The sequence below is a fragment of the Epinephelus lanceolatus genome, chromosome 19, assembly GCF_041903045.1.
Source record: "Epinephelus lanceolatus isolate andai-2023 chromosome 19, ASM4190304v1, whole genome shotgun sequence".
NCBI classification, from domain to species: Eukaryota; Metazoa; Chordata; class Actinopteri; order Perciformes; family Serranidae; genus Epinephelus; species Epinephelus lanceolatus.
The window spans coordinates 15057729-15201907 of record NC_135752.1 but is presented as its reverse complement, the minus strand read 5'-3'; the positions used below and the strand labels follow the sequence as shown (position 1 = coordinate 15201907).

Sequence of the window (144179 nt, the reverse complement as noted above, 5' to 3'; positions counted from 1 at the left end):
AATCTTTAGTTGAGCTAAAGCTTTATCTCAGATAGACGCATCAAGTGGGTATGGACAGGAGGAACTGTTTCTATGTACATATGATTATGTGACTGTTGTTTAAGGATTGATTTACAATCAAGCCCATCGTACAAGGTAAACCTATGATAACACGATTAAGTCCATTATTTGTTTCTTCGGGTGTTATCATCTTTCCACTAACTATCATGGGTAGATAAAATACAACACCTCTATCAGAAAAGCAAAGCAGTCATCATCACTATGGCTCTCAGTACCTCCACTGTTGTGGCAGCAGGTTAATGCAGAGTTTTCCTCCTGTCATCTCAGCGAGAACGATTTCCTCCACCACACGTCACTATGACTCTCTCTCTCTTCACTTGCACCAGCTGTTCAAGGGCTGACTGGTGAGTCACATAAAGTGTAATGTGATGTGTTGCTGTTCATCTGCTGTAAACATGGCCATCCACACACAGAAACCATCCCTGAAATGCCACATGGATACAAGGAAGATGATGAGAACAGGATGGTTGTCCCTAGCTAAAGGAGCATCGTCAATAACAGGTCCAAAATACTATCGCATAGTAAAAATGGCATTTTATTTATTTCTATTTCTTATAATCCTAGAAGTTCAATCTTACAGATTCACTGTGGAAACAATCAAAATCTGGACTAAGCCGATTGAAAGCCCCCAACCCCCTCCCCCTCACCTCCAACTCCCAGACGATTACTACGCCAAAAACTGTAACGATTACAGTGAGACTGGAATTTACTTCTACTACAGTACATGTCACTGCACGTGTCCTCTCAACCGTGCTGCGATCAATAAATCTAACCTCAGTGCAGTGTCCTTGGGATGGCCACATTTCACTGCCCCTCCCTGCCATTATGTCTCTCCCCCTCCTCTGCATCTCCTGGCTCTTTTTTACTGCCCACCCTTGATACGCACACATGCACACAGCTACACACACAAGCACAGCGCACTGCGTACCTCCTTGAATTCATCCTTCCTTTTTATCCTCCTACAAGATCTAGGTACTCATTGATAAAGGAATGTATTGGTCTGTTTCCACTGCCCTCTGTGACAAAGTGTGTGCGTCTGTGTGTGCGTCTGTGTATGTGTGTGGGTAGCATTTGGAGAGAGAAAAAAAATAGTTATAAAATAAGTTATGAGTTAAGTGGACATTGTTGATTGGCTTAACCTTCAGTAAAACGTGTAACAGGACTGTTGGCAGTTCCCAAATCAGATGGATGTTTTTTTTTTTTTTTTAACACATGGAGAATGTGCTGCATCTTGATCTGGATGCACTGAAATATAGAGCCAGTGAACAGATGGTTGGAGCGTGGCAAACCATGCAGGAAAAATGTGAATAAAAAGGGATTATTTCTCTCAGCAGATCTAAAAGCATGCATTAAGATTTCATCAAAATGTGATACATAAAAACCATAATATATCTAGGCAAAGTTTCTGTTTTCCAGTCATAACTTCACATAAGGTGCTGACAAATGAGCTTCCTCACATCCGCTTCATGTCTTTCCATGCTTTTCTCTACCTCTTCCACTCCTCTCTGTGGCTCCTGCTTTTTCTCAACTCTCACTATCTTAAGATAATAGCTCCTCTGGGCTGTGGTGATCAGGACTAGCACAGGTCTGGTAATATGGCTCATCATCATTTAAATTAGTTCTGAAGCATTAAGCAGAATTGGCCCTGGGTATCAGTGAATTTATGGCCAGGTTGTGGCAACATGCACCAGTACACCGAGCCATATTGTTTAGCTCGGAAGCTATTATCATACCCATTCCTTTCCCTCCACTGTCACGCGATAGTTGAATTTGCAGCAGTGACAGTCCTCATTGATTTTCCGCTCTAGCAGCCATTACTTCAAGATTAAATTCAAGTAGTTTTCGTGTGAGCTGAGCTAACACAGTGGTTTCTTTCGATTTGTCCACAAGAGTGTGAGGTGAGTCTAAGGTTGACCTGCATCTACAGTTCAGTGTGGACACAATGCACCTTTCACTGATACACTGATCATTCTTGGCAACTTGTAAACACAAAGGTGAGGATATCGCCTGTGGATGGGTTACTTCCCTGTCTGTCTTCATCTCTCATATCCTGCTCTTACTGAACGAGACACCGACTCTAGGAAAAGACTGTATCTCCAACTTATACTACTGCCAGTTGGGTTGGTCGGATTTTTCTGTATGTATGCATGCAATTACTCCTAGTGTTCAGTGTGTGTGTGAGATACCTTAAATGCATAAAAATGTTATGAGAGTTTGCAGGTTTCAGTAAATTAAGGAACTGGCTTTACTGCCTCCTTGTTTGTGGTTGCACAGACCCCACATCTGTATGTGTAATAATAATGCTAATAATTGCAAAAGATATTTTCTTTCTTTAAACATAAATTTCTTCTAATTAAATAATTTCCCCTCGGGGATCAATAAAGTATTTCTAATTCTGATTCTGATTCTTCTGGCTTTATTAACGGTTCAATGTGGAGGATTTAGTGGCCTCTAGTGGTGACATTGTTGAACTGAAACTTCTTCCATATGCCAAGCATGTAGGAGAACTACAGTGGCTGGCACGAAAACACAAATGGCCCCATCTTGTGCTTGTGTTTAATTTGTCTGTTCTTGGCCACTGTAAAACAACATGGTGGACTCTATGGAGGAGGACCCATTCTGTATGTAGATATACACATTCATAGTTTCAGGTATTTATACACTAATGAAAACATTTCAGCCAACAGATGCCCCTAAATCCTTCATACTGGATCTTTAAAACCCAATATGTGGAACAGTACTGAAGTAGTAACCATTCCTTTGCAACAAACTTTAATGAAGGTGACAAATCCAGAGATGACCATAAAGTACTGTTACCATAGCAACTATTTCATGTTTTATATGTTAAATAAGGTTTATGTGTAAAGAAATATATATCAGTTTTGTTTGGCAATAGTCATTCACACCACTCAATATGAATGTTATCAGCCCATTAAATGGCTATTATCAGTTGGAGTTAGTATGGCCCTTCTCTACCTCCTATATTTACATTTATTGTTATGCGGCAACCTCTAGTGGCTTTAATGATGACAGGAGCAAAGGAGGAAGTCAGGAGATGTAGTATTGAAAGCTACAAAGTCCCTGTGGGGAGGAGATTGTGTCAGGGGGAAGTTTGGACTGTTTTTGTCCCGTATAAAAAAAACAAAAGTGAACACTGACATGTCTTAAGGCCCGAACATACTCGGGCGTACTATAAGCGGAACAGACTCCGCGAGGAATGTCCGCAGTCATTCGGGCTTCCATAGTCGAGCGCACTTCCGCGTTGTAGTTTCCTGTAAAAATGTCCATGAAAAATCCCCGCGATGTGAAAAATACATGCCGAGCAGTCACTGGTGCGCGGAGCGGAGTCCGCGCAGTCGTAAAATCTGAGCTTTGCGTGCACAGGCCTTGCAGACGTCCGCTTTGAGTCCACGCGGACCTCCGCGGAGTCCGTTTCGCGTATGTTCTGCCCGAGTATGTTCGGGCCTTTACCGGATGTATGTAAGTTAACTTCTTTACATAAGTGACCTACGTAAAGCACTTAACTTACATACGTTACTTAACTTACATAACAAACGTACTTAACTAAGCCCAAACCATGATCTTTCCTGAAGCCTAAATATGTGACCGTTGGATAAGTACCTTCTGGCCTATAGGTAGGTGCAGGTTGACATGTCTGAAACATTATTATGGTAGTGATGACAACTAACAACGGCCCTGTAATAGGCTCATAACATTTGAAAAAGGTGTTCACAGAGAAAGAAATGTACAGCGTGTTATCCTACAGTGATGTTATTTATATCCATGGTAAGTTAGACCCGTTAGACCTCCCTGGACCTCTTATCAACAAAGTTAAAACTCCATACTTGTTTGGGATTTGGGGAGTGTTCGTGTTGGATAAAATGTCCTGTCAACACCAGTCAGAGCATAAAAATTCATTGTGTTAAACCATGCTTCACAGCAAGTCTCTGAGATGCCAAACAGAGGTAATGACTCATTTGCTGTAGCAGAATTCTGATGGATATCATTACTTTATAAGCATGTTTTTAAGAAATTCTAAATAAATTAGAAAAAGTAATGAAGTATCAAGCTGAGAAAACAATATTAAGTATATATTTTTTAAACTGTTAACGAGGGCCGAAGGTCTTTAAAACTCCAAACAGAACATTAGGGTTACAGAAAATGAGTCAATATTGATGAACAGCTGGTAGCATATATCTTACCTTTCCCTAATATTAGTGTGGCATGATATGCATATAACTACTGTCTGCTGGCTTACTATACTTAAGGCACAGGCTAATGGTTGTATGGATGCTAGCCAACTGCTTTAGTTGCTGCATGTCTAACATATCTAAGAGCAAATTCACATTAGTTATCATTTTCTGAGAGCTTTGCACCATCTGCTTTGAAAATGGTACACCATTACACAGTATATGTCCATTCTAGCTTTCCTTTACTGCCAATGTGCTTTGCGTTTTCTCTTTTTCTCATCAAATGTCTGTGCAAGAGATGCTAATAAAAGCAAAAAGCCAGCGCCATCACTGGACTGCTTGTATTGAAAGCTTGAAATCTCAGCAGTAACTGGCAGCTTTCGTCAATAACACTTCCAAACACCCGATAATATAATTACTGCCAAAACCCTATGACAGGTTTGCACTTTACAACATCTACTGAATCAGATCTTTCCTCGACAGTTATGTGTCTCTTTGTTCAGTATTTCTGTAGCCTTTCTTTTTCTGCCTAATTAAACACTTTTCAGTGTTTCAGCTAATACAGATTGCTGCTACCCTGTCCAACTGACCTGTCTGAGAGGTCATCAGCTGATTGTATGAGCTAATTGTTTTTTTGTAAGAACTGGCCAAGGTGTCAATCGTGGACCACAGCCAGCACAAGCTGGTTCTCTTATTTGTGATTGATTTACCCTTCAGAAATGTCACTAATTGGTTAGTCATACATTTTAAATGTCAGTATGGTGGCAACAGTTGGCAGAGAAGTAAACAGAAAGTCAAGCTGACTGTGTAGGTGGCGGCCACAGCTCAAAATGACTGTCGGTCTCACACTGTGGGTTTCTGTCCAGCTGTGTCACAGTCTTGTGGATCTCACAATCAGTACAAATGCTGCTTGGTAACAAGTAGGGAGCATCTTTAAGTGCATAGTGTCTCTTTTCAATCATTTACAACTACAGGCTGTTTGACGAAGATTACCTGCCCTCCTTACAGTATATTACCCCAACACACACACACACACACACACACACACACACATACACATCCCTCCCTGCGTCATGCTGATAAGGTTTCCCCATCAGCCAGCTGCAGCCACAGCACTCTCACTCCTGAGGGATGCAAAATTTCCATCCTTGAGCACATCTGAGATGTAAATAATCTCTGACATCTACATGCAGCACAGGTGCTCTGAGATTTTAGTATCAATTCACAGCAATCTGACCTTGATCAGTTATGATATGTGGTCCCGATGCAGCTTTAGAATCTCTGCATCACAAAAAATGAGAAACAGAATGAAGACAAAAGGCAAACTTTTGTTTGCTTCCACTCACACTTTTTTTCTCCCATTAAAATCAATTCTTTCCCCATTTTAGCTGTTTATTTATTCATTATTATCTTAGCACTTGAATCGTATATGATTATTCTATCGTTACAAGGGTAATCTAATTTTTTCAACTGGCCATTTGACATTTCCATGACCCCAAGAAGTCAACGTTAAATTGTTTGGGCACCCCTTTAAATGTAAATGCATCAAAAAGTTCCCTTAAATTTAAGTTGTGATAAACAAGCCTCCTGTTTTACCATGTTGTTGATTTGTCTACAAGAGAGTCAGGAAGAAGGCAAGAATACCTTGGGGAGGAAAGCTTTGAACCTGAACAACAATGCACATTATAAAATAATGGCAAGCAAAGTGCCAGAACTTCAAAGGTTACTCGCTGTGTTTCCTGTTGCGAGGTCCCCTGGCCACAGAGCTTTATAGTCCACTGCGCTTACAAGTTTGAATCAATTTGTGTAAAAGTGTTGTGAAGCTAATTCCCCCTCTTTTTTAAGAATTGTTAGAGGTCCTAAGAGGTAAAACTGTAATTCACAAGAGAAGGGCAAAGATTAAAGGATAGTCAAAAAAAGACTCTTCAGCTCTGGGAGGCTGTTTAGACCATTATAAAGAGAACTGGATACAGTATTGGAGGCAGGGCCTTGTTCATTCCTATGAATGTTGCTCAGTGGGGCATGAGGCCAAAACATTCAACTTCCCAGGTCTAAAATTACCCGATCTTCCACATCATGGGGCCTATAGATCAGGCCCACAAGAGATTTCCAAGTGCAGAGCAGCTAACCTCCGGTTTAGCCCTGACTGGGAGTAAAATTATTTAATCGTGCAGCTCTTCAAGACATTTGAAATGTTATCGGACTGAACAGATCAAATCCCAATAGACGAGTCATTTTGTTGAGGTTATGCTGCTGTAAACATGTATCCACTGATTTACAGGTATCTCTTTCGCCATGTAAGTCTATGGTAAAAAGTATTTTTGGGACCAAAAGCATCCCCTGACGAACACAATAGTTGTTATTCCACTGTTATTACAAAAATTGGCTTCAAAGCCCAAACACCCTTCCTGGGGATCCAGTTTATACACACAGCAGTGCTTTGACCTAAATACTAATGCCAGAATGCTAACATTCTGAAAGTGACGTTAACATGCTGATGTTTGACAGGTATAATGTTTACTGTGTTGTTCACCATCTTAGCTTAGCATGCTAGCATTTGCTTATTAGCACTGGACACAAAGTACAACTGAGGCTGATGACTGGTTAGTTTTGCAAGTATTTGTCTTCTTAATTTGTTGATTATGTCATAAAGTTGATTGTTTTGATCCTCTTGTGACACATTGAGGGGGCCCTGACCCTCTGATACACAGCAAATACAGTTGTATAACTTTATCTCTATGGTGCTAATCTTACCCATAGCAGACTAACATGAAATTATAATTTATAATTATTTGATCAAATTTAATTTATGGAGCAAACTTTCAGCAAATTTCATAAAAAAAACAGGGTCCAACACACACCAACACCCACAATTTATGTAAATGACTCATTCTAAATGAGTTGAGATGAATTAGAGTTGGGGCACACCTCTGGTCAACTACTGTAATAGATTGCTGCAGCAACTGGAGCATAATGACAAAGGACAGTCTTATTAGACTTGGAGCAAAGATGACCTGCATCTACTGTACACTGCCAGTGTTAAACCCCTTGGGTTTGCATACAATTACTGTCAATACTTCTTCTTCTGCACTAGACAAACATTGCCATCTCATGTAGAGCTTTACACTTCAACTGTTTAAGTACAAATGATTGTACTGTACAGGCCACAACTTTGATGTGTAGTGATGCATTGTGCTCCTCAGGGGGATGTGAACAATGTTATTAGCAGAGAGGCACACAGCATGACACATGGTTAACTAACTGGCTGCTTACTTGATGCGCATAAACAACATTCTGAAATCATTTTCACACTTCACACATGGTTCTCCATGGATACTTGTATTGTGCAATACATGCTGTTTCACTAAGTGTTGGCACTCCCAGTATTCTGCCTCTCTACTGAATGAGCACCTTTAAAAGTACCACTGTTAACTGGGCAGTGAATATATGCATTTACTGTGTGCTGCTGAAGCATTACATATAAAACTCTTCTCATACCCCCTATATTGTTGAGAGCGCTTGAAGCCCTCGAGCCTTTTTAATAATGCATTGAACGGTAACTTTCAGGTCAATGCAAGGAGGCACAGGTTGTAAATAAATACAGCACCAATATGGATGTCTCAGGCAGCCTCGTCACCCGAGTCTTGGTCACTTAGCTCCCTCTCTTTCACCTCAGCCACACGGTCATATCATTCTTTCTTCCTCACATATACGGTGCGCACACACACACGCGCACACACATTACTGGTAGGGCGTGATTGCATAACACTGACGCTCACAGCTGCTAGTTTATCATTTATTAATGCTTCTTTCAGTGGCATAATTTGCTCTGCTCTGTATAAAACAGTAATAATTCAGGTGATGTGCTGAAAAATGTGAGATGGACCCAACTGAACTCTTTGGAGCAGTAGTGTTTTTTCCTTTCCTTCACTATGTCAAAGGGGTCATTTAAAGGCAACCCATTATGTTCATTTTTAGGTTCATACTTGTATTCTGCCCTTGTTTACATGCCTCGATTGTCAAAAAACACTTAATTTCCCTCAGAATGTGTGTTCGAACACCTGTGTTCACCCTCTGTGTTACAGTTGTAGTAAGAAGGACCCAAACACAGGACACTGACAAGGATGTAAATGAAGGTTAACAGGTTTATTGCAAGGTTCAGAAGGGAGTGACAATTGGTGTGGATGCGGGTGGCTGAAAACTGTCCTCGGCAAGCAGAGCAAGCAGGCAGACAGGGAGACAGGAATGGTGATCGTGAAGGTACAAGGGGACACGGTAAGTCAAAGCACACAACATGAGGGAAAATCTCAAACTGAATAATACTAAGCGGACAAGACTGAGACACTACCAACTGTAGGAGAAACATCAACCTGGCAAGGACTGGGCAAAGAGCCAGGGTTCATATACTGAAGAGCTGAGGAACTGATGGAGACCGAGCATGTGACCTGATTGCAGGCAGGTGTGTAGGTAGAGCTGAGAGCCAGGAGAGGAGCGCGCCCACACCAACACAGGCAGACCGAGACAAAAACACAGGGGAGAAGGAAACACAAGGAACACTAGGAGATCTGCAAGGACGCAGCCATGGCCGTGACACTGTCTGAGATGTTCTATTTTACTGCCTGTCTCTCTCTCCACTCCTGAAAAAGCAGAATCTGCTCTGATTGGTCAGCATTTTCAAGTCTTCTGTATTTCGGGCATCTCTGCACTGTCACCGCAGCCAGGGAATGTTTGTAACAAAGAATAGCGGCACTTCCTAGTGTGAAAATCATCAATAAAAGCTTCTCAACCAAAATCTTCACAACTGGACATGTCCAGCAGGAATATGATCCAAAATGCTCCAGGTATGCCACTGCAATGTAGCTTACACTGAAACGTGAAGCTACATGCGAATGGGAAACATATCTTGGCAACCGCTGTAGGTACATGCTATCTTCAGGGAAACCTGTATTCTTGGTTTTTAATTTCCCTGACATTAGCATGCACCTAAATGCAACAGTGTAGACAATAAACACTTCTAGAGACAACCAGACACTCAAAATAAGGGAGAAATTAACAACCAACATCAGCGACCAAGATTACATGTTTCCCATTAGCGTGTAGCTTCATGTTTCAGTTCACTTCATGATCCTCTTTTACTAATTTAAAGGCATCAGGATAAAATGAAATGAGCAACTGAAACCACTTAAGAGTTTGGTCATTTGGCAACACAAAAACATATCAAATATGCAACTGGAGCACACACTGTATAAAGATTTGAAACAGCTTGTAAATGAATGGTTATCAGACACTACCTTATTTGTATTGTTGTGTCGACAGAAAGCAAACATGCAACAACTATCGTCACATAGACATGTGGGGCTGTGCATGTGCTGGGCCTTGTACAAAGTTGATTAGCGAACGGTCAACTGGAGGGCTGTTAACTTTGGAAATATATCAATCGGTTGAAGTACCTGCACATTTCATCCTGCTAATTTAATTACCAGGGAGCCAAGCTCAAGGACAAGGATGGTGGTGACAAACTTGAAATTCAGAACATGTTAGAAAGAGACACAGAGAAGAGAAAGAGAAGGGAGGGGTGCACAAGACATGAGAATGACTGAGAAATTTGTTCTTCTCAGTCCTTCACAACACTGGATAAAACACTGCTAAAAGGTAGGATAAATAATACAAGGGTGAAAATAAAGCTTTGTGGCAGCATTCTGCACAAACTGCAAGTCTGCAGTTTGATTTTGATTGAGGCAGTGGTAGAGAGGGTTTCAGTAAATCAGCCGTTATGAGATGAATGCATGAATGACTTTCACCAGGTCAGCAAAAAAACCCTCATTTCATCTGTTCATCAGAATTCAATTTGGCGTCATATGTTAACTTATGGCATGGATGGACGGAGGGTACATACTCTCTTTATTGGATGACTGATGTATGAAGTACAGGAGTTTATGGTTCAGAGCATTCAGCCTGAGGGGAGTTTCTCTTGTGGCATTTTCTACTTTATGATGAGGCTAAATCATCAGAATGTAGAAACTGTTCTCTTTATCCAGAATAACACAAAAATAAAGACATTTCTAATTCACTGTAAAATAAATTATAAAATGTAAAAGAACAAAAATAACATACAGATTGTTCTAACTTGACATCCTCAGCTAAGGTAATGCCGACTTTTGAACCTGATTTCCTTGACCAGACATCCATCAACACATCATCAGACTTGTCATAGTTTTCTTCAAGGGGAACTCCACCGATTTTACATATCAAAGTCTGTTCACAGGTCTTGACATGTATGACTGCAAATGTCAGTTACAAAAGGTGTATAAAGTTGGGATGTCAAAACCCAATCTCAAAGATTGGTATCGGGGCTGATAAAGGCATTTTTTAACTCATCGGGTTCAGATATATTGAGCTATGTACAGCCTGATCTGGTCCTTTGTTTTACGCCAACTGTCACACAGGTGTTTTTACTCTTGAAGCCTTGATGCACAATAATGCAGAGATTACAGCCGTCAACAACTGTTCGCTGTCTGTCTGTCTCTCCACTCTGTGTGTGTGTGTGTGTGTGTGTGTGAGAGAGAGAGAGCAGGGGCCAAATCCTTTCTGAGGTGAAACCACACACCATAGATGACAGCAACACACAGCAGGAGACCATTTACAGTAAGTTATGAGCACTCGTTTCATTTAAGCTCAGTGATGGACTATCTTGTATTTTGCCTGTTTGTCATCTATAGCCCTTTTTATTAGGGGTCACGATCTGATCACTAGAGGCGATCAAGGCATTTTTTAATTGACTGGAGTCAGCTTTATTGATCTATACATAGCCAAAGAATATAATTTGTTTTACATCAGCTGGTGTTTTTATTCACAAAGCTTTCATGCACAGCAACAAAACAAGTGCAGCCATTGCCAGTCTCTGCTGTCTGTCTGTCTTTCCTTCTTTCTGCTGAGCTCCCGTGTGTGACTGAGACTAGAGGCTGAGCCCCGCCCTGGTATAACACCACACACGCACCCCATAATGAGAGTAAAATGCAATATGAGATTGTTTATGTTAATTACCAAAGTAATGAGCACTTATTGTCATCTAAGTCGCATGGTGTTTCACCGCGGTGATGGACAGCAGTGCAGAACTGATGGCAACCACACCACACCAGTGCAACGCAACAAAAGCCCTGTGAGCAAAAGGCCAATAAGAGTAATATATTAATGTAGCCTAATCCACACAAAGGATGTACAGATGACTATAATAAACACTCAGTGAAACACAATTCATTTATGTAACTCAGGCGAGGCTGCACTGAAGAAACAAACGCTTGCGAATACTCCTCTTAAAAGGGGCAGATAAATTCCCTTGAGACAGCTCTAAGGCCAAAAAGATTACAGAGGTTTTTTTTTTTAAATACTTTTTAATTTTGTTCTGAATAAATAAATAAATAACTTGAAGGAACAGCTGGATGCAGGGATTTTTTTCCCCAAATACATTGCAAAGCTGCAGTTGTCAAACACAGACTATAGCCCACACTGAATTGATGTGAATAACTTTAATGTACTTGAAGTGTGCACTGTGAAGCTGTATTATCCAGGAAAATAGAAGTATCTGATCAGGACTTGGTATACTCAGGACATGGTATACTCAAAAAACCTTCATTACACTGGCTTTGCTTTTGTATACCAAACAACACCGGCATAATGCCATCCCAGTGTGTGATTTAAGATAGCATGCCAATGTTTTGGAAGCAAAACAAAGCAGAAGTGTGACGTGTAGCACAACAGCTTCGGTCCCAGGTGTAACACATAACACAGATATTGGGTAGCACATTCTAAACAGTGACATAACATGACGATAACAGTCATTTCCCATCCCTATTTCAAGACGGTCCTGGACCTCATTGCCTCCCCAATTTGTGGACATTTGCAGTTGCTGTTCTCTGTCTTAGAGTTAGCTGCTAACTGCGGCTAGCTGCTTTTAAAATCTCCCAGCAGTGGGTCACACACATAACACATTGTCAAAACTTCACATTCATCCCATCCTGCTGGCTGTCCCTTAAACACAGATGTCAATTCAGAGATGTTACTACCTCCACTGCCTGCTTAAAAACAAGACAACTCTGTTCCCCCATTCCGCAATAGTACCTTTGACACAAAACGGCAAGGTGGTACAACAGTGTAACATTCCCACCTTGAACAAGCAGTGTTAAAGGGGCTTGTGATGCCTGGTATTCTGGAAGTTCAACGAAAGCCCTGTAAGCAAAGAGCCAAAAGGAACAATTTATTAATTTAATCCGCACAAAAGACGTACAGACAATGAGAATAAACACAACAGAATATAGTTTATTCAGGTAACTCCGGAAGACGCTGTACTAAAGCAAAAAACACTAGAGAATACTCTCTTAAAGGGATAGTGCACCCAAAAATGAAAATTCAGCCATTATCTACTCACCCATATGCTGACGGAGGCCCTGGTGAAGTTTCAGAGTGCTCACATCCCTTGCAGAGATCGGCGGGGGGAGCGGCTAGCACACCTAATGGCTGACGGCGCCCCAGACTAACATCCAAGAGCACAAAATTGAAACCACCAAGTATCTCCAACATGCTCATCTGTAGTGATCCAAGTGTCCTGAAGCCCCGACATAAAAAGTTGTTTCGAAAAACGTCATATGAACTCTGTTTTTAGCCTCACTGTAGCCTGTAGCTCTGACTGTTTCTCTGAGTTCAAATGACGTTTTTCGAAACTTATTATATCACGGCTTCAGGACACTTGGATCACTACGGATGAGCATGTTAGAGTCACTTTGTGGTTTCAATTTTGTGTTCTTGGAAGTTAGTCTGGGGCGCCGTCAGCCATTAGGTGTGCTAGCCGCTCCCCTCGCCAATCTCCGCAAGGGATGTGAGGACTCTAAAACTTCACCAGGGCCTCCGTTGGCATATGGGTGAGTAGATAATGGCTGAATTTTCATTTTTGGGTGCACTATCCCTTTAAAGGGTCAAAGAAATTCCCTTGAGACAGTGACAATGCCAAAAGGATTACAGAGAGGATTTGTTATTTAATACTTTAAATGAAAAAAAAGAAAAGAAAAAAACATTAAGGAACAGCTTGGTTGGTGACTTTTTCTTAATGCATTGCAGAGCTATTCAAATGTCAAGCATATATTTTGGATTGATTTTAATAACTTAAATGTACTTGAAGTGTGCACTCTAGGAAAATATAATTATCAGATTGAGACTATTTTTCAGCAGATACTCAATATATAATGATTCGGATGGAGACTGAGGGACAATAAAACTTGATTGAGACATCTCTTGTATAAAGCCTTTTGTGGTCCCAGAGGGAGCTGCGACAAATCTGAACCAAAGAGCATGGATACCAAGAGGCGAAGCGCCGTTGAATTTCTGCCAACAGCCACTAGGGGCGCTGCGGTAGCGCTACTGCCATTTTGGACTGTTGAGCTTGGACTGTTGCGCCCAGACAACATGCAAGATGTCAAGGAGAGAGGAGAAAAAACGTAAAAGAAAACAGTGTAGTGCAATTAACTGCAACAGCTATCAGTGGAACACCCCGCACCTGGCCTTCCACCGTTTCCCGAAGGATCCCGACAGGTAAGAACTCCTGAAGTGTAAGTTTTAAAGTGTTTTAATATCAATTTAATATGCCAGTTTTCGTGGGAAGATATATGTATATATGTTTATATAGACCTATATATGGCCTCTTGGACCATTTATATCAGAACTGATTACTGCTTTAGCATTAAAATATATCATATTAAAATAGCTTATATATTATTATTATTATTATTACTGTCCCCTTACTGTACAAACTGTAAATATTTTTTTTTTTTATTATTTATTTATTTTTTGGTAGATTGGCTTATGGGGTGATTTTGAAGGAGTAATTAAGTTAATCTTCTCATAAGTGGATGTAATATGCAGAGATGCCATCTCGGCCGTTTTTCCTCGTTTTGTTTTTTTTTTTAAAGTCTATATTTTGCTTTACAAAAACGTGAAAAAGCAGCTGTGACCAAGCTATCACGAGGTGAGTAGCATTGTAAGCATAATTAATAGCGATATACTTCAGTTTGTCTGTGTTTTTTTTTTTGTATGCAAGCAGGTCTGCTGCGGTCTGCTGACGGTCCAAAATGGCGGCGGTAGGACGAAACCATGGGGGAATTTGTTGCTATGGGGCGTTCTATTGAGCTTCGCCTCTTGGTATCCATGCTCTTTGTCTGACCACACTGGTCGACAGAAATACAAAGAGAACAGTAGAAAGTTGCTGAATGGAAAGCAGACACAACAGGAACTCAGGACAGATTAAAGTATGATAATATATTTCTAATTTTTCTAATAAGAGGTTGGAAACTGTTTTCTTGTGCATTTAAATCTATTCTTAGCCATGCTATCTTTTAGATGTGTAACGATCCATCCATCTGGATTGATTTATTGATTCAATGATTAATGACCCAATGTCACAGATGCAAAGTGAAAACATCAATCCATATCGTCATCTCTAGGTTACGTTCTTGTTTTGAAATTCTGTGTCACCGTCAAACAGTGGAAGGCAGACAGCAACCAGCAGAGAGAAAGACGATGAGGATAACGTTATTTACAGGGGAATAAATCAGCATCATCGACATATTTTGGGTGTCAGAGAAAATACAGGTCAACAGACAGAGCACATGCTGTACGTAAACAATGCTGTTACAAAAAAACACAACATAATGTTACCTGCCTGGTCGGGCATCTCATTCTACTAACTTCTCACTACAGCAACATTAGCAACTCACAGTGTTTGTCTGTAAAAATGTGCATGCAAAAAGCTGGATTAGGTGGATTCAGGGCCTGGTGTGGTTCATTTTTTCCTTTTGGTGAATAGTTTGGCAGACTATTGCACTTTACATACACTACAGTAGTTCTAACACTGGCCTGGCATGACATCTATCAGAATTACAATTTTCATTTATATACGGCAACAATAACCTGGGTTGGGTGCTTCAAATATTATGCCTACAGTGTTCAGCGTGACTGAACAGTGCTCAGGAACATCCAAATAGAGCATTTTAGTGCTGAATTGAAACAAGCCTGCGGAGAAAAATCAGCCTGACAACTTAAGTGGTGCCGTGTTCTGACCTGCCTGTGTCTTGGCTGAATTTGTGAAGTGCCATTACCAACTGAAAAAGTCTATTTGAGCTGTCAAATAGAGTTGCTCAATCTTTGCTGCTGCTGCTTCCAGTGCAATCACTCCGCAACAGCTTGCTGCCATCCACCTGTGGATGAATCCCCAGTCAGTTCGTGCTGATTTTCTGCATGCTGCGTTGGCAGGGAGATAGAGCCTGATGCCAAAATTAAATATGCATTTACATGTATTCTAAATAAGACAGAACAACAACAAGGTTTCCAGATAAAATGGAAAATAGAGCAAAATCAGGGAAAGGAACATAACACATTAAAACCTACTTATATACTAGTTTTTGTTTGTTTTCTTTTATACTTGCACTCAAAAAAACATCCAGTAAAAAGTGATAATGTATTTGCGTATTGTCAGGATGTTACTGACTTCATCCAGGAGTTAATCCGGACAATTGACCCAAAAGGAACATGTAAAAGAATTGATGCGTGTGACTATATATAAAGACTGATTATGAGGATGCGTGGTTGTGTGCTTTTCATCTATCAAAAGATGATTAGAACTATAAAAAAAAGAGTACTCAGTTGCTAAAATTTGATTAGCTGTTGGAATTACATGGAAATGACGCATTATAAACACTGAACTACTAAAAATCACTTCTCATCATTTCTCTCATACTCTGCATGTATGCAATTAAAAAACAGGAACCAATATTCCCATTATAACTAATATGACAATACCTTCCTGTTCTATAATGTGTCTATTCTCACTAGTGTCAAGATGACAAAAACAAAATGGCAACTGTTCTGTTCTGTGAGATGAGAGAGACTACTTTGCTGAGCCAGCCAAGAATGTTGAGCTCAAACAGTCTCTGAATAATATTGTATGTGTTGCAGCACAAAATGTGACAGGTGAATTGCTGGACTCCGCATTACAGTACTACAAGGTCGTAAAAGACATAGAGTGTTTTCAATTTAGCCTGTAGTCCAATGTTTCATGAAGCATTCCCATCCCAGTCATTGTGCTAACTATAAATCACATACTGTACATATCCATTTTCTTTCATTATTTTGGGCAAATCCCAGCTTACTGTCACCAGCAGTTGGCTCTAAGAGCTTTTAATGAAAAGTATTTCTTGGAGCTCGGTGACTTCAGGCCAGTGGCATTTGAGAGACTGGTCAAAGTGCAGCTGGTCGGCAGATTTGAAGGTTCCCTTGATCCCTTATAAAAACAGAGGGGTGGTTAACACAGCGGCCACTTCACTGTCTAATTATCTGTACAAGCATCTTGTCAGCACACAAACATTTCTTAATTGATTTCCTGTGTTTTTAATAGAATTAACACCTGCTACATCTTCTAATTATTGATTTCATGGATTTTTGGACTCTTTCAGTTGCAGACCTCAGAGGGTCAGGATAAGGGATATTCTGTCCTACACAGGCTCTCCAAAGGCTTGTTTCCTGTCCCCACTACTGTTCATTCTCTCTAAAAACCATGTAAGTTCATACAAGGTCAGGCAATTTCTTAAATTCACAGATCTGAGGAAATGAGTTAATACATGGGCCTGTGGTTAATGATCTCAAAGACACCGTAATTAACCTTACACAGACTTACACCTTCTCAGACAACTGATACAGTATACTGACAAGGATTCTGGTGGCATCACAAAGGGATATACTAACGCTGCTAGCAAATGAGGTGATGAGAGATTGCTTCTTATTTGTTACCACTGTTTTCCCCCTGTGCTTAATGTGCAAATGGTCAATCAGTGAACTAGTTATTCTATGATATGCCATTGTAATGTAAAAAAGATTGCACTGCACATTCATTTAATTCATTTTGTCAAAATACTTCTAAACTTCACTCTTATGCCCAATTGTAATTCTGCCTGTATTAGGGTCTGAACATTTATTTGTTGTTGTTTTTTTTCTTTGTGCCCCTATATTCTGCAGCACTCTGTGGACTTTGGGTCACGAGGTTGATATTTCATCAGCTGATCCAATCACAGCTGATCAGATCGAAGTATGAGAGGAGCCACTGCTGCAGAAGCCAACAAAAGCAAACTTTTAGACAACACATAATGAATGGTTCAGTGTCCCTTTCACTCTGCCTGGTGTTCTGCTGCTCCATCTGCCCAGCATACCATCTGCACTCCAAGAGAGGGGTGCAATGAATATCCGAACAGTATGTATATTCCAACAGTGCTCCTAATGACCGGTCCAGCTCTCAAAACAGAAAATCAAAATGTAGCGCCAGGTGTTGTGATTGTGGCAGGCCACCACAAATAAATGAATGTGTGGGAGACCCTGATGGATCTGTGCAGATATTCATAGATGGCAATAATGTCACTGCGTTCATTAAAAAAAAGTAAACTTTTAATATTGACCATGGCCAATTTATGTTTACATTTATTATATGTTTTTCTAACAAAGCAAAACAAAAAATGTTTTATGTTTAACAAATACTGACGTCACAATCAAGTACTCGAGTACTCATGCCCATCCCTCTTGTGAATGTTTTTAAAGTAGACAAATTGTTTTACAGATCCATCAGAGAATCAGTCCCAACCATCTCACTGATTTTTTGGTATGGGAATTCAAATGAATCAACTGGACAACATTATTGAGTCAAAAAATTAGCCAGCAGCTGGCTGACAACACAAAGAGCTAAACAGCATCACTGCAAATCCAGACAATCCTTTCTTTAAGGAATCTGACCTTTCTTCCCAGTCTGGTCAGAGATAACAGCTGCAGAAAATAAGAAACCATTTATCCGATGTGCAGTAAACACTCTTAATTCTGATGCACCATGACCTGCCTCTTGGTTCCCGTTACAGCTTAGTATTTTGTTTTATCCCTGTTCTTACTGTCACTGTTTCTTTGCTTATATTACCTGAACTTTGTGGTACTTGGTTTTGCATGTCTAGCACCGGCACTTTTTATGTCTTGATTTCTCTTACCGTCTGATTGTGTTTTCATGTTGCCTTGAAAAAAGAATTTCCTCCGTGGTACAAAAAGATCTGAACTGAACTGAAGAGTTTTACACTTCACACAGACGGCACCACTTTCTAAAAGAGAGAATCAGCAAAGAAGAAAGTGATTGTCAGTGATTGGAGTGGTGTAGTTTGAAATGTGTCATATCCACACAAAGGTCTGCCCTCAGTAGAGTAACCTCAAAACCAGACAGAACTTTATCCGTGTTTTATCTGTACAAAACAAACCATTAACTTAGCTCTGTGTGCTGGCTTTAGGTGAGGCAAATATTGATTAGAGATGGTTTATAAAATGTGATGAATAATAGATTTTGCTCTGTTTACCTACTGAAAAATAAGAATTTGGAATCCATAAAAGACTTTCCCTCGTCTAATAATAATCATTGATTTTTTACTCTGAGGTCGTTGTGTTCAGGTCATCTGAGGTTTGGCCAGTTGTGTATGTCAAGTAACCCAACAGTTTCCCTCTTGTAAATAAAACCTCTGGGATGCTACGTTGGAGTCAAAAGCAAACACTGATCCAGAAATAGCTTTCCTCCAATGTCAAGATGACAAAGAGAAACTTTCCAGAGAAACATCTCAGCACAGAATACATGCAAAGACACACACAATACACACTCGACAGGAGAGAAAGAGAGAGAGAGCTCATCTGGCCTCTTTGTTATATAAATCAATTAAATCAATATGACAAATGTACTGTAAAGGAGAAAAAATTTAATGTCCTTTCATCCCTACCAGCATTCATCCCTCAACCATTGGCCTTATCACCACTCCCAGTCGCAGGCGAATACCTGATTAATGGTTGCCATGTGTCAGCTGCATAAATCGTCATGGCATGTTTGGTTGCTTACAAATGGACAGGATGTGAATTAGATGGCAGCGCACAAAAAGGAGGGCTCTGGGTTTCCACTTCTGAATCTCAAGAAGCTCCGAAGCAACATCTGCGATGAGTCATCTGCCGTTTTGCTTCACAGAATTTCTACAGAAAATGTGAGATGGTTGATTCATCATAAATAAATCAACTGATTTTCTTTTATCAGTTATAAACATTGAAAAATCTGAAAAGATGTTTTACAATACGTTTATTTGGTGTGGCTGAACCAAGCACTTCCCAACAAGGCTAAGAGGCTACAGAGGCATGCTAACATGCTCACAATAAAAGTGCCAACATGCAGTTCAGCAGGTAAAATATTTATCATATTAACAATCTTAATTTAGTGTTAGCATGCTTGCATTTAGTAATTAGCAAACAGATATCTGCATAGATATACAGAATCTTTAGGCAACGGGACAAGATTTTGGTACGCAAAGTGTTTCTTCCACTTGGAGTCCGTTTGTAGCCTGAGTAGTATTGCCGAATCAGATTTGAGCGGCAGGTGAAGAGTGCTTGTGGAAAATGCACTGGCCAAAATGCAACGTCAGAGCCCATCAGCCATCATCTGATGACAATTTACTTATTTGTTAGTTCTTTTAAATGTATCTGCACTCATATGCAGATATCAGTTTATGTAGATTAGCCAGAATGACCAGCATACGGAAGAGGAAGTCTTAAAGAAAGTGATGAATTGCTTATCAGCCGTTTCTGACTGCCAAGCAATGCAATTCCCTGGAATGCCGTCAGTCATCCCAAACACCGCTCTCACCCAATAACTCAGGCTCAAGTCCTGTCCATCATCTTTTTTCTGGCTATAGGGACATTTCAGTAGGAAAGAGACTGGACTTGGACGTATTTCCTAACATAGAGAAATGGGGGCGTGGCAGAATGCTTTTTGCAAATAGCGAGTACACGCCTGTCAATTAGAATGATTCAATCAAGCATTTATTTGTGGCATGGAACTATACAAGGTACAACTCCAGTCAAATGTGATCCCATCAGTTCCTCTAACTTGTGCTCTGTAATTAAGTCCTTTGTTACGTCTTCTTATGTTGTTGGCTGCTGTTTATAACTGTCCATGTTTCTGGAGGGTTCTGGTAATCTATGGCTTCTGGCTGTGGAATGATTCAACTGTCCACACATCCCGACCTCATCAAGACTTCCGCATGGTCACTCCTCCCAAGCACGGACGAGGTGCACTGTAGCCACCTCTGAATGGATGCAGTGATCCAGAGTAGGCCCAGGACAACACTTCTCATTTCCACTGTCACACCAGTGACAGTGGCTTTTCACATCAGCTGAGTCAAGGGACTATATTCAACTTATTTTTCATTGTAACATGCATTATGACAACTTAATAAGGTTTATGTATGTTTACAAATGAAGTGGAGGAGCCTACAAGTGTTTTGTTTAGTTTGTCTTAGAGGCTCCCCGGACTGCGGACTCCGCAGCTCCGCTCTGCTGTCTGCTGCTGCTGCGAGAGAAGTGTCTTTCTGCTTGTTCTTCTTGTGTAACCTTGTGTGTATTGGTGGTTAAAACGACATTACCGCCACCTAGTGGATTGGAAGCGCATTACACCTATAATGGGCTTTTATTGGGAAAAATAGCTCAAATGCGACCCCCAGTGGTAAAATTAGGTATATAATTCGATATATCGGTTCGGTTAGATATTTGGCTTTAAATCAAACCGGTTGGAAAATTTTCAAACCGGCACAAGCCTACTACATTACATTTGAAATCTCAACTTGGCTAACAAGCAGCTAGCTAGCAGGAATCCGCAAGAGGAGAGTTTACAGACAATGAGTTGATGTCCTCATCCCAGTGAGTGACTCGCAACCATACTTTTTGACGTTCTCCATCCAAAGCCAACCAAAAAAAAAAGCAGCACCAACACTTGCAAAATAGACATAAGAACCTAAATTTAGCACAAATCGTAAGCGCCACGCAGTAAGAAAAAATTTGGCCAGTGCACATGTTATGAATCTGAGAGTAATTTTGCATGCACACTTATTTGGTGTGCAATGTGAGAACATTTCTACACACATTTCAGTGAATGATGCCCAATGTTTGGGAATCACGAATGTTTGCACAAAACTTCATGGTGATCCATCTAATAGTTGTTGAGATATTGGATGGACTGCATGATGAAACAGACTGTTCCAGCCCTCTTTAGGTTAGAATTAGTGAACATAATGTACTGTTGCTTTATGTATTAGTTAAAGCACCTTTGGGTTCAAAGTTGTGCAACCTTGCTGCTGCGGGTGACTGACTGCGTAACAGCCACATGGCCACTCAGTGTGCCCATTATTACTTCAGGCTGATCATCAGTGTCTGGTTGGTTACTTTTACATCACATCTGTACATGTGCATTCATTCTGTGATGTAATACTTCCTCCCGATGACATGGGAAACCATTCGATTATCACATAGCTTCTGTCAGAGCAGCGAGGGCAGGTTCTGCACATGAGGGGGGATGTCAGGTCACGCAGATGGCCTTTTTTTTTTTTTTTTTTTAAATATGCTTATGTTTAACCCTGAACAGGCTTTCATCTCACCAGTGAGGCTCCAGTCTTATATTATGTATTCATGATTTTCACAAAAAATGAAATGATACTCTTGACACCACAATTGTCTTTTATCTTGCGTTCTAGTTTGAAGACTGACATACAGTCAGAAATCTCATGAATACATAAAATGCTGCTTAGTGGCCGGTTTACAATACTGTAGCATCTATATGTAAAAGACAGAGCACATCCTTATTAATATTGTCGCTTAAAAAATTTAATTATTATTTTATTTTATTTATTTTAATTGTGTATAAATAATAGTAATGTGTTTAAGACAATTTCACAAAACCATGGATCTTAAAACAGACAAAAAAGAAACACTGTTGGTTGTCCTTAAGAATGTCCTTAAGAATAGTTCAGCATGCTCTGTCTGAGGGCACATTGGGGCACAAATCTGCACTACAACAACACTTCTCAGAATCTAGGTCTTGCGTGTAAAACACACCACAAATATCTCCTGCTTAAGACAACTGTGATGGCACAAAGAGAAATAATTTACAAAGTCTCCATCCATCCAACCTTAATGCCAGATTACATCAGGATTGCATAAGACATCTGTCATGCATGGAGCTGAGTCAACTGCACAATATGAGTTGTGAATGCCACAGATGGGAAAATTAATCTGTTGACCTAAGACAAGGGGAGACTTTAAGACGTGTTGACATGCTGCAACAGAAATAAAAAGAACTGGGAGTTAATGTAGGTGGGAAGTTGTTGGAAAGATAGTGGGTAGGTTGTATCTGAAATGTTGATTGTAAAACCAGTATCTTCATTCTCATACAGCTTTTTTTGCACTTTACTATCATTTTCATTCTAAGACCATTGTCATTAAAATAGCATGTATGGCTTATTTTTGCATTTATGTATTTACATTTGTATGTATTTTTTAAAACTTATTGTATGTGTAACCTTCTCTACGTGCCTCTGCACATTGTCCGCTCAGGGACAAATAACTGTTTTGAACTGAATTGAATTTTGTGAATACTGAGCTTGACAAGGGAACTGTACAATGAACAATAGCCCACTGTTCCTCCCATGTGTGACACTGAACTCTGCCGGTCGTGTATAAAGGACACAGCGTATGTGGAAATAATGGATCACCTGTACTCCCAGTGTAGTCGTCCCATCTGCAGCAGTGCTGGTCAGTCGCTCAGCCAGGAGTCTAATCTCTCTTAGAGTAGGGGGAAAAAAGAAAGTTTAGTGTTACACAAACTAAAGAAAATTCCAATCAAGTAATGGTAAAATAGTACAAGTGGTAGTCTGAGTACTTTTCATGACATTAGAAGTAGTAGGTGTGGTAGTAAAAGCACTAGCAGAGGAACTAGCAGCAGTAGCAGTACCATAATAGAATTACATCAGATCCCTTTCATATTTTATTCGGAAAAAAAGAAAAAAAAGCTTATGTCGTCTAACAGACGGTTCCGGATTCCACAGCTTAGACTTAACAGGCTGCAGAGGTCATTCACTTCTCAATCCATTAAATTACAAATACATGTTTTGTACATCTTAATGTGCTACGTTAGCCAGCCTGAGTTCCATACACTGTTGTTTGTTTCCCTATGGTGCGACAGGTGTACGCCTGACTCTGCGCTGTATGCGGCAGCCACGACAGTTCTGCAATCTGTTAACATGTTTGTCCGGATGATTCACAGAAGGCAAAAGAAGGGGAGAATCATCATAATATCATTAATATGGTTATGAAAACTACAACAAAAAATCAATTCATAAGGGATTTGCTTTAATCTGGCTGGGTTTAACGATGGCAGGATTATTTACTGTTACGTAGGAGGCATTAGGTGTCACATGTCCATGGAGTCTAGGATAGGGCTCTACACCAGAGGGAAACCTCTTACATCCTTTTGCCCTCCAACTGACCAGATTACAGTTTACTTTAGTGATGACTAAGTGATACTGAATGACCAGGATTTGAGTCCATCTAGGCACCGTGAAAAAAATGCATTACCACAATGTGTTCCTGCAAACACACAGCAGCCATTCTCAGATTATGCACATAGTAAAAGCAGGTACAAAATACTCACACTTTGAATTCATGTTTCCTAAAGTAGCATCATTGCTAAGATCATGACACTATCTGCATGGAAATAAGATGAGCAGTTCAGCGTACTCCTGTGGAACAAAATGTCCAAAATAAGTGCTGCTAAATAAACGCTGCTGTTACATTTCTCAAATACAATTTTTTAAGACACGAGTCATATCAGCAAAAAGGGGAAAATCTGTTCGGGTGACAAGAACATACACACAGTCTATCTTACTTTATAGATCATCAGAATGAATGTGACCTTTCATCGGTATGCGGTGTTAAAATTGGATGCCCTCACATGTGAGATTTGTCAAACCAGATTCAGGTCAGTCATGCTCAAAAACAAAGCCGACGTCAGTCCCTCAGATCAAATATAATCCGACAATATTGCTCTGTAGCTGTTTATTGTTGTAAGCAGTTCTCCGAAAGAAAATATTCATCCACAATGGACCCTATCAACTGGCTGCTCTTTTCCTTTGGAAACTGATGATATAACACAATGTCATGATCTGTGGTGCACTTATGTAATCATATATCATTTCATTTCATTACATTAGAGTTCAATAATCTAGTCACATGCCCGTAAAATGTAAACATCAGATATAGCATCAGGCAGAAGTGGCATTTTGAGTAAGTGAGATTGTGAGGATGCATGTGACACCAGTGGTGGAAAGTAACTAGATACATTTACTCAAGTATTGAAGTACTTAGAGACTTAGCATCTCCTTTTTGTATTACCTTTGACTTCCACATTTCAGAGGGGATGAGGGTGTATCATTCATTTTGTAAATTTACCCGACAGCTACAGTAGCTATGCATATTAAAATGTAAGTAAAATTTTAAATGCTGGACCACTACTTGTAATAGAATATTTTCCATTTATTGCTCTTTAATTACGTAAATGATCTGAACCAGACTGTGTGGGAAAAGTCTGTTGCTTGCACAGTTGTCCATAGCGTGATATCATTTGAGCTTAGAGGGGAATTATTCCACTACGTGACCCATGTAATTAAATGTATGCTCATGGCTCTTGGTACAGCTGAAATGATTAGTTGATTGACAGATTGACAGATGATATTATTGTGTAACAGTTTTGAAATTAATTAATTATTTAATGCAATATAGCCTTCCTTCCTGAAGGGTAATATGACCAAGTTTTTAAGAGGTGTTGACTGAACTGTATGATCATTTTGGAAGGTGTAGAGTTTGGTGCAGTTGATTTGTATTACATTATGCTGAGCTGTTATCCAGCCTGTCCTTACTGATGTACAGTAAATGGTGCGGAGAGAATAAGAGAAACACCTGTCAGTAAAATGCAACAGAGCTCAAACTACATCCTCTGCACAGCTGAATCAACACCTCTGTAAAACAGTTGGAACACAAACGGAGCATTATAACCTCCAGACATTAAGGGTTATTGTTGAACTGCAGTGGTGGAGAGTGACAAAGTAGATTTATTCAAGTAGCCTACTATGTACAATTCTGAGTTACTACAATTAGCTCTACTATTAGGGTACTGCCAGCTGCAACTTTAAAATAAATCTTATATGTGATTGCATCAGTAACAATTAAATAGTATAATAGATATTAATGTAACGACACAAAGCCTATTTTGGTGGCATAGAAAGCATTTTTACTTTCAGTAGATATTCTTGATTTCTACTTTCATTTAAGTAAGTCTAACAGAGTATATTTAAATTGTGGTATCGCATACTACTAATGATAACACTTGCACCACTGCAGGACTGTCAGATGTAATTCATTAAAGCAGTGATAAAATTAGGCTCTTGCTACTGCTAACGTTCCGTAGCTAGTTAGCTAACTGCTACACCTGCTAATGTTACGGCTAACGTTACGTAACTAGTTAGCTAACTGCTAACCCTGCTACTGCTAACGTTCCGTAGCTAGTTAGCTAACTGCTAACCCTGCTACTGCTAACGTTACGTAGCTAGTTCGCTAACTGCTAACCCTGCTACTGTGTTAGCTTCTTCTGCCTCTGCTGTTTAGCGTTAGCATTGTCATTAGCAAGCTCACCTGTCAACATGTGACTCCAGGAGAAATACCGGTAAATGTGAGCTCCATAGCCGGCCTTCCATGTCGAGTTTTTGTATTTGTCCTTCTAGCACTTAGCTAGCTAACCGTTTTACGAGCAATGGACACGTTAGCTGGTATCAGCTAATGACCACACACCTGAAGTTCAAACAAGTCCTGCTGCTGCCTTCCACGTGGTCTTCTGGCGATTTTTCATAAAGTTGTTTTGAGCTTGAACATCATTAGTTCACCTGTTGGCTGTGTTCACCTGTAGTGGACCATTTCATTTCATGAGGCTGCAGACCTCCTGCTACTGATGACTATTTTCTTGCTCTCTGTTTATAATCTTGTGTTTAATTTTCAGCTTTTTCTGTCACTGTATAAAGTATCTTTCACCATCTTGTTGTGATTAATGGTTGTAGCAGAGGTCAGCTGTGGCTGGGTGGAATGACTTTTGTATAATAATTATTTCATGCTGTTGGTTTAGATCGTGGTGAAATATTAAAGTTCCTTCCCTTGTTTTAGAGTTGAGAGATTGCTCCAAAGCATATTGTGATTTCCATACTTTACATGTAAGTTATTGATCTGTCTGTCCTTGAATGAGTGGCAGATTAATCAGTAGGCCTAATGAAAATAATCATTAGCAGCCCTACTTGACTTCCAAATATCTAAATTGCACCAACCAAAGAACAATAAAGACAAGCAAGATTACAATATATTAGGGGAGAGATATTATGATTATTAGGGTACAGAATTCTAACAGTATTATTGAATCCATATTAAGAATTCAAGAGACTTTGAAGCCCTAAAAAACGGATTTTCACAATGAGCTGCTTAATGTACGTTGCGGTGTCCAGAGCTCATCATAGCTTCATCTGATCTGATCTGATTTTGTTGATTATTCAGTTTGCCTTTAAAACATCAGAAAATTTCAAAATTCAAGCATTTTAAGAAACCGGAGTTATCCTATTATTTTCCTTTTCTGCTTGAAAAAAAAATTAAATTTTAAAAATATTGTAGATAGGGGGAAAAAATTGACTTGAGCAGAATACCTGCAGAATAATTTTCTGCTGATCAACTAATCGACCAGTTGTTTAACCATCTATTTTCTGCCTACGTTAGTTCAATCAAGAGACCCGTTTTTATAGTAACAAGAATATTTATTGACATGTGCACATATGAATGAAAAACGTGAAAAGTCTTTGGCAATTAGACCCCATAGAGACTGTATGATTTAAGGAGGGTGATGAATCCATAGTGGAATAGGGAACCCAACGGGGTCTAGACGTTGGTCATGGTAGAGGTGAAGATGAGATTGGTGAAGATGAGAAGTGCTGATGATCTGGATGAGTGGAGGAATGAGCCTTTGTTGAGCTTGACTTGGACTCTGGATACGATAGCTGGAGGTGATTGAGTTGGAGGAAAGACAGTTCTGCCTAAAATGACAGCTGACAGTAGCATCCTGATTGGCTGAAGCTCTGTGTCCTGTTATGTTTGATATAAAACCCTGTAGATCAGTTCAGTGTGCAGCTGAGTCCGACTCAGTGCACAGTTGTCAACAATGTCTGTTGCGTACGAGGCCTTGACCTTGAGTGGATCAGAGAGTGGATGTCAGGTTTCCCTTTGCCCCTTCACTTGTTCATGTCGTAGGCTGGCATTTCTGGGAAAGAATTAATCCTGTCTCGTTCAGACGGATTACCATTGGAGAGCAAAGGAGCTGGTCTGGTAAAGGGATATTCTTGATGTAGTTAAAAGATAATCTGCTGATCGAGACCCCTCAGAGGGCCCCTGCTGCTTGTGTGGGATCAAAGCCGTGAGTCAGTCAGAGGGAGGGTTTCAGATGAGCGACTGAAGATACGGAGCTTCTCATGGGGCGATGTATTCATCCACAGTTGAGTGTGTCATATGTTTGATGTCAAATAAAATGTTGCTTAAAACAATAATGTTGGGATAAAATGTCTGAAGTTTTGATGTTTACCACAGTGACAAGTGAATCCTTGTCAACAACCTGAGAGAAGAAGATGTCTTAATCGCATTTGTGTTTACAAATGAAGATAAATGATTATTGGGAGGCCACAAAATGAACTTTTTGGATAAATTTAATAACATCCCCCACTTACTGTATCTGATCTAATGTGCCTCTCCCTGCAGTTAATCAGCAGTTTAGACAGCTATTATCTCTAGACTGTGAAGCTCAATTGGATTGAGACAAACCTGTGGTGCTCTGTGCCTTTCTAATCATTTTAGTCCCCTAATGTGTCCGTACTAATACTTTACATTGTGCAGATGTTGGGGGAATTTTAATCTTGTTGTTTATTTTGTTGTGTATAGGAATGCAAAGGAATAGATTCTAATCAGGGCTGTACAATCTTTGAAAAACAATTAGCCTCATTCTGCCGTCTCGTCCCATTGAGAAGTACATACAGGTTTTGTCTGTAATTATCAGACAACTTAATGGATTTTCCCTTTATTTCGTCACTATAGAGGAACTTAAAGAATACTTCACCTCCCCAAAAGACCATTTGTGTATCAGTTACTCTGTTACGTTGAATTATAAAAAAAAAAACAACGAAAACCTCAAAATGGAGAACATCATAGGGGTCAGTGTTTAACAACAGCAAAACATGTGACTTAGGGGGCATCTGAACTAACAACACATTCTCATTGCGACCTTGTCACATACCAACGTTTGGTCATGGACTTTCCACGTCCAGATACGACATGCAAGGTACCCTGGGTGTGTTGGTTGTTGACGTTCTGGGACACTGTGTCAAGTTCTGCCTGTTACATGCATTGTCTTCTTTCAAAATACACTTCCGTTTTCACAGGAAATTTAACGTTTACACACAGTATCTTTCAAAATGAGCGCACTACATTGGTACAACCCCGCCAATTGACTTTTTTTTTCCCTTCAACCACTAACACACGTGCGCGGTTAAACTATAACGGCATCCGGCCATGTATCATGCCAATGTTAGCGGACTGCTTTTTTTCCTTGTGTCTGACACCGCAAGTCACTGCCCAAGCAACACATTCTCACTCTGACTTCATCACATATTGACGTTTGGTCGTGGACTTTCCATGTCCAGATACTACATGCAAGGTACCCTGGGTGCGTTAGTTGTTGACGTTCTGGGACATTATTTCTCTTCTTTGATACACTTCCATTTTCACTTTAAAATAAACGCACTATGTCAGTACAACACTGCGAATTGACATTTTTTTCCTACATCAACAAACACACATGGTTGGGTTTGGGCAACAGAAGGAAGTGGTTAGGTTTAGGAGAAAAGAACAGGGTTTGGCTTTAGAATCTTAAGAGGAGGCGAAGTCTCCTCTCGTGGGTGAAAGTCCATGTTTGTTGGATTCATCCACCATCCCTCCCATTGGCCCCACTCAGACTTTCACCGCCTTAACTTTTGTCCTTGTTCTGCTGCATTTCCCCCTGACAAAGCTGAGTGCTGTTAAACTATAATGGCAATCGGCCATGTATCATGCCAGCATTAGAGGATAGCTTTTTTTGTCGGCATCTGATACTGCAAGTCACTGCTCAAGCATGGGATTTTGACATCTTCAGAGTGAGACCATGTTGGAATTAACCCTTTGAAAAAACCAAAGTCAAACAACAGTCGGTTTCCTCTTGGAAAGGTCTGTCTGGGAATTACTGAGCGTACGACTGAATAAATGAGACTTGGATTACACTGCCCGAGTTGTGTGAGTTTGATAAGGGATGTTTAGATATAGTTTTGCTGTTGTTAAATGCAGGCTCTTTTTGCATTCTTCATTCACTGTATAGGCAGTGGGGAAAAACGTTTTCTCCATGAATTCAACATAACAGGGTGAGGAATTGATACACAAATGATAATGGTGGACGTAAAGTATTCCTTTAATCAATTCTGAGTGGGCAAAGTTGATGTAGTCTGTTATGGACTGGAATGAATGAGCTCACTTACACGTATAAAAGCTTCTTGGCTCCACAGACACAGGCTGCACAGAATATTTTCTCAGTCGGCCTTGTATTGACTGCAGATTTGGGGGCAATAGAGGAGAATAAAAATTCAGGATTTGAAGATATCCTCTAAGTGTAACTGATGGAAAGATGTGTTCCATGAAGGAGATGACAAACACCATCTGCTGACAGTTCATCAATCAAAAGGTGTGTGAGTGCTGAAGGCCTGGTAGATAAAGCACGGCAAGGAAGCTAATATAATGATATTCATATCTCATTTTACCTCATGTCACTCTCATGGTGCTCACTTTATCTTTCATTGCTTTGTGTCTGCCCCCCCTCTTTCCTGGACACGCTCTCAAAACGCTATTGCTGATAATCAGGATTCAGCTTTTGGTGATACAGGAAGGCTTCTGCCGAGGGAGAGACAAAATGTGTGTGTGTGTGTGGGAGAGAGGAAGAGAAAGAGAGTGTGAGTAACAAGATAACAAGAAGCCTCCAACCTCCACCGCGGGGTCAGCAGAGACATCCAGCAGTCATATCTGAGGTTAAATGCTATGTGAAGGCAAGGTGCTCGGGAAAGGTTAAAGTGACTCACAGCACATCTGGGTACCACACGCAAGTAGGAAAACAGAAAATGAAAAAAAAAAAGAATCCTGCTAGGCAGAGGAAATGTCTCTGGTGTTCAACAGCAGAGAGAAGCTGCTGTGTGCGGTCTGCTTGGTATTAACGGTCCATGTGAGAGGGCTTCAAGGATCAATTGTTCAGTCAACTGGAAATGAATCAGTGACAGGTTTAATATTTACCAATCACTGGCTGGTTACCGTTTATTTTCTTGAATGTGAGGAGGACTTGCAGCTTTTCCCCTCAGCACTGTACATCAGTCAAGTTTCCATCTAACTATAGATCACATTTTAACCAAATTTCTAGTCATCAGGCAAAAAAAAATGCATTTCTATCCACTACTGTTACACTAGAAGTTGTTTCATTAAGATAAGCAGTGATGCTAATTCACCAGTCAGAAGAAGATACACGTAATAAGAGCGCCGGTCAAACCTCAATAGGTGGAAAACAATGTAGAAAACATGATGGAGATATGGCAGGTTATTTCATATATTAAATGTACAGTCAGAAACTCTATTCAATTTATTTTTTGTTAGATTCTACTACCCTCCCTTCTCCACGTCCAATCCCACAAGGAGCAGATCTACACCATGATAGCACTGCAGGGCTCAACAATAAGGACTGCCCAATCGCCCCAGACAAGTAAATTGCCACATTGGGCTAGTAAATCTAGTAACTCGCTTGCTCAATCAGGAAAGTGGTACAAAAGAATTTAACACATTATTTTTTCAGGAGCTGATGATGAAAGTAGGTAAGGAGTGAGCCATCTCTCTTCCTTCTCATCTCTGCTGAGAGTTGCACATGAACAGTACCATTTGGTGACTTGATAAAAATGGCGACAGGTACAGACAAAGTTTATGAGCTGAAGTGCAAGGGAGCATTTTAATTATCCTGGAAACAGGAGTTTAGTTGGGTGGCTTTAGAGGATGTAGGTGAAACTCCAACCATGTATTGCATGGTTTGATGCAAGTTTGAGAGCCAAGTGGATAAAACAGGAACATTTTTCAATAGCCTCACACCCAGTGGTGTATGATAGTTAGGATGGGCCCCAGTGCATGCTAGTATGATGGGTCCTTGTGCCAGATTTTGCATCTTAACTAGCAACTTAACTGTCATCTTGTCACGTGATCAAATGCAAGAAACAGAAAAAAGGGCATATATAGCAGATGGTACTATTTTTATTTTACATGAATTCTTATTATTTCTGATCAATCTAAATCACTCACAAGGGCCTGTTCTCTACCCAACACATCGTTGGAGCCCCCCACCTGACTCCACCATCCCATGGGCCCCAGTGCAATTGCACTGCCTGCACTGTCTATACTTACCCTCTTGATCACACCATGAAAATTAACATTAGTCTTTGTTGTTATTTGATAACCACTATTTAAAAACAATTTGTAGGACCAAATAAATATTGACGCTGGGCAAGTAAATTTCGGCCCCACTTACCCAACTGGCCAAGTGAAAAAACACTAACGCTGAATCCTGGTAATGAAATGTTACTAACATTGAAGATACTACTGGAGCTTCAGAGGGAGCACTGTCGGGAGGGGTGTATTTGTTTGACATTTGAGTTCAGATATCAACAATCTTTCTCCAGAGTCATAGACTCCGCCTTTACTTTTAAGAATGTTTCAGTTTCAGTCGGTCCACACAGATCTAATATTTTCATCTGCCATTTTTTTTGTCTCGTCATTGAAGTCAAAAGCTTCACGTATGCCATGATACGTTCTGCAAGTATGTTTCTTTGCACCCCATTGTACAAAAATGAAAATGTGCATTAAAACTGATGGATGGAAATACACTTTGAGCTCTGAGTTAGAGAGCAACTCTCCAAAATGTTCATCTCTGTGTGGCTGCACTGTTTAACTGTCCCACTTTGAAAATGGCCTCCTGTGTAGAGCAGACAGAGACCTCACAGAGCTAATCTTGATTGACTTTTCTGTTGCTATACAGACTTCAATATTGAGCTCAGCCCACGGAGGCGGCGCTCCTGCTGTGTCCTCTTTCAAGAAGATGCGTAATGAGTTGACTCCATTTCCACTGCAATGCATAATAACCTCTGACCTTTTGCTGTCCATATTAGTGTATGTAAATGGATGCAGCCTGAGCTAAATCAAGTCCAGTATGCCTCTGCAGAAGATTGTGTGATCAAGCTGTGTGATTCATGTTTAAAAGAAGTATGTTATGAGTATTGTACATGTAGTGTGCGTCATGTCTAAGCGTATTTATTGATATAACAGTTTATGGACATGTCGTATAGTCATACAGCTACAGACATGGGACGCCTTATAAGGAAGCATGTTTTTGAGAAGGCAGGTTCACAATATAAAGGTTGCAAATCATTTGTATTCCTATCTATAGGTCAGAGAGTTCAAAGGGTCATAAACCTGACTTCAAAGAGACCAGCTGGTGTGTCTGTGGGTGTGTGTATGATTTGTAGACGACTGCACACAGAGAAAAAGCAGCAGAGGAAGGCTGCTCTTGCATTCTAATCAGAGTCCAGTGTTTTGGCTCCCAGGAAGCTCTCACCCAACAGGCCAGGACATTGTGCATCTCATCAGTGCTTGCACAGATACCGAGTAAACACAAACACACACAGTGACCGAGCGAAATGAGTCTGACTCAGGACAGTGGGAGAAATATCGGATGTGAAAGGAGGTGGGTGACCGTGGGACAAACCAGGAAATGAGGTGACCCCTCTAAACACAGTCCACAATCAATCTCTTGACTGCTGTCAAAATGAAAACTGCATAAATATGACTACTTTCAGGTCGGAACATGTCAAAAATCACCTTGTGGATTACCATGGTTGTCGCTCCTTATGGGTGTGACCTTTACGTCGACACCTGAGGACGGTCGCTCAGTTCTTTAATATTACAAAATGTCTTGAGATGATTGTTTGAAATGAAATGCGACGGGGGTAAGGAAATTAAGCTGACATTGATTCGACTGGCCTGATGAAATTCGATCACGAGGGACAGACAGGACACAAACTGAAGGAACTGCCTCTTTGTAAAGTGACAAGTGTTGCTGTGCATGCAGTCAGGAATTGCATGGAAAAATGATAAAAGAGGAGCATTTGGGCAGTAACATTAGTAACATTGCATTGTATTAGAGGAATGTATATATAGAGATAGAAAAGATGTGGGGCATAAAGGCAACATTGGTGCCAGTGGTGATGGCAGAACTTGGGGCTGTGACCCCAAAACTGGGAGAGTGGCTCCAGCAGATTCAAGGTACAAAATCTGAGGTCTCTGTCCAGAAGAGTGCAGTCCTGCTGTTAGCGGCTAGCAGCTAACAGCTAACAGCAGCACAGTAATGCAAGGAGAGGGATGAGGATTCCGTCTCCCATGATGCTGCATATGCATGATCCTGCATTATGCTCAAAGAGTGGGACTTTGGGGCGTCAGTAGCGTAGTGGATAGTGCCGGTGCCCCATGTGTAGAGGCATTGCCCTGCCGCAGCGGCTGCGGCTTCGAATCCGGCTTGCGGCCCTTTGCCGCATGTCAGTCCCCGCTCTCTCTCTGTCTCCCCATTTCACCCTCTGTCCTGTCAATAAAGGCGAAAAGCCAATAAAAATAATCTTAAAAAAAGAGTGGGACTTTGTTTCAAATTTGCCAGGGTTGTAGCAAAGCGCCTCTTGCTCCTCTCCTTCAGCTTCTCAGTCACGCAGCGCTGGCCTGGCTCTCAACGGAAACGCCAAAGGCTGGGCTGTATGTCCCTTGCTGGCGGATGTATTCTCAAGATGGCGAAACGTTATGGAACCCCCCCATACAGCTTGCCCGCACAATGTACAAACAAATCTGAAATTCTCCGTTTACGAGAATAAGTCAGATTATTGGTGGAGGTAATAGTACACCAATGATATATGACATATATATATAATGACATATTTATGAATGCAGACATCAACTTTTTGCCAATAAACAACTGAAAATGTTACACAATGTCCCTTTAAGGCAGCACAGTGAGATGCCACCAAACCCAATAAAGTACTGGGTGTGGGGTAAGCAGAGAAGCTCATTAAGCCTTTGATAAATGGTAAACTGTTGCCATATAAATCATAAGTTATGACCATTTGTTCCACAGATTCATTATAAAACATCTGAATGTAAAAGTAATTAAATTTCATATCCATTATGTGTCAGGAGAACTCTCCACAGTGCATATTTTATTCCAAAGTGACCCCATGGCTGTTCTCTATCATTCTGTCCTTGGTATGATTTAACTTATGTGATTGTTGACCCCCAGTGCTGCAGGTTAAATAAACTGCTTTCATATGCAATCCTAAATAATTGAATCTACAGTATAGGATAACATCATTCTAAAGGACAAGCAAATTTAGTTGTAAGTCATTGTGTGGTCACACCAAGGTTAAAGCACATGTTCTTTTAATGTAACGCTGAGATTAAAACATGACAGAATTGCCACACAGATGGTCTCATGCACGCACCTCAATCTATACCTGACTGAATATATTTCAACACAGAACCACAGAACAAATAAGCATTATTGCGGCCTCTTTTGTACAGATAATGTAAGGACGTAGATAACACATTTCTGGAAACATTAAAAATGTGGTGTCCAGGGTGACTGGGACATAAGGTCAACTAACTATACAGGGTTAATTTGCTCGCCTGCTGTAAAACCACATAATCAAAACTGCATGCCCTCATTAGTGTGTCAACATGTTGGTGGGCGGGGCAAGCATCCAACAAGAAGAACAGCACTGGCCTCTATCAGGATTTGATCCATTCAGTCCAGTAACATTTCAAAAGTCTAGAAGAGCCATATGATTAGATTATTTTTATCCCTATTCAAGTTGGTGAAGGCAAACTGGAAGTTAGCTGCTGTGCTATGCTTGGACACTAGTACTTTTGCTCTATGGGCCCCACAGTGCAGCAGGTCTGGGTAATTTCATGCTGCTGAAATCAAGCCTTTTTGGGTTCTTGTATCACTAAACAACTTTCATAGGAATAAACAGGGGACCACCTCTCTTTATACATCATGTGCAACATATGAGTTGAGGAAAAATGACATAAGCTGTAGTCACTCATAAAATTGTCGTTGCTATTATGCTGCACAGATGGAAACATGATTATACTACAGCAAAAAAATCTGTAAAAAAAAACTATGCTGATAACATGGTACTATTTTTAGAATTAGGTAGTTTTTATTTTGTCCCATTCACCCAAACATGGTTTGGTGAATGGGAAAGCATGATTGTTGTTTATTGGGACAGTGCTGAAAGGCTTTGCTAATGAAGAACATTTACAACCTTGCAATCGAGAACCATTTTTTGTGCTCTGTATACTCAAGATTAGGTTTTTATTGATTTCTTAGAAATGCTTTATAAAAGTTGGATCTGCTTGATCTTTATGATCACCTTCTTAACACAACTCTTCTCTTGCAAATATGTTAACACGTTTTCACACATTTTTCACACCCTCTTACAAACCAGGTAACACAGATCTTACAGAAAGACCCAAAACTCTATTGTATTAGCTGTGTAAAACAAATTCTAACTATTCACAGCTGAAATAAATTAGGCTATGTGCATAATTATGAACCACTAATGCACCTGTGTGAAACTCCTTTGCACAACTCTTCAATCAGCAATCAGTTGTTATCCATCTGTAAAAGATGCCACCTCTGTGTTGCTATTTGCAAGCATGGATCAAAGAGGCCAAAGGCACATGGAAATGAGTAATGCATGCAATAAGATGAATGAAGAAAACTTTCTCAGATAATCTATCTCTCTCATTTTTAAACAGTATTTTTAACACAGCATCTCAAAAAACAAACAAACATGGATGCTTCACACACAGATGATCTTTACAATCAGCACAGTTTCAAGGTCAGTACCCAAGATTAGAGTCACCAATTCAGTATCTGACCAAATATCTTCCGTCCTGTTTCTGAGTTATTAAGTTGAATGATGGTCAGAAAAGTGTTTTATGCAGAACATTATGATGTCATAGTGAAGCTGACCTTTGACCTTTTGGATATAAAATGTCATCACTTCATTATTTTATCCTATTAGACATTTATGTACAGTTTTATCTTAATTAGCATATGAATTCTTGAGGTATGGCCAAAAACACGTCTTGTGAGGTCAAACTGACCTCGACCACAAAATTCTAATCGGTTTATTCTTCAGTCCAAGTGGATGATTTTGAGATATCATGCTCAAGAGAGTGAGACAAATGCCAGGTCACACTGACCTTGACCTCATCGCTCCTCATTGGGTGGACATTTGTGCCAAATTTGAAGGCATTCTTGAGATATCATGTTCACAAGGATGGGATGTGCGGTTATACGGATGAACAGACAAACAATGAGACAATGAGAAAATAATGCCTTGGGTAAAAAGTGCAGCTACAGAGTGCAGCAGGGTTTGTTAGCTTAAGTAAAATAATCTTGGGAAAAATTAATACAAGTCATGCTTTGACTCATGCTTACTTGCCTTTTTTGGGCACACACTATAACTATGTTAAGTATCAACAAATGGCACAGGCATAAAGCACAAAGTAAAGTTTCGGCCTGAGTGTTACTGTTTCGAAAGGAGAAATGTGTTTAAACCGAAAGCAAACTTGTTGTTGTTCCTAACCTCTTTATGTATGCATACCCCTAATCCATCTTAGAAATCTTCATGGACTAGCTGGATTTTGCTAAGGTGTGTTTTGCCAGCAAAAATAACTAAAACCCAACACTAAGTTTATTCTCGACCTTTTGACCCATCCCGTACTAATCCTGGTTAATCTATTGCAGAGTTGAATGGCACTAGTGACACCTAACTAACACCTAACCCTTGGACATTAAGCAACTTTTTTTTTACTTCAAATAAAGGGTTCATCTTCAGTATTACAGAAGTGTGTCATCTGTTTGACTCATTATTTGAATTTATGGGAGGAAAAGCTGGAAATTAAAAAACAACAACAAAAAAAAAATCATCCATTATTAACTTTCTGAGGGGCTTTGCATATTTTCTACAAATACTATGCCTTCTCGCAAACACATTTGCACATTTGTCAACCTTGAGTCACAGCTGGATCAGTGAGGGTCAAGCCTAAGCCTGTAACCCTATTTTAGTCTTATTTCAAAGGATAACCCTGACTAATCCTCACCGTATACATGCAAGCCTGTAAGAGAGGTCAGCTAAGTAACGTATGAAAGGGAGTGACAGATGAAGGGATGTAGGGATGAGAGACTTTTTGTTTTAATTATGTTGACAGGTGCACCCTGGGAGTTAGGCCCACTAATGCATTCATGACGACCTGGTGAGACATCACAGTTCCCCTGAAATAACCTGGACAATCCATGAACTGACTCAGGATGGCACAGTGAACAAAGACTGTGCTGTAGTTAAAATATTATGTAAGTGAAAGTTGTTGTCTTTGTTGTGTTGACAGTTGGCAGTTTTTATGTTATCCAAGGTAACAACCAGCAACTAGATAATAGCTTGTTCTGCTTTTAATAACAAAATAAAGTTATAGACGTCACTCACCCTGGTTGGCTCATCTCTCCTCCCCTCCAATCGACTTGGGCAGCTCACACTTTGTGGCGGTCCTGGACATTGGTGCCCTAAGCATCAACCTCTCTACCTCCTTTATCTCAGAATAAGAAGCCCACCCATCCCAGGCACAAGGATGAGTGCAGTCATGTAGTCAAACTGCACCAAACTGGGTGCAAATAAACAGTTTTATTACTGTGCTGTCCTCAGTGTTCACAAATTAGAATGATAGACACAGAAATAACAGAGGGGAAACTATGAATAGAATTTTACATGACAGTAAATAGATATTTGGTAGATATTAAAACATCACACCCATGCCACAAAAACAAATTCTGCTAGAACTGCACTATGACTCTGAATCAGGTTGTTTTTTTATAGGGGGTAATAATGTTGGCTGTGGTTCCATTACCAGTGTGCAAGCACGCTAATCAGTCCATTCATTCACCCCATTAGGGTGAGCTAGCTCTATAATTAAACACAAGTTGAACAGTTTTACCAGCTGAATGGAAGATGAATGGATGTGCTTTGTTCCTGCTAAACACTGTAACTCACAGAATGGTAACGCAGACTTAGAAAAGTCTACACATCTTTTTTTTCCAGCGCTTTTAACCACATCCTGTCAGACAGTCACATCATCTTTGACAGATTTAGATAGACAAGCACCCATCAAGTAGTATGAGACGTAAGTTTCAAGCTTCAGTCTGTGATGACAACTGAGGAAACTCTTACTGAAGAAGATCATGAAAATTTCGTTGAAAGTTATGCTCATTTAAAAAGCTAGTAAGTCGACCTTGAGTTAAAAGAAGAAATGACCCTTTGTATGTCAATTACTCACCCTGTGTTACTCTGAAATTGTGAGGAAAAACATGCCTTCAGTGGACAAAGAATCCAAAAACAGAGACTATTCTTGATGAAGTAATCGGTGGCCGCATTAAACAAAAGCAAAATTATATAAAAACACCTGTTTACAAACTTTCACACAACTTGTGCAGTATAATCCAAGTCTCATTTAACCAGTCGTATGCTCAGTACTTTCCAAACAGACAGAACTTTCCAACAGGGAACTGAACTAAAAGTGAAACTTACCTATGCTCTCTTCAAAGCAAGACTCCATTGACAAAATCAGTAATTTTACCTCACTGAACACAGGAGCTGCTGGTTTACTGCTGCCTCGATCAGTTTGTTTGTGTTATTATTATTGTGTTATTTGCTCAGTACTTTCTAAACAAACAGCCCTTTCTGATGGGAAAGTTAATGGGAAGTGAAACTTATCAGGGCTCTCTTCAAAGCCAGACTCCATTGACAAAAACGGTAAATCATTCTGTGCTAAACACAGGAGCTGCTGGTCTACTGCTGCCTTGGTAAGTAGTTTGTTTGTGTCATTGTGTGACTTTGGCCAATCTGAACCAACTCTTTAAAACACCAAAGTCACACAATAACACAAACAAACCTCCAATCAAGGCAGCAGACCAACAGCTCCCATGTTCGATGATGTTTTTGTCAATGGAGTCTGGCTTTGAAGAGAGCATAGCTGAGTTTCACTTTCCATTCATTTCCCCATCAGAATGGGTTAGGGTGTGGGGAGTACTGAGCATACAACTTGGTAAATGTGACTTAAATTACACTGCCTGACTTGTGTGAGAGTTTGTAAACAGATGATTTGATATAGTTTTGCTGTTGTTAAATGTGGACCCCTTTTTAATACTCCAATTCATCAAGAATTTTCTCCTGTTTTTGTACTCTTCGTCCACCAGAGGCATGCATAAAAAAAGTTTTCCTCACAAATTCGCTGTAACAAAGGGGAAGCAGCTGATATACAAATGATCATTTAGGAGTTGAAGATTTCCTTTAAGGTTATTTTTAAGACTATATGAAATTTGATCACTCTCAGCTATAAGCAGCTCTAAGACTAAAGATGCTTCACATACTTACTTTGTTTCAGTCTATAAACAGTATATAGCAGTGTAACAGTATATGTATTTTTCTATAATGACATGGATATCAATATACAGTACAGGCCAAAAGTTTGGACACACCTCATTCAATGCGTTTTCTTTATTTTCATGACTATTTACATTGTAGATTCTCACTGAAGGCATCAAAACTATGAATGAACACATGTAGAGTTATGTACTTAACAAAAAAAGGTGAAATAACTGAAAACATGTTTTATATTCTAGTTTCTTCAAAATAGCCACCCTTTGCTCTGATTACTGCTTTGCACACTCTTGGCATTCTCTCCATGAGCTTCAAGAGGTAGTCACCTGAAATGGTTTCCACTTCACAGGTGTGCCTTATCAGGGTTAATTAGTGGAATTTCTTGCTTTATCAATGGGGTTGGGACCATCAGTTGTGTTGTGCAGAAGTCAGGTTAATACACAGCCGACAGCCCTATTGGACAACTGTTAAAATTCATATTATGGCAAGAACCAATCAGCTAACTAAAGAAAAACCAGTGGCCATCATTACTTTAAGAAATGAAGGTCAGTCAGTCCGGAAAATTGCAAAAACTTTAAACGTGTCCCCAAGTGGAGTCGCAAAAACCATCAAGCGCTACAATGAAACTGGCACACATGAGGACCGACCCAGGAAAGGAAGACCAAGAGTCACCTCTGCTTCTGAGGATAAGTTCATCCGAGTCACCAGCCTCAGAAATCGCAAGTTAACAGCAGCTCAGATCAGAGACCAGATGAATGCCACACAGAGTTCTAGCAGCAGACCCATCTCTAGAACAACTGTTAAGAGGAGACTGCGCCAATCAGGCCTTCATGGTCAAATAGCTGCTAGGAAACCACTGCTAAGGAGAGGCAACAAGCAGAAGAGATTTGTTTGGGCCAAGAAACACAAGGAATGGACATTAGACCAGTGGAAATCTGTGCTTTGGTCTGATGAGTCCAAATTTGAGATCTTTGGTTCCAACCGCCGTGTCTTTGTGAGACGCAGAAAAGGTGAACGGATGGATTCCACATGCCTGGTTCCCACTGTGAAGCATGGAGGAGGAGGTGTGATGGTGTGGGGGTGTTTTGCTGGTGACACTGTTGGGGATTTATTCGAAACTGAAGGCACACTGAACCAGCATGGCTACCACAGCATCCTGCAGCGACATGCCATCCCATCCGGTTTGCGTTTAGTTGGACGATCATTTATTTTTCAACAGGACAATGACCCCAAACACACCTCCAGGCTGTGTAAGGGCTATTTGACCAAGAAGGAGAGTGATGGAGTGCTGCGGCAGATGACCTGGCCTCCACAGTCACCGGACCTGAACCCAATCCAGATGGTTTGGGGTGAGCTGGACCGCAGAGTGAAGGCAAAGGGGCCAACAAGTGCTAAACACCTCTGGGAACTCCTTCAAGACTGTTGGAAAACCATTTCAGGTGACTACCTCTTGAAGCTCATGGAGAGAATGCCAAGAGTGTGCAAAGCAGTAATCAGAGCAAAGGGTGGCTATTTTGAAGAAACTAGAATATAAAACATGTTTTCAGTTATTTCACCTTTTTTTGTTAAGTACATAACTCCACATGTGTTCATTCATAGTTTTGATGCCTTCAGTGAGAATCTACAATGTAAATAGTCATGGAAATAAAGAAAACGCATTGAATGAGAAGGTGTGTCCAAACTTTTGGCCTGTACTGTATTCTCAATATCTATTAATATTACATTACATTACATTACTGTAAAGGTGATCTCTCAGGTAACGGTGCTCCTGTGATGATAGCTTTTGTAAACAAACTGTGGTTGTCTTCTTAAGTCGCATGAACACATGCTAAAAAATTCATCTCCCCTTGAGTACAATTACTCACATTTAATGAAGCATAAATGCCTAATGGAGGGCAGTGTGTCTTTGATAACGGAGCCACAGATCAACTGAAGCATGCGTCACCCTGGTGTAACCCCTGTGAGCGCGGCTTTCAAAAGGTAACCGCAAACCACTGCTGCAATTTGAGCTGTGCTCAGTTTGAAATTGGGAGTGAAGAGACAGATAGCCGTGTGTAAAATACTCATTCATGAAATTTCATAAAAAGTGTTATGTGTGATATTTGTTTTGATGACAAATATCTGTAAATGTTACAGTGTTGCACATTAGGGCTGCAAATAACAAGTATTCCTAATGAATGATTAATCTGATGATCATTTGTTAGAATAATCAACTGATCGTTTTGTCTATTAAATGTCAGCTAGTAGTGAAAAATGCTCATTTTAATTCGAGGTGATATCTTCTAATGACTTGTTTTGTCTCACCAACAGCAGGAACCTCAAAGATGTTCAGTTCACTAACTTGTATGACAAAGAAAGCAATCAAATCCAGATATGCAAGCAGCTGGGATACTTGTGTATAAACTCAGAATAGTTGCAGATTAATTTTATGGCAATAAAAAAAATCAATTAAACAGCTAATCTTTACAGCTCTCCTGAAATGCAATCAAAAATCAATGTCACTTTATTATATCAAGGTTCAGTTAGTAACTGCTCCCATCTATCAGTACATAGTCATGCAGAGAAATCTGTCTTTTGTATGACGACTTTATGACTGATAACTGGATTGAGGATAATGAATGGAAATCCCTGGTGGCCCTATGGAGCGATTTTTCACCTCGCCTGTAACTGCTGACAGACACTATTCCTGAATACTCTATGACCCTCTCCATCACTGCTGCATCTCTGAAATCATTTCACCATTTTCTCTCTCAATCAAACCGTAAATTAGTAAAAGCGGCTGTCTTCATACAACACCCCAGGGTGGGACCTGGTCATTGTTTTGCAAGTCACAAGTAAGTTTCAAGTCATTGCACTCAAGTCCCAAGTCCTAAAATTTGAGTTTCAAGTCCTGAACAAGTCACAATGCACCCTTCGCCAAAATGCCACTTTAATCTTACAAAAATCATGAGTGCTTTTTAAAATTTGTAGTTATTTGTTAAAACAAGTGCGACTGAACTTTATCATGAAAATGTAGTGCTGACTCTCTGTTGTAGCGTCTCTGTCTGTAATTTTTGACCCTCATGTTTAGCATACTGCAATTTCTTTTTTGTTGAAAACCGCATGGATTTTGTACATGAACAAAATTATTGTTGGTATCGTGTTCTCCAACTGGTGCTCAGTAAGGTAATGTTATTTCAACATAGTTCACCCCTGTAGCTTGACTGGTTCAAATAGCATGAATCTGGGAAATTAAGTGTCGACTTGCTGGGAATTAATGGCGTTAAATGTTAGTTGATTCAAATAATGAGGTGAAATGAACAGATTCTTGGTGGGTTTGGGGTTATGGGTTTAGAGAGCAAATGTTCCGTGGTTGTTTTGGTGTCTTGGTTGTGATAAAAAAACACAATAAAAATTATTTAAAAAATGAACTGATTCATGGTACACTTTAAAAAAAAAAAAAGAAAAAAAAAATCATACTTTATAACCTTTAAACACATTCTTACTCCGACCTTGTCACATATTGACATTTTGGTCATGGACTTTCCACGTCCAGATACGATGTGAAAGGTACCCTGGGTGCGTTGGTTATTGACGTTCTGGGACGCTGTGTCAAGTTTTGCCTGTAACATGAATTGTCTCAGGAAATTTACCGTTTACATACAGTCTCTTTCAAAATAAACACACTACATCAGTACAACAATGCAAATTTTTATTTATTTTTTTCCTACAACAACCAACGGTCATGGTTGGGTTTAGGCAACAAAAGCACGTGGTTAGGTTTAGGAAAAACGAAAAGGGTTTGGCTTTAGAATCTTATGAGATGTGAACACCACTCTCTCGGGTTAAAGTCAGTGTTTGTCGGGCCCCAACCACCTCACTCGGACTTTTGCTGCCTTAACACTCGTCCTTGTCCCACCACATTTCCCCCTGACGCCGCCGGGTGCTGTTGAAATATAACAAGAACCGGCCATGTATCATGCCAACGTTAAAGGACACCTGTTTTCATTGGTTTCTGATGTTGCAAGTCAGTGCCCAAGTGCCGGATTTTGATGACTTTGGAGTGAGATCAGGCTCAACCTTTTAGGCTTTGGGGAAAGTATCAAGTATTTTCAGATCAAAAGGCTGTAATCAAAGTGAAGTCATGAGTTTTTGGTGGTAAAGTCCATGTCCAGTTGCAAGTCTTTTTTTATTTTGTCAATTTGAGTCTAAAGTCATCAAATTTGTGACCCAAGTCCAAGTTACGTGACTCAGGTCCACACCTCTACACGACACACTGTGCTGATGCTGACAATAGAACGACACACACTCGTTTTTAAATGACAATATGTCTTTTATTTTCTATATTTTAAAGGTTTATTATTTACAAACAAAATAAACAAAAAAAAAATCAAAAAGATTTTTTGACAAACACTGTTTGTCTGCATATTGTTGTAAGAAAGTTTACATTTACCTTTCTTGCGTCTGTATCAAGTAACCAACTGACAGTTCTTTTTCTCTAAGCCTTGGATTACAGAAATGAGCTGAACAATGACCATGTGAGTGGGCTTTAAGAGGACCCAGCAGCTCGCCGTAGCTCCTGCCCCTCTCGCTCTCCACTGCGCACATCATCAGTAAACATATGAAACCTGCGGTCGTCAAAACCAAATAAATATTTGGTTTGTCCTCTCTGGGCATTATTATTCTCAGTTCCTTTTGCATCTCTTCTGTTTTTCCTCAAACCAACAAAACAACAAACAAAAAGAAATATACAAATATATGTGCTGGTTTGTTGAGAGTCTCTATACTGCTAATATGTAAGCTCATTAGTTTGTGTTGTACATCACCATTAATGCCCATTCCAGTATGTTAGTTGTGATAGTGAAAAAAGCACATAGTTGGGAAGCTCTCCCTCCAAAGGCAAGTATCAAAAACAGCACAAAGCAACAGTGCTGCTGCTATCCATCTTGACTGTGTACTAGTTCCTATACACTATGGCATATTCACGATTAAGCGCTCTTCGTTGCAAATAGAACACCTCCCCCCTCTCATTTAGAACCTCATACAGGATCAGGGCAGCACAAATTCACGGGGATGTCGCTCCCTTACTAACTCCTTCAACATCTATAACCTAGCTGCAAGAATCTGTACTTTCGTCTTTTTATTAGTAAATCAGAAAGTGCAATTTAAAACAAAGACAATGAATGTTTCACTTTGGCCAGTTTCCTTCCACACATCAATATTCAACCCAAACATTAGTGGCTAGCTACAAAGAAAGGTATAAAGGTGCTCCAATTTTACACAATGTCTCATTGAGCGTGATATTACTGCTAAAGATTGCACTTTTTCTTTTTTCTTTTTTAAACTGTACATGACCTCAATAAATATTCTATATAGCTTGACCGAGAATGTTAGAAAAAACCTGCCTCTAGAAGTTCACATTGTAAGTAAAGATACCAATTGGATAAACTTGAGACATTTGGCCATCGTCGCGTACTCCTTTCCTGTCTAAAAACACTGAGACATAGAACACATAGAGTATAGTAAGAATGAATGCGCAGTTGTGTGCAGAAGTGCCCCCCGCCCCGAATGCACCGAGCTCACACTCATAACAAAGGATGGAACATGGCTATAGTTTAGGCACAAATACTTAAGAATGTCCATGTGAAAAAGTCAATGCTTCTGTTCACACACAGATAAAACATCTAGGCAGACAGACAATGAACAAAACATAATCTAACATTACATTTAACGTCAACATTTTTGAGATAGTATCTTTTTAAGTATTTGTGACAGTGCATGCTTTCATGACATTTGGTGGGTTGACTGTATTGGTACACTATCGACACAATCTGTAGCGAGGACCTGTAATCTTTTTAAAACGGCATCTCAGAGGGCTTAGTCACTTTGAACTGATGGGATGTTCGGCGCCATGAAAACTATGACTCTCTATGGACGTTCTGCACGACTGGCAGCAGAGTACTTTGTCATGTTTGACTCGCTGTGCGAAGACTGCAGGAAGGCCTCGTGCACACATCTACTGTATGTGCAGGGAGATGACCTGTAAGCCGTAATGGCTGGCTTATTTTAGTCATGAAATACTTTTATTACTGTAAGATTAAAATATTCAAAATAGCTCTTATCCTTTTGGACAGAGTCACGATATTCTGGCTTGACCTTGCTTCCCTGCCTCAACATCAGTCCAGGTCAGTTTAGAGTACCTAAGCCCACAGAATGGATTTACATGAGACAGAAACCTTAATGCAAACCAGCAATTCTTTATCTGACTTGCAGCAGCACAAAAACACCTCTCGCTGAAAATGTACCTCTCTGCACATTTGAGTGACGTCTTTAACCTAAAGTGTATGAGCTGATAGTGTCGTGCCAGGCTCTTCAACTACAGTTAGTGTGATATGACAACGTACAGTACAGTTTTACTCAAGAAGCAGTTGAAAAAAAGGTGTGATGAATAAAAAGATGTGGGTCTCATTAATACTCTCGAATGATATATTTCATAAAATGATCAGCCCCTCCAGGATGTTGCCATCTCAAAAATGAATGACTCCTGTGCAACCTTGAAATTTTGTCCATTCACTGCAACTTTACTAATAATTTAAAATGGGTAAAATCTCATTTCATTGTAGAGCTGTGCGCAGCGTATTGATTTGCTCTGCCCCTCCTTGCCTCTCTGTTATGCTGTGTTCACACTACAGGCGATACAGTAACAGGTTACAGGTCGTTTTCAATGGAAGCCGACATGAAGCTACAAACTGACACCCGACATTTGTTTCTGTGGACGTGCTAGAAATTAAATCTGAGCTGGCCTAAACTTTAATCAGCACACCAATGATGCAGTCATATGGTTTGTCTCTAGCTGTGGTGCTGTGTTAAATAGTTTAGTTAGCTGATGCTAGCAGGAACAGGGGACAGGGATTCAAAGAGAGCTAGCGGTGAAATTTAACGTTAAAATGGGGCTCAAACACTGATGAAACGCACAGATATTTTTTGACTAAATATAGTTGTCGCTTGTAGTGTGAGCACAGCATTACTATGTCTCTCACTTTCTGTTTATCATGAGACTGCTGCTGCAGGAGTGTGAGCTCCATGCCTGGAGCTCACACACAGTGACAGGGCTAACTGTTAGCATCACCGTTGTTATCCAGTGGTTATTAATGGGTCAAGACATTGAGATTGAGATTTTTTGGACCACTTTATATTATTTATATTAGTGGCTGGCGCTGTGTTAGCTCCTGCTAAGATGTCAGAGAGAGCAAGAAGACAGCAGCTCACAAATGTTGAAGGGGTACGGCAGATAGATTCCTAATATATGAGTAATTTTCACTTGCATCAGAAATTTCCCAGCAAAAAAAAAAAAAAGACTGAAAACATCAGAAATGCATTGCCCTTTTTTTTTTTTTTTTTTTTTTTTTTTTTTTGAAAAGCTGCCCTGTAATTAGGCATTTTAGACCACAAATCCCAAAAAACGCCACAAAATCCTGGAGGGACTGAATGAATCAATTTGGCTGTGAAGAAAAGAATCATTCCCAAAATGATCCTCAGCAACGATGTGTATCGTGTATCGTTGATAAATATTGTATATGTTCACTTGATGTAAAATCAAAATCTACACTGGGGCTAGGAATAGTATACAGAGAGAGAGGGATTCTTCAATGTCCTCCGATCGGGCATTTCTCAGCATCAAGTAGTGCTAGCTATTGCATTAAGGTTTGTTCATCTCTTATGAAACATATGTATTTTGTCACTAAACCTTTTTCGCGTATAGATGATATCCAGGTTCCTGATAGAAGTAAGACATTGTTATGATAGAGAATGCACCACACAGTATCTGTAAATACTAGATCTACAAAACTATTTACAGCACACATATAGGTAATCTTTATGTCACAGTCTATTGCATAATGGTGATAATCTTTAGTTTATAAATATTATAAATATACACAGAATTTTTAAGCAACATTACGTAACATCTCAGCCATCTGAAATCAGAAATAGAAAACAATAGCATCCATCCATATCTTGCTCCACACTCCATTCTCCTCGAAAAAAAAGAAAACAAAGAAAGCAGCATTTCTATTATCTATTCCCTTTGGACCCATAACACTGTCATGGTTTGTATGTGAGCCGCTGTGGGGATATAGTGGCTCAGCATACTGTATTTGTGTTGCAGAGAGCAACATAACACTTAGTTACAGTATCTGTGTTGGTTTCTGAAATGAAGGGTTCAGGAAACTGGTGTGAGATTCATTCATGAGTGTGTGCTTTTTGAGATTATTTGTCAGAGTTGCTTGCATGTATAATTCCACAGTGGTGCCTAAAGCTGCTTAATAGGAGAAGACGATTTTTCTCTTTCTTAATGGTACAAAAAAAAAAGAAGAAATATATGTCATTGTCAGAATCCACAATGCATTCCAGTTTTAAAAAAAACAAAAAGCAAAAAGAAAATAAATTAAAAAACTTCATACACTGTATATAATTCTTTATATTTCTCAGAAAGGAAGACTCATGTTTATACTACAGCTTTTTAAATTGCCATCGCCAAATATTCTAGTTGGATTTTACACACGCGGTCACATGCACACACTCTCACACACCCATACACACAGCAGTATATATATATACATATGTATATATATATATGGCGTCAAAGAAAAGAGAGATGTATCTGTATAATATACATTCTTAAGTTTAGGGAGACAATGTGTCTAAAATATAATACAAGGGCTTGTATGTACAGGGTTTCTATGAGGTTATTTTAGAAGAAAACTGGAGAGAAACAAAAATGCTGAAGTTCCTCATCTTTATCTCTTTTGTTGTATCTCCGTTTTTAAAAATGAATTGAAACATATTTAAGTTTAAAAAATGAAAAGGGAAAAATGGGATCATAAATTTGATGCAAAACGCATTTTGTCTTGCTCAGTCTCCGTACTGCTCAGGACAGAATCTCTCCTAGATCCGGGGGATTCCCTGTGCTGGGTTGAGGACGATGATGCTGCCGCCACTGCTGCCGCCGCTGCTGCTGCCGCCGCAGCCGAGCGCACCGGGGGCAAGGCTCCTGACGACATCTGCCGGAATAAGTTGACACGCTGGGGCACTGTGGTGCGGATGCCGCTCTGCAGATTCATTCCCTGGATCCCTGCTGCCGTTGGTGGCACGATGGAAGCCAGAGAGTCTCCTGAGGCTGGGTGCACTCTGGGCCCCAGAGATGTGTCATGTGGCAGTGATGGTTGGGAGGCCGATAAATGTCTGACATCTCGACTCAAGCTGCCCGACTGCAGGGCCTGTGTGCTCTTGTGGACTTCTCCCCGCTGAGGCGAAGGGACCTGCTGCTGCTGCTGCTGCTGAGGTGACGGCTGCTGCTGCTGCTGCTGCTGCTGTGCTGCAGAGGCTGTGGCTGCAGTTGTTGCAGCAGGCTGCTGGGCGAGCTGCTGCTGCGTGGGTAGAGATGGTTGAGCCATGGGCTGCTGGATAAGCGACAGCTGGGAGGCTGTACGCGAGCCGTACTGGAAGCTCCGGCTAGCCAGAGGGGTCTGCACAGGCGGACTACACATAGCAGCCGTGAAGGAGCAGGGCGACATGATGGCTCCTTGCTGCTGTGGGTTGATTGAGGATGAATTCAGGTTGCCGTGGGAAAGACTGGGAGGAGGGTAAACCCCCTGCGCTGCAACAGCGGCAGCGGCAGCGGCTGGCAGCATGCGGGCAGCAGAGGCATTGGCAATAGCTGAAGCACTGTAGGTCATGGGGACAGAGGACTGCTGGAGCTGATTGGTGCTGAAGGCAGTGGGGAAGGGAGGCTGGGCTGGCGAGTTAATGATGGAGTTTCCTGACATTGGTGTTGAGTTCATCCCGGTGACTGACTGCTTGCGGTCCACCATCATCACCATCTCCCTGTCCTGACGGATAATCTGCTTCAATATCTCGTTCTCCTGTGTGTTGAAAACGCCGGCGTTCAGATCCTTCTGGAACTTCTGCAGCAGCAAAGAGTTCTTCTTCCCTGTTGGGGTGCAGTCAGGAGAGGTGAGCACATACAGCCATGGCAAACTTTGGCTGCCCTGAACCACAGGAAAAGGGCAGGATTCAGGACAGTAATTATAAAGATGCAGCTTGCACATTTCAGCAGCAAAAACTTTTTTTTCTGTCACCACATTGTCAATAGAGAAGATTCATCCTCTCGATTCCTCTAATTTCACTCAACTAATTTCAACTCTTACAAGCTGCATCTTTTCACGTCCACTCATGTTTCTCATATTGAATATAAAGTGTAAAGGACACTGAATGGTAATGACTATGGGAAATACACAGTTTGGAAGGAGTGAAGGACACATAAGGAGACAAAGATTACTGAAAGTGTGACGTGGTAGCGTAGACTGTGAAGGTGCTGATGTGGACGATGAGACACAGAAGAATACTGATGAATTGTACCCACACGTCACGTTACTGGACAGCTTTTGTCGAAGAAATGACAAAAAAGTCTAGACTCTAAGAATAAATTTAAAGCCACAGACTAGTTAAATCACAGTAACAGCTCCGCTAAGACACATCACAAGGACAATTAGAGGTATTCAATTTATGAACAAGGTGACAATAAAAACAAGTAAAGAAAGAGACAAAGATCTATTCCTAACACACTACCACAGGGGGTACAGATTGTAAATATCCTTATTCATTAAATACCTTAACGGAAAACTAAACTCATCTTACCACAGAATGCTGTTATCTTTGAAATTTGCATGGAATTCTCTCACTTATTTGTTATAGTTTAGAGTGAATTTGTCAGCAAAATTAAATAATAACACATTTTTATTTGATATAGGGGAAAAAAAGGTTTTAAAAGTGCTTTCTTTCAGCTCTTTAAAGGGCATTTTGAGCCCACAGGCCTGCAAATCTTTCCCAGCCTGTCACAAGTCATGAACCGTGATAATAAAAGCTTGACAGATGGCTTCTTTAAACACCAACCACTTTTGTGGCTTTGGGAGTTAGGGAGCAAAACTGTGGTAAAATGCTAAGTGGTACTAAAAACATGATAGATGTCTTGAAACTGGTCTTTTGTAGAAAGAATCGCCACATTTGACACTATTAATAAAAAAGAATTTAATGTATTTAACATCTTTACTTTGAATGACTGCGTCCAAATTTATTTAGAGGATGTGTTTCCTGTAATTACTCTTGACCTTTTGTATCGACAGGCTGTGAAGCGTTACTTGTCGGTAAAGAAGACAGAGTTGACTTTTAGTGGGCTGAAGGCTTTAGCCACAGTCAATCAATCATTAAGCCCCGTCCTTGAGGGTGGGAGATTTCTGCACTGAGTGTACAGTTGAGCAGCATTTTCTGGGCGGCTTTCTCTTCTCAAGGCTGCCAACAAGCTGTGCATTCAGCTATAAGATGGGATTGATGTTATGTTTTGCAGCCATTTTGACTGCAACAGTGGCTACAGGGGCGGGCTGACAGCTAGAACTAGCACCACATACATACTATCAGACTACTGTTAACTTACAAGGCTTCTTTGATAGCATTTTTAAAGGTGACAGGGTCAAACTCTGTAGATTGGAAGGACAACACATATTCATTATTCCTCCAAATATAGCCTGTGAGGATCTGAACGCTTGCTGGTAGTAAGACACAGGGGTATTCTTAGGATTTGCTGTTCCTGCAGCCCTCCTGGCCTCTTCTTGTTTCTCTCCTCCTCTAATCTCTCTTTGACATTTTATCCTCTTTTTCTTCTCTGTCAGTTAAGGGTGTGCAAAAGACAAATAGACACTTATCAAATCATTTAACAGACCTTTAGAGCTACATATACACTTACATTTATGTTATTTTTAAAAGCAAAACTATTGCACTTCACATCCTCTCCTGGAAAGCTGCTATTTTCTATTCCACATTATGGCTACAGAGAAAAAAAACCAACTTATCTGAATGGCTATAATATATATTATATACATACTGTAACAAGTCAAACTCAGGGTAAACTTTTAGGCATTCAATTTTCAGTACTCACAAACTGCCAGCTTGGAAACACTTGAGCTACATCTCTGTAAACACTCACACTATCGGTGACATGTGAGTTTGATTTGTGCCTTAATACACACATTTACAATAGAAACATGGGACTGCTCTGACCATAAAAAGTTGGGTTTCTTTTTAAGTTTATATCTCTACAGACAGAACCCATAATAAACAGACACTTTAATATGGAGGACGAAAAATGAATAGTATCAAAAAATAAATAAACGTATCGATAAATAAATACAGGAATAAATAAATAAAAGCATAATAAATAAATAAACAACGGCAGCGGTAAGGACCTTCTGCCTCATTAACATACAGACACATAAATACATAAATAAATAAATATATTTGCACAAAAATGGTGAATTGATGTCCTGTTTAATCATCAAATTTGATTTATTTATGCATCTATTTATTTCTGTATTTATTTCAGCATTTATTTAAACATTCATCTATTTATTTTCACATTTATTTATTTACTTATTTTATACATTTATTTATTTATTGCTGTTTTTACTATGTATTTATTTAATTATTTATTGATACCCAAGTCATTTTTTGTCCTCCATACTTAAAACTCTGCTCAAAATATCTTGGACTGCTTTTCTGACTTTAAAAACATTATCAGAAGATTGTCAAAAGAAAATATTATCCCTTAAAATCGAAGTGGAAAAAAACCCCCAACAACATACAAATACATAAACAAAATGTAAACACCACTTATGAGTAAAGAAATGTTTCTTTTTTTTTACATACATAACTTGTGAAGTTGAAAAAAAATTGATCAGCTATGGGTCAAATCGCCAATATATTACTATTACAGTACTGTGTTAGTAATTTCTTTGTCCTGGCACAAATAGAACCAGTGAGATTAATTTAATATAAAAACAATATGATTCGAAAATAATAAAAGTACAGTAATTAACCCATACCTGACATCTGAACAAAACATGTTATAAAACAGTCTAAAAGCCAACTAACACACCAAACAAACAAATAAAGAAACAAACAAGCAAAACACAAACATCATAATGTTCACAAACATCATATAAATAATGAAGGCTGTGTTTTGTTAAAAAGTAAAATACACAAATTTCGAGATGCATTCAAGGCTTTACAGAGACACATTTTTCATTCTGACTTGATGCAATTTCATCAATAATTTCAACAATTTTCAATAATTAGTTGTTTTTGTTTATGAGTCACTGCAGGAAATGTTTTTTTCTCCAGTGTCTTCTTGTTGAGGGATATTTTAAGAACGTATTTTAGAGAGGATAAGTGTGTGTGAGAAAATGATTCTTAACTTCTGCCCTTCACATGTCGTCAGCATGACATCACTGCAGCTCTGTGTCTACATACAGTTTGACACTTTCCTTTGATTAGTGTCAGAAAAGCCTAAATATTTTCCCAATTTTTTTTTTTTTTTACACAAAAGACAGAATTCATATTTCAAGGCAGACAATCAGAAACAAACTTTTTTTTCCATTGGTGAAAACATGAATAAATAATGAAATGAGATTTCTGCATGTAACAAGAAGTGTGTGTGGCATTGCATTAGTAAAATTTTTACTAATCTGCAGACATGGTTTTGTTTGTGAGTTCACTTTGAACAAAGGGTTCAAAGATTAAATAAAAAATGTCACACCAATAGAGCTCGGCATGTGCTTATAATCCAGTTAATTACTCTGTGAAAATCTCTTACAAAATAAAATGGGCATGTAACATTGAATGAGAAATCTTTTGTTTCTTTGATTGTCTTAGTTGTTGACATTTTGAATGTGTCCATCAAAACATCTGCAGGACTGGTGTGGGTGACTTGATTTATGTGTCACTGATGCAGGAATTAAACAGTTAATGTAACCTCCAACAAGAGGTCAGACTCTTGGAGGATGAATTTGAGACCGGATCCATTTAGCAAGCCTCTATAGGTCAATTTGTCCCTGTTCGAATATTGGAATTGGAATAAAGTGTTTACCTGATGCCTACTCGTCGGCCAGGACACTCTTGAAAACGAGATGTGCTCGTCTCAAGACGGACTCCTGGTCAAATAATTTTTAGATAGATAAAAGATAATGTCAAATGTGCAACACGTTATTGGTTTCAAAGCATGGTTACTTTTCTTCTTTCCTTTTTAGAGCAAGACAAGCATGTAACCAAATGCAGTTCATATATAGAAACGATACAACCAGCACGGATCATGACAAAGTATCTTCCCTCGTATGAGACAAAACCCCCTTCATGGTTAGTCTGAAAGGATGGATCGAATCTAAATCACTCTGACAAGTGTCAGTCAGAGTGGGCAGCTTTCGGTTTTATCACATTTGGTGAAAAGCTAACTCAGCTGGTAGCTCTCATAAAAAGGGCAAATGTAGATTTGGACTGTTGAGGCCAAACGGCATTCAGTGTTTGTGAAGGGACTTCACTACAGGGCAGAAAAAGCTTTTTATTTTATTTTATGCTAGTTCAAAAAATGCAACCTTGTCTCCTGTGAATTATGCTCATATGCAGCGACTTCACAATTAGTTATTAGAATTCAGCTGTAATGGAAAAATTTAGAGGACATTCGTGTAGCACAGGGGAAAGTGTGGGTGTTGATTCACAGGTGGATGAAAGCACAAAGCTGGAGATGGAGGTTTATGTCCCGTATTAAACTAGAAATCACTGCTGTCATTTGTAAAATTTAAACATGATCACATCCTTCCCCTAAATTCTCCCAAGTAGTTTTATTTGCCAAATCCACACATTAATGCAACGCATGTTGGATAAACACTCAAAATCAAAATACATATCTTTCCTCTTAAATATAGTTAATTCATTTATTTATCCATTTTTCGTAACTGCTTATCCCGTTGGGAGTTGTGGGAGGTGGGGCTGGAGCCTATCCCAGCTGTACATTGGGCGGGAGGCAGGGTACACCCTGGACAGGTCACTAGACTATCACAGGGCTGACACATAGAGACAGACAACCATTCATGCTCACATTCTCACCTATTGCCAATTTAGGGTGCTTTCAGACCTAGAGTTGTCTTGCTTTGGTCTGAATCAGGGACTAATTTTGTTACAGAGTTGCATAATTACCTAGAGTTGGTTTGTGTTCTCACAGCAGCATTTACAAGCGGACCAGATAAAATGCCTTGCACGAGAAAGCAAACAAGTAGTAAACAAAATGCTGAAGAAGAGTACACTTGCAAAATAAATGCGACACTTTCTAATGTCACAGTGGAGGGACAACTACTGTATGCAGGTTGATTTTAGCGCTGGTCATTGTGTACTAAATTGCTTTCATTATTCGTTTTAGTCAAACCATACAGTTTGAAAACAAGGCACGGCAATGGGATTGCCTTGTTCACATCTGCGCAAACGAACTGCGCTTAGGGGGCAAACGAACTTGAGTTCAATTGAACCGAACCAAACAGGGCAGGTGTGAAAGCACCCTTAGAGTCACCAATTAACCTAGCCAGCATGTCTTTGGACAAGGGGAGAACATGCAAACCCCACCCTGGGTTCAAAACAGGGACTCTCTTGCTGTGAGGCAACAATGCTAACCACTGTACCACTGTGCCACTTGCTTACCTGTAGTGCTATTTATCAGTCTAGATTGTTTTGGTGTGAGTTATTGAGTGTTGGAGATGTTGGCCGTAGAGATGTCTGTCTTCTCTACAATATAATGGAACTAGATGGCACTTGGCTTGTGGTGCTCAAAGTGCTAAAAAAATACATTTGAAAAACTCAACAGCAATGACCTGGTTACTCAAGATAATCCACAGACCTTGTTGTGAGCAGTTTCATGTAGGAACTATTTTCTTTCTACCGCACTACATTCGGCAACCATATCACTGTGCAGAAGGACTCTTACCTAGCACCACTGAGCTAGCTAACATTACAGCTCAGCCAAAGAGGAAGCCATTAATGTTTACATCTAGCGCTGTCATGAGTATGAGCCTCTTGTCCATCAGTAGATGCAGGTTTCCTTCAGTGTAGTGATGCGGTTGGTGGGTGTAGTTCAGTAGAAAAAAAGAAACCGCTCACAACAAGGTCTGTGAATTATCTTGAGTAACCAGGTCATGAGTTCTGGAAAGATACATTTCTGTTAAGTGTTTTCAAATGTGATTTTTTTGTACTCTGTACCCCTCAAGCCTAGTGCCATCTAGTTCCATTAAATTTGAGATTAGGCAGTCATATCTAAGGCAGATATTGCCAACACTCAGCAACTAACACCAAAATAATCTACACTGATAAACAGCACTACAGGTAAGAGGAAAAATATGTATTTTTGATTTTGGGGTGAACTGTCCCTTTAACATTTGCAGATGTGATTGGCATGAATTTCAGTGTGAACACTTTGCAAACATGTTTTGTGAGGTATTTTGATATAAATCTAGTCATTCAGCCACCATTGAGTTTCCCCCTAAAAACAGTTGACATATGAGCGTAACTCTGAGGAGAAAAGGTTGTCTCAACAGTGACACACATCTGTTGTTGGATTCTCATTGGTTCTGAGCGGTCTTGTTCCAAATCTATTGTCTATCTATTTGACTTGCCTGACACTACAGTATTTCAATGTTGAGTCAACACTCGGGTTGCAAAGCAAATTCAATACTGACGTGCCTGTGTCAGGCAAAAAAATACACAAATACAAAGCCATGACAAAGAAAAACAACAATAACAGATAGAGAAGTAGATACAGACTGCAAGCTTTAACCACTGATATGAGACAACATTGGCACACTGTCATTATGCAAATTAAACTTTAATTTTGTAATTCGGGTGATACTGTTTCCTGGTTAATGTGATAAGGAAACAAATCACCAAACATTTGGGCCTCTAGTGTTATTGGCAGGGATAAAAGTTTGTTCTTTGTCTTAACATTTATTATGATGAGCTAATAATATGAATCATGAATCATTTCCAAAATGGTTAGTTTAACAAATTCTACTTTTATCTATACAAGAAATAAAATTCATTACTGATTTTTCCTTTTTTCTGTTTGACAAAAGAGGAAGGAGCCATCTATAAAACAGCAGGACTGCATGAAATGTTTTATCGTATTCACCACCAATAACCTGTCGCCTTAGGAGCAAATATTCATTTACTTGGAGAGCATTCACCTGCAATTTAAAAATGAAGTTTTGTGTTCGCTAGGTTTCACAAGTCGAAATACACTAGTCAAACTATTGTCAGAATATTCCTTGAATGCCGCCTTACTGACAGCGTACAGTATCTGAGCTCCAGAGAAAACAGAAATGTGCTATGAGAACTGAACTTGTGCTATTCACACGTGTTCATACATTACAGAGCGTTTTAAATCTAAACCTGCCTTTTTCAAGTCCTGACGAATCGTCATTTTATTTTTTTTAAACAAAGGGGTCAGGGACCAGACCCTCAGTAATGTCTCAGATGTCAGCACATACTGAAAATAATCCTCATGATACACTTTAACTTTACTCTCTACATTCATCTTACTGCTTGAATGTGACACTGAGATGTTCATGAAATGTGCTGAATTATTATTGTCAAGTTATTCATACATAAAAGGTAATAAAAGCAGAAAATTATCATTTCAGAAAGATACATATTTTTACTGCAGCAAAACATAAGCCAAGACAAAGTCAGTTATAAAAAAGATCCTTTTATACATCACTTTCATATTATCATATTCTACATGTTTAATTTATCAGTGTCTCAGTTCCAATCAAAGTATTAGAGCAGACTGAACACATTTAAAGATAAGGAGTGGGAGAATGTGCAACTTAAGGGTCAATGCAACCAATTATTGCCCTGTTTGCATTATATACATGTGCCCCTTTTTTAACTCTAACAATATACATGTGTCTGAACCATTATCACTCTATTTCTGCTATAATCTGTCATGGCCAGGTTGGTTTTTAAATCAGACTGTGAGAGTAAGGAAACGTTGTTGATGGGAAGCTGAATGAAACTCTATAGCGTCCTGCCTGTTGGCTGGACTGGGTGGCTAGTGGCTGAAACAACTCCCTGATGTCACCTGGCTTGTTTCTTTTAAAAGGGTCTGGTTGATTTTTGAGGACTCTGATATGGGGTGGGGTGCTGCTCATACCCAGGAGTGCAGATGAGTGGAAAGAGGGCCAGACACACATGCATGTGAGGTTAGCTTCCATCCACTCGCTGACATCCAGTGGGGGGGTCAACACCAAACCAACGAGGGGGCGAACTGACTCCCTCCCGGACAGCGACATGCACTGCCTTCCAGTTAATCCAACCACAAAACGCTACTTTGGTTCTTTAGAAGGATTAATGCTGGTTACAACAAATTTTCTTTAATGTTATTTAAGACAAAGAAAGAGACGGGAAAAAAAAACATCAACAAAATAAAAAAAAAAAAACAATAGCATACAGGTCATGCAGCACAAGATGGCAGACACAATGCTTTTATGAAGAAAGAAGGCAAACGAATACTGATAGAGACAAGACAACAAGGCACGATGACAGGCAAGAGATTCGACCAATCAGACAGGACAGGGATTAGATGTAGGCAGGTCTTACCGATGCGGTCCAATCGGTCGATGGCGACAGTTTCGAATGCGCGTCGCATCATGGGGTACTCTTCTAGCACCTCATTGAAATGATCAACAGAGAGGGAGAAGAGTCGACAGTAGGTGTCTGCACGCACGCTCGCAGTTCGTCTGCCCTTGGTGAGCAGACAGATCTCTGTATGGCGGGGACACGGAGACACAAAGGAGAACAAAGAGTGAGAGCATAAGAGATTTGACACATGAAGAAACACTAACAAAAGTGGAGGGTGCAGAGGGATTTAAAGGAAATCATCCCAGTAATTGCGGAACAGATTACCATAGAGATGAACCAAGATTACAAAAGGTAGAGAGGCAGAAGCTAATGTGAATGTAAATAAAATGAGAAGCCCATCAGTGCTGCTGTCACTTGCATTATACTAACATAATTCATCATCCTGCAGGGAGCTAATGGTCCCATAATACAATACAGTACTGCATCAGCTCTCAGATGTAATGCATGACTAAACAGGGGTATAGTTACGTAGCATTCCTGCTCATTCACTGTGGGTTCTCACATGAGGAGATGTAAAGAGAACACATCGCTTTGTGTTATGTTTAGAGCGATAGATGGATGCATCAAAACACTCTGCACCTCACCTAACACCAGATAATAACATAGCACACATCTTGTTTCTTGTTTCTGTACATGCAGCTACCAAACACTGTAAAATAATGGAGGTAGCTACAGTTATGTCACCTATTGGTTTTTGGACCTCTGTTTTGAATGAGTAGGTATAACCGTGGCTAGAACAGTGACGAGACCCACCCTCCACGAGTCTCTTACCAAACCTATACGACTGGCATCCTATCCAAATCTATGAAGTGTTAGGTTAAAAGAAAGGTGGTTAAGCTAAGGGTAAGGGTAAAGGTAAGGGGTACATCTTGCTTCTTATAAGGTAAATCATGTCTTCACGTGTAATGAATAAAGTGAATGGATAAAGTGGGTTATTGCTATTGTATTAATTACAACATTGTAGCAGAGTTTAAAGAGCGTGGTGTTGGTGGGTTTGTCTTATACTGCTGGTGGCTGTGGTTTGTAGGGGCGTGTCACCTTCTTGGATTTTTGGAGCCAGAAGTGACCATATTTGGACAAAAGGGTGGAGCTATTAAAGAGCGAGGGGTGGGTCTGACTGAAACCAGAGGTGACACCTTGAAAACAGCCTGTCACTCAAAGCAGCCACACCCTTTAATAGCAAAATGTACTTAAAATATCAAAAGTTAAAGTACTTTTTCTGTAGAAAATTGCCCCCCCCCTTCTTTATTTTGCATGCAGATAACCATCTAATTGACATTTGTAAATGTAATACATGAATATAAAGTAATGAAAGGAACAGCTTCGTGATTTACTGACCATTTAAAAATACAGTGACATTAAAGCTGTTTCAAACGCTTTTCAAATTACTGAACAAATAAAATTACTGTACTGTGTATAATTTGGATATACTATAATACAGCACAGTACTGTATATTAAATATTGCTTACGCTAGTTCGAATTTCCCTCATTATCGGACATTATCAATCCACTTCACATAGGGCTGCTTCAATCACACGTTTTCACATTCTTTTTCAGTCTCCATCACTGGCAGCCATGACTCTTTGTTTGAACAGACTACAAAAGGTAGTCTGAAGAACACCAAGTTTTACAGCTGCATCTCAATGTTTTGGCAGTTTCTGGGAGGATATAATAAGCTTCTATAAGCTTCTAGGAGACTACATTGTTCACTGAGGGAAAATGACTTTCTTTTTCCTGTCACAGCACCAGCCTCAGGGAGCCAGCTGAAATGTAGGTAAAAGGTAAAAAGTAGAAATAAATGTACTTAGTCAATATCCAGCACTGATTGTCATTTTAATACACCACACAAACACACAGTGAGGTGTTCAGGTTGGTCCGTCTGATAAATATGCTGCAGCACAGTCACATCTCTGACTGGAAATGTTACTTTGGATCAAACTCTCAGATTGCAATGCCAAAATTGCTCATTTTCTCTTCGTAGGATGCTTATTATCGCTTCTACCAGTCATTCAAGCACTTTGATCTTTTGAAGAGTGAGTAGATGATTACAAACAGAACTCATGTTGAGAGGAAAAGGTCATGCTGTTGATTCAGCCTAAAGTAATGGGACCTAAAATGTTAATGACCACAAGAAATTTTTCACTTCTGATGTCAATAACACCTGGCTAAAATCCAGTTTCTATGATGCTGTGATTAGACAAGAAGATTTTAAACTGCTGCTGGAATATGAGATGCCTGAAAAGGACGTGCAAACCAATCTGCATTTCTTCATCTTATTTAGCTGGCTGTAAATAAATGTATGCTGCTGCAGATGATATGTGATAGTATAACCTGACACTCACAGTGCCTGATCTCCTCAGTGTTTTCATGAATCAATGACACGAGGCAGAAAGTTCACAATCTAACCGCCCCCCATTCTTTCAGCCCACATTTTTCTTCTTTTTATACGCTCATAAACCAGTACCCGCCTTCTAAGTATCAACTTCCCTTGGCTCCTGTTCAATCCTTTTCATCCAGCAACACCACTCAACCTCCGCCCACATTTGCACTTCTGTCCAATCTACAGCACAACTTCCATCTTCGTTAAGTCGTTAAATGTTAACTTGTCGTGATGACTTGGCTACGCCATGAGTGTGCACAAGATGTGAGAGCAGCACTCTCAAGCTGTGGGTGTGAATAAGGTGTTAGTACTGTTGTGATGGAAAAGCTCCCTTTAAGTGGTACCTCTGTTAAAACAGGAAGATACACAGAGAAGAAAGAGACGAAGAGACAGCGGGAGAGAGAAAAACCTGCATCAACCTGAGGCAGACACAAAGACAGACAGTGAGGAGTCTGTACACACGCTTGCATGATGCGCTGTGTGGTAACATCCGGAGATAAATGTGTTACATGACAGTTAATAAGGTGATAATTAGTGAGCTTTACAAGTGCTGGTAGGCAGAGCTAGGCACAGGCTGTTCTCATGCACTGTTTGTAGGTATACCTACAAAAAGTAATGCACCAGCAATTCCTGTATAACCCATGTAATGGGTAAGGCTGTGATCACCCAACCCAAGCACTGACGGGAGGACAGAGGGAAGTTATATGAAGACTGAAATTCTGTGTAAGGAGGAGGGTTGGGGTGGTGTACAAACAATGTTGGACTTTTCCCCAAGAGACTTATACTCAGTTATTTTGAGGTACGTCATAACCGTATTTCTTTTCCTAAACCTGACCTATGTAACTTTACGTTAAGTTCATAACTTGAGGTTAAGAACATAACTCGATTCACGGGGTACTAATTTGTAAGATATCATATGAACTATTGTACAAGGATATGTTGCTGGGCAATTTATCAATATTGATATATTGTCTTGATTTTGGATATCGTAATATCGAGTTGTCTTTTCCTGGTTTTAAAAACTGTGCTACAGTAAAGTGATGACAGTGATGTAATTTTCTAAACTTACCGGACTATTCTATTTGCCTTTAAACACTTACTCTTTATATCCACATTACTGATGAATATTTAGCAAAATCTCATTGTGTTAATATTTTGTGAAAGTACCAACAGTCAACCCCACAATATCATTGCAACATCAATATTGCGGAATTTGTTAAAAAATATTGTGATATTTGATTGCCTCCATATTGCCCAGCCCTACTGGTAGACAAATATATATATATAGATTTTTTTAATGTTTGAATGTTTGGATGTTTGGAGGGGCTGGTGAAATGTTTCACGCTGCTTCCTGTATTAATGCTAAGCTAACTGTATTCTAGCTCTAGCTTCATATGTGGTGTAAAAGCCTAAGAGTGCTATCAATTCTCTCATCTCACTCTCAACAAGAAAGGGAACAGAAGTATTTCCACAAATGTCCATTCTTTGTGTAGTATAGTTTGGGGAAACTTTTAGCAAGACATGCTAAGGCAACCGAAACTACCGGTAGGAGTCACTGGCTCTGTTTACACAGAGATCGTGCTATAGAGGAGCTTAGAAGTCCCTTCTTTATGCCTCCTTTGCATTTTTACACAAAACCAAACAACAGCAGCATCACTGCGCTCCACTGTGTGATTTTAGAGAGCATGCTGGTATTACAGAGGCAAGAAAGGTGTGACGGGCATGGCATGTAACACAAGAGTGTCAGCATCTAGTGTGACATGTAACATGTGTCAGCAGTGCTTTATTAAACAATAGCAATGGCATAACATGGCAATAATGATCATTTACTGTCTCTGTTTCACGTCGGCCGATCTTGTCCTCTGCTTGGAGGTTAAGGAGCTTCCGGACCTCACTGTTTTCCCAAATTGCTGACATTTTCGGCTGCTGTTCCTCTTCTTTGAGTTAGCTTCTACCTGCTACTTTTAAAATCTCCCGCGATGGATCACACGCATGACATGTTATCAAAACGTCATCAAAATGTCACACCTGTGCCTCCCATGATTCTGCTCTGCCTGCTGTCCCACTATGAAGATATTGATTCAGGACTGTTACTACCTTCTATACTGGCGTAACGGTGAGACAACTCTGTCCCCCATTTCACTGTACCTTTTAAAAAGAACGGCAAGGCAGATAACCAGTGCCAAATTCTGGCCTTGAAGAGGCAGAGCAAAACAGGCTACTAATAAAGCAACAAGGATGAGAACTCTCGCAGCTTACTGTGAATGCAACCTAGACATTACAATATCAGCAATGGAGGATTTTGCCTTTCATTTATTTTCCACTTGTTCTCTGAAACATCAGTGAAATGGACAATTTGCTTCACTGAGCTCTGCTTTGATTTGGTCGTCAGGTTGCCACACCACCCCAAAACCGAATTAACCAGCAGCAGAATAATGGGACGAGCAACGGTGGGAGACAAAACTTTCTTGCTCTTTTTTTCCTCTGTTGGAATAACACGTTCAAACTGAGCTTATTCATTTTGTCAGACTGAACTGAACCCCAGTTGTGAGTGATTGTTTGAGAACATGAAAGCTGATGATTAGCTGACAGAGAGCAGGAAAAGTCTGTATTTTTAGACTGCGCTTACTGCGTTCACTGCTTTAACACTTTATACATACAAACATCACACATCAGAAATGTGCAGCTACACTCCTGCTTTCTCTCAGAATACTTATATAATGTGCTGGTATTTGTGGCCTACTGTAAATTACCGACTCTTGTGTGGTAGGCAAGACTCTTGAAGTAATTTACAACTCAGCATATAAGCACAGTTTTCATTTTTGATTTTCTACCATCATCTGTCCTTTGCAGGTGGCAGACCTGACAAAATGTCAAACTTTGAACAGACAGATATTTCAAAACTCATATTGAGGAAAACATTGATGCTGTCACCTGAAAGACATGTGTGTGTACAAGTGTATTCCAAGCTGTCTGAGTGTGTGTGAGTGTAAGGCAAGGCCCCATTAACACTTCACATGATGCAGTTTGACACGTGTCTGTTGCCTAGCTACAAAGCATCACAGTTGACCCCAGGAGCATTTGTGGAAATTTGCCATCACTTCCTGTGTCACATACACTCATGGCAACCAGCTCCCCTTCTCCTTCTCCCTCCACGGCTGTGACCGAGGAAAGAGGGAGTCCCGTATGATTAAGACATTCAAGCCCAATAAGGATTTTCATGCGCTGTCTGGCATTGTCATAGCATTACACTCTATTAGTCCCTTAGCCTCAGAGTGACTTCACCACAGAGCTATGTGGTACCAATATGTAATCCCATTCACGGTGGCCCAGGAGTGATTACTATGATACCTTTTTAGCATGCAGGCGTGGCATTGACCGTGGTTGGAGGTGCTTTGTGACCTACTGTCCTCATAGATGTCCTGCTCATTACTATGCTAATAGTTTCCTGTGGCCAGGCTCGGTTTTGTTACTCGCTCTGCCTCCCTCTGTGTCTGTCTCAGTCCCCCTTGATGATTTCTCATTCTGCCCACGGTTTGGCCTGGTTGTAAGGGGAGTGTGAATCATTGGAGGAAAGGGGGAAGAGTGAGGTGCCTGGTACAGCCAGCTGCTCCCAACTCGGGGCTCATCTACTAATGCCATACAAACGGGTAAAAATACCAGCTGGGCAGAAGGCAACAGCAGGTGGCCCGGCACACACAGAACACAGCAAAGTGAACTGAGCACCCTTTCTTATTTGAACAGATAAAACACGTATCTTTTAATTAAAAGATTAAATGGGGACATCTACTGTATGTTCTCAATGTTCTCTCCATGTTTTGTCCATATCCATATTCAACTGATTATAGATGCTGATCTTTTACAGTACACTCTTTTACTTTGTGAACTCCTTTTGTATTCTTCTACATCAATCTGCATTGAGCTGTTATTTGTGAGTGTCTGTACAGGATGAGACAACAAACAAAACAAAGTTAGAGTTAATATTTTGTTGTGCAGAATAACCTTCAAAATGTTTTTAGACAAAGCTTGAAAAACCATAATCCAAAAATCCCTATAAAGTACTAACTGCCAAGCTGCCTCAACACATTTCCTGGATTTATAAATGTGGTCTCCAGAGGTCAATTTTCAGCAGAGCCGTTTGTTGAGACTCTTGTTAGTGAACAGTCTAACACGTCATCTTCTGCAGGAAGCCTGGTAGTTTGCCCTTTAAAAAACAGTTATACGATGCATCACCTATGACCCACAAGAGGTGCGTGGTGGTGTGTTCATCTGCAGAGACTCTATCCTCTGCCATTATTTTCTTCTTCTCTTCTTACTTTGCTGTGCTTGGGACGTTCCTGGGCTGCCACCTTTGGGAATTGCATGAAGCCCCCAACAGTAACAGCGCGCAGGTGAGGTTGGGACTTTATAAAAAAGGCAGTGACGCATGCATCCAAGAGGACGCTAGGAAAATCACATACACAGGGCCAAAAAGAGCACAAATCTGGCAAGGCAAATCACCAAGCTGCAGAGCAGGTTCCAAAACGAGTGAAGGAGAGGATGGGGATGAAGAGTGATGCAGAGTTGTTGGACATGTAGCTGCAAGTTTTTACCTTAGTTAGACTGCTAAACAGTTGCTTTTTCTATTACAACAAATGTAACGTTGATTAAAATAGTAGCTTGTTGTGTACGTACAAGCAGTGTAGGAAGGAGGGGCCAAGTTTGAACGTGTTTATAAACAGTACCCAGGAATTTTTGGGCCGAACATTTGTTGTTTGAAAGTTTGCCCTGGCCGGTGGGCAGTGTTTCAGATCGGCTGTTTCCAATGTGACCAAACCAAAGTCACAAACTTTCTCATTTCACAGGTAAACAGTACACTAAAATGTGTCTGAAAACATGTAAGGTGAGATCTAGGCAATGTAACAGAATCTGGATTCATATTTAATCAGCGCTGCCTCGTTTGACAGTTTGACAGCTGTTCACAAGCAGTGATTGACATGACTGACAGCTGTGTTATAGACTCCTTGGCTCTGTTTGGTTATTTTTGTTAACATGCAGTGAGGCCATTGGAAGCACTACAAGGCAATAGAGTAAGCAGGGGAGTATGATTTTTTTTAACTGATTATTCATCTCATTGAATGCTGTGAGAATGTAGTGACTGTTTCAGCAAATATGACAAGTGTTATTTTTTTTATAAAAGAGACCAACTGCTTTAAATCTACAAAACGTAATTTTGTTTTTGGCCACCTAGGGGCAGTGGAAACAGTTGTGAACACACCATTTACATATCATCACTTCTTAAGATTATATAGTGAATTTGTTAGTAAACAGTTGCTTATTTACACATTCAGCCATTACAAAGCAACATGATTATTCATTCTGAGCAGTGGCGATTGCTCTAAGACTGTAAGGGAAGCTCAGCTTCCCCTAAAATGTCAAAAAATAAGTGGTCAAATATGTACTGTTGTGTTTACATTTCATTGACTAAATATGCGCTAGAACGCGTTCAACTTTTGTTCAGAATCAGCTACTTATCACAGGTCACTGACACGACTTTCTTCTCATTCATTCCTGTAGCGTCACAGTGGAAGCTCAGCGTCCAAAGACTTCAATGGGGAAGCATAGAGTGGGTTGTTCCACTGCAGCGAAACTAGACAGTCATTGGATAAATGCTCAGTTTTGTCCCGCCCATCGGATGCTCAGCATCTCTGGGGGTCTATGGGGCAGTGGGCTGGCCTCGGCTGGCCTGGACGCTGGGCTTCTGCATGATGATTGGATGATCTGTCTGAGGCTGAATCCCATTTTGATTGACAGCGAAATGAGCGAATCAGAGATCTTGAAATATAATCCACCACCGGAGCATTTTTCAAGTTTCATTCCATTGTTCTGAGTTGATCTGGAGATTTTTCCAATCCTCTTAGTGACTTTTTCTTTGTTAAAAACGACTAGCGACAAATCTAGCATCTTTTTCTGGTGTTATTGGAGACTGTACTCGTGTTTGGAGACTCTGACTTCTGTCGCTCTGCAGTTACTGTCCCCAACGAGCAGCGGGTGCTGCTGTGAGCCCCCTCCACCATCCCAAAGCACTCACAGGCGGTCACACTAGCTTCGCACAGCAGCCCCAGAGGGTAGAATTTACGTATAAATAAACAGACACATTTTATGATGTAGGCCGAAAATGAGCTTCCCCTCCTTGAAAGACCAGCAGCCGCCACTGATTCTGAGTCATGTACCTGGTCACCTGATGAATGTAAGTCTAATATCAATTTGGTTTTAGCTCAGTTTTTGGTCTCTACCAACTCCTGAGGAAATTTTCGGGCTCTTTTTTCCCCAGCTAGTTGCTAATTTGTCTGTCTGCTGTGTGGTACTGAGCAGAATGTGTGCAGTGGGCTTTTAGAGCCTTGTCCCTGAAAATGAGCACGGTATATGCGGTAGACGGTAGAAATGATATAAATTTGGCCCACGGTAGAGATTTGCGCTCTACCGTCCTATCGTTGATGACATCGTCGCACCTGCCTCAGTGTGAAAATGGCTACGAGCACAGAGACAGCGGAGCAAGAGGAGCTGGTTCACGTCCGTGATTTAGCGTAGCACCTGCAACATGTGTTGCTGGAGAACTTGTGAGTGAGTGAGTTAATGTTTTATGAACAGCCCTGGACTTCTCAGACTCTTTTAGCGACTTACCGCTCAAAGTGAACTCATTCAGTGTCTCCTCTGGCAGCAGCACAGCGTCTCTCCCTCTCCTCTCTCGCCGTGCGCACACGGGAGTTGGTTTTCGGCAAGAGAGTTTGTCATAAACCTTTGGTAATGTAAACCTATGTGACGTTAGGGGCTCCACAAAAAACTCCATATGTGAATGTGTGATAGTTGTGGTATCATAACAGCCTGTCACAGGTTACAGCGTGATGATTAGAGGAGAAATGGCAGAGCATAAAGACAACTCAGTAATTTAGGATTTTGCTAAAAGAAGGAAATTACCTTTTGATATAGATCCCAGTGGACATTTGCACCATAGAGTGCTGGGTTTTAATTTTGAGTTTTGAGATCTGCATTCTGCACAATAAATGCTCTAAAAAATACATTGTATCTTTGCTTTTGTTGTTGTTGGTTTTTTTTTCTCAATTTAGCTTTGCTAAGGGACTACAAAACCCATTCAGAAACACTTCTATTATAACTTTTACACTTAAATTTATACCGCGATATATACCGTTACCGTGAAGGGATTCGATTTATATCGTGATATGAATTTTAGGTCATACCGCCCAGCCCTAATGAGCACGTGTCAAAAATATTGATTATAGCCGCTTCAACTTAATAACACATTAGAGCCACTAGAAGGACCACCAGGGGTACACAAGACTGAAAGTTTTAGCTTCCCAAAAGGGTTAATCTTATTGTGTGTGCTCTGTCAAAAGCCTTAATTAACACAGACAGTATAGGTGTTATAGCGAAGATCTGACAGTTGAATTTAAATGATGATACACAAGTGTCTGTCAAAATATAGCATTATCAAGCACCGTTCAGTCAACTAACAACTACCATTATTACTTTTCACCTTCCAACAGGAAACAATAGCCAATTAAACTGCTGCAGTTTTCTTTTCTTCTTGTCTGATATTGTTTGACAAATACGATCACACTCACCACCATTAAGATCCATTTGTGAGAGCCTTATTGGCCGAAGGTTTTATCCTGACATTTCAGCTTAGTTTCTTCAACAAGATCTACTTGTTCTGTGCCACAATGACTCTTTAACAGAATATCTCTTGAGCTGCAGCCCCGGGGGATTAATCGTTTGAACAGCACTGCAACTGCCACATCTCTTACCATACGACATGTCCACTCTGTGCAGAATGTAAAATGCTCCTTGGGCAACCCACATATAAAGCAAGTAGCTTTGCACACTTAGTGGCATGACAGCAATCCTGTGGTTTGAACAAGCAGGGGAAAAAAAGACGACTCATTTCTTTTTTTGAATCGCTGCCTTCCTTGGCTCGCCTGCGAGACATGAAGTGCATGCTACAAACACGCACCAAAGCGAAGGTATTCTTAGACTCCTCAGCCTCCTTCCATAGTGGGGATGAACTCATGAGATAAAATATGCAAGAACCTCTAAAACAGGAAACTTTGCTTTGCTTTCACAATGACAAAATCCACAAGCAGACACTGTCGTGTCCAAGTAAACAACGTGCAATGAAATTACATTTGACGTTTAAAAAATTGATGATATCTGTAATGTTTTGGAGAGGGAATGGGACCCGTGCCGAGAGAAAGAGAGAGATGAAGGCGGAGAACAGAACGAGGAAAAAGCTCCTGATTCTACACTAGCTGCTCTTGTTAGTGCCAAGTATATGCAGCAGGAACGTATGGAGGGGGAGAAGAGTTCATGCATGTGTATGTGTGAGGGTGGGGGAGGATCCTCTGTGTGTCCTAAGGGATGCCTGATCCACGCCTTGGCCTACTCCAACAACCAGATGAGTGGTTACATAACCGCAGAAGCTGACTAACGTCCAACACTGGTTAATGAGAATCTACATCCACAATAACTTAACTTCAAACAGCATCAAACGCGAGACCTCAGGCCAGACTCGTGTCTCAATATATAACTGTATGTAGGAATGCATGCGTGACTGCGAGTATGGCATTCTTGCATGGCAGTGCCCACGTATATAATTCATGTTTGGATTTTCATGTGGCAAATCTATAAATGATTATATCAGATTGTTGTGTTCTAACCTCCAAAGTAGGATCCGTCAGTCAGCTTCATCTCCTTGTTGAACTTGGTGATGACACTCGCTACACCATGCTGAATGAAGTACATCTTCTTCCCGACTGTGCCTTCCCTGATAATGTAGTCGTTGGGTTGAAAGACCTCGAACTTCAACTTGCTCAGCATGCCCGTCACAAAGTTGGGGTCCGCGTTGGCAAACAAAGGCATGGTGGCCACGAGTTTACGGCAATTGAAGTTGACAATTTCCTGGTGGAGGAAAAAAAAGAAGAAGGTTTTGATGAAACAGATGAGATTATGCCATAAATAATTCAGTAATTTCAACGTACAACTTGAGAAATGAGCATCAGTTAGGTAGCCTGACACAAAACACCACCGCAAATCCTTCATCTCTGCTGCTTTTATCTGCGGGCATAAATGAATTCAATTGCTGCTTTATCCCTAATACTTCTAAAGCACTTCCCATCACTCCTGAGACGAAACTTTTTGGCACACAAGTCAGATCCTGATGAGTTTGCCCTCTGGTGCCGGCTGCAGGCCATCTCTCTGGTCTCATCCTGTCCCCTCAGACCCAGCAGGAGATTAGGAGCTTGTTGTCTGTTTACCCACACATCTCTGTTGCTGTACAGATGGAAAGCCGGGGCACTTGGCATCTGTGGCGGTGTGTTGTTGACCCCCCATGAGGGATAACTCTCCTCCAGTGACAACAGGACATTAACAGAGAGATAACCAATCTCTGGGATGCTCGCAAAGAGATGTTAGCTCAGCCCTAGATGCCGGTGTCAGCTAATGCCACGGGGCTCTGACCTCAATCATGCACCAGAACTAATGAATTAGATAGTAAGCAATTTTCATGCCCAGCCAGGAGTCCTCTTGGGGAAACAATCTTTGGCTATGCCTATTTAAAGATTTGTCATATGGCGGAGAATAAGAAACAGCGAGACAGAGGAAAGGAAACACCAAAACAGTCCGGCTGTAAAGTTATATTTAAGCACATTAATGACAAACTGTGTTTTACATGTTTATATTTATATATATTTTACATTTATTTGTTTTACTGGTCTCAAAGCCCCCTTGCAGAAATCTTCAACGTTTTGTAGTAATACAGTTAACAGCAGGGGCTGTTTGGAAAATTCTCCCTGTTGGTGCATTAATGGACATCTGACATCTGAGACATAGCTGCTGAACAGCAAACCTTTTGATGCAATGCAGTTTTTTCTTTTCCCTTTCTTTTTGACTTTGTATTTGCCAGTGCACCATTGTTGACCAGATTTTCGGATACCAGAGCTTATCCATTAAATGCTTTTGGGCAGCAAACAATCAATTATTGGATGCTGGAGTGCCCTTGAAAGCAACACCAAGGAGAATTTCTAAAGTGGTTTCTGCCCACAACTGCAGCAGAGCAGCAAACTGTTTGATGTGATGGATTACCTGGGTCAAGCAAATGGGAATTAACTGCATTTTCATAGTGCACCAAAACAAAAACAAACCAGTAAAGGGTATTTGGAAACAATGTATAGACCCAGTTATCACAAATATTTATGATATTGATAAGCTGATGTTAAAGGAACAGTGTGTAGGATTTGGGGATTCAGTGGCATCTAGCAGTGAGGACTGCAGACTGCAGCCAGCTGATACATCTCCCATGTGCCAAGCATGAAGGAGCCGAATTACCCGCAGAAGTCTCCTCCTCTCCAAAACAAATGGACCAGGTGAATAAAACCAGTAAAAACACTCAATAAAGTAGTTTCACATTACAAATCAGTGTTTCTGCGACACTGTTTGGCATGTCAGAGACAAGCCGCTCATCCAGCACCTGCTAATGTGCGCTCACCTTTTTTCTTCAATAACTTAAGATCCAGACTTTCAGGAGGTTTTTACCATGAGCCGAATTTTCTGCAGAGGTCTTTTCCTTTCAAAAACAAACTGACCCGGTGATTTAAACAGGGACTGCTAACTACGGAGGCTGACGCAAAAACGAGAATGGCACTATATAGAGCCAGTGTTCAGTAAGTTCACTCTGGGCTACTGTAGAAACATGGCAGTGCAACACTGCAAACTCTGTGCACATGGACCCCCTCCCTATTTAAACGACTCATTCTGAGGTAACAACACACAACAGTTATTATTATATTATATTCCATTTATGCCAATATATCCTCCTAAATCCTACACACTTGACCTTTATGTCTCATAGCACAGCAGATGGAATTTAAATTAATTCTACCATTGTCCATAGCTGCACACCGGGATGATTAACTGAGGAATTTTCTGTAGGCCTCATTACCTTTGACCTTCACATCAAACCCAAAGCTGTTTTATCCACTGAGAATCAGAGTTTTCATGTGAGTCACAGGTAGTGGTAATGCTCGAGCAGCCTCAATCTGGCACATCTGGTTGACAGACTCATGCAAGACTTGTGATGAATGACTTGCCAGAATCAGTTAAAGTACACTTGGGCTGATTTCATGGCCCTCCTTCAGCCCAAAGCAAGTCTGAGTGCTGCTAAGTGGAGCTGATTCTGATCCCAAATTGACCCATAAGTCAGCACCCCCAAAATTGTGCTGGACACTCAGCGGCAATCAGCCGGACTCAGCTAGTCCTCAGTAAGTCCACGTGGAATCGGTCTGGCATGGAGCTGCATTAAGTGATTTCTGGCTGCTAAATGGTTAGGGACCAGGGTACAGATGAGGGACGTGGAGATTGAAAAACAAACCCCATTGCTCCCATCTTTTATCCCTCAAAAACAAAACGTATGGCCACTTTATTACAGAGGCCAATTGGACTGAGCCAGAGAAGGTGCCATTATTTGTGCTACACTGGCAGATCAAGATGTATCTAACTGTATAAGCTATAATTTATCACTGTTTGTGAAGTGTACAGCTGCTTTTAGTCTGATACGATTTAAATGGGAGTTGGCAAAGGCAAGAAAGGTGGCATTGGCACTCACATGGAGGCTGGCATTACTCATTTAGCTTTTTAAAAGGATAGTCTCAGTGCAGAATAGGTGAGGCTGAGGTGTAGATGGGTAACACAGAAGATTATCAAGCTAAAACCTGGCATTGTTGATAACACATCATGAATATAGCATTCACTAATCTTCCAAAGCCAAGTATTGTCCTCACTTCGTTTCACTCGCTGCACTGTTCTGACCCGTTCTGAGCCACACTTCTTGTAAGCTGCTTCAGATTTTGTTTTTTTTGGGTTTAATTATGAACAAATTACACAGTCAACCCTCAATGACCTAATTCTCCAATGGATGATCAGATAAAAACCTTCAGTTTTAGAGAATGGGAATAAACAGGCTGCATACCTCTCATCAGAGGTGCATATCAGCCGATATCGAGTAGTGACTCGGTACCAGCTTTATGCCTCACTGTATGGGAGTGACTGGGGTCATTCTTTTAAGTGTAAGGCAACATCAGGCTTGAAATACCTCCAAACATCTCATATGTTGTATATATGTTCTTACAGTAGCTACCTCAGCAATGCGGCCTATTGGTGTGCTGCTGACCAGGATGTGGTACGTAATGTGTAGTCATAAACATAAAATTAAACTGACCAGCCCCATTGTCACGATATCCAATTCAGCTACTTGAGTCAGTGTCAACCCGATATTCGATATCAATATGGGACAGGTGCATCTCCACAAGAAGCAGGATTAGAAATAGAGTAAAACCAACCAATAGTTGTTTGTTTGGCAGCACAAGCTCAGTTCTTATTTTCATATCTTCCTTTGCGAAAAAACTGAGTGAACAGATACCCCTTCTCCACCGTGTAAAACCAAGTGAACCTTGACTCATTTTAAGGTAGATCATCACCATATTTCTTTTCCTGAACCTAACCTATGTACCTAACCTTTATTGCTTAACACTAAACCCTCATAACTTTCAAAGGTTAGGTACACAGCTTAGGTTTAGGAAAACAAACATGGTGACGATGTAGCTTTAAATAACTTAAGGTTCATTTGGTTTTACAAGGTCCCGAACACCGGTTTCTCGGGGTAAAGTCCTGTGTTTTGTGATCCCACCCAACACCACAACCTGCCTCCTAAGGTAGACTTTTGGTCTTTAAATTAGTTCCTTTTTTTACTCGCATCAGCACATTGGTCACCTTACTTCAGCTTTCCTGATGACGTGGGTTATACATGGATTACTGGCTTGTGATTATGCAGGTATATATACGAATAGTGGTGCATTACTTTTCTTAGGTATACATACAAGCAGTGCATGAGAACAGCCTGATCAGAAGCACAGCAGAAGACAAATTAATCTTTACTTTCACCTGCATCAAAATTGCAATTTGATTCTCTTGAAGGGCTGCCTTATTGGAAAATAATTGACAGTAATACACTGTGTAGAAAATGAGCCACACAGACGTGGTCCTTTGCCTGAGTTCCCCTTTGTAAATTACCTGCTTCTTCTATCTTCTCTGGGAGGAGACAGAACAGTTATTCAGTGAAATGGCAACGCGAGCTAGTTCATGTGTCCTGTTTTGCTCTGGTGCGACTCAGTTTGTTTTTATCCGTCTGTCCCATGGGCATAGCTTTCATTGTGCGACACTGTCTCTATGCAGATTTTAACTTTGCTTGCTATGCACGGCCGACTAAGCCTGTAGGATTCTCTGTGTAGTAAGTCATAGCTTTATATCCCTGCACCTTCCCGTGAGTGTTTGGGATCGTGCAGCAACTCCCCACACCGCTGCACGGTGACTTAATGGGGCTACATGAGGGATGGTCTCGATTTCTACACTTGCTTTGCTTTTCAGTCCTCTCCTGTCCCATTCACCTCTGCTTAATTACCCATGTAATCTGCTGATACGAGGGGATGAGGCTGGAACTTAAAAACTGGTCACTGAGTCCACAATAAATTTCAATATTCCTTCTCATTACCTCTCTTTGTGAATAATATACAGCGTGCTCAGTTGATCCTTGGGGCTGTGTATCTGTGCTAATCTGACTATGTGTAAATATTCTAAATAAAAGAGCGATTGTTAAACAGCTCTGGAGCTCAGGTTGTTTATCACGAGTGAAGCTCAGGTTTCTGTGCAGAATATTTTCGTATCTTTGACAAATGCTCAGTCTGGGTTCACCCAGGATGCTGAGGAGAATCCGTTTTGCTCTTTTTTTCCTTTGACCTTGTAAGATGAGATGACAGGTGTTGGTATTTTAGCTTCACGTCCTGCGCACTTAAAGGCGCCAAATGAAGATTCACTCTTCATCTTGGGGGAATAAACTCATTCATGTTCCCGAAGTAAAACCACTGTGTGACAGCCTACCTGTCAAGAATCTTTTTTTTAGATTTAAGGTGTATTTTTTACCTGTTCTAAAAATAAAACTTTCAAATGAACAATCTCAAAAAGATTTATAAATGTTGATAAGTGAAAGAGCCAATGATTCAATTCAGTTTAGGGTCTTAGGGGAGAAGCTGTCTCACCTCTTTGAGAGGGTCGTTGAGTTCACTCAGGATGTTGTCCTCATCAAAGATTTTGCCTTGGTAGCGATGTTCATAGTAGTCGTGGATTTTCTGCCGCATGTCTGCTGGAAGCTTGTGGAAGGACATGTATTGCTCCACTTGCTTGTACTGAGGAGACAAAGAAAGCAGATGCATATCAGTTGCTGCATGTATACTGCACGTACCCCAAATATTCGAATGACAGTGCTAATAAGTAACACAAACAAGCAGGAGCATATCTTTATAAACAACAAAGCTCCACAAAAGTGTGGTATTTGCCGTGCATGTATTTGTGTCTCTGTATTGAGGACAAGCCGTGCTCTCACATAGTCACAGTGCCATGTCCTGGTTCTGTGTGTGGGGAGGGAGAGAGACAGAACGAGGGAGGCAGGTGGTGGAGGAAAAGTAGGAACATGTACAGGCCCGGGGCTATGTCAGGCCAAGGTAGCAGTTCCGATTATCTCACCCATGCAGGAAGCCCGGTCCTAATGGGCAACCACGCTATGATCTAATGTGAACGAGCAAGGTATACCTGATATCCTGGAGAGATTTAAGAGCGGCGTACACAACAAAGCAGATGGCGCAGATTGCATGACTGATAATTATTTGCATGATACCTTTTGAATATTTTGCTGTGATTTCTTTGATTCCGAGCACGTGAGCAGAGTACAGTATTGATTTCTAGCGTCTGGCAAGGTGATGCCAAAGGGATTTTATTCTCTCTCTTTTGTCTGCCATACTCTTATCTCCCTTATTTCCTGTTGAAGTTCAAATGTATGGAAAGCACTTTGAAACTGTCTCAGTGTATAAATTGTGCTGTTCGGTATCATTCTCAGAACCCATCGGCTATATTCGGCGTCTGACTTCCGGCAGATGGTGATACAGCCTCTGGGGGTAGACGCCCGATTTTTTGGCATTCCAGTTTGATTTGGGCGGGGGAGGCGAATTTCTGTTTGCGACTTCCGTTTATATATAAGTAAATATGCTGAACCAGATTCAGATTCAGAGTTTGCAGTGACGCCAATTATGTTCTGCCTCGTTAGTTCACTGCACAGACCGTTTAACCTGGCAACAACTGCAGCCGGCTCAAACGTGATTGGTCAATATCACGCGTACTACAAACAGCCTACAATGAAACCAGGGCTCTTCCGCTCTTCTTCCGGAGGCAAGATCTCCGGGGTTTGCCTACAGACTCTACATTCACTGAATGTAGAGTCTGTATATAGAGACTAGTTCAGTGCTGTTAATGTAGCAGCATTATAGTTTATGATTTGAAATGTGACACCTAACTTTGTTGCTCAACAAATAAATAAATAAATAAAAAATTGTAAATTTCAGAATAATTAAGCAGTAATCAGTGACTTCTTTTTAGAACAATAAGAGTGGTGTCAATTTTAATTATGTAAATCTATAATTCTATAGTTTATATATAATGAATCCTGACTTATTAAACATGTTTTATGTCCTTTGTAGTTTCCTGTTTAAATTCATACTGCAAGGAAAAATAATAAAAATAAATAACTTGCCATTTTGTGTTGAAATTTAAAATTAAAGCAATATTTACAGTTAGAACTATAGCAACCATAATTTACTGATTTAGGCAAAATATTGCAATTACTTGTTATAATTTCAGATAAATCTTTACCGTTGAACACATAGAAATGAAACTAAAATCTATTTTAGGGTATATTTACTGTAATTTACATCAGGGGTTAAAGGACCAGTGTGTAGGATTTAGAACCGTCTAAGATTAGGTTATAACATTGCAACCGACTGAAACTTCTACTATGTGCCTGGTGTTTAGGAGAACTACGGTGGCCGAGGCGAAAATGCGAATGGCCCTATCTAGAGCCACAGTTGGATTTGTCCGTTTCGGGCTACTGTAGACTCAACATGGCTGGCAGATATAAACTAAGGTCACAAAAACACAATAATTCTTGTGTTCAGGTGTATACACTAATGAAAACATAGTTATAAATATTATATTCCATTCCTGCCAGTATATCCTCCTTAATCATACACACTGGACTTTTATATACAATTAACTGGTTAATAAGTTACTGGTTGTACTTTAAATACAATACTTATCAAGCACAATATATTTCAGTTCTTTAGATTTAGCAGGATGTATCTTCTAAAGAGTTGATGGTTATATGAAATAAAAACATAATGATATTAAAACCACTGCTGTGAATGTTGCACTAACAGTGCAGTACACAGGCCAGAGGACAAGGGGGAGAAGAGAGAGGGAGAAAAATTGGGAGAAAAGGGATAGAAAGGATGAAATATTCTGTGGCCTTACTATCAGAAAGCCAGATGGCCTGTGACCCTCCCTTTTTTTTTTCTCACTGCACATGCATGGCTGGACGCAGGCCTTTTCCATTTGTGCAGTTCTGCCAGTAACGAGATGTGAGAATCGTCCCGTCTCTGGCTCATTAATTTCATCTTAGTCGAAGTTAAAATTTTGCCCAAATTAACCTGAAGGCAAGTATTGACCCAAAGGAGAGGGAAAGAGAGAGAAAATACTTAAGCTCATCTATTTTGATCAGTCTCGGTTTCCTCACACAGGTTTTTCCACAGACAGGGCCAGGGTCGTGAAAACAATCTTCCCAGCCAGTCCAAGGCCCTGACACCTGAAAATAAACACTGTCTCCCACACTGCCTCTGATCACAATAGAGAGGTGGGTGAGAGCCAACAGCAGCTGTGAGGTCGGTTATCCAGGCCAGTGGGCGCCTCTACATGGCCGGTGTGATGCAAGCACGACCCACAGAATGAGAGTTGTCAACGAGAGACAAGACACTTGAGTCATAACGCCTCCTTCATTAATTCCTCTCCCGGCTGCAGAAGGGTGATACTGTGATTGAGTTCACAGTGGAAGCTGGAGAGTGTTGCACAGCGTCAGGCACTGACACGACGTCCCTGATACGTCAGGTTTGATATGAGGCCTCCAGCTTTAGGTCATGTCAGTTTTTCATAATGATGACTTAATTCCTAAATTTGTTACTTTATTGGTTAATTATGCGGTTTACTTTCTAATGGAGCAGTTTAGATAAATGCTGAGTACATTCCTCACCATCCATGTCTCTCTTTGTGCCTCTCTCTCTCTAGAGATAGCCAGTACTACACTCACATTGGGATGAACCATTTGGTACAAAATTAACCCACTTCTGTTCTTGCCAGGGGCACTGTCGGGCACTCCTGTTGATATAACACAGCTTGAGGGACACTTTGTTATCGCCAAAAATACAGTCCCATGGAAATATAAGTTGTGAAGTACTGTAACATGTGGTAAATGCCAATTAAATATAACTTGTATTCTGTTTGCAAAAAGGTATCTGCTGTTCTTAGACAAAAAGGACAACTTAGTGAGTCAAGAAAGACAGATTTGTGCTGTTTGCATCAAATGGATCGCTCAGAAATGGATTTGACACCTATTTGTGTCATCTGGAGAAGGAAAAGATGGAGTGCTTTTGTCTCTCTGGCTTCTAGAATACCAATTTTGTTTTTTACAAAGCTGTTAAAAAAAAAACTAAAGAGAGATGTTTTCAGAAATGTTAATGGCAGTCCAATTTTAAAAAGCATTTGGGGGAGAAAATAATCATCAAATAGTTTGACATTTTGGGAAATTTGTTTTCTTGCCAAGAGTTTGATGAGAAGAAAGTAAGAAGTACGTAAGATTTTTCCTTTTAAACAAAGTTTACAAAGTGGTTCACAGGATCCAGATGCATAAAAGTAAGATAGTACTTATATAGAGATGACGCAAAGAGATGGAGAGGTCACAAATAAATTGAAGCCTCTGTGCGGGGATGGTGAGTCAGTTGAGATGAGTTTTAAGAATTTTTTTGAAACAGTTTATGGACTCAGTTGGTCTAACAGAGGAGGGGAGACAATTCCAGCGGAATGGAGCCCAATGGCAGAAGTGCTATAACCATGGATCTGCAGAGGGAGCAGGAATATGAATAAGAAATCTTAGTCGAATGATCTGAGTGGCCTAGAGAAGGTATAGGGAGCTTTGGAGAGTTTGTAGATGATAAGCAGTATCTTGAAGTCTATTCTGAACGCTATGGAAAGCCAATGAAGGGACTGTTGTGATGTGGGATCTACAGTTGGATTTAGCTAACAGTCTGGCTGCAGTGTTTTGCACGAGTTGCAGGCGGGACAGGGACTGAGACAGGAAACAGGAGGACTGATGCTATTCTCGTATCTGTGTGTAAAATATAACTCTAGAGCCAGCAGACAATTATCTTAGCTTAGCAGAAAGACTGTAAACAGCGGGTAACAGATAACCTGGCTCTCTCCAAAGCTGATGTAAAAACAAGTTGTAGTTTTATTGGGGGATATGTGCTGGACTATGTCTTTGCCAGGGCCTGGAAAGAAGTAGCTACACCAGATAACTCTATTCTTTCACTGCTCTGTTTCTTTAACAAGATATTAGTTGTATATTAGTGAGCTTTACAGATACTGATAGGCTGATTTTGTTACCTTTAGACAGAGCCAGGTTGCCTGTTTCCCCTGTATCCAGTCTTTATGCTAACATACTTAGCATACTGACTTCATCTCCTGGCTGTAGCTTGAATGTGAAATACAAATATGACAGTGGAAACAATCTTTTCAACTGACTCTAATGAAACATTTCCCAAAGTGTGTAACTATTGCTTTTATGCTTGGCTGCTTTTATAATGTAAATGCAAATGCATACAGTATTCACTGTCTTTATTGGCCTCTTTCTGACACAGACGGCTGCACATTCAACATGTTCAATCACAAGTTAGTGTTTTAAACCTTGTTTAACCAGTACAGTACATCAGGGCAGACGGGTTACATTAGACTCTAAGCCCTGTATATGAACTAAGGCACAGATTATATATGTCTTAAGGCAGAGCTCTTATGTTGCTGGATGGTGATTCAGTGATTCAGCACCAGAGCATCACAGTAGGCATGTCTTGAGACATGAGGCATGCTTTACACCATCATTTCCTTCCACCCCCTCCTGCGATTCCTCTGAGTGCTCTATATGTTTTGTAAGACTGTTTCCTTCCAATCTTTTTTAAAATCATGGTCTTCTTTGATCGTGTAGTTTTTTTCTTGTCTCTGATTGTAACCATAAGAGAGCACAAAAAAGGTTTTTGTATTTTGAGTAAAACATATCGACAAGAACGATTACTTGCATCATTCTTTCTCTGTCATCGTCATCTTCTCATAAGCATCCTCCAACCGTCCTTAGCTAATGTCTAACCTCACACCAACATCCATCTCTCCATGTTTCCAACCCCCCCAGCTGTGGCAGTGATAGATGTAATGACTACAGGCTGAGCACCCTGAACTCATCCCTGCTGCTCCTCAGCCTGCTCCACTGATATGCACAGCCATGCAGCAAATCAGCCCGAGCTGAATCTGGCTCCACACTGGGGCTCTGTTACCACGAACGCGGCGTTCACAGCCTCGGAGTTGTCAGTTCGATGCCCGGAGGGATGTGGAGAGGCTAAAGTGGGATGTAGATTAAGCAGATTTGCTGTGAAGCAGATGTACATCACATACCGAGCAAGACACATGTCACTAATTCAAACAGCGACTTTGAAACGGCTGACTTGTTTGCTGTCGGCGACCCTCTGTCGTTAGTTTTTGGTGGAATGTGCTGTGACATCTGTGTATCTGGCTATGATCAATCATATAATTATGTTTCAAATTACAATAATGTCAAGTTTATGAAGAAATTAGCCTCATGCTGGGAATTAAATAACCATGGAACTGAGAGTGGTGTTTTTTGGTAAAGTTACTTTTTTAGTTTGGATTTATTCGGCTTTTTCTGATCTGCTATCAGTTCTGTTGTCGATCCACACCTGAATTAATGACTAGACCTGCTCATAAGTAGTTTGAGGCTGGGTGGTAATGCTCAAAATGTCCCCCCAGTATATTGAAAAATGATATAAAGAAAGCAATTGCTATGCTTTGACAGCTAAACCATGCACCGCCATCCAAAACGACGATGGTCGTCAAATGTAATTATAATCATAAATAAACTTAACATATTGCCGCTATTATTATTACAAGTTGTAATATTACGGTGAAGTTCTGTGTGTGGTTTGTTCAAATGGTTTTGCCATACCCCAGCAGAAGCTATTGCTCGACCTCTGTTTGTAGGTACAATCAATGTCAAACACTGTACTGTCTCTCTATTACTTTCAAATGTATTAAAAATTGCAAAACCAGAATACAATGAGTGTTATGTAGGCTATATCACTGTCGACTGTTATAGTTTCTGTGAAGTGTCAGTCTGTTGTAAAAAAAAGTCATTAAAAAGTCATTAAAAAAGTCGTAGTGTGTGCACTTTTCCCGTGTGGTCCTCAATCATATGCTGGTTCTGCACTCTGGCACTTCGTCAGTAAAACTTTGAGAACTCCTGATACTAGATTTTTGTTTAAAATGTTCTAAAATGGTCAATTTAGCTGTTAAATATAAAAAAAAAAATCTCCTGTGAGGACTACATTTTCTTTATCTATTAACAGATGATGAAATTGAATGATAGTTTAACCTCCTAGCATGATGTCTACTAGATTAGTCTTCTCCTGAAGTGTATTTCCCCATTTCCACCCCTTTTTTAATTTGTAAGTTGTGGGTGGCTTTGGACCATAATGATACTGCAGCATTAGTATTAGTATTGTATTTTGCATTAGGGCATAAAAGCTTGTGTTCCTAATGATGATTTTTTTAAGTGCAATGTATAACAACACTGCAACACTGCACCAAAAACCACAGATCAGACATAGAGGGGTTGTTTCTCTAGATTTTCCCTGACACAGAAGCAGCTGGCAAGGTCAGGTTGTCGTTCGAGAATGAATTGATAACGGCTAAATGCTCTCATGTGCAAGGTGCAAATTAATGAACTGGTATTTTAGCATGTCCTATTATAGTCACAGCCAAGGTGACTCTGTCGACACTCTGATAAGAATCATGGCAACAGTCCCCTGCAGGATAATTTATGTATACCTTGTTTATCAGTCCAGTCCAGTCTGTGTATATCCTCACAAGAATACAGCTGGGCTGTAACTGACAATTTTTTTTTAATCAGTATTTCATTTGTTGAAATTTTTAGTCAATTAGTTGGCTGGTCAATAAATATTGTTTCAAATTATTTTTCAAGCATTTACTCAAATGTGAGGATTTGCTGCTTTTCTTTGATATACATGATACAACTGAACGTTTTTGGATTTTAGACTGTTGGCCAAACAAAACTCTGTAACTGTAATGCCATTTTCAAAATTTCCTGACATTTATTTTCTAACATTTTACAGATAGAGTTTTAACTTTGTAAAATGTGACTGAAAACTGGCCACTATAATTCACCCTCAATAAAAATGGTGCTAAGCACTACCCAAAGTTGTTCTTTTTCCTTGTAATCATCTTTCAATTAAAGGTGCTATACAGCCCCTTTGTTATTAAGTTGTATATAGAGCCATTAGAAATCTCATGCAGCACTATATTGTTATATATATATATATATATTTTTTTTTTTTTTTCAGCCTGATGGCCATGAATGATGCCAGGTAATAATAGAGTCACTATGCTTCTCAATAAGACTTTTACTTCAAGTATGATAAAGTATGATTACTAATGATTTCTTGCAAAATTTTGGCTTGAAAGATTCAGAATCCTGTATTAAATTCTTACTGAGAAACACAACACATTACCTTTTATAACCTGGAATACTTTCATGCACATGGAGGCAAAATGGTTCAGAGCCACTGCTTTAAAGTTGTATCATCAAAAATACAGTTTATGGGCTACATTAATGTAATGTTTTTATAATACTGGGACTTATAAAGTTCTCTACTGGTTCTTCAGCTTAGTTTAGTTCAGTTCACTGGGGAAAGAACCCGTGGAGAACTTCTAAAGAACCACACAGGGGCTTAAAAAGTTGTTGTGGCTGCGATGCTATGTAGCACCTCAACCCACGCCAAAGAACCGCTGAGAAACCAACACTTTTCTGTGGGTATAAACTGAGAAAGTATATAGCAGGTAATCCATAATTAAAATAATCGTGAGTCTCAGCCCTAATTTTCTGCTGATTTTCTCATTTAATCTTCTGATCTATTAAATCTTGGAAAAGTTTATGCCATCTAACTTGTTTTTTCTGCTCAAACAACACACAGCAAGTCCTGAAAAGCGAAGAGAGCGAGAATGTTTGGCATTATTGCTTGAAAAGACACTCAAACCAGTTATTAGATTTTTAAAACTGTTTGAGATTATTCGTCTAAAACTACAGATAATTTCAGCCCCAACACACAATTTGTAAAAATAAATGTCATAATGACTACAATTACGACCATTACCAATTTCTGTTCATCAGTCTTTCACTATGTTGACATAAAACACTGTTTCCTTTGAAAAACTATGTATATTTAAAAAAGCAAACCCTCTACATATATGGCAGATGAATCAATCCTTCTGTGCTTACATCATCGGAGTTACCACACAAGTTAAAGGTCAGCTCTTCATTTTAATCATAACTTTAAACTTAAGTAGATCACGACATACAACAGAGTACTATAATCCCCCGCACTACAGTGGTATATGTACATGGAATTCTGCGGCATATGCGTAGGCAAAGTTTGGGAGTTAAACTCAGGTTTGTTGCGTGCGAGCACTGAGCGCATCATGTCCGTGTGTTCTGGGAATTGCCCAGGCCCCCCAGCGGAATCACAGATGGTGACTTGGCTGAAATGCTGGATAATCACCCGCCACACACAAAAAAAAACAAAAAAAAAAAACCAAACTGATGTAATTGGGACTCAAATGAAAGAGAAGAATAAAATGTGTTCCCTGGCAGCATACAGACAATGAGGTGGCTGGTCGTGTCATAGACCTCTTCACCCCGTTGGCCTTATGTGATCTGCTTGGGGGAAGAAAATCCTCTTTCCTAGTCATCGCCCTGGATATTGTGATCTGTGAGAGCTCAACCCATTGGTCCATGGGGCCGCTGAGAGAAGACCTAATTTATTTAAGTCTAGCTCCAATGAGCAGGATTTTATGGCAGTCGGAAAGAGCAAAACCCTCAGATTAATACTTTAAGACCATCCCACTGGTTATTAGCATTACTTACCTTGAAACAACAAAACATGAAAGATTTGCACATCATACCATGCAGTTACTTAATTGAAATAACATCCAGTATGATGAAAATTATGTCAACCAAATCTTCTTAATAATCTCAGGTACTTATTATAATTTCATAATGCTTACCTTCTCTTGGTATTGCCTGCGTGAAGAGTCCAGGGATTGAATTAGAGCTGTGGCGTGACCGACAAACATGGCATAGCACGTGGCTCCTACAATCATACTCAGCATGGTGATCCACAGGTCAGACATGCTGACGGGTGCCCGGGCGCCATACCCGATGCACAGCATGTGGCTCATGGCTTTGAAGAGGGCATAAGAGTACTGCTTACCCCAGGAAACGTTCTGCAAGGACGAAGAGAGAGAGGGAGAGAGGAGGGGGGGGGGGAGACAGAGAGGGGGTTGGGGGAGTTACTGCGAGGCAAGGCAGGGAGGGAAGGCTCTCCAGCAGGCACGATAGAAAGACAGGCTTTCCTTTGATGGATCACTGAATCTCCACCAAACACTCTGCCAGCATGCTCTTCATGCCTCACAGGGTAATGCCCTCACTGAGTGGCTGAACTTTCTACCTGTCTCTTTTTCTCTCTTGTCTTTCACTCAGTCTTTCAACACCCTCTCTCTCTGGACCTACCTGGCTTTATTCATTTTCCCATTTGCCAAAGGGAGCAAAACAGTTAATGTTTGCAAGTGCTTGAAAAAAACAACAACCCTTGCATTATTTACAGAAGTCTGAGGAATTGTTTGCCTCAAAGCCCCGGGCAACTTTCACAGTGAGGGGCACCGAAAAGGGAAGTCTGGCCTGGATTGTTGTCCCATCGCTCAGGTTTGATCTTCACAAGTGTTGTATTGGGATTCAGTGCGCATGAAGCAGGAGAACAGAAATACAGAGCCGCAGTCAGCTGACAGTCACGTAACATATCAGTTTAAGTGTTAAACAGTCCTCCTGATTGAAAATGTAATGAGCCAGTCTTTAACAGCTCTCTTCAGCAGCTCTTTGTTACAAACTAAAGGCAGTGATATGCGCTGGGTAAGAGTCAGAGCCTTTTATCGTCACGGTATGTGTTCTCCTTGCAAAGTGACATCATCCTGTGTGCCGTCAATTATACAATATCTCAAGTCAGGTTCATGAGGCCCCTGTTACCCAATAATGTGTCCAGCTGGGTTTATGTAAAGCCATTTCAATGTTGACTTTATTACTCATTACTCTGCTCTAAGTTGTTTAAGAAACCTGATTGGTTGCTGCCGACTGGTAAACAGACAGAGATGCAGCCAGGAGTTTAATTCTGTCACTCAAGATCAGCTCCCGTGCCTCCCATCGACTATCATTACTTTTTGACAAAATGCATCTAACACTGAGGTATTATGAGGCATGGATGGATCATAACAAGATTAGTCTCGCATAGCCAGATCTATTTCCACACTTCATTTTGTGCAAGTGCTGGAGAAAGGTCTGGCTGAACCCGTCATAATTCCACAGTAAGGGAACTAGAATTACTGTCTCATGGTTGTATGCCTCTGTGAACCAGTGGCATTGCAGTTACAGTCTACATCCATGTCTCTCCATGTGTAGCCATGACTGTAGACAATGCTTCAAATGTTGCTGCAAAGAAGCTACAAATTCTAAAACATGGATGCTTCACACACAACAGCATCAAGATCTATACAATCAGCACAGTTTCAAGATGGACAACCAAGATTAGTGTCAGCAATTCAGTATCTGACCAAATATCTCCCCTTCTGTTCCTGAGAGGACACTTTTTCGTTCATATTTAGAACATTATGATGTCACAGTGAAGTTGACCTTTGACCTTTTGGCTATAAAACATCACCACGTCATCATTTTATCCTATTGGCATTTTTTGTGCAATTATGATTTGTGGTGTTATTTGTGTGAATATTTGTCATAATTAGTGCATGCATTCTTGAGTTATGGTCAAAAACATGTTTTGTGAGGTCACAGTGACCTTTGACCTTCAACCACCAAATTCTAATCAGTTTATTTTTCAGTCCAAGCTGATGTTTGTGCCAAATTTGAGGAAATTCCCTCAAGGTGTTCCTGAGATACTGTGTTCACAAGAATGTGATGGACGAGATCACAGTGACCTTGACCTTTCACCTTTGACCACAAAATTCTAATCAGTTTATCCTTGACTCAAAGTGGATGTTTGTGCCAAATTTAAAGAAATTCCCTCAAGGCACAGTTGAGATATCAGGTTCACAAGAATGAGATGGACACAAGATCACAGTGACCTTGAACCTTGACCACCAAAATCTAATCAGTTTATCTTTGAGTCCAAGTGGACATTTGTGACAAATTTAAAGAAATTCCGCAAGGTATTCCTGAGATATCGCTTTAATGACCGGGGAGGACTGATGGACAGACAACTCAAAAAACATAATACCCCCGGCCACAGCTGTCGCTGTCACCATCGCTCTGGGTTGTTTGTATTTCTTTAAACCAATCACAGTCATTTTGAGTGGCACCAACCCCAGGATGCAGCAATGGTGCCCTTGCAAAATAGTGTCAGGGGGGAACTTATTTTGGTGAAACATCTGCACGTGGGGAGGTGGGCCCTCGCATTAAAATGGCTAAAACCCCACAAAAAAGCCACATAAAACATTCAGTGTGTAGGCTGCTCGCTCAGAAGTTGTTATTGTTATTTTTATAACAGTTTCTCGTACCAACTGGGATTTTGGACGGGGATTTTGGACATGATGGGATGACACATTGTACAAAAATAGCTAGTTTCAAGCATACCCCAGACCTTGGGCAACCTTTTAGATTTTTAAAAGAACTTTTTTTTTTACTTTGCATTAAGAGATCTTACAAACAGTCACTTCAAAGGCTTTTATATAGGATCCCTGGCCCCTGGGACACCTAGCCTTACACCCATTTTATAATCCATCCATGTTGTCAGGTAGTATCACTATACAAGGCATGAAGACGTACTGCCTTTATAGCTGCATTTCAGATTTGACAGATTTCTTTTTCCTCACTTTTTGTAGGTCTCAGCCTCAGAAGAAGTCATGTCTCGGAGTCAGAGCAGGATTTAGACTCCTCATTAATACAGTATATGTCAAATGTGTGTCTTTTTGCCGGGGGACATGCAAAATCTCTACCGAGCTTCCAAACAGGGCCATGGAGGCTTGTGAAACCCAGTAAGTTCCTATCTGGAGACAAATGCGACAGCTCCCCTGGTTCGGGCGTTGTAGCCACAGCCAAACTGCTGACTCCTCCAACAGATTCACCTTCTGCGAACAAGAAATGCTGAGGAGGCGTTCCATAGAGAATACCTATCTCACCCGTAACAGAACAGCAAATGAAAGAAATATGAAACGTCCGGAAAATGTATTTAATCTCTGTCTTTTCTCATGGGCTGACATAGTTACCACATGCCACACTGTAATATAGCACATCTCATCATGTTCATACGCTGCTGCCTCCTTTTGTCACGGCATTCTCCGTTCTGCTCGGCTCCATGCTGTTCATCAACTGGGATTTAGTAAATGAGTAAATTTATAGCTAATCATCTGCCCTGGATGACTCACCAATTCTCATCTCCATGCTGATTAGTTTATTCTTCCAGAGACTGATTAGAAAATTTGTGATAATTACACTTGCCAGCTTTAATAATAAATAGAGTCCAGTTTGTTTGTCTTGGCAGCATGATTTTTTTAAGCCAACACAATACGGTCTTGAAGTTCCATACAAATAACCATTTTTCCCAAAATATACACTGTAATGAAAATATCTGTAGAAATATGTAGCTACTGTAGCACACATACATTAGATAACCTATTAGCACACACAGACACACACAGAGAACAAACCCAGACTTCCATGTAACTGGCACAAATAACATTCGTGAGGTCATAAGCCTGTGGTGTCCTTTCACATGTGTACATTTAGCATGTGTGGTCGAGATGGTGGGCAACACTGCAGAAGGTTTGTGTTGACATATTCATGGGCATGGAAAAGCAGCGAAATGCAGTTTTGCCGGATGAAAACCGATAAGCCGGGGGGTGACTCACCGCACCTTTTGCTATTTGTCCTTGTGTGTGTTTCTGTGCACACATAAACAGATCCAACCGGGAATGTCTGCACTACATGAGCGTGTCATATAATCCTATTGTATTACAGGTTATATAGGGATCAGAATTTACGTCACATCTCATTGCACTGTATGTCACATTTCTGATTGCACTTGTTTATATACAGGACATACGATTCAGGTGATATTTTGAGGCACATTTTAGAACAGATTTATGATGAAATAAGCAGTGAAATCTAAAAGGAGCAGGTGAAATGCTGAGACAAGTGTTGAGGATGTTTTCATATCTTGCCCGTCTAAAGTTGTCTAACAGCAGTTCATTTAAATATTTTTCTTTATCAAATTTAACGAAGAAATCACAAGAAGTCACCACTGGATGATAAACCTCATTGTATTAATAAAACCACGATAGGACTCCATTGTTTAGTAAAGGCGGATTTTTGTAATCTTAATGAGTATGTAATTTGTTCCATTTGAAAGAGGTCTCAGACTTTCTGGATCCATGTACTGTATGTGGGAGGGTCTGGTTTCAGCCATCTGATGGTTATACACTTGAAAGCTGCTGTAAGTAATATATGTAAGAGGTACTTCTTATCCCTCACATTCAGACTTTCAGGAATACCACCCAGTAGTACCACTGCAGGATCTTGTGAAATCTTGTGAAGGCATCAAATACCTCTCTCCAGTATATGCCTGGCTTCAGACATTGCAAAAATATATGGGTGTGATTGGCAGTACATGTTCCACAGTTTGTCCAACATGAGCTGGGATGTGTTGGGCGCATTTTAGATATCATTACTGGTGTTCTGAAAAATCAAATCAAAACCTCCATGTGCTGGAAATTCCAAATGCAATGTCAACATAAAAACAATTTTTCATTCAGCCCAGTGCTGGTCAACTCATTGTGAACTAACCAAACACTGTCTCTATTGAACTCAACTTTCACAGGTGCTCCTGATTCAACAGGTGAGATATCATTATTGTTTCATCCGTCTTCAGTCAAGTCCTTATAGAAATAAACAGACACAAATTGTTTATCTACTGTAAGAGTCAAATTCAAACAAAGATTTTAAAGAGATTAAGTTTCATAACAAACTAGACATGCTAATGAGTCAGATAGTATTTGTTCAACATGGGGCTCTGGGAACAATTTGCATGGTCAAAATGACATAAATTATCTTTGCTTCAAGCTGCATGTTTAAGGCAATTTGACAAGTTATGTGGCTTGTTGCAGAGGATATAAGACCCTGAAACAGGGGAGGAGAGAATGCAAATTCATACAAATGGCAGCAGAAAGTAATGTATCATCGTGACCTCTGTGGCAAAAAATTCCATCTGTGATTCAACATCTCAGAGATACAGGTGTAAAATGTCCAAAACTTTGGAAAAATGTTTTGGACTGAGACAGACTGAGAGAGAGACCCTTGATAACCGAATGCTGCAGCAATAACATCTGCCTTATTACTGGTTTGAGTTTTTTTATCCTTTGCAATTACAGCAAGTGACTCACAGCAGGTCTGGTGAATTTTGATCGTAGCAGGCAATCACATATAGTACTGGATTTTTTTGGTCTGTTTACAGTAGTAATCAAAGCACAGACATAAAAGTGTATTATCCAGCTGTATATTAAAAATGTCAAGCAGCAGCAGAAATCTCCCAGACTGACAGCATTATTTAACTGTTATTTTTTTTTTTGCACTGTAGCCTCCTGTTCTTTGGAAAGAGTGAGTCACTGCTGTATTAACACCAGAAAATGTAGACTAGTCAGACTAGTTCCAGCCTAGTCAGACAAGCATGAACTGAAGAAGCCTTTTGGATAAGAGGTGAAATGTCTTCTAAGACAAAACCAAGTCCAGTTGCGTTCGATTCAATTGCCTTGAGATTACCAGAAAATGCAGTTTCTACTTTTTTCCTATTCTCTACAATCCCCTTGATTTTAATGAATGTGGCTAACACAGCAGATGTATTCAGTTCCCCCAGAGTTCTAAATATAATTAAGCTCTGGATGCAGCAAAACAAGTGACATCAGATGCTGCATATTCATCACTCAGCAGCTCAGCCTTTTGTTTCTGAACACAAGAGTGCAGTGAACTCACAGACGTCATTGTCGCGTGCAGTAAAACTAATCTCAAGTATCCAAATCACTTAAAAGTTTCTAGAATTAGACCGAGCCAAGTGTTTGACTCCGCTTGTGTGTTTAACAACTCCCCAGCATTTGAATTCATTCGTCACCACATGGTGCCTCCGACAGCCCCGTCACACAAGATGTCACTGGTTATGTGACTGGGAAGGCAATCGATGCTTCACCATCGTCCCAGTGTTGAGTGTGACCCAGAGGCTTTGGTTGTTGTTGATACCAATGAGTAACTATGAGACTAACAGGATGTAATGCACTGCTGCAAAGGACAGGATCTGACCCCTCGACAGCATCAGTGCTCATAGGGCAAACAACAAAAGCTAGAGTGGTTACTCATCTGCACTCCCACTGACGCACACCGATTCAATAGCCGTCCTAGTTTTAACGCAACATTACTTTTTAGTAAGAGCCAAAGAAAATACATTTCGTCTGTGCCAAATATCATTATTTTAATTTAAGGGTTTTCATTATCACATCTCATTCCAGGTAAATGCCTCCCTCGTGTTTTTTTTTATCCACATTTAAAAAGAACGAGCTCAAAAACATCCGCATTAACTGGTTTTAATTACTCAATCATATAACTCTCTAAAACCCGGCAAGCTGTCCCATGCATGGGAGAGAGAGCGGAAAAAAAAAGAAAAAAAAAAGTGATGCACAATATTAATTTTTCAATTACGTAATCAAACTACAAGCTGTTCTCCCTGGGAGTGCACAGAAGGCGCAACAGTCTTTGAACACATAAGCGAGGAAGTGCAGGGGTCTGCTGGCCTGCACGAGTACCAAACTGGAAGTTGGCAAGGAAAGAGCTCACAGCGGTGTATCTCAGTGTGAGGGTTGTGGTTCTCCTTGTCTCATACTCAGCAGAGGATCCTTCTTGGACTTGGCCTGCATAACATTTCTACAGTTTTCAGTTTTCTCCTTTAAAGGGCCAGTGTGTAATATTTGGCATGGTTTATTGTCAATCTGAATCTGAATATTCTACCCATTAATATGTTTATACAAGTGTATAATCGCTATAAAATAAAATTCGTTTGGTTTTCATAGCCTTATAATTATGCTTTATATATAAATATATATATAGCAAGGGCCTTGCTTTAGAGAGATCGCCATCTTGCGCCGCAATGTATGTACGGCAGACCGAGCGGACAATCCAGCCAGCCAGAGAACGCGTTTCACGTGTATAAATAAACCAACGAAGACAGTGGAAGGAAGGAAGAAGGAGGAGGAAACAGCGGAGAGTGTTAGTAGTTCATCGATAGAGAGTAGTGAAAAGTTTTTTTAGTTATAAAGTTTGCGAATGGACCACACTTACCACGCAACAGGAGAGAATGAACCCGAACCGTCATCTGCGAGGAAAAGAAGACACAACTTCACTCCTTGTGATGCACTCTCTGCGGCGCTTTCCCTCCTGATGATGTATCTCCCCAACGATGGCAGCAGTAGCACCGAATCCCATTCTGTGCATTCAGCCTCTCTTCTCGCCCGCTCAGCATCAAACACATGGAGTTCCTCATCTGTATGCTCCGGCTCAAACAGGTTCATGGCTCTGGGTCTGTGTCCGCTACAAGAAACTCTTCAAAATCGCGTTCAAAATCGTCCATTGCAGCTACTATAGTCCAGAGATATTGCTAGGCTAAATAAACAGCTGAGCTCTGTTTACAGGCTATGCTGTCAGTCAGTGTGCGGGCTGGAGATTGGCGGAGCAGAGAGGGGAGGGGGTCCCCACTCGGTATGGTAAACGAGTATGTGTGTATGAAGTGTGTCTGTTACGCTATAAGAGTGAGAGTTTGGGACGGAGTCTTTTACCCCCTGGAGTGTTACCGGAGTTTTTGGAGTGCTCAAATAAACGGGCCTTTTTCCCGAACGCTCCTCTGGTCTCCTGCTCGTGAGGGATTCATTACAATATCGTAATAGACCTACTCCTGAAAAACTCGTGCGCAAGGCTTTTTGTCCCTACAAGGCCACCGTCATTTACCCAACGGGAGGGGTGAGCGAGTGAGCCCTGCAATCTAGAATTTGACCACTGATGTCACTGTTTTCAACCCATTTTACACACTGGCCCTTTAATATGCATTTTTTGGTTGCTGTTGTTTTTTTTTGCAGAGGTCTCCCCTGCTTTCTTCAGGGTTGCAATGCTGGGTTGTTAGTGGCATTGCAACTGATGTATTTTCATTGACAACCATTCTGGCATTTATTTTCTCATTTAATCTTGTGTGAGAAATGGTGAGAAATGGTTGTTAAAACTTCCTGAAGAATTTCTTAAGTTTTGTCCAAAAAGCATCAAATTTGAGTGGCTTGAACTAGTTCATGTTTGGCACCAATTAAATTTATTTTCATCTGTAGGTGTTGGGTGTGGGTTTGGTTGTAAGTTATGTAAGACTGTTATTCCTCTCCACCTTATTATCTTGTGCTTTGGAATGTATTTACCTCCCTTATTATTTTCCTTATTGCATAATATATACAGGTGACTAAATGTTGCCACCTTGGTAAGAGCCTTGTCTTTGTATGAAGGTTAATCAATAAATGTCAACAACAAGAGTGACATTCTGAGGAGTGAGATGACTTCTTGTTTTTCTTTTAGTTTCCAATCATGTGCATCCAAGTATGCAGCGGCCACTTTCACTGATTAGCACAACCTCAAACAGAAAGGTTAAATGACACAAGGCAGCAGCCTGTTTTATGTGTGGTATCGAGAAACTGTGTGCACTCTCCGGATGGTAATAGCCTCCTGTATAACAAAAGTGATCTTGTCAAACATCCTGCGACAGCCCTTTAAAATTAAACACTGCTTTTGTTGCAGTGCCGTATGTAGCAACTGTGCCTGGCATCTTGACAATTCAGGTGGTTCTGAAACAAAGATGCTCAGAGATGAGTGTGACTTAATCTCAATATCATCAGATTCGCCAAAAGGGACACACCCAACATTTGACCTATCCTATGTCCCGCCCCCCTTAATTACTGTTGTTAGGTTTGACAAGCTTGACAAAAGGAAACATGGTAACAATAGTTCTATTTAGCCTGGTGTCACCTCAAAAAGCCAACAACAACAATTACAGTACGTAATGGAAGGATATACTGAAATTGTGCATATCTAAATAAATAACACCGGAAGTTACATACCACATAGCCTCACAGGGATTATATAAGGAAAGGGATGGGAGCCTTGATCTTTCTGTCAACTTAAAAATATGTCAGCAACCAACCTACCAACCTATTTTCCAATTCTCTTTGACCTCACCACAGAAATTAGGAGGAAGCAAACCTGGCTGACATTGTTGATCTGACATAAGGCTAAAGCCTGCTTTACAGTAGAGTGCTCATCACTTTTAAAAGTGTCGTGCAACAGAAATTAGGTATTTTTGACAAAAAAAAGTGTCACTCAGCACTTTTATTTCATGTTTTGCACCTGAAGAATTTTGTTATGTTGCACACATCATCTTATTTTGTCACACAGTGTGATTAGTAGATAATAGTTTTCAATCAACACTGACTCCAATCGGCATTCAGCGTCTCCATCCACAGAAGCAGCCATCTGTCGGTGGACTTAAAACGTTTTGCTGAAGCATAGAAAACGACCCACGACTGTTAAATTTCTGTTAAGCAACACTCACTCCTCTTGATGTCGCTCTATGTGAGCTAGTTGTTAGCTAGTGTTTTGCTAAAATTAGCTAACTTAAAGGCACTATGTGTAACAATTTCAGTTGTTGAGACAAACAAATTTTGCAGTCAAAAGTGTGTCCTAGCACATGTGTATTTACCTCCATCAGCGTATCTAAGTATGTCCGTAAGCTTCGAAATTCTCATTTACATATACATTGAGACTGGTGTCTCATCATGTCTGTGCGCCATCTTGAAAATACAGGTACGTACAGGGACATACTTGAGAAATACGGAATCGCCTTTCGCGTTTTCACTTGTTGGTTTCCAGTTTCTGCCTGCAGGTAGAGTGACGAAAAGCAGCAGCAAGCAGGCTAGTCACAAGTGCCGGTGCATTTGAAAAAAGGCAAAAAAGCAACGTGACCGGCGATTTCAAAAAATGAGGGTCAACATCGGGGTAGCCTTTCCCAGGTGGAGAGAGCTGCTGAAGGAGAATCATAGCTAACAGCGGCTAACAGCTGTTAACGACCAGCGCCGCTAACAACTGTTAGCCTCTGTTAGTGCTGTTAGTGGCGCTGGTTGCTAACAGCTGTTGGCGAGGCAGTGTTGTGAGGAGAGGGATGAGGTGTGTGAGGTTGAGCCACTTATCAGTTGTCAAAAGACAAGACGTGATTGGTTTGTTTCGATTTACACCCGCCCCAACAGTCCTACATTGTAAACACAGCCAGCATGGTGAGGAGGGGATTTGTCAACTCGCGTCGCGTGTGTCTGTGTAGGAGCCTGAATGAATACTCCATGACGTATTGGATGACATGGTTTCATCAATGTTATCATAGCTTTTTGGTACACAGCAGCTACCATTATTGCAATACGCGTTTGAAACAGTGAGGCGCTAGAGTGCGCTATCCGTTTGGATGCAATATACGATCTCAACACTAGATGGGAGAAATTCCTACATAGTGCCCATTTAAGATGTGACTTCATACAATGTAATGTGTCTTTGGAGATTACAACAGTCCCCCAGCCACATCTTGTAATCATCTTTAAAATGCGGTTTTCTTTTCAACATATACAAGTTTAGCACATAGCTTATAAGTTTATCAGGAAAGGAGGAAGTCTAGCGAGGTTCTGCCAAAGTTTGATCAAATGATATTTGATCACAGAGCGAAAAGGGACAGGACTTGGGAAAGGTCAATTTCAACCAATCAAATTTACTCTGCACCAAATAATTAACCAGCCACAGCAGTTAACATTTGAGCAAAAGTAGTCTTGCATTTTAGTCAGATGAAACCAATGTGCTCTGATGTTGAGGGGAGCGTCATGAGAGAGGAGAGTTATATATATAAAACAAGGAAAGTTTGATTAATTCATAAACTCTGACTCTGGCTGTTGGAAGTGACTCATTCAGAGGTTGGGGAAGAAAGAGATTGGAAAGTAGTGGGTGGTTCAGGGATAAAGGAGGCTGATGGGTGGTTATGCATGGTTAGGCCAAGGCTTTCCGTTTTGTTTTTTTGTCTCGTCTACCTACAGTGTCTGTCTCTCTGTCTGCTCTCACATCTCTCTGAGACATGAATCCTCCGCAGGCTACCGCCCAGCTGTCTGTCTCCTTAATATGAGACCTAGACAGAAACAGTACGCACACAAACACTCACAAAACACATGTGTTCCTTCATGTTCCTAAACACATATCTTTGCATTGTACATGTGGACAAAAGCAATATCCCCTCACCCTCTCACCCGAGCCAACACAACGACAGCAGCATTATCTTGTCTAGTGATTAAGTAAATGCAGCCTCTAAAGAGTAAGAAGCTACTCTCAGGCCATTAGTCAAGAAGATAACAGTCCTACACCCTGTACTGCACCACTCAGCAGTATCTGCAGTCCTCGTTGGCCCCACTCTTCTCCTCACAGCTGGAGACAGAAAGTACCAAGCCAACAACAGAAAAGAAAAAAATATGACGCAATCTGAATTTAAAACAGTCACTTCGTGAGCAGCTGAAAGATGCAACCTTTAAAGACAACATTCACCTGACAGTCTCTCTCCTGAAGGTCCAGAAGGAACACATCATGTATTTACACCTGCAGTAAACAGAAGGGGAGATATGTAATCGAGATTTCAGGCTTATGAACACTAATGCATTGCGATAGTGTGAGAAAAGGAATCCCACATGTGGGCAGGGCTTTCACTTTGGATTTGCCAGACCGCAGTCAGCACACAGGCCTCTACTTCTGAGGATCCACAGGGACGAGATTCCACAAATTGCTCATTCTACCACATTACAGTCAGTAACACTATGTTAGCTGCTGACATCCTACAATACCAATTACACAGGCAAAGATTTTGCCTCCAATATGTCTTTCAAAGGGCTGCAACTAATGATTATTTTCATCAGTAATTTTTGCATTCATTTTGTTCTGCACATTTAGGTCCAATGCAAGCGTTCATCACAAAACCTGGGGAAAAATCACAAGGCACCCTATACTGTCTATATGGGATGCACTGGGCTTTCATCTTACTCCAATGTAATCCCATCTGTGGCAACCACTTAGTGGAAAGAACTGGAAAGTTGGGTGGGTGGGAGCGAGGGAGGGGTGGTGGATGGGTCAAACACACACACACGACTTTCACCCAGGAGGCCGACGTTTGTGTCCCATGTGAACCCAAAAGTCAAGTTTAGGATTTTTAAACTATATAACGCAGTTAGAGGTTTAGGGGGACATAATTGTGACATAGCCATCAAGTAACCATAAAATCCACCGTAAAATTCCATGTAGCCCAAGAAGCATTTTCCTCAAGACCACCCTCATAAAAGAGATGTCTGCAAAACTGTTGAAAGAACACATGGAACTGCACACAAGGTCAATTATGACTCTTTCTATTATGAATTTTTTGATCCATGGAGGTTTTATATTTGTTAAACTTTCCTCGAGCTAAGAAAAGCCATTTTAAAATCTATAATGTCATCACAATGTAAAGTCTATGAGCTAAACTCATGGGCGGGGCCAGCAGGAGAAATACTACTGCGCATATTCAGTGGGCTGCACACAGCAGAGGTAAACCTGAAAGCTAGAAATTTCTTGCCGTATGAACCAGACGAGCAACTCCATTGCTAAAACTACCGTCTTGGTGTGCTGTATCTAGTTATTATTGTACTTCCATGGTTTTGTCTGAGTAACAGTCCAAAACTCGAAGATATTCTATTTACAGTAAAAAAAAAAAAATTAAAAAAAAAGACAAACTTCTTGTTTGGGAGGCTGGAACCAGAAGATGTTTGGCTTTTCAAAATTGTTGCAGATTAATTTTCTGTCTATCGACTAATTAAATCAACCAATCTTTTTAGCACACTCAGCGCTGTCACAATCTGTATTTTCGTACCTGAACACAAGAAGCAAAACTGGGCTAGATTCATGAAATATATGGTAATCCTAATCCAAGAAGTTGTGAAACTGCTGAGATCTGAAAGCATTATTGTCTCCTCAGACTCCCAAACAGATGAACTCTGTGAGGTGCTATATATAGGTGTGCTAGTCTGCAGCTGCAGTCAGAGCATATCACTAGAAACTTTATATCTGTGAGGAGCTGGGAGACATCTTTGTAATGTTGTTTCAACATACTGCATATAAATGATCCTAGTTTCATTTTACCAGTCGTCACAGTTGTTTTATTTCACCTGCAAGTGCCGAGCACACAGGTATCCTACAGTATATTAGCTCTTTGTTTCAGGGGCACTTTTGCAATTGACAGCTATGCCTACAGATTTCCATATTAGCCTTCTACACGATTCCCATCTTGTATCGATTTGCATACAGGAAGGGGAATATGTGATTTACTCAGAGCAGAAGGAGCAACACTCAGCACTAGTGCAAGGAAACATTAATAGTTAAGCTCAGAGATTACAAGTAAATATGAATCCAAAGCCATGTGGATCATAGCAAGGTTTAAAACAATCTGTGGTGCTGCTGTAAGTGAAGGAGCTGTTCTGTGTATATCACCATTAGCAGCCATGAATTGTGACAGTTAAGTGGAAAATTATATCACTGCAAATTCATCTTTGGTGCAAAGAGAGATGGATGATGTCTGTTCGGGATGAATAACACATGGTAGTTGGTATTGGGCTCACTTGGGCAACTCATTGCCTCAAAGTACAAATAAGAGTGGGGGATACAGGGTTGTGATGCTGAGGAAAGCTGACATTTGCACCTCCGGTCCGATGCCTCTGAGCAGTCAGTGTGCATGTGGAGTACAGAAATGTTTGTCAGGGAGAGGGAGATGAGAGGGCAGGAGAGTTCCCTGAGCGAGCATTTACAATCAGCATTACCCGGGAGGCCTGTACACACTTCTACGCATTGGCTCACATTGCTCTGAGAGAAGCAGCCACAGTCCGTTTGACCCCAGCTCAGAGAAAGAGAGGGGAAAAACTGAAAACAATTCACACAAGAAAAAAGCACATACAGAGGGGAGACAGTCCCCAGAGACCTAAGACTATGCAATTTTCTGCTTGGAAATCCACGGAGAATATGTAGAATAAAAATACATGGAGAAAGGTCCGCACACTGTAGCTCCTGTAGTGCAATTTATCAGCACATCCACAAGTGACACTTAAGGGAGCTACAGTGTGCAGACCTTCCTTCATGTTTTACTGCTATCTTTTTTGGTCCAGCACCTGCCCAAAACAGTTTTTGAATGTGCATAACTACCACTAAACATAAAAATACATTCTCAAATCTAGTTTAGAAAAAGTGTGATATGTGTAAATACTATTAAACAAAAAGACAATGGAAAACATAGAATGTTGCTGCAAATGAAAGAAAGATTTGACACAAGCTGGACAAGAACATACGAAAAAAAATAAAACATTAAAATGTAGTACATTACTGTAAAGGTCTTTGCACACTCCGAAGTCCGAAACTTTTGTCCGTCATTAAAATTTTAGTAACAATTTTGATTTTCTGCATTTTTTGCATCTGTCAGAAGCCTTTGGAGCTGTTTGACCAAGAAGGAAATGTGGCAGCGGGACACATCCACAACAAGAGGAACGGGACGCACAGAATCATTTTATAACTCCAATAGCTCACTTTCAACAGGTCAGATGGTAATATTCAGGTGGATATTGATGAAGAGGAGGAGGATGTGGACTGCACACAGAATGTGCAGGACAGCTCCAACCCGTCATGCAAGACAGGGAGGGAGTGATGACAGCCAGATAGGTAACTCCAGTAGAGACAGGAAAAGGTGGAAATGTGTCTTTTCATTTTGTCATGTACTGCAAATTTTTGCTACGAATAGAACGATAAAACGCATCAGACTCAGTGTGCACATCTTCTGTGCATAATGATTTTTTTCAGATGACAGATTCAGAAATGCGTCCGAAAAGAAAAAGAAAAACAGACTCAGTGTGCAAAGGCCTTTGAATTTCTCGCCACTTCTTTAAGCTATGTTTCTTTGTGTGTTGGCAGATTAATAATGTACCTGCAACTATGGCCCTCATGAAATGTACCTGCAGTTCTTATTTATAGGTGAATTCCTGCACCAAATTAACCCAGCACTCAAAATAAAATACCAAGAGAGGACAAGCCCAAGCCTGTTGTTTCATGTTTAAAAAAAACACCCCAAACTCATTATACAGTTACTGCAGCTTTTTTTAATTAAAAACACTTGTCATAGATAGAGCCACTATATCTTTTATCATTAATAACTACTAACTAATTAACCCTGTGGTCATTGTGAGTCTCTTTGTGTCTCTTTGCAGCTGTTTTGCATCTTTTTGTAGTCATTTTGTGTCTTTTTGGAGTCATTTTATGCATCTTTGTGTTCATCTAAAGTCTCTTCCTGGTACAAGTCTCTTTGCGTGAAATTTTGAAGGTGATAGCTGAGGGGGTCCCTGACACACCAAAAAGGCCTGCTCAGTAATTCATCTATACTGTTGCACCCTTAAAAGCGTCAACATACTGTCTTAACATACGAGTATATATGCAAGCTAAAAAGCCAGGCAGGGTTATTTTAGAATGAAATGACTACCTGCCCTTATATTTTTCTCATCATACTACACTGCCAGGACTAACTAGTTCTACACTGCAATACAAGTAAAGTCCCATTTTTCCTGGGACATGTGTCTTTAGCACAATATCATGTACGTAGCCATGAAAACCCTCTTACATATGCCCAATGCCAAAATAACAAACAAAAGAGAAGAGTGTGTAATACTTACAACCATACCGTTTAGGGACACCCAGCAGTCAGGGGGGAAGTCTTGGAGGAGAGGCACCAGATACTGGAGGCAGCCATCCCAGTGACACAGAAGCAGCATCATCCCTATCAAATTAAATATTCTTACCACTGCACTAGCCAGGTCATAGGTCATATGGAAAATCTGCAAAGGAGAAGAAGAGACAGAGAGACCTCAGTTAGACCTTTTCACTAACTCCTTTGTTGTGTGAAAACATACATTTAAATTCTGAGCATACATTGTGTTTCACAGTATGTTGTGAAACACAGACAGACAGTGGTTCAGATTTAGATCTGTTAGTGTCTCTGGAACATCACATGTATTGGTATTTCAGAGATACAAAAAGATTTAAGAAAAAAAGATTAAAAAGGTACTTAAAACGTTCACAAAAGTACAAAGTCACCTTTGAAGTGGAGGGCATGGTGTGCCTGTTTGGCCAGCAGAGAATGTGTTGTCACCAGTGTGTGTTTGTGTGTGTGTGTTAGGCTTAGGTGGTATCAAGGCATAATGGTAAACCAGGGTATTTGGAAATCCTGAAGGTATTATTTTCAGTACCATTAAAAGTACAGAGCTCCTTTTTCCATTAAACAGATAGGGAGATGCTGTATTGAGGCAATATAGTGCGCAGCAATTGGCACCAGAGATCAGTGTCCACTGGTGGAACTGGCAGCTGAGCTGTCAAAGAAGGCGACTGTGAGAGGTGTGGATAATGTTAGAGGACTGGTAAAACGTCAGCCAGCAGTGGCAGAAAGAGACGGGGGGGGACAGCAGTGAAGGAGCTCGCACATTTTCACATCTAACTAAGTGTCTTAAACGTTTATTTCAACCAAACCAGAGCTGGTGATTGTTGTAACAATGGCTAAGTTTGAATGAAGTGTGTTTTGCGATGAGTTAACAAGGCAGTGAAGCTTGTCGTAGTTCAGTGGCTGAGAGAGAAACTTGAACTGTATTTTTATGTTTAGTAGGAAAAATAAAATTTTGCAAACATTTTTTTGTTTATTTGACTAAAAAGCTAAGAGAGCATGTGAAACATAGTAAACTCGCCGCTTGAATACATTTCCCAGCTGAAACTTCTGGAGGCGACACACTAGCGCGAACACATCGGCTGTTGCTGGTTGTCAGGCTGACAGCAGTTGATTGTAAAATTTTTACATATTGCCCAACCCTACACTGTAGGCCAGACACTGGCATACATGCTACTATAAATTCTATCCAACACTTTCTCATACCAAAACAACAGGATAGGTTGATGTCCACTGACTTCCTAAACGACATACATGACCATCCTGACAGGTGCAGTTTTAAATAAATCTTTAAATACAACATTATGAAGTGATCGCCATTACGCTATAAAACTTTGTATTCAGGTTTAAGAAACAAAACTAGGTGGAAAGGTCTAGAAAAAAACATAGAGGTATGTCACATGACAGACATCATATATGTCCCGTCACATGTGTAGCGTAGTGTGCTACACATGCTAGCACAGTACGCTATGATTTAATCAAATTAAGTCAACGTTCACTTCGGGGCCACGAAAATTGTTATCCTAAGTGCAAGTCCTTGGCTAGTTTGACCCAGCCACAACCCCTCCGTCCACCCTATAGGAACTTAAAGCATTATACATTACTTTGTCATTTTTATGCCACACGTCACGTATGTCATGTCACTTCCTCCCTTGCTCTTGTAATAATTACTACAGCTGCCGTACAATAAACTTAAGTATGGGTCCTAATAAGGTGCTTGCACAGTCCACATTTTTTTGTAAGAGTGGCCTCCCTCTATTACCAGCAGCTCAGCTTTTAAGTTTTTATTTCTTAGACAGTTATATTTTTACAGTTTTTTCCCCCCCCACAAATACCGTTATCTACTGTATACCTCTGTGAAATGTCAGGAAGGTATGGAGGTATGAAAAAATAGGTACTGCCTGAGCCTAGTGTGTGTGTGTGTGTGTGTGTGTGTGTGTGTGTGTGTGTGTGTGTGTGTGTGTGTGTGAGTGTGTGAGTGTATCTCACAGATGTTGTGCTGTATAATTCAACATGGCTCCTCTCCAAAACAAACTGACCAGTGGAGGATATACACACACAGCACAGAGTAGGTAATGCAGAGTGACTGAGGTGAAGGGAATACTGAATGATGAAGGCAATGCATTCATCTGGAATAATCAGCCAGTACTTGTGTCCAAATGCATATCATTTTATCAGAGCACGAAATTTCCGAACAGAAAGTCATCAGCAGGGTGACTAAGCGTATGTGCAATGTGAAGCGGTTTCATTCACGTCGGATCTGGGCGAAGAGAATTGACTCACGCCCGGCTGGTTGTGGCACTAATTTAGAGTTTCCCATTAGCATGAGGAACCCATTACTTCTTTCCAGGTTAGTTATTCCATAATCACCCTGGCGCTGGCGCTCAGTTTCTCCCTCTAAAAAAGTTAAATATGGAAGGAAGAAGATTGGCGATTGCTGATTGCCGGGTTGTGCATAATAAACCTGCACCATTTGCCAATTTGTTGAATGAAAGATTTTAGGTAATTAGTGTCTATTTTTAAGTTTATGGCTTTCTTTCTCTTTAAACTGCCCATTCTGCTAATCCCAAGTGTAATGACAATTTAACTGGGCCTCAGGGTATGTTGCACCACGCTGTCATGAGCTTAAAAGAAATTGAACTAAGTGAGAAATGGTAAACATTTTGTCTCAACTATGTTTTTCCACACTGGTGATAAAAGTTTCAAAGTTCTTAATGCTGATGATACTCTAGTTTAACCTACTGAAATATTTTACCTGAATAAGAGCAGAAATTAGCAGTTCTTTGTTTTTCTGAACATTTATATGTTCTAATAGCATGTTTTACTCCAGGTCCAGCCTTTAGTTTGGCGATATTTACCTTTTATTGTCCTCCATTCCTCTGTTTTTATTTTTTCTGGCTTTTATACTTGAAATTGGACACATACTGACCACTTCTGACCAAACTGCAAGGACTACTTGCCTCCACTTTTCATAAAGAGCAATAGGGTTGAGCGATAATTTCTTTTTTCATATTGTCTTTTTGCGGTTACTCGAGATCACAGATTGACGATCCAATCATCAGGGGGCTGTAGGAGTAGAAGGAGTTCAGGGGAATTACATCACAGCACACCAGTGAAATGCTAGCATGGATGACTTGATTCTTAGCGTCAAAGGAGAGGTCTTATATTTGGAGATATTCTAATATAGAATATCACAGCATCATGTCCCATTACATAATCTTTAATATCACAATCCAAATTTTTTTCACAACATTAAGTACTCTTATGCAGCTCAAAGTTTTGGTGAGCAGGCATAGGGAGAACGCGGGGGGGGGGGGGGGGGGGGGTTGGTAAAGAGATGGCAAACTGGTTTGTAATTAAGGATTTAAGATTCACTCATCACTCCTGCTGAGTAACGGGGCTGTGCAGGTGCCACATCAAGAGCATCATCTCTAAATGCACAGTAGGGCTCAGATTCTGGAGATTATGTTTATAACATTTTAGTTCTGACAGTAAGTTAGTTAAAATTGCCTTGATATCAACGTAAGAAAAAGAATCATTGATTTATCCATTCCATCCACAATATACAATCTAGTTGCCAATCGGGATAAGCTCAGAGTGCAATCACTCCAGAAAAGAAACACAGCCTGAGCATGGACTTCATGTTGTGCTGATTCTGAACCAGTATTGCCATGCGTATGCAAAATCTGCGTGTGATTAACACCACCCCACCCCCTAAACACCAGGTGTTTTAAAAGCTCTTTGAATCCACATCTCTCCACCCAGGCCTATTGTGACTGTCCTGTAACCTTTCTGCACAAAGGACAGTGTCCACACACAGAGCAGATGAGAGAACAAGAGGCTGAGCTGATGCTCAGATCCCTCTATGGTTCAACTCATCCACAGGGGGATACAGTGCACTGCCCTCACAGGCTAAAATTAGCCACTAGCTTACAGGATGGATGTCTCAACGCACCCAGTATCTCCTCCACTGCCTACATCTTTATCCTTAATTTAGCAGAACTCTCTCTCCCTCTATTGGGTGTGTGTGTCTTCACATTCATCATGGTTTGGTGACATAACAGGAGAGAACAACAGGCACAGGGCAAGAGAGAACGGGGGAGACGACAACAAAGACAGAAAGGTAACTAATAAAGGTACACATTCTTGGAGGATTGCAACAAGACTGGAAAACAGGAAGTAGCACCTTGGTCTCTATTTGAATTGCAAATGATTTGCAGCAGGCAGAAATAGAAAAGGGTTGACTGCTTGTCTACACTTTCCTCTTTCAACTAATGCATGATCGAAAAACACAACGAAAGGGACTCTGGAAAATTCAGGGCTGGGGATAGGGGTGTGTGCGAAGGTTGTAGAGAGGTTTTACAAATTCCCAGGGACCGTTTCACTTTGCTGGGAAGCCTCTGTGACCTCTGGGTCACGCTGACTCACGGAGGGCAGAGAGGAAATATGTAGAAACTCATTAACGCAATGTGGGATTTGTTTGAGTTCGTATTTCAGGGGGCACCAGTTTGAAAAGTCTGCTAGTGGCAGCAGGTAGCCACAAGGTATTACTCTATTAATAGAGTTGTTAATAATAGAGGCTCCGGGTGTAGATCACTGGTCAGGTCACAGGATTATGCAGGATAACCTTCACTGTGAGGTAGGGATATACGAGGGTGAATTTTAATTTGAAACAGTGAGGTGTTGGGAGTTGTTACCACTGCTGGAATACACTATGTTAGGACTAAAACAATGTCTCCATATAGCATTTAATACACTGAATATGTGCAACCTTTGCACAGTGAAGGCTCTAAGACACAAAAGTAACACAGGGTGTGGAGGGAGAAAGTGTCCAGACAAAGTCCAGACTCTGAAGGCCAATGTTCCTGTGGTTGAGAGCAGTCCCTACATCATGCTCAGGATATGTATTGTCAGAATCTAAGATGCTAAACTTTCCAACATGCAGGTATTGGATCATCACTCAGCAACTTTCTGCAGCCAGGCATTTAGGAGTTGCACTGAGGCCACAGATAGGGAGACGGCAGAGCATCTGTGCAGCACACAATGTTGATGGAGAGGATTAAAATATAGGCCAACATGTGAAGTAAGGGAAATCAAACGAGATCTAAAAATAAACTTAACACAGCACTAATGGTGTTTCAGCCTTTTTACTAAAGCTTTCAAGTAAAAGAAATGTCATCACGTTTGAGGAAATTACTTAAACAAGCTACAGAAGCTTGAAAATTGCTGGCTTGAATGAAGTGAGGAAGGTGACATCTGGAAACACACAGATGGATTATTTTCCTGTGAGTTAACACCACACCAAGAAGCATGGCAGCCCAATGGCCAAAAGAAAATGTTGGCATTATACATTTCTACAAACCAAGATTAGTTAGATTTGCAAGTTTCATACGAATCATTTCAAAGTTTCTAAAGTGATGTAATATATGAGTTGTCTTTGTCACTAGGAGGTGGAGAGGTATGTGGATGGCGTGTCGCAGAAGTGTGAGGCTGCAGACCACTGTTCGAAACCAACAAACAACAAAACCAATTGTGTTTTAGCAAGTCATTGCTGTTTTTCATGGACCTTTCAGGCTCCAATGATGGTGTGTTGTGGCAACCTGTTTGTGTTTTTCCATCTGCTTTAAAGCCCTAAATGTGGGTGTTTTGTTGCGACCCACTGGTGGGGCAATAGTGAGTGCTGTCTTTTATAGAAACATTGCTGCTTTCCCTGCCAGGATTGTGCCCCCAAAGCGAGTATTTTTAAGTCAAGACAATCTTTTCCTAACCATAACCAAGTGGGATTTGTGCCTTAATCTGACCACACATTAACCATCACTTTGTTGAAATGTAAAATTTCAATGTATCGGCTACATAACAACATGTAAATGTAACATATCCATGGTTTGTAGAAAACATTTAAAGCCAACACTTTTTCTGGCGATTGGGTTGAGCATCACAACCCTATTTCAAAGCTATTCACAAATGTCTGCGATTAATAGTTACTCTCATGATCAATTAATCTAATTGTTTTCTCGATTAATTTATTCCAAGGTGACACATGCAGATAGCTTGTTTTGTCTGACCAGTAGTCAAATATCTAAATATATTAAATTTTCAATTGTAGAAAAAAAAGATAGCAGGTAGTTATTCTTCACATTTTGGAAGGCTGAACAAGCTAGTGTTTGATATATTTTTTCTTTAAATGTAACAATTATCAAAATAGTTGTGTGACTTAGTGATCGACTAATCAATTAATTGTTTCAGTTTTAATAACAACAACAAACTGTTTGTAGAGCAGGGTGGTATATAAGAGCCCTTGAACTGCCATGTAAATTGTTAAGCAAGTGCTTTTCTTTAAGGAGATTCCGGGCTTCTGATTGGCTGCAGTATCAGCCTGTCCTACTCTTTGAGTTCGGTCGCCTCGGCATGTTTTTGAGAAGATGTGAGCAAAGCTGCTCTGCAAAAGCAGCATTAGTACAAGCTTACACTGTGTTATGTCATGCAAGGCCCCACTTCTTTCTGCTGTTCTGCAGTCTGACGTGTTGCTGGGTTGTTCCTCCGTCAATTTATTGATTTAATTTTGTGACTGTCACACTCTGTTTGTGCCAATCCATGTAGTTTAGTGTGTAGCCTGTATAAAAGCCTTGTGTAATCCAACACCTCCACTTACTCGGTGCAGTTATTGTGTTTATGACTTTGCGTGATTGTGCCCATGTGTCATAGGTTAAGAGGGGTCCTGTAAAATCTTGAAAACTGCCTTCTCACATCATAAATACACAGGAGAGGAAGGCAGTGACGGTAAATGAACACATCAGAACTGCTTCCCTAAAGGTAGACACAACAATTGACCAAGCTGTGTGTCCACCAGAATGTTTCTCAGCCGCCATAAGCTCTCAATAACTGCATCGCTACAGTAAAATTAGGTAGCACTGACCGAGAGCCAAAAACATCACCGATGCTCTCGGTTGGCATCTGCAAAATATAGGCTTAGAATTAAGTGCGTCAAGCTTAAATTTGACCGGGGACAGGGGTATAGGTCAGCATAATCCTCTAATACAGTAGACACAAACAGCCAAGATGTGATGCGATAGCAGCACAAGGTCACATGCTAGTTGTGTCCAGCCAGCACGGCACTCATTCACATTTGGCACATCCCCATCCATTCATCAGTACAGTACCGTGGAGTAGACAAGGTTTCGGATACAACCCTGGGAGGTGTCTCATGTATACATACACAAATACACTTCTATAAACAGGATTTAAAGGACTGCGGGCAACAAAACTTAGTCCATGTGTTACAGTCTACGTATGAAACTCACAGAGGTGATCCGACATGTGTTTCACTTCAGCTTTTAAAGTGTTTACTCCACCGCAATCTGTCAGGTTAATGTATGTACTGCCGGTTGATTTTTTTTTTTGCATCTGATGTGCAGAGAAAAGAGCATGCAGGAGAATTACTCACCATCAAGCTGTGGGCCTCAAACACGCAATTACAAAGTGTTCTTTATGCATCTTCAAATTGGACATGAGTGACCTCTGTTTGAGGTTAGTGAGGATTAGCGAGGGACTAATTTGAGGGGATTAAATCCACCACTGGCTATTACATTGAAGGATGACAAAACGGCTTCCAGGAAAATCTGGAATTCTCCCCCTTAGCATCGTCTTGTAAATCTCCTTTTTGGATCTCGCCTGGTGTTGCTTAATCACAAAATTACAGTTGAACTTGGATTTGAAAAATCATATTATCATGTAATGGGAATTCACTGGGATTTAGCAAGTCTCATGTTTTCCTCCCTCTGCTTCTATATACAAGAAAAGTTGTTGGGTACTAAACTCTTTTCTTTGAAAGATTATAAAAGAAAGCAGCAACAACAACAGAACTCATGAAGACAGTCTGTATGTCTTTGCAGATTAAGCTGAACATGGAATATCTTATATAGACTGGAAATAGACTTCCTGTCGCCATTCTCTCCGCCTAAAGAAAAGCAGCTTGCTGGAAGTAATTACCGTTCACATGCCTGTAATGCCCCATGCGCAATCATGTTGGTACATGTATAGTTCAGCAATAAATAAACATAAATAGAGTTGGCATCATTTCAGTGCTTCAGGCAGCATACTGTAAACTCAGAGAAGCTAATCAGTCTGCAAATCTGTCTACAATGCAGACTAGAATAGACCTGACTACCCAAGTAGGGGACAGGAAATCTTTTCAGCAATGTCATACATGGTTCTTCCCGAGCCATGTTAGAGCCGAGTGAAAACTGTTGTTCCTCTGAATAAAAGGCTCTGGATGTGCAGCAGTACATTTAGGTAATGAGGCCCAACAGTAATTTGTTGCTGGAGACTTAATTAAAAGGCAGGTGGTGATCAATGGGATCTTTACACAGCCAGAAAACAAGTAGTGATCTATTAATGTAACAGGGAACTCTTTAAAGAGGAGGTCATTATTTCTTCACTGTGTGCACTCCTGCTTTACATGCACAGCAGAGCATAATATCCAGAGAGGAAATACTAGTTAATACTTAAACAGGGCGTCTACAGGTATCAGATACTGAAATTAAATGCCTTTTAAGATGCTTGAAGATCATTTTTAACCCAATTTAAAACCGATATTTTGGACAAATAATCATTTTCTTATTCAAGCACTGCAGGTAAGTATAAAGGTAAGTAGTACAGTATGTGGTCCTGTGCAGAGTTTTGTATAGGAATACAGTAATTAGAGTATTTTGGGTTTATCTACATTTTGCTGACAGGTAAGTAAAAGTATAGAGTAAAAGACTGTAGGTTCTGTGGCAGGTTTAGAGTCAAATTTGGACCTTAATGCAAAAGCCTGACTCAATTTGAAAAAAAGAAATTAAAAGATGGATAAATGAAATTAGATAAAATGTCTGTAGCAATTAAGACCCCAGAAATATAATTTTAATACCATCTAATGGCTTTTAAGGCCTAGTTTTTAGAAAATTGAATTTCTGGTTAAAAGAAAGAAAAAACCCTAACCCTAAGCAGAAAAGCATTAAAGTTTGATATTATTATTATAATATTATAATGCATTAATGTCTAAGCATAATTTTAATGTATTAGTTGGTCAATCTTCATTTACTACTTTATGTACTGCTGAGTAGTTATATCTATAGCAAGATTCATGTTTTTCATGTTATGTTGAATGAAGAAAATTTTGTTTTCTCGCATTCCTCCCCCATGAACGAAGAATCCAAAAACTGAGAAAGTTCTCAAGCAAATTGTGCAGTATAAACCATATCTCATTTATCATTTATATGTTCAGTTCATCCCAAAAGACAGCCCTTTCCGACAGGAAAGGTAAGTAAAAGTGGAACCTTTCTATGCTCTTTCAAAAGCCAAATTCCACTGACAAACACAGTAAATTTACCTCGCTAAACACGGGAGGTGCTGGTGTGCCGATGCATCGATCACTTAGTTTGTTTGTGATATTGTGTGACTTTGGTGAATCTGAACTAACTCTTGAAAACACCAAAATCACACATTAACACAAACAAACTACTTATGAATACAGTGATACCAGCAGCTCACATTTTCAACAAGGAGAAAATACTTAATTAATTGAAGAGAGTGAAGATATGTTTCACTTTCTGTTCAGTTCCCTGTTGGAAAGTGTTGTCTGTGTGGGAAGTACTGAGCATATGACTGGTTAAATGAGACTTGGATTACACTGCACGAGTTGTGTGAAAGTTTGTAAACAGTTGTTTTGATATTGTTTTGCCGTTGTTAAACATGGACCCCTTTGACTTCAATTCATGAAGAATTTTCTGTTTTTGGATTCTTCGTTCAAAGTTTTCTTCACACATTCAGCCTAACACAGGGTGAGTAATTGATATACAAATGGCCATTTGGGGGTGAAATTTCCTTTAAGTTAGGTAAATGTACTTAGTTAGTTACATTGTTGTTCTAAAACTATCAGTAACACGACAAAAGATTTTTTTTTTTTTAAAAACCTCTTTAACATGCTGCTCATCCCACACAAATCCCTGCCATCCTCTGTGACAGTCATTCATATGTTACCATATTAAGTTGTTACCACCTGAGCAGCAAACCTTTAATGAAAGAAACAAACGTTTGACAAGCGCTCAAATTCTAGTAGTATTTCTTGCAAAGACAATAAAAGATTTGCATCGCTGCACTCATTGCCACTAATGAGCCACAGAGGATAGAACTGTAGTAATAAATGCACATTACAGCTAAAAGTCATTGGGAGTCACATATTGTCGTGTTATCCAGAGTTAGCTTCCTTTAAAGTCTGTCATTTAATATTCAACTTGCAAAACAAATGATAGACTAGGGACTTATTTTATTTTTTTGCATGCTGCTCTTTTTATTTTATGCAGCTACTTTGATATGAAATTTTCAACACATTTAATCTAAAAATGCCTTGTGACTTCAGCAGATTCTTGATCTCAAATATGACAACTTAATGTGAAAGTGTAGAATAAAAATAGACTGCATGTGTGGTGCTGTAAAGGATATGGTGATACTGTTCTTTACTGGATTAACCCTAATACCAACCATCAACCAATGCATTCATTAAACTGGGAAAGTCATCCCTTGGTCATGTGTCAGTCGGGAGTTAAAATAAAGATTCTTTCTGCCCATGTAGCTCTTTTCCTTTGGGAGTTCATCCGCTCTGTTTTCCATCATTTCTGTGTCCGTCAGCAGTATTCTCCTGTTCCTCCACTAAGCACATCACACTGTACTGTGAGCGTAGCTGCCTTGCCCGCTGTCTCACCCGCTCTGCGTCTATTTTGGTCGTGTGAGCTTGATAACCTCGACACTACTGTTCTGCCTAAATCCGTGCTCAACCATTCAGAGCTGCATTGGCAGAGGCAGCATGCTCTGGGGCAGAAGCTCACGCAGCCACAGGGGTCACATTTATGATGTTTTCTGCATGGACAATGAGTGGTAAATAAACATTAACTTGAAATGCAATAGAAAAACCTGACATTCTTCTATCTGTATTTTATTTTGTGACCCACATGGTTGTGCTAAACCTTGTTTCTGACTGTAATAATGTTGTACTGTATGCAATTAAGTTCATTTATGTACTTTCTTTCACAAACGTCTTTCAAGGCTTATAAAAGTCTTTATGCAGGGAAAAGCTCAGTGCATCAGGGGAACAAGCAAATGTATTTATGGATGAGGAGGAGGTTGAATGTTCTATTGATTTGTACCTGTAACCTGAGCAGCGGTAACAAAATAACAACATCAGCTCAGCTCTAAGAAAACATGTACACATGACTGACATCTCCAAACACAAGCAATGCTTTTAGCTCGGGCGGCGACACCTGTGCAATTGCAACTCATCTGTCCAATGAGAAAATTTTCTGAGAGACCAAATGAATCTGTTTGGACATATTGTTGAAAAAAACAGTTGACTGTTTCCACCATATGACCCATTTTCCCTTCAATTGTCTGCTTATGCAAGTCTGTTTCAGCAGGTCAGTTTGTCTGAGGACACTGATTTAATTCCTGGAATAATGTTGTCACTCAGTCTATGATGGGGGAGAGAGGCAAAGAGCCGAGAGATAACGGGGAGGTGACAGAGAGGCGTGCTCCATCAATATGAGGCGGAAAACAGAAACAGATCTATTCGGCAAAATATTTAGAGAGATAAAATGTGTCTGATACCAGTAAACATTATTTGTCTGCAGTTAGTGAACACATATTCGATTCCATCTATAGCAATGCCTCTCTCAGGACACTTCAGTATAAATGTCTTACAGTATGTATTTCATTTGTATTGTAAGTTAATGTCACTATTTACCCTGTAGTTTAATAAAGCCTGAGATAACTGATGTTTTTGCCCATGTGAGGGCAGCAGAAACAAGTTGTGAACACAACTTTGACATATCATCAACTTTTAAGGGCTGATATGGTGAACTTGTTAGCAAACAGTTGCATTTACACAAACAGCAGTGGTGAAGAAACATCATCTTTCATTTGGAGTCCTGTTTCTGTCCATGTGATAAAAGTCCAAAATTCACTCCTTCATATCTGTGCTCGGTCTCTGCCTCTTGAGAGACATTTTTGATTCTTTAGCTGCTAAATGTTGCTCTCTGTTCACCAGCTAGTCATTAACTTTGTCTGTCTGCTGTTTACTGCTGAGCAGGTTGTGTGCAGAGGGTTTTTCAGAGTTTTTTTTTTTGCTAAAATCTGCTAAAAGCAACACTACGAGAGCAGTGAGAGTGAACCAGAACACTAAAGTTGCAGGTCGGACAGTTAAGCAATGAACTGAAACTCACTTTAAAGCTCCATAAAGCTGAGGGGAGCTGCAGATTCGGGTGATGATTCCACTGTCCATGCCATTTGTTAGTTTATTACTATTGTTGATTTTCCATCCAAATGTAGTGCAGCTTTTAACAGAATATTTTAGTAAATTGGAAGGAACTGCGAATTTATGTGCTTTTCCATCCACAACTGTTATGCAAATATTGGGGGTTGGTTCATTGAGATAAGCAGTAGGTGGCGCTAATTTGCATGTCAGGTGCCACTGCAGAACAGAGATGTCAGAGATGACATATTTAAAAGAGCATGACTCAAACTTCAAACAGCCCCAAACAAAGGAAAACAATGGATGTATAATAATAGCAGAGAGCACACTCGACAATGGAAATAAAAAGTTCTAAACAACTACAGCTCTTTGCTTTTGGAAGAGTTTTGGGAACAGTCCTGTGAGCATGAGCATCTTAAAAGCCATCAAGATACGACAAAAAGAGTTTGCGGTGGCCTGATGGTATAACGTAATGTAATGACAGTATGTCTGTTTCCAGTACACTAACTTTTCTACCTCCCCTAAGCATAAAACTTCTTTTTTTTTTGCAATGTTACAGGATTTTTTGAATAACACATTTATTTATGTGTGAACTGAAAATGCACATAAAACGGTGGATGAAAATGTACCATATAAGCGACAACTTTCACTTTTTAAAGAAATTTAAGTTGCAAGTTAAAAGGGATTTTACAAACATTTGAAGCCACACTGCATTTTACAAAATAAATTGAATTGTCTGACAACTTTAGATTGAATTTTTGGCTTTAAGGAGTAGGAGTATCAAAAGAGAAATTTTTGTACATCTTGGGGGACTTCATCATTTGAATTTGACCACACTTAATTTACAAAGAAAAAATACTGCAGGCAGGCAAGCGACAGAGAAAGAAAGACGACAGCAAACATGCCGTTTTTGCAGATGTCATGGAGGAGTGAAAGAGGGGAAGGGCGAGTGTTGGAGCTTGAGTTGTGGTTGTGCTAAGACGGCAGTCAGGGAAGATTAGCGCCCATGTGAGAGCAGGAGGGATTTGACTGGATTGCACAGGGTGACCTGCTGTGCTCATGCAAACATCAGCAAGATGGACCCTTCCTTCCACATTTTACAGCGAGGGCACACTCTTCCCAAAATACAGAAACAGTCTCACAGGTTTAGATTAGTGAATCATTCGTACTCAGTGATACTGATATATTAATAAATTAAATTGATACTGCAATTGATCCTTCCTGTTTACTGTGGCCTCTGGATTGCAAATGCAACTTATGATGGCTCTAATAGTGGCAATGTTTCTTCTTGGCATGATATGGAAAAAGACTCAGCAAAACATAAGTGCTATATAACCATAACAATGCAATAATACTGTAAACAGACAGCCTTATGGGGGCAGATATTATAACCCAGAGTGGAGCAACAGCATTATCTGGTCTCACATACCTCTGACTGTGTTAGCTGTAGCATCATCAGTAACTGCACTTGATATGCTACATAATCTAATCTGTGCTGTAGTCACAAATGGACATCCATACTAACACTCCATGATGCAATAATAGCTCATTGCTGTAGTTATTTCCCTATATGACACATTATAAATGATTGTTTTTAGATACATATTAACAGCTAGACTTGAAAAGATGAGCACAGCTGCCTTTATGACAGATGGATGAAGGGTGTAGCAGTAAATCCATCCACCACAAAATTAACTGTTGGGAAATGAGAGTAGGAAAACCCTAAATGCTTCACTAGTTACAAATTAATTATGGTGCACAAAGCATCATTACAGGATATGTTTGCTATGAGTGGTGTTACCAGGGATCATTATGTGCCTCATAGACAATCAGTCAGGGTTTGTAGTACACAGATCATAAGCTTTCCTCAGGGATCACCAATGTTTTCTTTAGTGTGAGCCTCCCAACATACCTCTCTCTCTCTCTCTCTCTCACACACACACACACACACACACACACACACTCACACACAGCAACCACCAACAACAGCCCGGCGAACAAAAATAACCCAAGATTAGCTTAATCTCCACACTTATCACTTTAGCCCTCTCCCAAGACTATATCTGTCATCTGTCTGCTCACTGTACTGTGCACACCATGCCCAAGGAAACTTGTGTGCAGAGGGGGATATCCCATGGGGACGGACAGGCGATCAAAGCCGCTCTCGTTGACTGTTTTCCCACTCAGAACTCTGGAGGGGGTTAACACAAATCATGGAAATTGTTCATATTTTTGCTGAATATCATAAAATAAAGTGTAAAAACAAAACGATGCTTAAAAAATAAGGAGCAGATGTCAGAGGAAACAGCAGATGTTGATTTTGTTTGACTGCTGTGGGGCTGCTGAAACAGTTACACCCCAGGCTCAGTGACTGAAGATGGCAGGGCATGTGCTACTCTGATTTGTGTAGCATAAAACCTGACTCCATTTATCTTTATGATTCAAACACGTTTATGTTGGTATTGTATAAGATTTGGCCTCCTGTCTAGACAAACTGTCCTTTCTCCTTTTCTCAGTCTGCCCCTCGGTGTCACTGCCTCTCTGTCTCTATGTCTCTACTGTGTCTGTTTATATCTTACATCAAATAACGGACCGAACTGGGAGACAGACTGACAGTGACAGTAAGAGATGAAAACAGAGAGATATACGTATGGAGGTTTTCCCACTGGAGGAGGATACAACATTTTAAATGTCATGCATCAACTTACAGTGACAGTGTGATACGAACCGACCTGTAAAGCCTGCAGCAGGTATTATATAAGGATTCTAAGCTCAATGAATATGATCTATAAGCACGTTTTTATTTAATCACATACACATCAGGCAGAAAAAGTAGTTTATAAGAGACACAGCAACAGCGTGTCTCTTAGACCCAGTGCCCATCCTAGGCTCTAGGGGGTGCCAGGCAAAGAAGCCCATTGAGACCCTGTTTTATCGTACAGTGACGGTTACACCTAATATTGTACATATGACAGTCCTAAGTAACAGTTACAAGGACCCCTTCTTAAGGAGTTTTTGGGACACTGTATAGCGCCTTTATGGGAGGTTTAAGGGGTTTATAGTTGCTACTGCAAAATGTAAAAAATAACTTACATAATTTACGTTAAGTTAGGGAGGTTAGGTTTAAGCAAATAAAGTTACTGTGGTTGGGTTTTGGAAAAGAAACATGGTTTGCTTCCTTCTTTGGTCATATGGTCGTAGCCTTTCAATATGCATGAATTACTGGCTAATCATCATGTTGGATATGCATGAGTTTTGGTGCCTGATGGTGCCTGTGGCTTGATGGTGCCTGCTTAGACTTAGACATCTAATTAGCAATTCAAACCTTGGCCTATCTAGAGCCACTGTTTGGTTTATCTATCCAGGGCTTCTGCAGAAACAACATGGTTGACTCTGTGGGAGAGGACCCACACTGTATATGGACAGCTCATTCTAAGGTAACAAAAACACAATGGTTCTTATTTCCAGGTGATTACAAATGAATGAAAATGTAGTTACCAATATTATATACCATTTCTGCCAAAGATGTGCTCATCTTTTAAAAATTATACATAAGATATAAAAAGAGAAAGTGAGCTTTAAGTGATCCTGAACATTACCTAATAAGGAAATACATTTTCACTGAACACTGTGTTTTATTTATTTTAAGCTTGAAGCATATGGGTGCTGACGATGTCGCCTATTTTTAACCTATATTTCCTCTCACTTGAATGCTTTCTAGCCTCCCTCTTGCTCTTTGATCTATTTATGAAGGTATCTAGAAGACACACTGAGTGTGTGCCTGTATGTGTGTGGTACATCCAGTGTTTGATATATCAAGAAAAACACCTGCACACCACCTCCAAGCCACACTTTTATTCATTTAACCAATAAGTTATAATGAGACTGTGTACTGGAGCTGTTGTGCAGGCGTTGCTGCTGACATACTGATTTTAATCACCTTGTATTTATAGTGTTGTGTGTAAAACTACCTCCAGTCTCTGACTCAACAATAACAACAACACTATAATCAGTGTGTTTAAAGCTATACTTTTCTCTCCACTTTAACACCATGGGTCTGACAATTAACTCTGTACTCTAAACCATATGGTCAAGCAATTAACACTCTCTACTGCAGTTACCAAGACCAACTAGCAACAGAAGGAGCACTGAGTGACTTGGCAAGGGAAAATGGGTTAAATCTACAGGGAATGAGGAGGAAGAACTCTTTCTTTCAGGCGGTGGAGTCTGGGATTTTACACCCCGTGGGCCAAGAGTGAGCTTCCCTCAGTGAGCTGAGCAAGAACACGATTCAAGGCACATTATGTTCATCGTCAGAGAGCCGTGTCTTAAAACAGAGAGGACAACAACACAGACAGCATGAGAGGGGGGAAAAAGCATTGTCCTTCAATTTTGTCTGCGAGACAAAATTGGACTGGAGGAGTCCATTAGGCTGTTGTGTGTGTGTGTGTCTTTACTTGCTTGCTTTGTGTGTGAGTGTGTGTGTGTGTGTGTGTGTGTGTGTGTGTGTGTGTGTGTGAGATGGGGTGAAAAGATAGAAATAGATATAGAGGCAGAGACATAATGTTTGTTTTGGAAAAGATTAATTGCTAAAAGCTGCACTAAAAGAAAGGACTGCACCCCCAAAAATGTGCATGTTAATCTGAATTCAGTACTACATAAATCTGTTGGAAAGCCATAATTCAACATTTATTAATATATATTATGATGCACAATCTAAAGCTTAAATAAATCAACAAACAACTATGGTAGCAGAAAGACAATAAATGGTTTAAAAAGCACATTTTTGTTTTTTCGTTGCAAAAACAAAATAACCAATTCCTGTCCAGAGCGTTTAACATTGATGCTGTTGCTATGGCACTGAGCTTGTCTCTTAAACAGGAAAAGGTCCCCCTCCTCACAACATGTCAAATGTGTGACAGGCAGACTGTCACACATAAAGACACATGACAGAGTTCTTTAGCCCCCCGCAGGCTGCAGCTCCCACACTCGAGACAACAGAGGTCTGCTTCGCCTCCTACAGCCTGCCTCGTCATGCTCCACAGCACTACATACGGGGTGTGGGGGGTTCCCAAATCTGTTTCTGACAACGACCACCAAGGGGCTACAGTATCCTGTTGCATCCTCCAACAGCAAAAAACAGACTATTCAAAGCGTAAATACAGGCATTCACGAGCTATCCTGTCACAAAGTCAGACCCGAATATGAAAAGATGCAAAACACTCTCATTGTTAACATGAAAATGCTAATTTGTTAGCTTTTTTCCATAAAAACGGGGCTGCTGTTTTAAGACTTGCTCAACCAAATGGGATAAAGTATGCACAAAAACAAACACCACTATGGAGCCTGAACACTGATGAAAAACTGAAGAATGAAGAAGAGAGAACAGTGAATTCACTGTTCCATGGCCAAGTGCTTGAGCACTGGGCAGCAAATTTGCTTCAAATATATGTTTGTCCAATTATGGATATTGATTAATTGTATCCGCACTGCACCACTGATAAAATATTAAACTTTGGCCTAATTCTGGTGTTATAAGTTTATTTTATTACTGTTGTAGGTGTTCCAGGTGATATTTGTGACATGGTCAAATGTATGCTGAACCTTTTATTTAAAGGGTAAGTTTGGTATTTTACAAACTGATCCCTATTTTCCCACGTTTTTGTGTCTACGTGACTGATGGGAACAGCAACTTTTGAAAGTGGTCCAGTGCTGCAGCCAGCAGCGGCGAAACAGGCTGCAACATAACACTCAGGACTGGTGTGCACCATTAATGTACATTCACTAAAAGTGCTTGTTTTTGCCACTGACAGGCTCAGACTGTTATTCCAAGTGTCTCACAAGTTATGGAAAGGATCCCTACAGAGATAGACCTTTTTATTTAAGAGTAACATCCTTTTTGTTCAACCAGAAACAGCCCCAAAATCACTGTCGCCAAACCCACCAGACTCCATTTAAATTAAAAGTCATTATAGCGTCATGAGCATTGATCTTACTAAAAGTCAGCAGACCAGTGGTGGAATTTGTCTAACTTAATTATTATAATTATATAAAATACACCTGCAAAAACATCATGACAATCTGTATTTATAGATTTGTAAAATGCAAGATGAGTCATTCAACATTTATAAACTACGTCTAATAAGATGGAGGGACGTAATGTAAAATACTGAACACTAAAAGCACCAAAAAGTCACTTCAAACAGCAGAGCAGCACCAAAGCAGAGACAGGTGACCCAGACAGAGCGCCCGCTCCAGCAGAAGCTCAGATCACAGCTGCATGGAGGGGGTGTGGGTGGCAGTGATATGATTGATGTCTCCATGGACTCTTGCGTAACTGTATCCAAATGCACACTAGAAATGTCTCATCAAAATGTCATTGTGCACTGGATACCAGGTTTATTACAGCTGCAACTAGGGATCGGACGATAGAAGATTTTATTGCAGATCACAATAAAAACAATCACAATAAGTTGAATGTGGTGAATCATCAATCACTCTGCATATGCACCAAACTAAAATGCATAAAAATAAAATATAAACTTCACTCACGACGCACAGGCTGCTGCCTCTGTTTGATAAATGACATGTACGACTTCAGGCACAGAGAGGTTGTCCCTCAGTGTCCCCAACATGCCCTTGAGTGAAGCCAGACCTTTGTGTGCTTTGCAAAACAACATCCAACGTCCGAGTTGGTGTTATTGGAGAGCATTAAATATAAACAACCAGCTGTGCAGCTGTGGCTACTTGTGCGTCATGCAGCAGGAATACAGAATCTGGGCTAACTAACACCTGCTCTAAAGTTGAAACATGTCCTGGGTTGTTCAGCTTTCTTAGCAAAGTTTCAATAAATCTTCACCAGCAGACTTCCTTGTCAAACAGTGTTAAATTGAACTCCAGAGGCTTTCTTTTCACTCACTAATTTTAGGTCATTATCTCCATTATTTGTCTCTGCTGCAGCGAACCCAAACACGGTACCAGCGGCTTGATATTTACAGTATATTGCAGGAAGCAAAAAGATCGCATGTCCTACAGTACCAAGCTGTCACATGTCACCTCCAGACATGACACAGTCCCGCAACAATCCGCTGCCTCGCACATCACATCAGAGCAAATCAACTCTAATCACATCAAATCACATCTCATAACAGGAAACAGTTGTATACAGTCATCAGCCAGTGACTGTGCTCCAACACAGCTCTTTCACGGAGGAGAGTCCTGCAGCCGGTCACATCCCTGCTCCTCACTACTGTATGTGTGTCCTACAACTAAATGCCATTTGAGAGCACATGGTAATGAGGCCAGGCTCCTTTTAGTTAGCCTCCTATAAATGGCATTTGTTCTTGGTGATGAATGCATTGTAGATTCACAGATTCATGTCATCCTTGTTTAAAGTCGTGCTGTGATGAATTGCATGTAGGTGCAAACAGAGCAGAGGTCGACTGCATGTTAACAAACAAAAAAACACCGCTGGGTCATAAAAACCTTTGTCCTTACTTTAATTACACGCTGTAATAATTACAGAGAGAAAGAGGCTCAACACAATATAAAATCAATCAGGGGAACATAGAACAAGAATCACCGTTGCTGCTGTTTTAAATGTAACACACACTGCCCTCCTCCCTTTGTTTCTTCTCTTCCTCTCTATTTCCATCTGTCTCTCTTGGTCTCTCTTTCAACCTCACGCATGATTCAGCACTTCATGATTCAGCACACCTTCTGTGTGTGTGTGTGTGTGTGTGTGTGTGTGTGTGTGTGTGCGTGCGTGCGTGCGTATGTGTGTGGTTATGCACCTGTGTCCCTGTATGGGACTGGGGCGGAGTCCTCATGTCACAGAGGACTTGGCGTGGCCTGTTCAGAGACAGGTGAATCAACTCCACAGGAGTCTATAAACCAAAGCCGACTAATCTCTGTGACGCTGCACACTATCTGTTGCTGAGGTGGCAAATTGCACACAGTGGCTTCATCGTGATCTCCTCTTACATCTTACGACGCCAGTGCTTTCTAACAGTTTATTGTATTGTACATACTGAATATATTAGCTTTAACCTTTGGATTGTTGGTTGGAGACAAAATGCAACCCCCATGGCATTTGTCAAGCAGCAGCCTTGGGGGCTGAAAAATGAAGCCTATGCAGAAGTGCCAAAAACTGCAGATCCTCTCATGGCCTCTTGAGGCTGGCTCCAAAACAGAGTCAATCGCCATAGAATCCTCTGTTAAAATCAAGTGGCAACCTCTGGGGCCTAAAAATGAAGCCAATGTGGAAGTGCCAAAAACTAATGGCCATTTGAAGCTTTCGCCAAAAGCCAGTCAATCCCCATAGACCTCCAAAATGCCCAACTTTACAGCAGAAATAAACAGCCTGTACAAAAAACAGTTTTGGTCTATGTAGCTAATTTCCCTGATCATGAAAACTGTATGAGGGATCAATGTTCTTTATAACTGGCCGATTTACATTTTATTAAGGCTTAAAGTTAGTCATCATTAAGGGTAGCCACTTTGAGTGACAGGCTGGGCTGTCTGCCAATAGTGTCCTCAGCTTCTCAGTCAGATCCACCCCTCGCTCCCCCACAGCGCCAGCCTCTCGTCCTTATATGGTCACTTCCTGCTGTTGGCGACGGTTGACGAGCCGAACTCAAAGCTTCTAAACGGTAATCCACAAACCACTGGGTGACGTCATGGTAGCTATGTCCATTATTTTCACAGTCTATGGTTAAAAAAAACTAACTTTACAGAACAGAAAAACATTTTTACAGCCTGGTACAAAAAACCGATTGTGGTCTCTGCAGCTAATTTCAACATTCATGACAACTTTATAGGGGTGAAGTCACCTGTTTAAATGTTATTAAGGGTTAAAGTTATGCATAATTAAGGGCCTGGCCACGTTGAGTGGTAAGAGGGTGCCATCTATTGACAAGTCGCTACCACATGGGACAACGTTGTTTAGCTAATATAACCATGACACAACCAAATTCAGCGGTAGCTGTCACTATTTCAGTATGCTTTCAATTCATGAAAGTTAAATGTAAAAATTTGGTTGCCCAAAACCGTCTTTTTTAGTTTTACTAAAAGACCCCACAAGGAGTCAGATATTCAGTTTTTCCACTAAGTAGATTTTATTTTAATGGTTTTAAGCCCGTTTTTCACTAACAAAATTTAGCATTAGCATTATCAAAGTTAACCATAGCATTAAAAAGCACCATACTAACCAAGCTAGCAGCTAGCATTAGGGTTATCTCCACCCTCTTGTCCAAATATGGTCACTTCTGTCTCAAAAAAGTCCAAGATGGTGACGGCCAAAATGCCAAAGTAAAGGCTTCAAAACAGAAGTTGACAAACAGTGGCTACATCCATTATTTTATACAGTCTATGATATCTGTCAAAGAAGTAATACAGTAGAGAGACACAGTTCCTTGCAGCCCTGTTCTCTTGTCCTATACCTTGATGTGAAATGCCCGTTTTCTTTACATTAATGTATCTAATTTTGGAACTGCACTATGTATTATAAGAAGTGCAGGTAACAGGTAAGGAAAAGCTATTTCTATAACAATGTATGTAAAGAAACACTTTACATACATTGTTATAGAAATAACAATGTATGTAAAGAAACGCTTTTTAAGTTCTGTCTTGGCTTTAATTCAGCATGGCCATTAAGCTAAAAAAAAACAAAACAAAATACCACAAGACACTGTGAAAAGGCGCAGACAAACATTTACACCTCCACTGTCAGTCTGTTGACACACTGTGTTAAAAAAAGGTCGGCTGTCAGGCTGTCACACAATAGTGGAGACCAAATTTAGCCAGCGTAATGTAGTTAACGTCTCCTCTACAGCTCCCACACAGTGAACTAGATACCCAGGTCAGTTGGCTCACATTTTCCCCCCTTTCAGATCAATTTACTGACTGAGCTGTGAATCAACCGTGCGCCTTTGCTTTGGACAAGGTATCGCTGCAGACGCTATAATTAAACAGATCACTTGCATCATGCCCTGCAGCCGGCTCTGGCAGATGCTGCCTATCTCCTGTCAAAAACAACAACAACTAGGCAGTTTAAAAGACAAATCATAAACCAGTGTCTTTTTCATTAGCAGTGAACTAATAAAACAATCTGATCTTGAGAAGTGACTCAGTCTCTCAAGTTGATGTTGCATGACAGCTCTATGATTCTGATGCTGACAAAGTGGAGCTGCACACAGCGGGCTAGCATAGCGGCCACTTCCTACAGGCAAGCTGCAATGTGCCTCACGCACATTCAGTTAATTTTCCTTAAATAAATAAAAAAATAAATAAATGAATATAGCTCTTATTGCATGCCAGAGATCATGACATAAATTGACACGAATGATTCAGGGAAGAACGTATACAGTGCATCTGATTGGCAAAGGCCCTTGAAAAATTATGCTTGAGGGCATATTTATACCACAAACCCAATTCTGGTGATGACACGATGTCATGAGATGATGATATAGTTTCATCATTGGGAGCTGCCTTTCAAAAGCAGAAAAAAGAAACTGGAAAAGACCCATGTAAAGGGAAAAAAAAGTGCACCACTCAGGAACAATACTGTATCTTACCCATATTAATGCGAAGGCGCTGCACTTCTGGGTGGTAGGTGACACCGGTAACATTACCTCCTGTCCTGCTACCCTACTATGTTTATACTGACTATACAAGGTAGCAATCATAGTGCAACACACCATGTCTGATAGTGTGTTACAATGGTATCAAAATACAGTTGACTCTGCAACATGACCAGATGACATGTATTGTGATACACCTCAATATCTGTTTAACTAACAAGGAAAATACATTTACCACATGTAGTCAATGTATTACAAGGTAGGTATTTTATAAAGTATGGTTAACTTAAGTTACAGGGTTTAACACAGCAGAGTCTGTGCCGTTTTAACACACACAAACAACCAAACACACAAAAATGGTGTGCCATTATTCAAATGTTAGGCCTCAGCTGCCACAAAGCAAAGCACAGTTAAATGTCAATAAAACAAATCTCCCACAGTTTTATAAAAGAGTATGCCATGATTTTACAGCTAGTTTATCAGTAAAAGATAAACGCAATATATTACCATATATCAATAATTAGTCCGTAGGGATTATACATGCTTAGACTACTGTTAGCTCCCCAGTTGTGCAGTTTGCTAAAATAGCTTGCAAATATTTTATCACTTATGTATTCATATAAATGTAATACAGCAACACAGAAAATAAATAAATAGGTCCCAAAAGATGTCCTAAAAAGCAATCATTGATGACTCCTCTGCAGGGAAAAGATCTAATATATACAGCAGATGTTAAAATGAATGATGTCTGGTTTTATGCTGGTAAAATATAGCCTCTAAAACTGAAAATATTTAGACTAAATTGTAATGTGTAGACCATATATTGTACCTTATACAGACAATAGCACAGTGTTAGTTTTCTAAGTCTGAGATATTACCACAAATGTCCACAAAAGCTGAGATGTTCCTCTTTTTAGTATGTACATGTTTGCTGTGGGTTCTTTATTCTTACTCATTGTCAATATATATTTCAGTACTAGATTATAAATATGCCATTATTTATAGTGAGACTTAATTATTACAGCACTTCAGTAAATAAAACACAAAAGTGTAAAGATCGGGTCAACTGATTTGTTACTGACAAGTTTTAAACAATGGTAGAGCGACAGACAAATTCTCCCCAGGGCATCTGAAAAGGGTAGAAACACCCCTGGGGGGCTGGTATACTGCCACAAGCTCAACCTGAGCCCTTGTGCTTGAGCTGGGATCTGGCAGGAGGCCTGGTGGCTGTGATGAGCCAGATGTGGCAGTGGGAGCTGTGGGGATTCTCTGCAACCGTTTAAAAATGTTATCCCCCTGGTGTGCATGTTTGTAGTAAATATAATGAAGCAAAAAATGGTGTTATCTAAATCTATTCCTGGAATATCTCTCCGACATTAGCACATGTCCAAAAGTAACAGCAGAAGTTTGAGGGGGGAAAAAGCAGTGACTGTAAGGTCATAGGGATAATTAGCTCTGTATCTGAGAGGACATGAAATAATAAGAAAACATAAGGGAAGCAGGGTTAGAAATGATTAGGAGCAGGGGGCAAAAATGCCCTTGAAAGATCTAAAAATGCCTGTGAAATTACAGATGAAAGGACAAAAAATGCCCTCGATAAGTGCTCTCATTATTTCATTGAATTATTAAATACTCAGCAATTAAATACAATTCTCCCATGGGCTGCTATAGGTGAGTGTTAGGAACCGATGGGGGATATTTTGTCAGGGTTCTCTGGGTGAGAAATACTGAGCTATCACACATGCTCAGTGGTGGACCTTCCTATAGATGACAAACCAACCCCTCCCCCCATCAGAGTAAGAGAAAATGAAAAGGCAAGAGCCAACCAAGGCACAATAAGCCCTCCTCCCAAAAAAATAATGAGGTGAAATTTTTTGATTTGCGCATATTGTATTCTTTCACTGTTTTTGATTTAGAAGCTGAGTTGTGTAATTTATCATTAGCTCTTGTTCTTGTTTGCGATAAATATAAGCTATATTTTATTCCAGGGTGGTGGGGATGGGGGGGTCGTTCGCCAGGGGAAGCTCGCCTAGGGCACCAAATATGCTAGGTCTGGAATTGCTAATGCATTACTTGTACATTCAAAAGACAGGGGACAACATAAGCCTTTCCTTTGGGGTCGTGTTTCTGGCCACCTGATGAGTATGAGTCCAGTATTCACCAGGGTTCGACATAACCCATGGCCTGATGGCCTGGGGCCAATCAAAAAGTATGTCGGGCAAGTTGACTGACAGGTCACAGGCCCGCTCGGGCCAGTGACGCTCTAAGGCTTGTTTTGTCAGGAGAACAACTCCAGCGGATTTTTATCCTACTTTTCTCGAGCCTTCAGTGGATTTATTGGGCTTTTTGGCCAAAGGTGCCCTCACCTTTGTGCAATCAAACGCCGGAGGAGGGGGAAACGTGCCAGTTTACTTGTGCGTCTCCGCCAACGCGGACACCGCACACCGCTGCCATGCAGGTATATTTCTCTCCAACGTGCGTTCACTGGCCAGTAAACTCGATGAACTTCAGCTACTGATGGTGAAAAACGGAGACTTTTCTACAATTGCAGTTTTGTGCTTCACGGAGATGTGGCTGGGTGGATCGATACCGGACTCTGCGCTGCAGCTGGCAGGCTTCCAACTCTTGAGCGGATCGTAACACAGAACTCTCCGGCAAAACTAAAGGTGGAGGTATCTGTTTTTACACTACCAGTGGCTGGCGTAATGACGTGACAGTGATCCAGCAGCACTGCTCTCCTGATCTGGAATCTTTTTTTCATCAACTGCAAACCTTTTTACTCCTCCCGTGAGTTTAATTCATTCATTCTGGTCGGTGTTTACATCCCACCGCAGGCCAACGTGCAGGAGGCAGGCTACAGCACACGCTCGCCGACCAGATAGCCTACTGTGTGTGGAGCGGACTCCTTAGTTAATGTCCTTGGCGACTTTAACAAAGGTTACCTCACCCATGAACTCCCCAAATACAAACAGTTTATAAAATGTCCGACCAGAGAGAAGAATATCCTGGATCACTGTTACACAACTGTTAACAACGCCTATCACGCCGTCCCCCGCGCTGCACTGGGCCACTCTGACCACAACACCGTCCACCTGATTCCCCTCATACAGGCAGAAGATCTGTAATCCTGTTGTGATGTCATCTAAGAAGTGGATGAGTACACAGAGGCTATGACATCATACGTCAGCTTCTGCGAGGACTGCTGTACCATCACGCACTACGATGAGGTATAATGGAGTTAAATGAAATGAAGATAAATTAAATGAAGTTTTATATTCATTTTTTCTCTCTCTCTCTTTTTTACTTGGGCAAGTAAGAATATACAAGAGGCCAGTAAAACTCTGAACTACTGGCCCAGGGGGCCAGTGGGGAAAAAATGTTATGTTGAACACTGTTCACGTTAGAAAATTGCGACTTTAAAGCCAAAATCATGAACTCCCAAGATGCTAAAATGCTCTGTAGTGATGAGGAGAACTACAGGTGTAAATCCTCTGTGGGTTCATCACTCAGATCGACACTTTTCACATTACATTGACCCACTGTCAATATGAAAATGTTGATTTTATGCAGCTTAAAACAAAAAGCTGATTTCCCACTACAACACTATAGCAAAAGAAATGTTTTAAATAGTAGTGCTTCAGTAAAAGTTTGCTCCGAAAATGACCAAAACGCTTAAGATCTTGTCAAGAGAGGCAAAACAACATGCCCTTGAAAAAACATTTCCCTAGGCAGAAGACAAAACTTGCTCTACATATTCTCATTGCCCTTTCTGGCACACATACAAAGTGTCTAAAACACTTTCTGTGTAGCGTGCAGGGTATACACGAGTCAAGCTATACATCGTGTACAGTGAAAACATGCTGATGCCACTTAGAATCACTAAAAGGGTCCAATTTAAGTGCTTACATGATCACAAGAATACAAGAAAAAAAAACCCACAGAGTTACTTCCAGTTGTGTCAACAGTGCAGCAGCCTCCATTTGGTTCGTGCTTGTTTAAATTGTGGTGTTTGAGTACACAGCGTATTTACTGCTCTGCGTGACCTTCACACTGTATGCTGCAATTTCCCTAAGCACCGCGCATTGCAATAATTATGTGTGAGCACACAAATGAATGAATGATTGAACAAACACACAGAGAACTGTGCATACAGTTAGAAATAGTAACAACTAGTAGCATGAAAGCTGGGGTCGGAGCTTGTGTAACAAAAAATTACAAATTCCGTCTCACTAGTTATCAAGTAGAGGTGGCATTAATAATTAATCAAACTATTGCATCAAATATAGATTTTTTTGTTTGTTGTTGTTGTTGTTGTTGCCATCATTATTATTCTGACTAATTGGCACAGCCAGATGGAGTCATCTACTACTCCTCTCTGATGAGTGACAATCAGTGAGATGCTTAAATAAGATGCATCAGTTCCTTCGTGGGCACCGATACAGTTGCCACTCAGCTGTTTTACTTACAGCCATAATAGCCACTTCCCAGCAGTACTGTCCGTACGTGGTTCCTGTTTTGACACAAGCACTTATAAGAAGGCAAAGGTGAGTATTTACTGAGAAAACTGAGATGTGAAGTAACACATTAAAGGGACAATTCACCCCCAAATCAAAAGTACATATTTTGCATCTTACCTGTCGTACTATTTACCAATCAAGATTGATTTGGTGTGAGTTGCCGAGTGCTTGTGGTGCTCAAAGCGCCAAAAAAATATGTTTGAAAAACTCAACAGCAATGTCTCTTTTCAGAAATCAAGACCTGGTTACTCAAGCTAATCCACAGACCTTGTTGTGAGCAGGTTCATGTCGGAGCTATTTTCTTTCTCGACACCCCTCTCACTGTGCAGAAGGAAGAGGCATCTACTGCTAGCTCCTTTAGCACCACTGAGCTAGCTAACATTATGCTCAGCTGAGGAAGACACCCTTAATGTTTACATCTGACGCTGTTAGGAACACTGGCCTCTCATACATGAGTAGATGCACACTTCCTTCTGTGCAGTGATACGGTTGGTGGGTGTAGTTTGGTAGAAAGAAAAAAGTTCCATGTGAAATAACTCACAACAAGGTCTTTGGATTATCTTGAGTAACTGGGTCATGATTTGGAAAGACACATTGCTTTCCAGCTGAGTGCCATCTAGTTTCATTATATTTGAGACAAGGCTGACACCTGTAAGGCCGATATCTCAAATACTCTGTGCCTCACACCAAACAAGCTAGATCGATAACTAGCACTACAAGTAAGAGGAAAAAATATGTATTTTTGTTTTTGGAGTGGACTGTGCCTTTAATGTGATACCTCATAACTCAGTTTTTTTCATCAAATACTCTTTAGAATCTTGTATGTATCTGGTATCTGTCACACCAAGCAGGAAAATTCTGCTCCTGTGAGGTAAAAGTGAAGGCTGTAGGAGTGTAAAGCCTGTGAGTAGAAGAAGAAACCACAGAATAAGACTGACAGAGAGAACTGGCCAAACAACAAATCTGACTTAGCCCAGTTCTGACGCTGATGAAATAATGGCCCTCTTTACTTCGCAGATGGAGAGAAGAGATGGTGACAAAGTGAAAAAAAAGGGGGGGGGGGGGGGCAGGGAGCACACGACAGATGACGGAATGACGGACATACAGGCTGGGAGATGATTTATTGCCAAAACTCACTGTCTGAATAACTAACTGAGTCCATCCCAGGGCTGATGTAATGATGGTTCGCTGCTTGAAACCCATTATGACGGCAGGAGACTGCATTTGTCTCCCCATTAAAGCGCTAATCCTGCATCCTACACCTAACATGTTACGACAGCTTGGAATATTTCCACCGAGCGCCTTTTCTTTCCTCTCACGTCTCCTGTGGACATGTCCGATTCGTTGTTGTTTTATTATTCAGTGTGTCTCTTTAATGTGGTTACACCAAAACAACTGTATTCAATTTCTTTACTGTATTTTTAAGCACACAATGGTTAGACAAAACAGCATGTAGATAAAGACAGGGTGCTAAAAGAGGACTGCATACTGTGAGTGAAGGAGTGAGAAAAGGCATGCACAGGGGGTGAGAGAGGGTAAGAACCAGAGTGAAAGAATCGGGCAGGCAGAGTTTGAGAAGAAGAGAGACGGTTGGAGACAAAGAGGAATGACTGAGCACGAGAGAGACGAAGTGAGAGTGCAGGGCTGTGAGCTCTGCTGTTGTATCCGAGCATTATGACACATCCCTATATATACTGCACTGCCTGCCTCCCTGCATGCTCACTGCAGATTTTCATTAACCTTGCGGCGCCGTCTATTTGTGTGTCTAACCTGGTCCATACCATCTTATCCTCCCACTGCATGCAGCTCTGCAAACTACATGGCAACATCGTATATGGTACTGCCCCTATTGGAAATTCATAATCGACTTTCCACATATGTGTACATTTGTGGTAATGTGTACAAGATAACACCAAGCAACTGCAATCCATATGGTGCTCACTTTCAGAATATGGTTTGTGATGTGTTTGTGTTTGTGTGTGTGTGTGTGTGTGTGTGTGTGTGTATCTTACAGTAAACCCACATTTGGAGCCGGAGTAATGCTTTGCTGAAGCGTGAATAATGCTTTTGTTTTCCAAATGCCACACTATGCAGAATGGGTGGGTAATATAACACAGCTTAAAACATACACTGACAGAAAAATATAAGATACCATAAATACTGTCAAAGTCCGCTGCCTCTTTGGTACTCCAGCAAAGATGATCTTTTGCTGCTCCATGAATGTTCACTGATCCATAGCATGGGGGCTGGGGATTGGACACACTGCACAATTGCACTATTCACACTAAGTCATAGCTGTTAGAGTGCTTGTAAAAGCTTTGATTCATAACAATTACTTTGCCAAATGCATCTTTATACAGTAAATAAACTATTTTTTATTAGTGGCATATCATTTAACTATACAGTGTGTGCGCACTCCAAAGAATTTAAGTTCAGGTTGAGCCCTGACAAAAACATAATTTGCTTCAAGCGGTGTAGCAAACAGCATGGATAAGAGCAGCGATAACAACAAGGGAGTCAGACAATGAGGGACGGACAGGAAGCCGCGGAGCAAGGACATTCAGGACGAGGTGAGGGAGAGCGGCTATTGTTATACTCGACCACGTACATTTTATCTAAACTCCATTTCATATCAAATGTAATGTCAGTGCTTTCGGTCGTAATGTCTAAAATGTATCCATCTGCCAGAATGATTTGCTCATGATACGGAGGAGCACAATCTTGAGGTGTGTAATGAAACCAGGAGGAGGAGAGCTTGGTTAAACAGTCTGAGTCAGGGAGTGCAATGACTCGATGGAGGGTAATAATGTGTCACTCTCAGTTATGTCCGGAGGGGTTTAACCTTGTGGATGTTCATAATCAGAGTCATCTAGTACAAACACACCAGCAAAACATTAAGGAGGACATATTGTGCTCACTTTCAGGTTGATAGTTGTATTTTAGTTTTCTACTAGAACATGTTTACATGGTTTAATGTTCAAAAAACACTTTGTTTCCCTCATACTGTCTGTGCTGGAACACCTGTATTTACTCTCTGTCTGAGACATTCTGTTTAATAGTCTGTGTCTTTAGACCTTCCCTCTAAAAAATAAAAAGCCCAGTCTTGTCTGATTGGTCAGCGTTCCCAGGTCTTTCACATCTGTGCATCTCTGCACAGCTACTGCAGCTGGGGAATGACTGTAACAGAGAATAGCAACCCTTTCTAACGTGCAAAATCACCAATAAAAGCTTCTAAACTAAAATCTTCTCAAGCGGACATGTTTCAGCAGGTATATGATCCAAAATCAGGGAGAAAATTAAAACATTGGCAACCAGGTTTACATGTTCCCTTTATGTTAGCATGTTGCTACATGTAGCAGTGTTGGCTATGTAATGTAGACACCTGCTGTAGTGTTTCTGGAGCAGATGACAATATAAAAAAATCCAGCACGCTATGATGTCATGCTGTAGCCAGAGTAGAACGAAATGTTGGAAATGGAGTGTTCAAAATGTCCTGAAACCTGAGGATTTTGCTCACAGGGATTATTTCTCCATATGTTTACCTTATTATCTGAAACTTTGCCCGAATATAATATTAACATCCTTCATTGTAACATTATGTGTGAGCAACAAAATATGAAAAAGCATAATAGGTCCCCCTTAAGAAAGCAGTTCATTTAGCATCTCGTACACATTATATACCTTACATTATAAAGAAATGGGAGGCAATTTCTTTTTGAATTACTGACTTTGAATTAATTTCACCCATCAGTGAGCTGAAACTGACAATACTACTTGTTACTGACAGATAAGCCCTCTGACCAGTGATGATTGACAGCACCTATTAGTATTAAATGTGCACAATTATATCTGTGCGTTAACCTTTCAAGGTTGTTACCGTGATGCTCGGAAAAGCACCCAGCCAGAGAGGTACCATCTAAACAACCATAAGCCTGTATCACTGTCCTGCCCTCTGCTTAATATCAATCTCCTTATATTTTACTGATGTACACAAACATATACTCACCTCCTCCCACTGATGTATGTATCTGATGAGTCGGGACAGTCTCAACAGACGCAGAAGACTGAGGATCTTGGTGAAGCGGACGATTCGCAGGGCACGAGCTGTTTTATATACCTCCGAGTCAAAGCCTTTCTCAACTATTAAAAAGATATAATCCACTGGAATGGAGGAGAGGAAGTCCACAACAAACCAGCTCTTTAGGTAATTCATCTTGATGACCTTGGGGTCGAGGATGATCTCGGAGCTCTCCTCGTTGACAATCCCCGTCCTGAAGTTCATGACCAGGTCCACCAGGAAGATGGTGTCTGAGGCCACATTGAAGACCAGCCAGGTGGTGGTAGTCTGCTCTGAGAAGAAGGTTATTCCCACAGGAATGATGATTAGATTCCCCATCATCATGATGAGCATTATCAAGTCCCAGTAGAACCTGCAAAGTGACACATATGAATCAGTTATGCAAGGTAGAAAACATGTTGTAGACAGTTAATGCAGACAAAGTGGCCTGACATTTCCAAATAGTTTAATTGCACTTGAAGGACTTTGTTTGAGGGGATGAAGCTGTCCATTTTTTACATCAAAGTCCTCCATTAAGGCTGTAAGAGTGAAGCTAAACAGCATTTAAGTAAAGGGAAATAAAGAACATCAAGAGTCTACAGCAGCTCTGCAAAGCAGTACTGAAACACAGTGGTGCTTTGAGATAAATGCTAATGTCTAGATGTTTTGGCTTCACTTTTGGCATCTTTACTGCACAGTCTGTGGGTTGAGACATTTCACTCACAACCACAAATATCAACTTTGTGGTGGTGCTCTGGGGACCACGACTATCTGTACAACATTTCACAGCAATTTAACCAATATGTGTTTCAGTCTGGACCAAAGTGTGGGACTGACCGATCGAACGCCATTCCTTGAGCCCTGCAGCTAACATGGCTAAACAACAATGTTATGGTTGTTATTGAAGTCTTATTTGTTGTTTCTGTGATGGAACTTCCATATATCAGCTTACATGCTACCACAAAGAAAAGTCTTCAAGACTGAGGTCAGTGTATGTGCAGAGGGTCATAGACCCTGCTGTCCTACAAGTGGAAGTAAGAAGCATAAGGTCCAGCTCTGACATCCACACATGCTTGCGCTGTTACCTACATGTCTTCTTAGTCTTTTGTCAGGCCCCAAAATTATCTATGATTCAAGGACATCAAGAAATGTGCTGCTGGCACTTGCTGTATGTATTCAGGGCCCTGTAAGAATGAAACCCTCTCATCCTTCCTGGCTGTGTTAATGTCCCTGCCCTCTGTCTTGTGATGAACAGAGCCAGTAGTGATTCATCAGCACCCTGCTCTTTTCACGAAGTGTCCTGGGCCTCGATAAAGGCCAAGCAACCGTGAATGAAAATAGATGCTTTCAGGAATCCTATCTCGTGCTAAAAACTCTCCACTGACGCCATCCCTGCCTGCCTCTGCTCCGCCTTGCTACCCATCCATTGCTGCTGTTGAAGATGGAAATGGACTTGCTGGCTGGTTGGCAGGCTGCCTGTCTGGCTGGCCACCCAGTAATGGATCTGTTTGAATGAATTAAGACGGGGCCTTGGCTTTATAAATATCCACAGATCATGTGTCCAATAATTGTCTTCACTTCAACTAAGCAGCGGTCATCTAGGTGGTTCATAATATCCATCATAGGTATTTTTACACCAGCAGGTATTGAACTGGGGCCTATGGAGAGGACTCTTCATATGGAGAGCCTCGACTTAACACCTTGAGTGGGGAATCAAAGCACAGAACATGATGCACTTTGGATTATTTGATGCTATTCAGTCCTCTCAAGTTTTAATGGCAGACACACACAGTATTTATGCAATAATCTCAAGGAGCATGAAATTTAATACCAAAAATACCATAAATCACACCACTTTGAACACACGCACTCTACTGTCCTTTCAATTTAATGTTACCCCTTTAGCCGGGATAATGTGCATACAGTAAAGTAAGTGTGTGCGTGTGTGTGTGTGTATGGCATGTGTTCCTCTTGTCCTATATATTTTAATGTTTAATAAGAGGCTGCAGTGATGACATCTGCTATGATTCATCTTTTTGACTGCTTCATAACAAAACACGCTGAATGAACTATTTATATCTGAGGAGAACAAATATAAAGATTACACCATGATTATAACCATATTCTTAGGGATTTTTGTAGAAAACATATATTACTTTAGATAATTTGTCTGTGGTAAAAAAGAGGGAGCTGTATTAGAACAGAGAGAAAAAATAAAAGGAAGTTAAAAATCAAGAGCTCAAAGAGCCTGTTTACACCTGGTGTTAAGACACATTTTGGGTGATCCAATCTTTGTTCATACCTGGCATTAAAGTGCATCTCAAGTGAAAACGTGTGATCATATTTCACTTCCTCGTTCTATGTGCAAATAAACACGCACATCATTTCCATTTGCAAAGTTCAAATGTGTTGTTGTTTTTAACTGGCGGGAGGTTTGCGTCAGTTTTACTTCTGTGGCTCTGCGCCTATGCATTCTGCACAGGCAATTTCAAACCCCTTTTGTACGTGCCAGGCACATAAATGCAGCGGATTGTACATAATGTATTTGAACATATGCATGTTGGTACCAGAACTGTCAAGGAATCCCACCTCCCGGCTCTGATATCCCAACTTCAGTGGCATCTATAGTGTCTGGCATGTAATCATATTTTTCAAGAGGTGTGTCACTGCGGCTCTTGCCAAGCCTCACATATCATGTCAGTAACTCTGCAGAACCTTTGTGCAAAATAAAATTAGGTATTAGTGCTGCGGGAGTGCAAGCCTCGTGCTGGGGACGGTGGGTAAGAGTCCACCTGCGCATTCACAGTGGCAGGGCTAATGATTAGCATCATGTGGCTAACATTATCTAACAGTTATTGACGGGTTTAATGACAAGCCTCAAGCCGTTACTATGTTGATGTGAGTTTGTTGGGACTGTTTAACGGCTGCTGCTGTGTGAGCTCGTGCTAACTGGGCAGACGATGAACTGATTGTTCGCCAGGAAGAGAGTTACTCCGGAAACAGTTCCTTCCTACGCAGCAACAATAAGTTTCCTTAATATCCGATGCGGAGTCATAGAAGCAAGGACGTCAGCTTCAATGGGGCCCAGGACACATTAGCGTACAGACTGCTGAAAGAATGTGGCCACATCTGAGTGATTGGATATCATGACGAGGACGGATTGGGTATATTTACACGTGCTTAGAGCTGTTCACTTGTAATCCGATGACCCAAAACGCATGTTAATACCAGGTGTAAACAGGGCCAAAAAGTCAATGTTCATGATCTAAAATAATCTATGAAATAGCACGCAAAACAGTACTACTTACAATTAAACTACATTATTTTTCTTTTCATACTGAAAACTAGGGGTGACTCCGAATAGTCGATGATTCGGTGATTCGATCCGGAGAAGTCTGATTCGACACCCCTACTGAAAACATTGTCATTACTGTACATCGACAATACAGTATCAAATTAATTGCCACCAAAAATCAATAGGGTTTAAAAGGAAGAATCGGAAAGTCCATTATACCACTCAGGAATTTCAATATTGGCATCTGTTAAATTGCTATTTTTCAAGTAATGTAAATGTGTGATGTTTTCCACTCATATTAATATAGTCAAAAGCCCACGGAGTGCCCACATCGCCAAGATAATTCTGTTTCTCCCATGACTTGTGTAGGAAGCATTTATACTGTACAAGACCTCTAAGACGCCCACTTATCTAATGAATAAAACATTGTGTTTTGCCTCTTGAATTACAAACTATAGAATAGGAAACAGCAAAACATGCTGCATTACAGAGAAGTTGTTCACAAAGTTTAAGAATAAACAGATTCCCTGAAAAAGAAACTTTCAGATGTCTGAAAGCTAAGTGAGTTGCCCTTTCTCTTTTTAAAGAGCCAGTCACAAAGTGTGCCAATGCAGCCAGCTCCAACGACAGCTCGAAGACTGCACCCAGTTTTTGCTGCATCATTGTAAAAAAGCTCTTGCTTCAACGCTTCAACTCTAGAATGCACTCAGCCCCAGTTAAACCAGTAGCTAAGAGCATGTGCACCCAGCTGTGAATGTAGCTCCTACTTCAGCAATGCACTCAGCCACCAGTCAAACTCCTGGTTTCAGGCTTGGCAGGTCCACTGGTGCACCTGCTTTGCTTCCACATACAATCACCTCCAGCTCCAGCCCATAGGTGCCGAGAGGTTTTGCCCCAGCTATGCATTCACACCCAGATGAGCTCTGCACCCTGCACTACTGCTACTCATTTCTTATGCCAAGTCCTTCTTCAATTTGTCAACCCACTCTGGAAGACACCAACATACTGCTGTTCTGATTGATTCAAGTGGGAGTGGCAATCACTGGATCACTCTCCCCAAACACAGCAGGCTCTGCAGTGACACTGCAGACACAGCATTGGTTCCTGTGCCAGCAGTATGCTCCCTGTATTAAACTTATAAAAAAAAATGAGGTTTTCTTACCCCAATATATCACAGAAAACATGTTCAGACAGCAAAACCAACCAAGATCTTTGGCAATAAGTTGACATGTGACTTTTATAGCTCATTAGACCAATAATAACAACAGGATCTTTGAGCTGTAGAACTCAAAAAAGACAAACCATGAAGCGCCAATGATCGTAGTGGAGCTACCACCCCTGCTGCAGATCAAAGAATCAGCTTCAGCCAAACAATCCTGCTCCAAATCCAGCCAGCTCATTCCTTCTTGTAGGTTTCCTCCCTACAACAAGTGCTCCATCATAATCAATGCCAGACCACTCCTGCCAAGCAACAGAGGGAACCCCATACAATCTTACTCAGCAGGGCCAGACCCTATCTGATCTGCAACGTAACGAGCACAGCATGCTACAAGAGGTGACATACCTGTACTGATAAATACAGTGAGAAAAATGGGATTTCGGATCAAATAAATGGAGGTCTAAGTCATCTCTGACTGATAAGGTTTTTAAAATGCAGCATGCAAGTACATCATTCACTGTAGACCTGTCTCTTGGAGGGTAATACGTTTGCTTGAATCAGCTACAATGTTCCACATGTTCTAATTTTACATGACATGGAGAGGTTGCCATAAAATTGCCCGATTTTGTTTACGATACTTTCCAGGTAGCACATCAACATAAAACTGCAAACAAAAATATGGCCACGGTCCTGGCCAAACAGGCAGCCTCTTTAAAACAACACTGAGAGTCTTTCAGGCCACGACAAAGGCCTCTTCTTAGCATAACCCGAGGTGTATGAGGCCATGCATGGGGCCTCTCTAAAAATCTATGAATAATGAATATTACTAACCTGCCATTAATCTTTAAGCAGCCACTGTGTACAAAGAATATGTTGGATATTGAGTTTCAAACACTCCCACAAAGAGATATAAAGCCTGCGTGAATAGTGGTGTCATTCATGGGCTGTACTTACGTAAGAGTTTTCATTAAAAGACCATACAGTGTTTTCTTTTTTTGGTCATACAAGGTTCTGCTAGAGTATAGAAAAGAATGAGGGAGATAAAATGTTTAATATATAACAAAAATAGTGAAATACACTTGTGCAGCAAACTAACAAAACTAATTAGGTGGTTAGGTTAAGCCTCACTGTTGAGAACTAAATTACCTTTTAAGCTACAGTACAAGAGGAGCTGCCAGACTAAGTGTACCCTTGCATCTACATCATTTATGCACCAGCCTGATAGGTAGCTTGAAGCACTGGGAAATAACCTCAAAGTACCACCAGGCAATCTCACTGGCATAAAGGGGCCGTGTCTTTAAACTGGCTAGAGGACAACGACTTCGTATGGGGAAAAAAAACGCCCTTTGGAAAATGTCACGAGGAAGGAACCTTAGGGAACCTGAGTTAGTGGAATAAAAGGGCCGATCTCCTTGAGCAGAGATTAAATCGCAAAATTCTCACTGATGGCTCAATATGTCTCATATTTAGAATACGTTCAGACATACAGTGACATGATCCATTATTTCTCATTATAGCGCTTTTCCCCTTCGCTTTTCCCCTAATGTTTCCATCTCTTTCATCAAAGTTCAGCATACGGAAGATCACAAACACAGCCTATTAATTGCCAGCTGTGAAAAAGGTACGCATATCACTGAATGGTTCAGGTCTTACCCTTTGGCCAACTTGTAGAGGGGGGGGGGGGGGGGGGGGTCAATCTCCTTACATAATTGTTTTCAGAGATTGCTAAGCTCATTGACTGTTGTGTTGTACTACTAATCCTTGCCCACCATCATTGTACATCTGCGTGAGCACATGGGCATGTGCATATGCCAATGTCTCTGTGTGGGTGAGTGCGGGATATCCTAGTTAGCATTATTCTTTATGTGTGATTACATGGTAAGTGCACTTTAGCGCTGCCCGTGATGTGTTTTATCGTCGCATTAAAACCATTGTGTATCAATAAAAAAGCAAAGCAAAGCCACTCAGTCATAAATTTCAATTCTTTATGTTAGAATTCAGCCTGCAGAACCCAGCGGCTCTGAATCAGCAGCAGCAGTGGCAGCGGCAGCAGCAGTATAAAAGCTGTGAGGAGCAGAGTGCTGCATACTCAGGCCTGCTCTGAGTTCAGGACCACAGACAGCTCCAGTGTTAAAGGCAGAGAGGGATCAACGTGCCCTGGCAAGTTACATGTAGCTTCAATGGAAAACTGGGGGATGATTGTCACCATCAAGCTGTGCCAGGGGACACTGGTGCAGGGACTGGGCCAGATGAGATGCTTAATTGGTTGAGTGGTGAACTGTAAACACGCAGCTTGTGGAGGACCGGTCCTGGCTGTACCTGATCTCATTTGTTTACCATATGAACGCACTGTGCCAGAAATGTGAAATAAATTAAGGCAAATCAGAAGCAGTTTGTCTAGACTCACACTGGCCGGGCTCATTTGCAACACTGCTTTTCATACATGTGTGATATATGGGCTCTCTTCAGGCAGTTTTACAGTGTTGTTTTCAATCTTTAAGAGAATACACTATAAGTGTTCAGCTGAGCGATTGACAAGCCACATAAATACCAATAATCATGTCACTGTGGCATTTAGTGGATGCCAAGGAGGGGAGTGTGGCATGAAACAAACACATTCCATCACATTTCCTCCCTCAAAAACACATCAGTTTCACCAGCGCTGTCAAATGTTTGCATGATCTATTTTGACTGATTAATTCAAAACACGGCCATTTTCTCTTTAATCGTTTCCGTGCACGATCTTACCGCATTCTGTGCATTTTTTTTTTTTTTTTGCTACCCAGGCCCGTCGTCTTATACCGCCGCCTACAATGAAATGTTTACAACCGTGATGGTGCAGTGGCATTGTCACGTTGTGTCCAGGTACTGTCGCCCCTGCACGGGTCGAATATGTCGCAATGAGGACCTGACACTGTGCTGCTATTGCGAAACAACCATGAAGGGGGGAAAAAGGTGCGCTTGTGTGTGTTTTCAAATCATGACATTCACCATCCTTCTTCCAAGGACATCTCACTGATACACCTTTGTAGCTTTAGTGCGTCCCTCTCTACTCTCATAAAAATGCCGCAATGAAACACACACACTCGCTGGGCACATTTTGAGTCAGTGAAGCCGTCAGCCGGCGGAAGCCTGATTGCCTAAATACAGAGGTAGATTAGCGCTTCGGGGCAGGCTGTGCGTGTGCCGATGACAGAGCGTTATGTGTGAAAGTGTATAGCTTGCAGACCCTAGGGTGACGGGAGGGGTGGGTAGAAAGGGGAGGGGAGGGTGGGTGAGCAGGTGTCTTTTCCAGCTCTTACCTAAAATCGCTATATGGATGAATGATCCAGTATCCGGCCGTTTGAACCCTCTCTTGCTCTTTCTCCACGGCTTTCTGACTGCCGAACATACGCAAGGAGAACTTATTGACTCCGGGCTGCATCATGGCCCCAAATTGCCTCTGCATAAAACCATGTTGCCTGGCCGCCCCCTCCAGATCGTCAAAACCGACCATGGCCTCTTCCCGCTCCCCCTTGAAGCCCACTGAGTTGCCGTGGTCCTTCATGTTCTGGCTCCCCGTGTTATTTTTCTGTATCGAGTCTTGCCTCTGAAAAACATTATTCCCATCCGCCTTCTCCTCCTTGTTGCTGGAGAACGAATTAGATTTGTCTTCCATGGCGTTTTTAGTTTTCCCGTTTTCTCTTGGTGGCAAAGGGTTCCGTCTCCGGCTCGGGAGGGCTGCGCGCAAAACTCGAGAGGACCCGCCGTGAGCTCTCCTGGGCTTTCTCTTTTTTCTTTTCTTTTGCTATTATGTCCTTCAAACTGTTCAGCTCCTCTGTCTTCAGTGCGAGTGCTGCAAACAGAGACAGAGTGCCCGAGAACCCTGTGGATCAGGTTTCTTGGGTTACCGCCATCTACCGACGGCCCCGGCTTCAACCGTCCAAAGCCTCTGCTTCTGTCTCACTTCGCACGGCACTGCGGTTTAACTGGCACATGCCCCTGCACCTTATTTACATAATGTGGCTCATGATAGCCCCCTCCGTCACCTCTCCCCTCCTCTCCCACCAGCATCACACAGGAGGAAGGGAGGGAGCCGGTATCACAGGAGCACAGATAATGCTATATGAAGTTAATGAAGACGCGGGGTTTTTTTTTGTCTTCTAATGAATTGACAGCATGTGTGCCTCCTGTGGCTCGACTGGCGACAGGTTTGTTTCCTACTGAGGAGTGATAATAGAAGACAACACGGTGAAACAGATTGTAATGTCGGTGTGATCGTAGTTAGAGCCCACTGGTCATGTGAGGAAAAACTAGTTGAACATCTTGTGGAAATCACACCTTTTAAGGTGTTGCAGATATGATCCAACATTTAGAGTGTGAACGCACTGACGGCACCGTAGCCTACTGTCTATACTTGCAGGAAGCACTTGTTCGCATACAAGCAACCTGAGCTTCATTATGCATTCAAAGTAGATAATGTGCTCCAAATAAGAGCATCCGCATGGTGCATTTGCAAGTAAGAGTTGATTAGGTAATGTCTGCAGAATGCATTATGATGTATAAATTTTGGGATGACCTCCAACACGCCTCCTATAACATCCACAAACTTTGTTAAATCAACATATCAGCTTTTTCTGGCAGTTTATTATAGAGTTCAATATTGTTTAAATAAACCAGCCACCTGTACAGGAAAAAGGTTCCTTTAGTTATGTAAAAGTACTAATATCACACTGTTAAAACACCCCATAACTTGTAAAAGTCCTGCATTCAAAAGGTTACTTAAGTAGACTAAAAGTTTGCGAGTACAAAATAAATGCAGGCTACTTAAAAGGTCCAGTGTGTATGGATTTAGGGGCATCTATTGGCAAAACTAGAATATAATATTCATAACTTTGTTCTCATTAGTTTATAGGCTACTCACTGAAAAATATGAATCGTGGGTTTTTTCTATTATCTGAGAATGAGAGGTTTAGGCTATATTTATATATACAGAGCAGGTCCCCTTCTACATGGTCCTCCATGTTGTTTCTACAGTAGCCCGTAATGGACAAACAAAACTAGTCTCCTGAGATCAGAACTTATGTTTGGTAGGCATTTTTAGGGATCTCGGGGATATTTGGGATTAGTAGGATCTAATAAGTATAGAAATGTCCTCAAATGAGACAATAATAAAATCCCAGTGTCCTCAAACCAGACGATAATTAAGTCCCAATATCCTTAAAGGAGATGACAATAAATTCCCAATGTCTTCAAATGTCTACTTTCCAATTAACAGTGTCTAAGCTTGTTACTGTTGCTAAAATTGGTAGAAATGTGTAGCATATCAAACTACAAACTTTATTAATCATAAATAAACAAGTTTCAACAATAAAATCTGATCAAGTTTTGTAGCTTATCCACTTTTGTGTCAGGATCAGCTGCAGACTGACTTAGTTTAGTTTATTAGTTTAGTTTATTTAGTTTATCAAGGGACAGTGTGCAATAGCATTAATCATTTACAAGAGATGAGTAGACGGTTGACTTGGCAGAGATGGCTGCCATCTTGTTTTTACATGGATTAGTGTATTGTGCTCTTACTACCAGCAGACAGAACAAAAAAAATCTCCACAAATGAGGAAAACAGGTCTAAGTTAAACAGAATTAAGTATAAGGTGTGGTAAACCCAAAATGTGATGTCCTCATATGAGGACACAGGGTCTCAGGAGGCTAGATAGGGCCATTTGCGTTTTTGCATTTTTGCCTCTGCCACCATCTCCTACACGCTTGGCACAGGGGAGACGTTTCAGTTCTGCAACCTCACTGCTAGATGCCACTAATTCCCACACACTGGACCTTTAAGTACAAATATGTATGCACACAATAATGTGCTTACACTCGGTGTGTCAGTAGCGTAGTGGATAGTGCCAGCTCCCCATGTACAGAGGCAATGCCTCACTCTGTCCTGTTCATTAAAGGCAGCAAACAAAAAATAATCTTAAAAAAAAAAAAAAAAAATGATGGTAATGTCATATCTTAAAATTACTCAAAGTTTATGCAAAGTTCACACAGGTACCAAACATCTGTCTCCTTGGGAAAGTCCTGGGTAAAAGTCTTGTGTTTTGTGACCCATCCACCACCCCAACTTGTGTCTTTCCTTCATTATCCCCATCAGAGCTTCGGTCACATGATTGCTTCCTTCCCAAATATATGGGTTCTATACTAATTACTAGCTCATGATTACATGGGATATGTATGAATTTTGGTGTATTGCTTTACATAGGAAAATGTACCAACAGTGTATGATACCAGCCTGTATACTGTTATATTAAATCACTATATTATTATTACTTATACATTAATACTGTAAAAGCAGGATTTTACTGTTGTAGTTGGTTTGTTATTATTATCAACAAATGAAGCTCAGCGTAAGTTCAATCAGGAAGACTTTCTTTATGCTATACTCATTTACAATTCTCTCTTCATCCCACTCCCACTTCCTCCAATCAGCTGACTATGGGTGTTCCCTCTCCTGGTTAGCCAATCAAACTTTGCCACAATCTCCTTCAGCCATTCATGTTGCCACTGCCAAACATTAAATCTGTTATCCTGTCAGCTATCATTTTAGGTGGAATCATTGAGCCCTCCCCCACTCCATTGTCCTCCGGCCACCTTATCCAGAACCCAGGATAAGCTCATCAAAAGTCCATTCCTCTTCACATCTAAATCCTCAGCTCCCTCTTCATCTTATTTCATTACCACCATTACCACCACAAGCGTCTAGACTCCATAGGGCGGATTCCCTAATCTTCTACACCTTTACCATCCTCCTGAAATATATGACATCACGAAGGGGTCTAATCGCCAAAGACTTTTCACATTTCTTATTCTTAGGTGCATATGTAAATACATATGATTTTCTCTCAGAGTGTCTCTCCTGATTGAAATCTATTGATTAACTGTATGGTTTGTAAAACTTAAAAAACAAACAAAAAACTGGTTAGAGAAATTCCTGTCTCAAATAATTCCAAAGTGAACCTTCACAGTGCCTGCTTTGTCCAACCAATAGTCCCAACCAGTGGCGGTTCTAGGCCAGTTTCAATGGGGGGGCCAAGCTAGGGCCAGTCCTTTTGATACAGGGGCAAATACAAGTAGGGTCAAATATCTAAGTCTTAACAATAAGATAGATAGATAGATAGATAGATTTCAAAAGCCCTTTGGTAGTTGAATGCCTCTGGGACAGGCCCATTTATGGCAACCCAATGGATCCGTGGCTTGCACGATCCGACCGAGGCGTGAGTGCCAGAGCTAATAGCAGCCATTCAAGTCAATGTAAGCTGCTCCACCAGCCGTGGCCTAGAAGCGGCTCGAGCTAGAACCATCAGATGTTTGGCATTTTGCATGAAAAATGACTTAAACCATTATCAAAATAGTTACAAGCACATCACATTTTTTATGCAAAGATCTGTTAAGCTATCAGATACGTACCTATCAGATAAATGCAATGTAGTAAAAAGTACAATATTTCCCAATGAAATGTAGTGGAGTAGAAGCATAAAGTGGCAAGTACAAGTGCCTAAAATGTGTACCTGAATAAAGGTCGAGTAAATGTTGTTGGTTACATCCAACACAGAAAAATAGTCAGAATGGGGGAAAGAGGAGGAAAAGAGACCCAGACAGAATAAAATTAAAGAGACTGGAATTACAAAACAGCAGAAATGAAGCGATGTGGAAGGAATAGTTATTACAGAGAAAGGAGAGGGAGTAAACAACACAGGACTACAACACAGGATACAGTACAGTAGATAACTGTAGAGATGACATGATTAGTCAATTAATTGGTTAGTCAATTGATACTAAATTTATCGGTTATCAAAAGAGCCATTATCCCTAATTTAACAACAAAATATCTTGTTGGTTTATACCCTCTAAGACAACAGGTAAGTGTTTTCTGATCTGACACAAACATCACAGCTTCAAAATACAAGAATAAGACTTTTAGATTAGGCTTGGGTAGGTTTAGGTACAAACACAACTTTGTTAGGGTTAGGAGAACATCATGGTTTGGGTTAACATACCGCTTTGTTAAACTTAAAACAAGAACCACTTTGTTACAATTAGGGAACGACCGTGGTCATGGTTAAAAGAAACCAACACTGAATGTCAGCAGGAAACGGTATAATGAGCAGCATTGACTGCC

The 144179-nt window shown here is 40.6% G+C and overlaps 1 protein-coding gene and 1 long non-coding RNA gene across 2 annotated transcripts; both read right to left on the bottom strand.

The window, feature by feature from the left end:
* Positions 1–19050: 19050 nt before the first annotated feature.
* On the bottom strand, positions 19051–26242 carry LOC117270175 (uncharacterized). The gene is made up of 3 exons (XR_004502773.2): positions 25863–26242; positions 22889–22958; positions 19051–19325 (listed from the first exon to the last, which is right to left on the bottom strand). It is a non-coding gene; the product is annotated as an uncharacterized LOC117270175 (long non-coding RNA).
* Positions 26243–47260: 21018 nt separating this feature from the next.
* Positions 47261–139889, bottom strand: hcn1 (hyperpolarization activated cyclic nucleotide-gated potassium channel 1). Its single transcript, XM_033646844.2, has 8 exons — positions 139324–139889; positions 131517–131940; positions 100090–100251; positions 84220–84438; positions 74961–75107; positions 69534–69774; positions 58397–58561; positions 47261–49862 (listed from the first exon to the last, which is right to left on the bottom strand). The coding sequence occupies exons 1-8, from the start codon at positions 139677–139679 to the stop codon at positions 48751–48753; spliced, it is 2826 nt and encodes a 941-aa protein (XP_033502735.1). The 5' UTR covers positions 139680–139889; the 3' UTR covers positions 47261–48750.
* Between the last annotated feature and the right edge of the window lie 4290 nt (positions 139890–144179).

What these genes read in the sequence shown, in the direction of transcription:
- hcn1 (XM_033646844.2), bottom strand. Translation starts at nt 139,679, where the DNA reads ATGGAAGACAAATCTAATTCGTTCTCCAGCAACAAGGAGGAGAAGGCG. An exon ending in GCAGGCAATACCAAGAGAAG is followed by an intron (nt 75,108 to 84,219) that starts GTAAGCATTATG and finishes TTGTCTCCTCAG; the next exon opens with TACAAGCAAGTGGAGCAATA. An exon ending in TCAACGACCCTCTCAAAGAG is followed by an intron (nt 69,775 to 74,960) that starts GTGAGACAGCTT and finishes TTCCTCCACCAG; the next exon opens with GAAATTGTCAACTTCAATTG.